General features: G+C 37.0%; 3 protein-coding genes across 4 annotated transcripts; 2 read left to right on the top strand and 1 right to left on the bottom strand.

Moving 5' to 3' along the window:
* Positions 1-184: 184 nt before the first annotated feature.
* zfp36l2 (zinc finger protein 36, C3H type-like 2) lies at positions 185-3,703 on the bottom strand. The gene is made up of 2 exons (XM_019084536.2): positions 3,462-3,703; positions 185-2,590 (listed from the first exon to the last, which is right to left on the bottom strand). Exons 1-2 carry the CDS (start codon positions 3,501-3,503, stop codon positions 1,490-1,492), a joined length of 1,143 nt encoding a protein of 380 aa, XP_018940081.1. The 5' UTR covers positions 3,504-3,703; the 3' UTR covers positions 185-1,489.
* A 21,333-nt stretch (positions 3,704-25,036) lies between these two features.
* On the top strand, positions 25,037-60,706 carry LOC109063271 (protein phosphatase 1B-like). Of its 2 annotated transcripts, none has more exons than XM_042735518.1 (6): positions 25,037-25,415; positions 49,955-50,800; positions 53,220-53,337; positions 53,843-53,954; positions 54,703-54,760; positions 55,433-56,278. In XM_042735518.1, the coding sequence occupies exons 2-6, from the start codon at positions 49,970-49,972 to the stop codon at positions 55,718-55,720; spliced, it is 1,407 nt and encodes a 468-aa protein (XP_042591452.1). In that variant the 5' UTR covers positions 25,037-25,415; positions 49,955-49,969; the 3' UTR covers positions 55,721-56,278. The 2 variants fall into 2 exon arrangements, with proteins under 2 accessions (XP_042591452.1, XP_042591453.1); XM_042735519.1 differs by lacking the exon at positions 55,433-56,278 and adding an exon at positions 58,605-60,706 and having other exon boundaries at positions 25,039-25,415.
* A 50,854-nt stretch (positions 60,707-111,560) lies between these two features.
* LOC109112565 (homeobox protein SIX3-like) lies at positions 111,561-114,158 on the top strand. The gene is made up of 2 exons (XM_042735520.1): positions 111,561-112,496; positions 113,436-114,158. Exons 1-2 carry the CDS (start codon positions 111,805-111,807, stop codon positions 113,623-113,625), a joined length of 882 nt encoding a protein of 293 aa, XP_042591454.1. The 5' UTR covers positions 111,561-111,804; the 3' UTR covers positions 113,626-114,158.
* The last annotated feature ends 4,815 nt before the right edge of the window (positions 114,159-118,973 follow it).

A 118,973-nucleotide genomic window follows, 5' to 3' on the forward strand; every position in this document is an offset into this window, starting at 1 on the left:
TCTGTCAGGAGAGGAGACCAAACGCAAGGACATTGAAGTAGCTGATTTTCCCTGAAAGAAAAGCAGGAGGGCGGGAAAACGGACTAGAAAATAATTTACAGGACACTGCATGAATAAGCCCTATCCTGAGAATTAAGCAACTCTTATTTCCACCGTGGAATAAAAACCCCTCCAAACATCCAGATCTTGTTCAAAAATGCCTTTATTAGAAGTTCTATGGAAAAAAAAAAATATATATATATATAAAAAAACAACATACAGTACAAGTTTACTCTGCACACTTTGTATACATACTCCAACTTTAGCTGATGTTCGTTTATTACATTCAGTGTTGCTTTACTTCATCTAAAAAGTTAAAGTAATAGTTATTAACCAACTACAAGACTTAATATCCCCAGTCTGCATGTCTAGAGAAGCACAGTTGAAAGGCAGAGTATCTTTCATTAGGAATGGTGAGTTCAAATGTTCTAAAAAAATAAACAACAAAAAAGGCATCTTGATCTATGAGCTACATTCAATTCGATTGGCTTTAGATATACACCAAAGCAACTGCTTTATTGTTAAACTATGTGGGATCTTCAACCCCAGCAGGTACATATTAGCTAGTTATTAACCTCTAGATAGGAGAGTGCTACATTCTCTGGCACTAGACTGCAATCGTTGCGCAACTGTGTGCAAATGGACACTTTTTTTGGTTGTCATTATTGTTGGTAAAAAAGAAAACAGTCATACTCGTAGGTGTGAAGTCAGTTAGTTAGTTAGTTAAGGCCATAAAGACATCATAATATAGGCTACATTCTACAAAATGCCCATAGATCCTCTGACGCTTCCCTCCCTCCTGCACAAGAAATCACAGCGTGACCTCATCAGATGCTCCCACTTTTTTAATATATACACACACACACAGTAAACAAAATTGAAATAAATAGCATACAATCTTAAATTATTTACCTATTTACAGTAAAATAAACAAGTTAACAAAAATATATTATTGTGAGACAAACCCAACGGTTTCCAGATTAATATTGGCGATCACAATTTAAACAGGAATATAAGTGTATTGCTTTAGATTTGATAAATACCATATGGACTCAATTTATCCTTGAAGGCTATACTTTCACATGACAATAAATAAGTTAAATAGATTTCAAAGCATGATGCAAAATGCAATGATACCACACAGCTTAAAAAAAAAAAAAAAATCTGCAGTGACATTCCATGACCAACTTATGAGTCCCAGTTCTTGTGCTCTCACACCACTTCCAAACTTATGGAATGTTTTCCCAAGATACGTTACTTCTACGTAAGCCTTTTTCTAGACTGTTGAAGCCATCATTTTAGTAAGGAAAAATGAGAAAGAAGAAATATAATATAATCAGATCTCAATCATGAGACAAACACTTCGAGATAACCAACGGTTGAGACTGATATTTGACCTGAAACTCATGTTGGCACTACTTGGATAAAAGGCTATAACAATAATAGCAAGTCAATCATCTGAAATCGACAGCCTGCTGAAGATTGGCAAACGTCTATTTGCGTCCATACTGGGTGACTCCGAGCCGCTGATTGTGCCAGAGGAACAGCAAGAGCCGCTCAGGTACCCTTCGGGATCTGAGAGGGAATCCGGCGGGCTTGGTGGAGCATCGAACACTGGAGACTCTGAGAGCGGATGCATGGAGGGCAAGTGGCTCATTTTGAAAGGTGGCGATGGGGGGCAAGCGTTGGTCTGGATGTTACTGTACAAGCCACCGCTGGTCAGATGGGTGAAAGCACTGTGGGTCTGAGGGATGATGGGGGCAAGAAAAGCCTTAAGATCCTGATCGGGGAACGTGAACGCATTCAGACAGGGTGAGGTGGGAGTGAGTGTGCAGGTGGGCGGCGGGGGTGTGCGTGATGTTGGGTTGTCAATCAGAGCGGACTCGTTGCTGCAGGAGCTGGAGAAGCCGGAAAAGCTCAGGCTGTGGTGCAGCTTCGGTCTTTCCCTCGGTCTCAGGAACGGGTTTGATGACTCTTTCTCTTCCAGGACACCAATCTCCCTGCTGAGCCTCGGCTGAGTGTTACACGTAGCAGATCTGCGCTCATCTGCGTTGTGAATGAAGTGGCAGCGAGGGCCGTATGGGCAGAAACCAATAGTGTGGAATGTGCGACATGGCTCTGTCTTGTACTTTGGGTGGCGGGACAGGTTTCTCAGTTCGTGATAGCCGTGAGCAAACTGACACTTTTCCCCGTACTTGCACGAACCGTTTTCCTCAAAAGGCCTGCAAAGTTCGGTTTTGTAGCGGGTTGAGTTGATCTGAGAGCCGGGCTTTTGTTGAAGGATTTCCTGAAGTTGTTGACTGCGTTCCCCCGTGTCACTGAACGCACGGTCTCGATACTTGTTTTCTTTATTCATGAAGGCAGGTGTTGAGCTCTCGAAACCGATCTGCAGCCTGTTGCTCATGTTGAAGTCCATGTGGTTTGAGGAGTTACTCCTGAAATAACCAAAAGACCGGTTGCTGTTGGTATTGGAAGCAGCAAATGGGACCCCGACATTCCTCTTTTCCAGCATATTGTGGAGATAGATTGCATTTGAATTTGGGACTTTTTCCTAAAAGAAAACAAACAGAATTTCTAAGCATGGCTGTCAAATAAGTTTAAGAGGTATCACCATTAGTTTAACCAACAATTAGCAGTGAAATACAGGAAGGAAAACACTATTGTACATGACCATCACCCTCATGAGGTGGCATAAGCTATATACTAGGACAGTATAAAAAAATATATATATAGACGTTAAATTTGGCAAGTGGCAAAATGACTGTTAAATAATAATCAAATTACCATCGTTAATGATGGAAACTGTGTATAGGTTTTAAATATGTATACTAATTTAAAAATAAATATGACAAGACAAACCCCATGCTTTAGGCATTTCTCTGTGTTGTGTTTTATTTGCTCTGTGGGGTTAAAATTGTATAGGTGTTGTCCTATATATTTGAAATAAGAGATTTAAAATAAAAGAGTGTGGCATGTTATTTTGAGCATGTAATTAAATCACAAATTCATTCACAAAACCTAAAATCAAGGTTTTCAATTGATGTTACGGCTTAGATCTCTACTGTGGTACGTTTGTCACAACAGACCTCCTTGTACTTGACCATTTGAGTCTAAGAAATGGAATCCAAAAACTACTTTAATTTGTAAAAAGACATACATACATGTGTATATATTATATCAAAGTTTGTAACACATAACGCAAAAACACCGTCTGTAACAGAAGTTAAAACAAAACTAGTTACAAGACTCCCGGTCTCCCAACAACGCGTTATTATGAAGACTAGAGAGTAAACACAGAGCTCTCATGTTACAAGTTTGCCAGCGCGGATAAATTGAGGAAACAAAACAAAGATAAACAAAATACTAAGATAAACTGAGAAAAAAAACACACACAAATTAATAAGTCTAATATAAACTCTTACCCTGTCGAAATCATATATGGAAGACAGCACCGAAGCAGACATTTTCTATAGAGAGTTCCAGCTCAGGGGGAAAAAGTTTTCGGACCGAGAAGGATCCTTGTGTACTCAGAGAAATCCACGGCTGAACGGGGTTTGCCTCTTCAAACGGGGTTGGAAAGGCGCTGGAGTTCTTTGGAGTTGAGCCGCACAGGTTTTGGGGAGTGTCGTACATGGGCAAAGTTTGCACATGTGTATAAATGCACTGCAGCTGTTAAGGGCGGAGCTCGACAAAGTTTCAACAGTGCGCTCCCTGAAGCCCCGCCCTTCCCGCACAAGTGGTTTTGGTAACTCCCCCAGACTTCAGTGGCCCTAGTGCACGCTGCCTGCCTCGAGACAATCAACACTACATAAATTCAACTCAGGTGCTTGAAATCCGATTCTCCTCTCCAACTCCTCTAGTTCCCCGCATAAAGTATGCTACTACATTCTTCCTTTTTAATGCTAAATTTTAAACAGTATCTCTATCTAAGCTACTTCCTATGAATAATGCACTACTGACTGCATATTGTTGTTTACGGATTTTTTTCATAGCCTAATATAGGCCTAGTGGTTCTCAAGAACCTCAGCCCTGCACATTTTGGAATGGATGTCTCTTTGACACATGCATTTCAGGTCTTGCAGCCTCTACAGTGCCCCCTGTGTTGAAATGTGATTTTTCATTATAATGGGTTTTTCAATTTTTCGAGTAGATTATTAACTCTCTTTATGTGGAATTTAACTGACAAAAATTAGTGAGTACAGATGAGATGAGTACAGTTTTAGATTTTAAAAAATACAGTAAAAACAATATTCTGAAATAGTATTACAATTTAAAATAGCTGTTTTCTATTTTAATTAGTGCTGTCAAATGATTAATCGAGATTAATTGCATTTAAAATAATAATTAAAAAATAATAAATAATATGTGTGTATTGTGTATATACACATGCATGCATATATTTAAGAGAAATATGTTTAAATGTAAATATTGTAAAAAAATACTGTATGTGTGTGTGTGTGTATTTGTGTATATATATATATATATATATATATATATATATATATATATATATATATACACACACAGACAGTACACATATATTATAAAAAAATTTTTATTTTGGATGTGATTAATCGTTTGACAGCACTAATTTTAATATATTTAAAAATGTTATTTATTACAGTAATGGCAAAGCTAGATTTTCAGTATTATTACTCCAGTCTTCAGTATCACATGATTCTTCAGAAATCATTGATTTGCTGAAACATTTCTTATTATTATCATGTGTTTGTGCAAACTGTGATACATTTTTATCAAGTTCAAAGCAATGCTACTTTGTTTGACATTTGAAAATCTGTATTAATCTGACACTAGTTTGACCAGTAAACCCATTCTGTTATATTCATAATTGGTTCATATTTAGTCTGGTCAACTTTTTAAATGCATGCATAAAAATTTCATTGAGTGAAAACATTATTTGTTTCCACACTGAACTCATTGACTCGTGGAAAGAAGAGCTGCCTAGTACAAGCCGTGTTTGTGGGATCCTAGTTCAGTGGCTATTTAAGTTCAGTCCATGTGAAATTCCCATCACTTTAAATTGGCAGTTTCTCTTAGCAGTCCTTACCACACTGGCATCCCAAATGTAGAATGATTATGTATATTATGTAATATGTTACATGAGTTACAGGGCCATCTCCTTTTGTGTGATTCAACTTGTGTATATAAACTAAAGATTAACTGCTCATAGTGGATAGGAAAGGGGAAGAACACTAATCATAGTAGATGCAGTTCTTGGCTACAAACCTTCAATTTAGAGCTCTAAATTACACGCAAAGTGCAAGCCTTAGATCTGTCATGGTCCATGATGGACAACTGAATCAACCCACCGAAAAATAAAAAATAAAAAGAAGAAGAAAACTCTCAAACAAAACTCTGTCCACAGAAACCACTCATCCATTACACTGACTCCAGTTTTCGCTGAGCTGCTCCGATGATTCCAAAACATTACGTCATTGCACAGAGAGGGAACATCGCTACTATGGCCAGAGCGGCTGCCAAGGCGTCTGCACAGGACTGTACACTGGATCCTTTGTGATGTCCACAATGTGTGTCCAAGGCAACCACTAGGTAGAGAGGACGGCCCATAATGGAACGCTTCTTGTCTTCTTCTCGACAACACATGGTAATGTTGAACATTCGTTCTCTGTCTGTACTGGTGTCGCACTGACTGTTTAAAGATGCTGCCGCCAATGTCATCTGGAGGTCCGTGGTGTGCGTATCATATTCTTTGCTGAATATGGACCATTGATGTCTCATGAGAGCAGTGTCAGGTTTGGGCTCTTGTTTTAGCCCCAGGATCTTCCCTACAGGCCGTTGAGCATCCAGAAGCCATGTTTGAGGTCTGCTCTGCTTGTTTATGTACGGTTACACCCAGAGCTGAATTTAACCCCAGCTTCCATCTGCTGCAGCACCCAGGGCCTGACGGAGATGAGACCAGTTTGGGTCGGTCTGCGCCGCTCGCTTACTACTAAGCACAGCTTGCTCCTATGTGTTATTATCGTCAGAGGCGTCTCCTCTGTGGCAATATTCTTTTTTAGACAATTTTTTTTTTTTTTTTGCTTACGTTGACCTTAAGGTTCATTTAAGGTACTTTGTAGCCAGATTTCATGTCAGTTTTATAGTAAATATGAAAATATTTAAATCATAATAAGGAGGAAAACACCTTATAAAAATATTTTTGTCAGACTGTCATTTTCCTCAAGAGAATTTTTAATTAGCATTTTATCTAATAGTTTTAGTTAGATTTCATGTCAATTTTATGGTAAATAATAAATATTTTAAATAATAAAAAAGGAACTATTTAATGAAGAATAATAAAAAGGAAGAAAACGTTTTCTTTTTTATTTTGACTGTCATTTTCAGTTGTAAAAACATTTTCTAGTAGCATTTTATTTAATTTTGTTTAGATTTCTTGTCTAGTTTTTGGTAAATATGAAAATATTGAAATATAAACAGATAAATAATTAAAGAATATTAAAAAGGAGGAAAACAAAGATAAAAATTTTTGGTCATTTTCATTTGTAAGACCATTTTCTATTAATTTCATGAAAAATTATTTTTAGCCAAATTTAATGTCAGTTTTATGGTAAATATGAAACGTTTGAAATAATAAATGAGAAAATATTAAACAAAGAAAATGAAAAAGGGGGAAACATAAAAATATTTTCACATTTTCATTTTCACTCGGCAATTTTCTTTTCAATTTTCTTTTAATTTTTATTTATTTTTTTGTTTGTTTTTTTGTCATTTTTATTGTAATTTTTATGGTAAATATGAAAAAAAAGAAAATAATGAGGAATGTTAAAAAGGTGAAAAATACGTCATAATCTTCTTTTTTTCTAATTTTAACTTGTATTACAATTTTTTATTAGCATTTTTTTAAATTTTGTTACTTCTAATATAATTCTAATATAGGCCTACTCATGCACCCAACCTTGTTTTCAGATTTCACATTTTGGGAGTCACACTAAACTGGTGCTTTTCCTCCCTCCTCATCATGCCACAGAGCTGGTATTCTGGGCTTCAGTGTGCCCTATTGGCCTAGCCACAGCCCGGCAGCCTTTCATTACACTAGCCGAAGGAGGTGCCCTGGACATCCCCATCGAAGATACCATCACCACACCCCAAAGTGTGCCCAGCTCCGAGCTGTTCCCTGGATACAACAACAAGAGAGATGAGAAAACAGCCGCTCTGTTTGCACATCATTTAACTGGCAATCATCAAGGTAACCACTTCCAAATCTAAAAGCTTGAGGGATGTCTTTGTTGTAGCATAATTTGATGATATTGTGGTGACATAAAATCATTATTTTGTTGTGATTATTTGTGATGTTTAATTAGAAAACAATAATAATATGCAGGTATTTGATCACTTTTGTTGTCATTCATAAAATCTGAATTATTTCAGCCTGACCTGCTATAGATGGGCTTGTGGTGGATTGTTCATTCATCCAGTGTGTTTTCCCGCCCGTGTTACATAGAACAAGCGGTTTGGAAACTGGATGGATGGATGTCATGGCTGGAACTACACCGCCCCCTGCTGATCAAATAGAACTTGCAAGGCAGTTCCTTCCTTCCACATTCTATAAAAGTATGTACTTCATTAGAAATTAGTGACATACATAACATACAGTTGAAGTCAAATGTTTACATACACCTTGCAGAATCTGCAAAAAGTTTATTAAGAATATGCAAAAATTATTTTACCAAAAAAAGAGACATCATACAAAATGCATGTTATTGTTTATTTAGTACTGACCTGAATAAGATATTTCATAAAAAAAAAAGATGTTAACATAGTCTACAAGAGAAAATAATAGTTGACCTTGTTCAAAAGTTTACATCCCCTTGGTTCTTAATACTGTGTTGTTACCTGAATGATCCACAGGGTTTTTTTTTTTTTTTTTTTTTTTTTTTTTAGTGATAGTTGTTCATGAGTCATTTGTGTATTTGAACTCTTTCCAACAACGACTGTATAATTTTGAGATCCATCTTTTCACACTGAGGACAACTGAGGGACTCATATTACAGAAGGTTCAAACGCTCACTTATGGTTCAGAAGGAGGGGGGGGGGGGGGACTTTTGAAAAGGATGAAGATGTGGACATTTTTCTTATTTTGCCTAAATATCATATTTTTTCATTTAGTACTGCCCTTAAGAAGCTACAGAAGATAGTTACATGTTTCCTAGAAGAGAAAATAAGTTAAATTTACCCTGATCTTCAAATGTTCAAAAGTTTCCTTGTGGAGCATCAGTGAGCGTTTTAACCTGAGTCCCTCCATCGTCCTCAGTGTGAAAAGATGGATCTCAAAATCATACAGTCATTGTTGGAAAGGGTTCAAATATACAGTCTATGGTTCAAATACACAAAAATGCTGGAAAACCAAAGAATTTGTGGGACCTGAAGGATTTTTCTGAATAACAGCAGTCAGTTTAACTGTTCAGGACAAACAAAGGACTCATGAACAACTAAAATAAATAAATAAATAATAAACAAACAAACAAACAAACAAACAAACAAACAAACAAAAACACAAACAAACAAACAAACAAACAAACAAACAAACAAACAAACAAACAAAACAAAAAAACAGCTGTGGATCATTCAGGTTACAACACAGTATTAAGAATAAAGTTTATCTAAACTTTTGAACGAGGTTATTTTTATCAATTCAACTATTATTTTCTCTTGTGGTGTATTATGTAAACATTTTATGTGCAACATCTTAAAAGGTCAGTACATAAACAATAACATGCATTTTGTATGATCTCTCTTATTTTGGTAAAATAATTAACATTTTGCAGATTCTGCAATGTGTATGTAAACCTTTGACTTCAACTGTACATGATTAATTTAATAAGACTATACCAGCTAATAAAGCTTTGCGTTATTGTAATGTAATAATAGGAAGAGTAAAATGTGTATAATTAAAGAGGTAATGTCTGTCTGCAGCTACAAGTTGACAATTTAACTTAAGGTTTGTCAATTTAATGCATTTAAGAGTCAGTGTTACAGGTAGATTTTGAATTTATTATCTTTTTTAATCAAATGATTACATCTTTGATTCTGATTTATCTGCATGGCAATACTATACAGTTCACTAGAGGGCAGTATGGCTATATTTTACATCAAAATGGCTATACTTGTGATGGCCACATTTCAGTCTTCACAATAGAATGAAACATGTCAAAAACTAAGTTATGAGAACATTTCCTGCGGTTTTTAATATTTGAAATGTAAGTCTTATTTGATCATAATGAGCATGATTTGAGAATAATCTACGCAATTTGTGATTCTGACTGTCTGTGCAAATGAGTTCATATGATCAATGTCACATAACTGTTTTTGATAGTTACCGTTAAATAGATGTGCGGAATCTGAAATTTTTATTAAATGAACAGAAATACAATCATATTTAATTTTAATAATATTTTTTGTTTAATTTTTTTAGAAATCCTAAAACACCATTAAAACACTCTTACCTACAAATAGTGTTGAATCTGTAATAAATGTAATATAATATTAATTAAAATTATTTTCAAAAATAATAAATGTGATCGTTTTCATTTTTTCTTCAAAATCCTAAAATTGTATTACCTCGAAATAGTGCAGAATCTGAAACAATAATTAAATAAAAATAATAATAATCATGCTAATAATAATGTAAGAATGTATAATGTAAATCTAATAAAATATTATAATTTAATAATAAAATAATAATAATAATAAATATAATTTACAACAACAACAATAATAATATAATAATATTCTTTGTTTTACATTTTTTGAAATACTAATATTTTAAATGACAAGATTTAAATTAGAAATCCCAAATTCAAAACCGTCTCAGAATTTTGGACATCAGTGTTTATTAGTCATAAATGAGTTTATTGAAACATCTCGAGTTGGTGTGGGCTACAGCGGAAAAATATCTCACAATATAAACAGTTAAAAAGAGTATAAAACCAAAGCACACCATGTTCACACAACTGCTTACCCTGGCATTATTTGTGCCTTAAAAGCAGTGACTATTTGCTGACTATTCGGCACATAAAACTTTCATTTGGTGCATTAATGCTGCTGAGTGGATTAATGTGCAGGGCGCAGGAGCTGCTTGGCCGAGGCGGCCTAACGGACACTGGAAGTGAAAAGCTGTCTCATGCTTGATTGGACCTTACCTCCTCCTAAACTCCTCAACCTGGCAGAGTGAACTCTGACCCCCATCTGCGCCTAAGCTGTAGTGACACGGTCAAGGTGACATGGCAGAGTGGAGCTGACTGAGGGAAAGGCTGTGCGCTGGGCTGTAGCCCAACATGGTCACATTAAGAGTCCACCAGTAAATAATTGAGAACGAGCAGTCGCAACAATGCAAACATGTTGTTATTAGTGTTTCACTTCAATATTCATAGCTGCGAGAGGGGACGGGGTGCTAGGAAAGTAGCGATGGAGGGTAGTGGTGCGTTTATGCATGTGTGGTCTGTATGCTTATTTATGTGTGTTGGACTGGGGGTTCGCATGATGGGGTGTGTGTTAGGCTGCCAGACCGTTTTCTTTACAGACAGTGACACCTAACCCAGTTTAAAGAAATATTCCAGGTTAACTGACATCATTTGTGGTATAATGTTGATTACCACAAAAAAAATAAAAAAATAAAAAATAATAATAATAATCATAATTTTGACTTGCTCCTCATTAACAAAAAATTAAATTTATGGTGAAGGCTGATTTTTAGAAGTAATGCTGTTCATATAATTTTACAGTCATTTTAGGTTTATGCCATTGTGTTGTCATGGTGATGAAGTTGTAAAATTGGATATATAACTTAGGTTAATAAGCAATTTTTCACACTTATCACCTTCCGGTTATACAGTATTCAAAAATGAAAACTGGATTAAACTGTACTCACCCTCAGGTCATCCAAGATGTACGTGAGTTTTTTTCTTCATCTGAATGGATTTGGAGAAATTTAGCATTAGATCATTTGTTCAGCAGTGGATCAACTGGAGTGAATGGGTGCCGTCAGAATGAGAGTCCAAACAGCTGAGAAAAACATCACAATAATTCACAATAGGCTAATCCACACAACACTAGTTCGTCAATCCACATCCTGTAAAGTGAAAATCTGTGTGTTTTGTAATAAATTCCTCATTAAGATTTCAACTGTAAACCGTCATTTCTGGCCAAAATATGACAATGCTTCCTTCAGTGAAAAAGTCCATTCCCTGTTGTACTCCCAAAATCCACCAACATATTTGTTAAGCACTGATTTGGACTGTTTTTGCTTGTAAACTGTACTTGATCTGTGCATATTTCTCTCCTGATTCAGACAAGATGACATTTTCAGCCAAAAACATAAATAAGTAAGTAAATAAATAAATAAATAAATGTTACAATGTTTTTATCAGCTTTTTGGACTCTCATTCTGACGGCGCCCATTCACAGCAGAAGAACCATTGGTGAGCAAGTGATATAATTCTACAATTCTGAAAATCTGTTTTAGTAAAGAAACAAACATCTTGGATGACCTGAGGGTGAGTAAAATTTAAACCAATTCTCATTTTTGGGTGAACTATTCACTATTTTATGATTTTCTGTTGATTTTTTTTTTTTTTTTTTTTTTCATCTGTTGATCTGCCCCATGCTTCTTTTGTAGGTGCTCCACAGCAACCCAGTTTTTTTTTTTTTTTTTAAGTAAAAGGAGAAAAAAAAAAAAAAAAAAAAAAAAAAAATTATGGTTAAACCAGTACCCAAAGTGTTCCTTTAATTAACTAAGACTGTGTTCAAAATTGTATACATATATATATATATATATATATATATATATATATATATATATATATAAGAATTTCATCTGATACACAAAATACATTTTCATTCTTATTATGCCATTTTGCCATGCTCTAAATATGAGCAGAGCTTGCTACAGTAACACATTCCTCAGCTAGGAATTTGCCAAGCCACTTATGGGGAACATTACAAAACCATATACAATGTGTTATTTAAGTTAAATATCATGGAAAGAATAACCTTTCCCAGATAAAGTTCCAGTACATCTCAAATATAGGGAGTGTTTTTTTTATGATGAAACTAGAGATATATCCAGTGCTCTGGATTCATCCCATCTTAACAGCTTTTAGAACAAGCCGGTTGTCCTCTCTCCCCCCCTTACATGTAGCATCCAGATACCCCTTCATTTTTCCCTAAGCGTAAGTCTCAATCAAACTTGCTCTTTGCCTTATTTTTTTAATACAGAGTCTCGGCAGATTAATCTGGTTGCTGAACTGAGCATCAGCAGCTGCTCCTCATCCTTATCATCGCTGTAACGAACGGCCAGCCGTCGCCTCCCACAGAATCCTGCAGGGACCTGAATTAATACTCGGTATAATTCCACACAATCCCAAGAAAACAAATCTCGCCCTGCTGCCAGGCCACTTGACTCGTGTGTTCCAGTGGGCTCTGGATGGCACTAGCAATCTCTGTAATCAGTCACTAAGCCCCTGCGCTGCTCAGTTCAACTGCTTCCTCAGAGCATTTTTTTTTTTGTTTTTTAAAAAGAGCAGAGCTGGGATGCATTGTGTGTCAAACATGTATGTTTATCCTGTCCACTAATTAAAATGGGGACGCTTAACATGGCTTCCATATGTAGATGCATGAATACAAATGCAAACAAACACACATATGCAGCATGCACACCACATTAAATGAATTGTGAATTAAGACACCATGTCTTTGAAAACCATTTGAAAAATTAAAGTCATCCATTTAGATATATCAAACAGTTAAAATAAAAAAGAACAATATCTGCTCATTTATTATAAAGACAATAAATACTGTTAGATCTTTGAACTGAACTGAAAATGTAATATGGTATTACTTGATAAAATTGAAAAAATAAAAAAAAAAGATATTTCTATGATATAAAATGAATAATTATTTATTAAATATTATTATTATACAATTATTTTATTTTTAAAAAAATGCCACCTGGTTTGATATTTTGGTAATGCAAGGAAATTCATGTCCAAATGCATTTTGGGGCTACTGCATATTATCCCATATTTAAATCATATTTGTACACTCAGGTACCATATATGAAATGAAGACAAAATGACTTTCTGGATGCCTTTAAAACCAAGATGATTCTATTTCTATATCAAACAATTAATGCCAAAGAAAGATTGAAAAAAATATATATTATATTTGAAAAATATTATCTGCACATTATTATTTCATCTGCATTTATATTGATTTAAAAAAAAATCATCCTTTTAAATACAATATTATGCTTAAAAGAATGCCAGACAGTCTTACAATACTCTGTAATGTGAAGTGGAGGTAGAAATAAATAAGAAATACAATATTATTTCTCGTTAGAAATGTCAAAATATGTTACTAATAAATGTGTTATTTCATTGACACAACCAACTGCTCTGAATCTATGCTGCCTTCAAAACTGACCAGATGAAGGCATCTTTGATGCCAATATATTATGCAAATATTGGATTTGTACAAGCCATGATTTGGTGGTTGATACAATATTTCTTATACTTTTTGGCCTTGATTTTTGTTAGAGTTGGACTTCAGGTTTCTTTCAGTAATCATTGTGCTAGTTCTTATAAAGCATCAATTCTATATGAAACATTGATTGTTCATTATATATATATATATATATATATATATATATATATATATATATATATAATATAAACAAATAATAATAAAAAAAATAGAAAAAGTACTGGCAGCTCATTACAAGGGAATTTATCTATTAATTTTATGGACATTTCTGTAAACACAATGTATTGCAGCATAAAATTCAAAGTACTGGTATAACATAAATAAATACATAAAATTCCTTTAAATCATACAGTATACATTGTGCTCTATTTTTACAGATTTTTTTTAGTGTAGTTCCCATCAGTGTATATGTGCATTAGACAGGTATATAACTTTATATATACAAGGGCAAACAGGCTATATATCTGACCTGAATGTGTGTCTCCTGGTCAGGAGGAAGTGAAAATGAGAGTGTGGCTTTGTGTCTCATCTCCGCTGCGACATATAATCAGAGCCCCAGATTTATGAGCAACCAGATCCCTCCTGAGGCTTAGCGCTGTAAACAACTTGGATCAGGCCACAGATCTAAGAATGTACCACTTGCACTTGGTACTTTTGGTCAAAGAAGATTAGACATGACAATTTTTAATTTGTTTCTGAATCCGTTTTATAAGACGATAATGCCTCCAGTGTCTTTTTATAGCAGAGGGTCTGATATTCTTATAAGAAGCCAAATCAGGGTTCGAGCAATCAGAGATGAGAACCACAAGAGATAAGGATCATGGGAATCACTGGCACTTTACAAATTAAACTGGTGCAAATTAAGAATCCTGCAAAGGTGCTGTTGTTGCTCAAATGAAACTTTAAATCTGTACCACATATAAATAAAAACATCACACTGGTTTGAGGCACAACCACAAAGTGTGTGTGTATGTGTGTGTTTGTGTGTGTGTGTGTGTGTGTGTGTGTGTGTATACAATAACTATTATACATACAGAATCTAATAATACAAATAATATTATTATATATACTATATCACTATTATTATATAATTAATTTTTTACAATAACTATTAATAAAAATATATTAAATGTACTATATCACAATTATATATATATATATATATATATATATATATATATATATATATATATATTATATATATATATATATATATATATATATATATATATATATATATCCTTATTAAATTGTGTTCATTTATAAAAATATATAAATTATTAATATATACATAATAATATGCAAAATTTTAAACTATATGAAAACATTTAACATTGTATGTATACTATAACATATCCATAATGCATATTCAAGCACTTATAAACACTCACTTTGTATATATAAAAAAATTCTAACGTGAAAGAACGGAATTCCACCATGAACGCAAGGACAGAGAGCATGATCTGCAGAAGTGAGGCTGCTTTAGTCTGTGCAAGCCTGTCCTGAGACGCCCATGATAGCTTATCTTGTAAACTTGAATCTCTGATCCATGCAGACAAAATTATTCAGGCCTGGCATGTATTTAAACATGGCAAATCTCACAGGGACCTTTCCCAGCTTTGCCCTCTGTCTCATAAACATTTTCTTATCCTGCATGAGCAGGAGCTGACATCCGATGAGTTTTTCATTAATAAGACTGGACTTAATCGCACTATAAACAGGAATAACACAAAATGACAATGACAATAATAATCATATTTCTGCAAGGATAAGGCAAGGAGAATAATCTTGGCGTGACACAACCGTAATCCCAGTTCTTGCACATTGTCTGTGAGGATCTAAAGCCCACACATGTACACAAAACCACCCAAATGCTGTGCAACAATTAAACTCTGCTAATGAGAAAAAAGTGCAGGTCAGCATCATTCAAATATGAGTTTCAATTATAAATATGGGTTTCGAAATAAATAGTGTTTTGTATGCTTAATTAGTCCCCTGCCTGGATGAAAGGAATGATCTCTCTTTAACTGACCCATCTGACTACATGTTATGAGACTTGCAAGAAACATAATTCATATCAAATAAAAGGCCCCAATCTGACAAAACATCTCATCGTGAGCCTTAATATCTGGGGTACCTCTGAATAGCTGTTGTCGGGCATGTTTTTGAGCACTGCCTGGCAACCAAATACAGCCTAGGAGACGTTTAACCTTGCCATCTCGCACCAGAAATTGTGCCGCTAACAAAGACGTGACTACAGCTCCGGTGTAGATTTCCATTTTGGGTAAAAATTAGAGTGATATATATATATATATATATATATATATATATATATATATATATATATATATATATATATATATATATATATATATTTATATACGAAAAAGGCTTTTCAAGCATCAAAACAATTAAAGTTTAATAGTTTGTTTGTTTGTTTTCTGTACATTAGAACGTGTCCTTTATTTAATTTCTTAGCAAACAATAATCATACATTTTTACCATGATTTATAGAAGACTACTATTTAATAGAAGACCCACCAAATGTCATTCAGTGTAACAAAATTCATATAAAATAATATTTTCAGGCATATTTAGAACCAGAATCATTACATGACATTAAATCTCTGTTTAAGGATCACAGCACAGCCCTTAAAATCAAATTTTTATCATTTTGAATCTTTACCAATCTACCACTTTTTCTTCAAACCACCTATTTTTACCTATTAGTCAGCAAATTTAATAATTAAAATATAATACAATTTAATATGATTACTTTTTTTATATATATATATATATTAATAAGCAGAAAAGGCATCAGCATATGCATGTTGTTTCATTTACATAAAGAATGATGATAGAACATTATTTCAGCCATATTTTGACATGTTATTTTCACAGAAAAATATTTGAAACATTAAAGTAGACACTGTGTTTTTTTTTTTTTTTTTTTTTTTTTTTTTTTTTTATTAGTGGTGTCAAATGATTAATCCAAATGCATGTATTAAAATATGTATATACTGTGTATATTTATTATTTATCTATAAATACAAACACATACATGTATATATTTAAGAAAAATATGTTGTTTATATATTAAATATATTTTTACATAATAGAAAATATAATAATATAAATATATAAATGTATACATGTAAATTTTTTCAAAATATATATTGTACCATGTCTATTTATTTATATATAAATAATAAATATAAACAGTACACATGCATATATTATGTAAACAAAACTTTTATTTTGGATGCGTTTAATCGCGATTAATCTTTTTTATATAATGTAAGTGGATTAGATAATATATATATATATATACATAGATACAGTGGTGGCCAAAATTATTAGAGCACTAGTACTATCTTTTGCTGTTGTATGTCAGTAAGTCAGTAGGAGGAAATATGAATTTACATTTCCAAACATTAATTTTGCCATTAATTGTAATAATCCAGTGAGTTTTTGTAGGTCTCTTGAAACATCTTGGAGACGTTGCCACAGTTCTTCTGGATTTAGTCTCAGTTTATGTTTCTTCATGTCTTTCCAGACAGCACTGGACGATGATGATGAGATCAGATCTCTGTGTGGAGCACTGGCTGTTGTCAGAGTCCTTGTGCAAACAAAACTCTCACTGGATTATTACAATTAATGGCAAAATTAATGTTTGGAAATGTAAACTGATATTTCCTACTGACACACTACAGCAAAAGATAGTAATAACTGACTTAAAACGATTTCTAGCTGCTGAAAATACTAGTGTTCTAATCATTTTGGCCACCACTGTATATTTATATGACTGTATATACAGTATATGATTTTTATCTCTATGAAGAGAGTAATATTATGCATTGTATTAGAAGCAGATTTTAAGTTTCTGAACATATGGATCATTTCTCATATCAAATCTGGAAGTGTATTTGTGTTTACGTAGTTCCCATCAACTCAAGCGAATCTTTGAATGATGATGGGATTATGATGGAGATCATTTGCATGCTGCTGTAACAGGCACTGTTTTACGGTGAGGAGCGGCACACTCTCGTGCTGTTTCATTCCCATTTATTATGCAAATGAAACCCGGCTTCTTTCTCCTGTCAGAACAATGAAAGCGGGCACAGAGGGGGGCATCATCTGGGTCACACTGGGTTTTAAAGCTCTCGCTTTTGTTTGCTGTTTGGCACGGTCCTGCTCTATCAGAGGGTCATTAAACAGTAAAGTAGGACATGCCGGAGCTCCACCGCCGAGGAAGATGAACGGACCGCTGGAGCTCTGCCCAGGTGGTTTGAGTGGATGGTTAGAGATCACTCAATTAGCGCATGCAGAATTTCATTTAAATCGGTGCTGACATTGTCAAAGAGCGGCATCCAGCGCTCTGTACGCGACCCTCTGAGCTGAGTGGGTGACGGTGCGTGTTCCTGACGTCTGGAGGTGGCAGAATAGGCGCAGATGCTATTAACCCTAAGCCTGTGGGCTCGCATGCCGCTTCAGCCCGGACTCCTCCTCAGAAATGCCCATCGCGGAGTCTGCACACAAACACGCCCAGTGAGGCACATTAAACAAGGGTGACAGGTCTGCTGGTCGACAGCCAGCCTAATGGCTACACCGCCTGAGAACGCAACGCTTCGGCTCTGTGAGTGTGTGAAATGCTCAAAACATTTTCCCATTACTGTCTGAGTCAGAAGTGTTAAGACCGCCGAGCAGAAGGGAAAAGACAAGCCGGACCAGGAGAGACCGGCAGAATATATGATCATTTATCTGTTAAATAAAGATTTTTACAGTTCCTTGTCATTTATTTCCCTAAACCTGCTTATATAATATGATTATTAGCAAATTATTTGAAAATAAGCAAAGAGACACACTCGTTTAAAGTATGTAGCCCACCCAAAAATGAAAATTCTGTCTTCTTGTTTTTCCAAACCTTTATGACCTTCTGTCCTCTGTGGAAAACAAAAGAAGATTTTTTGAAGAATGTCAGTAACCAGTTTCAGTTTCCATTGTATTCCATTATATTTCTGACCATGCAATCAAAATGAATGGGTACAGAAACTGATACCAACATTCTCCAAAATATCTTGTTGTTTAGAAGATAGAGGGTCATACAGGTTTCGAATGACAGGAGGATGAAATGATGATAGGTGTGTAATCCCTTTAGGATGTTATATATGATTAATACATTGCTAAAATACTAGATGTGTTCATGTTGAGGGGAAATCCTCAGATGAGTCTTTCTGCCTTCACAATAATGGTTGCTATTCAGAAATATTTCTGCAGGGGGCAGAAGTGAACAAAAAACTGTCTGTGGAAAAGATGAAAACAAAACAGGCCTTCACATCCCATTACACTAAATAAGTGGTTGACTTAGAGAAAGCATCACAAGGGCTGGCTTTTTAGCTAATGATCAGTGAAAGGAGGTGCCTGACCTTCAGAAAATGCTGTTTGTCAGCCTGAGGAGAAGAACCAAATCCGGGACCTTTCTGAAAACATATAAAATCCTGATATGTGATTTATTAAAATAAATAAAATGTGTACAAATAATAAAAATACAAAAAATTAAACTGTGCCTGAATGGATAAAAAGTGTAGACTAAATTTAGCTACTGTGCAGTGGAGGATAGCTTGTTCTGAACTAAATGTTGGTTTGCAGTATACATGTAGTATGCAGTTTATTTACTTATCATAAAATTTGGGTAAAACTGATTTACACAATATTTCATTATGTTTATTGGGGAAGAACAAAAGAAAAACATGTACTAAATCTAAGCTAAAAATGAATAAAAAAAGGAATTAATAATATTTTTTTTTGTTTAGCTAATTATAAATAATGACACTGATGTAGGATTTTAATTGTTGATTAAGCTAAACTGTGCAAAGCGTCTATTATGTACCAAAACCTTGCTGTTCTTTTACTGGAGGCGTAATTCAAGAATGTGGGATATAGGACTTTCAGGGTGGGCTAGAAAATTAAGGCAGCAGGTGGGTGGTAGTAGCCAGGGTGGGCCAAGATCATAATTAGGCTGGGTAGGCCCACCCAGTCCCCCCTGTGGAGCCAGGCTTGCTTTGCTGGTGACACATGTGCATGCTTTTGAGAATATATAATAACAGGAGTATTGGGACACAATGCTGCATATGCCTGAATACGTCACCACCAGCTTAAAACGATTACTTCAAAATGTATTACAAATCAACTGAAAAATGAACAATAAAACATACTGTATCATTTAATATGCAAATTTACATGGCCTCTAAATTATCAACACGATCAAATTCCATGTTCTTGATTGTACTTCTACATTGTACTTTCTTCTACATTTTCTGTTGTTTCTACTTCCTACATTTGCCTTCTGCAATTTAGGTCTATTTGATTATCAGTAATTTTACTTATTTATTTATATATATTTTGAAAATTGTTCAAATTTGAGTATCACATTAAAAACTAAAGAGCTTTGACCATAAATAATGTCATATTACCATGACATATTATTAAAACATCTAGAGTGACAACTTATGAATATATTTAAATGCATTTTATGTAAGTAGTCTGCTATAATGTTATGAAGTTCTCATTAATTTATATGGTCAAATTTATGAAATATCAGCAACTGCACCAAATTGTATTTTTCTGCTCAGTTTGGGTCTCTGAATAAAATTAAGGTGTTTTTTCCTACTTGAGCATGAGCTCCATATCCATATGAGACATAAAAGCTTGATGTATCGAATATAATACTCCACAAAAAACACATTTGCACTTTTTTATTTAAAATATCTGTCAAAAGGTTCAATAAACAAACAAACAAACAGAGTTTTTACTGAGTTAAATTAAAATTATAATGTTAATTTCTTTAAAGTTCATAATAAATAGAAATAGGACAAAATGACTGTAAAGAGCATTATATTGTTCTTTATCACTTTGGTTAATTATTTTTGATTACTTTACAAGAGCAATTTTATACCAGTTTAAATGACAACAGACAGACTAACTGTTTATTGTTCCATCAGTATTCAAGGGTATTCAGTATTCCAGGAGACTGGAGATGCCAAAGGGTAAGGAGTGAGATCAACCATACGCTCATCACATCACTGGTCCACTGATTCACACCATTAAGTGCGCCGGAGCCCCACCAGCGCACCCGAGAACAAGGCCTTCACACCGAGGGCCTCACCTGAAGACAGTCCACAGGGTGGTGAATAAAAGCCCTGAGCTTCTGTCGCACAGAGCCTAATGCATATGCAGCAGGGTCTATAGGCTGTGGTTTTGGTCTGCATCTTGTTCAGAATGCGAAACATGTTTAATGTGCTTCCATGAACCCTGGTTCAAACCTTGTTTTAGTACTTCAGGGCGAGAGAAGCCTGCTAAACACTGACCTCCACTGCTTTAACATCTTGCAGTCTGAATATTCAACCTGCGCTGAATAAAAGATGAATTTGCTTTTATACTCTGTGGTGCTGCTAAAACGTTTGAGGGGGGAAAGGGGATCCAGAAAACGTGTGAATTAAGAACATGGAGTAAAACAGAACATGCCCCTTCCATATCTCAACAGAATGCCATCCATTCATCCTTGCATGTTAAAGGAAAGTAGAATGACCCAGACCTTTAAACCCCTGAATTAAGTTCCTTCTCGGTTTGGCACAGTGGAGAGAAGATATGGCACAAGGATGAATGAGAAAGAGGCTTTCACAAGGACGAGGCATGCAAGAGCTTGAAGAAAACAGCCTGTCGTGGCAGAAAACATTCAGATGTGGCCAGAAACAAAGGCAGGCTGGGGAGGGTTGACTATCCGTGTGCATGCTCTGTGTCACAAGTGATGAAATAAACTAGCCTGCCTGACTAAAGCCTCCAGCCTGCTTTGTTCACTCATTTGACGGCTCATCAAAATGCAGTTACCTCTCGAGGTCTCCAAGCTCGGGCTGCCAACAGCACCTGTGGCGAGAGAAATTATAAAAACAAACGACACGCTCGCTCAATATTTAACGCTGTGTGGACAGCGTGCTTAATGTGAAGTGAATCCCCTTAAAGCATTCAAAATTCACAAATAATTAAATCAGACTATGAAGGAAAAGCGAGGGTCAAATGGAGTGTGTGCAAGTATTGTGTGATACACTAAAAAAAATGGTGTAGAAACAGTTTTCACTCAGATATTGCTAGTAAATTTCACAAACAATTACAAAGAAAAGGCAAGTAACACAATGAATTAAAGGAATAGCTCGCCCCAAAATACAAATTTGCTAAACATTTACTTATCCTCAGGCCATCCAAGATAGGAATTTATCATAACATCACTTCCTCTGCAGCGAATGGGTGCCGTCAGAGTACAAACAGCTGACATCATAATCATCACACTACTCCACAAGTAATACACAAGACTCCAGTCCATCAGTTACTGTCTTGTGAAGCAAAAAGCTGAGCATTTATAAGAAACAAACCCATCACAGATGTTTTAACTTCCAGCTGTTGCTTTCACCTAAGTCCATAATATTGCTTTCTCCATTGAAAATCCTCCCTTAATGATGGATTTGTTTCTTAAGAACACTTTTCACTTCACAGGATGTTAATATCTGTTTGGACTCTTATTCTGACGGCACCCATTCACTCCAGAGGATCCACTGGTGAGCAAGTGATGTAATGCTAAATTTTACTCAAAATTTTACAAATCTGTCCCAACAAACTCATATCTTGGATGACCTGAGGGTGAGTACATCTTCAGAAATGTTATTTTTTGGATGAACTATTCCTTTAAAAGTGTAATTTTGAATAGAAAAACCGAATTAGTATTTTCCTGTAAAACATGCTCCAATAAAAATATAGATTTTTTTTTTACAGTTTAGAATACTACTTATTCATAGTGACTAAAGTCAGAAAAGGATTTGACTTCCTGTATACATCACACCATGCGCACACACACACAAACACACACACTCACACACACGTTGGTTTCTATGGTTTATGGGGATTCTCGATAGGCATAATGGTTTTTATTTACGAACCGTATTTTCTATGGCCCTACACCTAAACCAGCCCCTCATAGGACACTTTTTGCATTTTTAGATTAAAAAAAAAAAAAAAAAAAAAACCTTTAAAAACTCATTCTGATTCATTTATATAAGCCTTTTGAATTACAGGGACATTGTCCTCATAAATCACCTTCCTTGTAATATCTTTGTCATACCCATGTCATTATACAAATTTCTGTCCTTATAAACCACATAAACACACTCACTCACTCACACACACACACACACACACACACACACACACACACACACACACACACACACACACACACACACACACACACACACACACACACACACACACAGTAATGCATAATTAATCATGCATTAATGCAGACATTCGCAAATATTTAAACATGATGTTGCTTCCAGGCAAAACTGTCCAGTCAGCAACAGCTGCATGATGTCACCAGTAATAATAATCTAACTCTGCCTCAGAGCTGCGCTTCCTTGAGAGAAGTGGGAGTGTTGGAATGTGCACTCAGCTTTTATAAGCTGCTAGTAATCGAACTGTGCAGCTTGTTATGTTTAATAGTTCTTTTTTTTTTCTTTTTTCAGTTTTGACTCATAGATGTGACCAGGCTCTGGGTATTTTCCTTTGTCAAGCCTATGCAGAGTAAAGTACTAACACTGCAAAGAAAAAAGAAAATATTTGTTTTACATTTAACGCTCTGTATTTTTGTCTTGTTTTCCAGTACAAATAACTAAACACTTTTAAACACTTGAGAAGCAAGGATATCTTGACAAAAGATTACAAGTCTTGTTTCTGAAAAAAATATAACAAAATGAAATGATTTAAGCTTATGACAAGAAAAAAAGTCTGCCATTGGGGTAAGAAAAATAAACAGAAATTTTTTCTTGTTATAAGCATAAACTCTGCTCCTGGAGGGCCACTGTCTTACAGAGTGTAAACCAGCTCTGAAATACATACCTGGAAGTTTCTAAGTAATCCTGAAGACCTTTATTAGCTGGTTCAGGTGTGTTTAATTAGGGTTGGAGATAGAGGATAGTGTCCAGCCAGAAACTGAGTTTGACACCCCTGCCCTAAGGAGACAGGGTGACAGAAAAAATATGAGATGGGAGCAAAAATGTATTGTGTTTCCCCGAGAAACTTTTCATCGACTCGCAAAAGGACTTAAATAAAGTTATTCCCCTCACAACGTCCTTGTCTTTCCATCAAAAAGTTTTGCAAAGCTTATTGGGGGAACGCAACTTTTTTGAGAAAGAACACAAAAATACAAAAATACAAATTTTCTTCCTATCTCATTGTAATTTTAAGATATTTATATCGTAAGCAATTTCGCTTCTCAAGTCAAAGTACCTTGAATTAAGAACATTTAGACATTGATGCTGGAAAATGACAAAAATACTGAGGAAGAAAATCTTTTCTGCAGTTAAAACGGCTGCCGGTGACCACTTGATGGTGCTGTCAAGCAGCCAATGGTGGTCTGTCCTTACAAAACTCCATAAAAGATTCATAAAACAGCATAGGGACACCTACTACTGTTAGCCATTCAGCTCTTAAGACACAAAGGCATCTGTGTTTCTGTGTCTCTGGTTGGTTAACCACAGTTTAATGCAGACACAGTAGGCAGAGAAGTGGACAGTTCAGCTGGTGCATCCAGCTGAAGCACTGAGGCAGAAATGTTTCATGAAAGTTGAAAGAGAATGCATGGGTTCTTGAGCAAGATCAAAAGGAAATTGGACACTGTATTTGGTTATATGTTGGGCTCAAAGCTCTTTATTCTAGGATTGACATATAGCAATCTGACACTTGCGTCAGATGGCATTCATTTAGCTCAAAAGCTGCTATTTATTGGCCAAAATACATTTTACTTAGTTGGACCAAGAATAAACCCTCTTTGATTTCTTTGAGAAGATCTTGAAAATGCTTCAATTTCAGAGAATCTGTGCTTCACTAAAAGGGAACGTAGATATCTTTAGACATATTTGGTCAACTTTTGTTTACACCTAGACAGTGTTACAATGAAAAACAAATGTGAGAAGGATTGTTTATTTTGATTTTATACTTCATTTAAGGCAGAGAACTTTACTTTTTACTAGTGAAAATCCACACACACACACACACACACACACACACATATATATATAAAATTTTAACAAATACCAAATATATACACTAATAATTACATATTACCAACCAACTGTTAATTTGCTAATGTTGTTTTGTTTACTAAATTAATTAGTTAGTTTTGGTTACTAAAGTTAAAAACACATCGCCTCAACCGTGACCATCGAGATGGATCTAAACACTCAGCATGACAAACTAAAGATGAGTTCTGTTTTTAATGTAAACCACTGTTCAAGCGTCATGACGGTAAAATGACAAGACGAAAGCCAATCAAATCGTGGGATTGGCCATCTGTGGTTTTAGCTGTCAGCAAAATAATCCAATTAGCAAACACGCCTAGTAGAGTTTTGGCCAATCATCGAGCCGCTTGAAGAAAGTATCCCTCCCCTTCATCAAGACGCTCAAGACTCTGAACCGAAGGATATCTTGGCCTCCCTACAGAAGCTGATTATTCGGGTCTATGTAATGATTTATCCCACACCATGATCCCATACAGATACGAAACTTAGACAGATTTAGTCAATAAGTCGACCGATTTGTTCAGGGACATCTGCGTTGGCGTCAAACATGCGCAAAAATCCACGCTATCAAAGCAGAGAATCACCGTAAACGGAATGATCGCTTCTCACGTGAAGTCACCCTGATTGTTTGTTTTTAGAGGAAGCGACAAGCTTATCGACTCCGAAAACACCCGCGACCGAGAGACCGAAGTGGGAACGAGTGCTGACATCCGCAGTATATCTGGAAATGTAAGTATGGGGACGTGTGGCCCTCGGGTTTGCTCGACGAGAGCTCGTGCTAAGCTAACCAGCGCGAGCCTGCGCGTGATTTCATTGCTAAGTATGAGGCTTGTTGTGTAACGAGCGAGCTGACACACAAGCATGGCTATAACGATATTAGACTGACATTACCGCCCACTTTCCGTTTGGATACGACAAAGAAACACTGTTGTTATTATTTTGTGTCGGTTCCTAGTTTTATTATGCTTGTTTATACGGTAGCAGCGATTGACAAACAAGCGCGCGTCAGAAATAATCCCATCGGCTCGTCCTCACTGTTAGTAAGAATCCAGTGCATTATGTAATCACCTCGGCTGCTGTCAGCTTTCCTTCTGTTTCTCTGACATGTCTGAAGCTTTTCTCACTCACATTTAACGCTTAATTTGTCCTTTTAACCTGCAGTGTGCTGGCTTACATTTAGCCTTGGTTTCATGCTTACCACAGTTGGTTACTTTTGCCTTACTGGGTGTTTGCAAGGACGGCCCGAGATTCATGCTGAAATTGTGTCGATCAGTGGAGCTCTTTTAAGGCCTTCTAATTTAAATAATTGATTTATATTATTTTTGCACAATACATATCAGCTAATTTTTGCTTAATGCAACATAATGGGATTCATAGTTCAGATAAAGTGTTGTAAGATGTCTGTTAAGTGACATTAGGAGAAGCAAAAACTTAAGCTGGTTAGTATAAATTTGGAGTCCTTCGTAATGGTTAATAGTTTGATACATGTCTGGCTTCAAAAGTTGAATGGTGGCCAAAAAGTTAATGAGTTAACCTCTTATGCTCTTCCATTACTCTGTACTCAAAACTGTATCTCTGATATAGTATGAGTTCAAAATCTTACTTCACTTTTTAAATGGTGCAGCAAATCTTTCTCATGTTTAAGTATTATGGATACATACTTAAAATGTATAGTTTGGTGGCCTCTTGCTCTCTTTTGCAAGTCATGTTTCATATCTTGTGTAGGACAGCTTTTCTTTAGACTGAATTTGACTGGGCGTTAGTCAAAACTTATTTTTAAATTTCAGATTGTGATCTCAGATACACTTAGATTTAAAAGTTTGTGGTCAGATTTTCTATTTTTAAAGATTTTATTCAACAAGGATGCATTAAATTGATCAAAAGTGACTAAAGAACATTTTTATGCTAGAGTAACTCAAACTTTGACACTGAGTTCATCTGCAGAGAGATTAGAGGTCTGATTGTAACTGTAGATAAAGGTCATTGGTCATCATTTGTTAACCCGATCGGTATGGTTGTAGACTGCAGAAATGACCAAATGACGACAGCAGTGAACGCTCGTTTCTTTATCATGATTGAACACTGTGTGAAACTTTGACCCAGCCTGCTGTTTAGAGAAAGTGCTGAGTTTGCAGTTGTTCATCTGATGCTGATTGCTAAAGGATGGATTTGCACGAGTGGGGAGGTTGGAGGATTGACAGTGTAATAAAAGCAGATGAGGGGACCCCTTTGTTTGCTCAGTGGCTTCCTTAAAGTCCGTCCAGATCTGTGACAGGCACAGAAGTATTGGCAGAAACCGAAGCACAAGACTGCCATGCAGATCTCTTGTAATGGCGAGCACTGTGGGAAAATATTTGGGCACTGAGGCCGCACACTTGTGGATGTTAGTGAAAATTAAAATTCTTTAATTTACTTGCCTTTTATATCATTACAAAACTGTATGACTTGTAAGATTTTGAAGAATTGTGCATACAATAAAAGTCTGGTGTCATTTTGCACCCCACTGACTTTCTTTGTGTGGGCAAAAACAGTTCTTTAAAATATTGTCTTTTGTTTTCTGTAAACACAATCTAAGTCATACGGGTTTGAAACGCCATGAGGGTGAGTAAATGGTGACAGAATTTTCATTTTTGTAGGAACTATCACTTTAAGTGGCTTGAATTCATTTTGGTTGGTGTCGTTACATGACAGAAGACAAAAGTGTTAGAACAAGATGTTTAACAGCTAAGAATCATTGTATACACCTTTGAGGTGTTGTCCTCATGATGGTCGGATTGAGCCTATTATGTAGATTATCATTTAAAATTGTGTTTAATATGCATCATCATAGTGACAGTCACAGGTAGTGCTCTTAATTTTCTTGGCAAGCTCTAAATATGAGTATGGATCACAATCAGGTCCTGTGGATCACCCTCTTCTCGCTGTCATCATGCTGTCATCGCTGAACCAGCTCTCCAGCTCACAGGCTAATGTCAAGGGATTAATGTCAAGAGGCCCACATAGGTGGTGCATGAGGACCACGACTGTGAATACATGGAAGATGTTTCCTATACTATGAAAGTATTTGTATGTTTTATGGGTTTGGCAGGGTGGTGTTCAGAATGACTCAGGATTAACTCTTTCCTGACAACTTCCCTGTGTGTGGGTGTGTGAGAGGGCGTGCACGCTTGTTTGTGCTAAACGTCAGACGTGAAGCTTTAGTTAGGCCTGGCTTAAAAAAAAATGCATGCAACGTGCACTACCATTTAAAAGTTTGGAGTCATATTTTTAAGTTGATCAAAACTAACAGTGAAGACTTTTATAGTAATACAAAAGATGCAAGAAATATCAGTTTCCACAAAAATATTAAAGGGGTCATATGGTGCGGTTTTAAGTTTTTCTTTGTCTTTGGAGTGTTACAAGCTGTTTGTGCATAGATAAGATCTGTAAAGTTCCAAAGACTAAAGTCTCAAGCCCAAAGAGATATTCTTTATAAAAGTTAAGACTCGTCCACGCCCTCCTAAAACGCCTCATTAAAATACGCCCCACAAACCTGCACTGTGTTGGAAGATTTGCATAACACCGCACAAATGTTTACGCAAATAAGGAAGGCATAACTTTTATTACACTGTAGTATTGTTGCCACTACCACTATGCCGTGGTGACGCTGTGTTTCCAAATATGGTAAAGGCCCGTTTACACCAAGGACGATAACTATAAAGATAACGATAAAGATATAATTTTAAAAATCGTTCTCAATATTAAAGAATAGCAGAGTCCACACCACAGCTATAACGAAAAAGGCACAGAGAAATTATATCATTGGAATCACTTTCAGAACAATTTTTTCCAGCTGATGAACGATACAAACATTGACAATCAGAATCCATACTGCTATAATGAGCTGTGCTGTGTGTAAGCTATTGTGCTACAATTGCATGAGTGTAAAAACAAAAATGCACTACATATACTAATCAAACATTTAGGTGAGATAAATATATGTTTGAAAAAATGTCTAAAAAATGCTCCCCTCTACCCCTCAAAAAAAAAAAAAAAAAAAAAACATTACAAGATTTACCTATAAGAGGGAAATTCCCCCCATTTTCAAAAAATGACCCTGAATAAATGTCTAAAAATCATGATTTGGAGTATTACTATAAATAATTCCCCTATTCTACATACTAATTCTTCCAAATAAAAAAAAAAAGATTGGTATCAGTGATTATATCGGCAGATTTCTCTGAGATCGGCCTCAAAAATCCTGAATAGCACCCCTAGAATAAACAGATGATATCGTCCGCTGGTGAGAACACTAATATCTTTATATTTATATTCTTTTGCCTGAATTTAAGGGCTGTAACGTTTTATGCCACACGCTTGAGGTATTCATGCACTAGACAGCTGGCCAATCAGAGCACATAATAATAACTTAGCACCAAATCAGCATATTAGAATGATTTGTGAATGACCATGTGACACTGAAAACTGGACACAATGCTGAAAATTCACAGGAATAAATTACATTTTAAAATAGAAAACAGTTATTCAATTGTTAATATTTCTGGATTTTTAATCAAATAAATGGTTAGCATGAAAGATGTCAAAAGCATAAAAACTTACCACCCTGAAATTTTTTTAATGGTGGTGTAGATTTGTAATCTTTAGCTTTTGCCTGAATTTGGCTATTCATTGGTCTTAACTTCATTTTAAATAAGACACAAGTATTTGTCACTGTATCCTTATGTTACGGGGTAAAAACTTAATCTTTGCTGGTTATATTTTACATGGCTAGTAGGTCTATTTATTTGTTTGTATATGGATTGTGTCTGCTGTGTTTTTTTTGATAGAGATTGTTTGTTGTATCTGAGTTGGCTTTATGGGTGGATCAGTAAAAGCAATAGCTCAGGTAGCTATAAAAAGCTAATTCAGGCACCTTGTCTTTGATATGCAATGATTGTGAATTCACTAATGGATGTTAAGTAGCCTAACCATATTTGAAATCAATAATAATTTCTTATGCAGTTGTTTGGTTTCATAACAATGCTACTACAGTGGATATCACAGTTGATAAAATGTTTATTGAAAGTAGCAGTTCTGCTTTATTTTAAAGTAGGTTGTGTATAAATGGACATTTTTGTTTAGTGCTGTAATAGCAGGCTTGGGTGGTTGACTGACTGATGCCAGCTGTATGGACAGTTTTCATTAGGTCTTGATTCAGAAGTTATGTGGGTTACTAAAGTTCTGTCTCTTCACATTCGCTTGGCCTCTCTTTCCATATGTATTAGGGATGTCCCGATACAATCCACGACATCGGTATCGTTCCGATACTGGCCCAGAACGCTAGATCAGAGATCGGAGGGGAGAAAAAAAATATGATCCGATACCATCCAACACAAACCATGGGAAAATCTAGCTTAAACCATCACCTAAATGCTTGAATATTAGCATTTCCCTTGCTGTGTCATCCAGTTAACATGTTAAGATTTGATAACTGTAGTGTGATGTTATTGTTGGATGGGTTTTAGTGTTAGTTAGTATTAGAGTTTGGTAATTTAAGGAGTTGTGGTGTTATTTTTAACCTTAAAGAGGAAAAAAGTCCAACGGTCGAATGCAAAATTTGCAACGCAAATGTTTTGAGGGGTGGCAGTGCTGTCAGTGGCGTGCGGGGGGTGCTTGAGCCCCTGCCCCTTTGAGGTCCGACGCTAAAGTGCCCTTGCAGTCCGGTCTGCCCCTCGGTCTGGTATTTCTTTCGGTGGTGAGGTTTTTTGATATGGATATTTTTTGTGGTGTGAGTTTTTTTATTTCCCCGTGATCTGCTTTTGAAGAAAGCCGTATTGGTTATTTAAATGTTTCATTTGTGTGCTGTTCTGACATGCGTTTTTTTTTTTTTTTTTTTGATCACACTCAAGTGTGCGCATGAAAACGAAAAACCCTTCAAACAGCGCCTGATTACTGAACTAAGTTATGTTTTGTGTTAATACTATCAAAAAACACAAGGTTTATGTATAGGCTCAGTTGGTTATGTCTAAAATAAAAGTAAACAACTGAAATCAACAGATGCATGTCTGTATATTAGATGGGTGCTTAGATGCGAGGTCTTAAAGGAACAGTAGGCTACATGCTGTCGACTGTCATTTCTGTCATTGTTTATTCACTCACATGTTGTCCCAAACCTACATTATATTAATTTCTTTCTTGTGCTGCACACAAAAGAACATATTTTGAAGAAGCTGATAACCAAACAGTTGCTGGTCCACATTAACTCTCTGGAAGTCACTGTGGACCAGCAACTGTTTGGTTTTCCACCTTCTTCAAAATAGTGTTTATGTTTAGCAGAAGAAGAAAACTCATTCAGGTTTAAAACTATTTTTGTGTGGGTACATGAAGATATAAAAACAAAACACTAATCTATTTTAATTTTTGGGTGAATTATTCCTTTAATGTTAATAAAACACCAAACACAAAGAGAAAAATCACTCAATACTCTTGACTGAAAAACTTTTAAACTGTTGCTTTAATAGGATCAATGTATATTGTGTTTTATTTTTACTTGTTCATTAAATTTTTTGAATGCTCCTGCTAAATACTATTGTACCTGCAAAACACTGTTTATTTTTATTTGTGTATTCTGTATTTGTAATGTGTATCTTTGTTCTTTTTTTTTTTTTTAATAACAAAGATAAAATAATGACAAGGATTATTATCTTCTCTCACTTTGGCCTAAATATCCGCCATACTTTTTCATATTTTGTTACCTTAATGTAACAAGATTTGTCTTTTTTTATAGGGATATTAGTTTGGCTATAATGCTCAAACAGCTTGCAAAATAGAAAAACCATCATGACAAACAATCATGATAAAATCATGATATTTCTGAAAAACTGTTGGTAGCTTTAAGTACTGAAGTACCTGTATTTTTATTTATTTTTGTAGTGTTTGAATAAAGGGTGGCAGTCTTTCTTAATCAGCTGTTGTTGTGGACTATATACTGGAGAAGTATTTGTTCTCCATTTGAGTGAGATGTTTTTAGGTGGCTAATTGAGCAAAGTGCTTCCATTTATTTTATTATTATTATAATAAAAATATCGGAATCAGCAAATAGCCAAAGCAGCTGCATCGGTATCGGAAGTGAAAAAGTGGTATTGGGGCATCCCTAATATTTATAAATATAAAAGGGGTTGTTTACCCCAAAATTAAAACGAATCATTAAACATTTGCTCACCCTCATGTCATTCCAAACCTGAATAACTTTACTTTCTCTTAGAAAGTAAATAAAGTTATTCAGGTTTTTCCTGAAACATAATAAATAAATATATATACACACACACACACACACACACACACACACATATAATATATATATATATATATATATATATATATATATATATATATATATATATATTATAAATGTTAATATATATATATTATATATATATATAATTGAAATGTTAGTGTTTTTTGTCCATACAAAGGTCACCTGTTTGTTTGCCAACATTCTTCAAAATATCTATCTTTGTCTTCCGGAGAGGGTGAATGACAGAATAATTTTTGCATGAGGTATTCCATTTAATCTCTGCCAAAAAAAAAAAAAAAAAAAAAAAAAAAACAGATTTCATACTGTACATAGATAAGATTAGAGTTCTTCATCTTCATTACAGGGCTGGGTGATATGACTATAATGTTGTATATTGACAATGTCTCATAAGTATCGCGATGTCGATGTCATCAGTCAGGTAACAGACTATTATCAACATTATCGAGGAAAAAAAGACATGATAAACCTAGAAAGTTGCAAAAATATTTCACATGGCACCATAGGCACCATACAGGTCTTTTTGCATGCAAGAATGAAATAATTTAGTAGGAGGGTTGGGAATCGAAAAGGTATTCTAATTTCGGAAATAAGATCAGATGCGTAAGGTCGGGAATCAAATTACTTGTTATAAAATTACATTTCAATTCTTCTTTTCGATTTTTTTTTTTTTTTTTTTTTTTTTTTTTTTTTTTTTGTATGCACATTTTTTGTTATTTTAAAATGTTCAACTGAAGATGAAATAGAACTCACTTCTGCACTCGCGCGTTGTTTTCCACGCTGAGCGCGCACACACACACACAAAGCGCATGCACAAAAGCTGCCTCTTATATACGCGAACACTGGACTGAGCTCTCTTTCTCGCATTCTAACATATTCAAATCAAAATATCCCATAAATACAATCGGTTATGTTTTAAGTGAATGCAAAGAGCTGAGAAAGAAAACAAGGGTGTATTGGATCTGTGCATTGACAGTAGCTGCTGCCGCCAGTCATTTATAATGTTAATAAAAGAACAAAATAAATGAAAATCCCTCACTGATCTTGACTGAATCACTTTTGTAACTTCAGTTTATATTTTATTTGCCTGTTGTTCGGCGCTGATTACTGTAATGCCAATGTGCATCTGTTTATGCGATTGTTTTGGAGATGCGTTCCAATATATTTTATCCTTATTTAGGGTATAGGCCTATTCTATTTTGATCTGCAGTTTAATAAAAGTTAAACAGAAAAAAATCCCGATTAATTAACCGATATTTTTTTAAAATGGATACTGAACAAAAACTTATAGTGCTTTATTAAAAAAACAAAAAAAAACCAACACAAAACCGGTACTGAACCATACTACAACTAGTAATAATAGTAATTGTTGAAATTACCACACTCTAATAGGGCCCTATGAAATCCACTTTATTTTTTCCTAAATTCCCTTAAAATTTTTCTGGATTCTGTTTTTTTTTTTAAATTTTTCTCCACTCTTTTTTTAATAGTTAAATTAAAGTTTATTAATAAAAAAGCAAGTCTAATTTATTAAAACCATGAAACTTATCGATTTTCACATCAATTTAATAAGTTTTACAAAAATTACATGTTTAGGGCCCTATGAAATTTTATTTTTTGTTACCATATTTTTTTTTGTTACCAAATTCTGTGTTTTAGCATGTCTTTTTTTGTTACCAAATTCCTTAATTTATTCATTTTCCCCCTCAAAAATTCTGTTGTGTTGTTTGTCAAATCAATGCATGAAACATTAATTTCATCTTTGGTAAACAAAGGGGATTTACTATTAAAATTAAAACATGGAAGAAATGTTTTGTGTTTATTTTTTATAATGTAATGTTTTTTTTTTTTGTGTTTGTGTTTTGTGTTAGTAGTTTTTTTCGTCTTTTGGACCTTTATTTTGACGGGTTGCTGTGAATACCTTTACAGTTCTGTGTATGTGATAGGATGCTAGTTTTACTCAAATCAAATGGTCAGTTGCTCATGAAGGCTCTCTCAGAGCAGTTCTGGAGATGTTGTTCATGTGTTTACCTCTTCATTTAGTGAGACGGCAGACGCTGAAATCACTGCGAGCATCACACATACTTATGTTTAATAAATGAAACAGTGCGTCTGCGCCATTCATTAATATTTACAGATACTAGTCCATATTGTGATTTTGATTTAAGTGTAAGGACCTACTTTTGATTAATTAATTAAAAATTTGACAAATTCCGTGACATTCCGCATTAAACTGTGAATTCTGTTTTTATGACTGGATTCCGTCCGCGTTTTTCACATCACGGACATTTGTTCTCTCACACTTTAACTGCTTCTATTCTTGAACACAGAGTGATTATCTAATCAAAATAAAAGAGCAGCGCTGAGTCTAGGAGAACTCACCCGTATCACACACACTTCGGACGCATTGCATTCAACTAGAGCAGAAGTCTAAAGCCCCTTTCACACTGCGATTCCGGCAAATACACGGGTAATGTGTCCCCGGGTCGCTAGATTTTGCACTTTCACACTGCCAGTGATTACCCGGAATATGTGCGTGCGTTCACACACAACCCGTAAAGGTCCCGTAAAGACACGTGATATCAGGGTGTGACGTGTGATGTACGAGTCGAAAACGCTAGGCACGTTAATTTTCACTTAAGCTGGTGAACGAGCTCAGCTTCAGCGCGGAATGTAAGGAACTAACTGATCTCTGCTTCGTTACAGTTTGCACATATTTTTTCGTCGCGAACATTGATCTGCCTTCAAAACACCTGGTAAAAGAGTCGCGCGATAACGCGCATCATCACTACGACACGGCATTAGTTCTGGCTTTTGTTCACACAGCGCTCGTTCCGGGACTGAACCCGGCAATGTTACTAGGTCCCTGACCCGGGTTTAATCCCGGGACGTGTTTGCTTTCACAGAGAAGTCGACCCGGCAATGTTCCCGCAATTTGCCGGGTCCGACGTGCAGTGTGAAAGGGGCTTAAAACAGTTTATTTATTCACCAAACAGACACAAGATTACTTCAAGAATGAACAGTGAGCCATAGATAAGTTTGAAGTACAGCATTTAAAAAAAGGAGCAAACGGAAAGAGCGATCTATATTATAGCTCTATGAATGAAGCATACAGACTTTATTAGACTCACAGAAAGACAAACGTTTCGATAAAAATGCTCAATATACAATTCATTATGTAGATTAACAACGATTCGGGGCAAATCTAATGTAATTTAATGGAAAACTATGTGAATGGCGCTCTGTGGCGCTGCAGGATTTTCTGTCAGCTACATATAAATCCGAGTCTGAAATTTCTCGCTCTGTTCAGCATGCAGCATCATGTGTCTAAACAAATAGCATGTGCTGTCAGTGATTTCAACCACTAGAGGCCGCTCTCACACTTTATAATGAAAACAGACCCTTCTCAGCCGCTCCGGCAATGGACGCAGCCCGGAAAACTATCGCCATGGATTTTTGCTGATAAACAATTGTTCCCACAGTTGAACAATAACTATCGGTGCAGATTAATCGGCAAAACCGATACATCGGTCGACCTCTAGTGAATATTATAATGAAGTATTGTCTTTACACTTATGTTGAAACAAAGCAAGTAGCAGGTCATCTGTGCTTTAACATAAGGGAGGCTTCACTGATTTTAGAATGTCTTTGCAATGTTGTCTTACTGACTTTTTAATAAGGATCTTAAATAGACTCATCTGTCGTGCAACAAAGTTTCTCTTCTTTCAAATAGCACAAAGTTGTCACCCTTTTCTGTTCATGTTGTCTTTTTTAACCATTCGGTTTGCATAATTACTTCTCCTTTGCGTGCCTGAGCACCATCATTGTGGCGAGACTGAAACAAGCGTCTGCTACAAGTGTGTTTGAAAGATTCACAAGGTGCAGAGTTTTGAGGGATTTTGGGGATGTCGTGTTTTGAACTTAAACTCCTTAGAGGTCTTATCAGCAGTATTTGTTCACATCACAAAATCGGTTTGTATACCAAAAGGCACTTCGCTTTGTGCTGACACTGCACCAAACTGCTTTGGCTCACTTACCAGTTTGTGGCCAATATCAAAGCCATTTTAGTGAAGAAAAGCTGTTTTAAAGAAGCATTGTAACGTTAATCTATTGCACTGCTGCTAAGTTTCTGTTTCTGATCTTACTGTAGTCTAACCCTCAGGCGTCACGCCTACAGATCGTCTGATCCATATTGCACACAAAAATTGCAAGAACTCACCACTACAAATCTGATTGGCTTTTGCACAATTTCTAGGAGTGAATGTGAGCTCGGCTTATGCCAATAGTCAGAAATCTTTCTACGTGAGACTAACAGTAATGAGGTCCATAAAAACAATAAAAATGAAAACATGTGTAGCGAATGTGCCATTGCAAAAGAAAAAGTGAACTTCTGCTTTAAGTATTGTCATTTTGGGACAAAAAAAAATCACAACTTTTTTTTGGAGTCACAGGTGCACAGTTTGCATTGAACTTTACCTCAAATGTCTCCAACCCCTACTAGAATACATGTTGCCTTGTTGTAACATCAGCAGGAAGCAGTATTGCATATTTGCTGTACCTCTGGATACTTTTTAGTTCACATGCTGTGATCACGACTGCTGCTCCTGTGGAGACCAGCGATTCCCAGAAGATGATGCTCTGCTCTTGAGACTTAGAGAAGATTTAAAATAAAATCAGGTTTTGCTTAGTCTCTAGTTGTGCAGTGCTTTGTACGAAAGAGTTTCAGTTAGCGATATGTCATTAATTTTAAACTTTTCCTTTTTTTTGCACTCGGTTATCTCTTATTCTTCTCTCACAGACCTTTTAGCAAGCAGACTGTCAGCTCACACCCTCAGTGGTTGTGTAAGCCTGCCAAAATCCACTTCCCTCTTACACTGATACAATGTATTTTGGCTCCGTTTTTGCAGTACATGCCTGCGCTTCAGGTTTTGCCGTGTGGTTTTGATACGAATGACTGGCCAGTGACAGCAGTTTCGAGGGGAAAGATGGTGAGAATTTGCGGTTCCAACTGTGATAGGGTGGTGTGGAAGTTACTGTGATGGGGTGGAACATTCGTACAGTAGATGTGAGAGCTCTTCTGTGCTTTACATGTGTGCATGGGGAGAGGAACCCGTGGTCGCATCTTTCATCCTGCCTTCAGAAGAGCAGAGGCCACATATGGTGTGAGTGATAGAAGAGGGGTTGGTTGTCGTTCTCCAAACTCTGTGTTTACTCAGCTGAGGCTAGCTGGACAGATATAGCTCTCTCCATACAGGGCCTCATTGCTCTTCTTTTGTTTTGGTGCCTTGGTGATGCAACACATCTTCTTTAACTAAGGGAGTGCCCTGAATCGGTATGATCTGGGTGCTCTGTAGAACTTTAACCACAGGAGCACCTCTTTGTAACGGTTCTCGTGCGCTATTTGTGAACCTCTGTCAGAGGTGTTCAAATGTATTCTCTGATTTGAAAACCAAACGAGGACGTAACTGACTTTACTGCATAATCTGCCTAAAAATACATATAGCGTCTCACAGTCAAAATGAATTCAAATTTGAAATGTTCATAAAATGAACATAAAATGGCTAGAACCTCTGTACCACACAGTACACAGAAGACTGCATTAGACGTTTCCAAGTTTGTCTAGTATTGTTTTGTCTCATTCTATCCTGATAAACGTGTAGTCACATCAGTAAAATTTTGCGGCCAAAAAAGGTCCATTGTATATTTTTAAGTGTAGCGGTGTTTGAATAGCACAGCTCATGGCAAATTCCTTGCAAACCAAGCAGCTTTCTGTTGATCAATATGGTGAACTCTGCATAGGCAAATCTTTTGTCCTCACGCAAAATTCCTGATCATGTGGATCCCTATTGTAATGATTGGATTTTGGGAATTTTTTTGAACAAATGTGACCTTTTCTTTTTTGGAAAGAGACTGTTTCCAAATTGAGCACTTGGTACTTTGTTGTTGTGAAGCATCGTCTTAAATTTGTTGATTTTTTTTCCCACTTGAAATTGTCTCAAATTTGGTTTCAGGTTGCAGCCTGATGATTGTACTCTTAATACATATTGACTGAATCAGTATATTGATTTCATTATTCGGTTTGATTAAAATCTGGTTACCGATCACTGTTTGACAAAACTATACTAAAATCTGTTGAGTTCTAAAGGCCCAATCAAACCAATTATGGCAACTGCAACAACTATAAGGTTTTATAATCTCTGAATGGAGAACAATGTTGTGAAATCGCTTTTAGAATTACTTTTTTCCGGCTGAGGAAAAAAAAACAATGGGCCAACCAGTTCACAAGTGCAGCACGCACTTAAAAGCTGATTGTTAATGTGCATTGGTGCTGATATAAACATCATGGTGGGGTGGGAGTGATATGGCAAAAATATAATGGCAAGAATTTTATTTATTTATTTATTTAAGAAGAAAAAGCATTTTTAAGGTAACAAAATCTAAAAAGAATGGCAGATTTTTTGGCTAAGGTGGGCGAAGATAAACTCTTTCATTTCATCTGCTGTTAAAAACAAAGATACACGTTACAAATACACATACAAAATAAAACTGCTTTATTTTCAAGGATAATATTCAGCATGAGCATTCAAGAAATTGAATGAACAAATATAAAATTAAACACCTATATAGATTTTATTATTATTATTATTATTATTATTATTATTATTATTATTATTAAAGCAAAGCAACTGTATTAAAGTTCTTCAGACAAGTGTAGTGAGTGATTTTCTCTTTGTGTTTTGTTTCGTTAATAAAGGAATAGTTCTGTCATCATGGTTTTTTTTTTATACTCACTCAAAAGTTGTTTTAAACCTGAATGAGTTCTTTCTTCTGCTGAACATAAATGTTATTTTGAAGAACGTGAAAAAACAAAGAGTTGCTGGTCCACAGTGACTTTCATAGTATTTTTCCTCAAATCAAATTTAATGGGGACCAGCAACTGTTTGGTTACCCACGTTTTTCAAAATATCATCTTTGGTGTTCAGCACAATAAAGAAATAAATACAGTTTTGGTACAACATGTGAGTGAGTAAATAACGACAGAAATGTAATTTTAGGGTGAACCAATCTGTTTAATGACAGTCGGCAGCATGTTTAGTACTGTCCCTTTAAAACTGCACACATCCTAATATACAGGCACATATCCAACTTTCTCTCAACTGTTTATTTTCATTTTAGACATAAGCAACTGAGTCTATATGTAAACTTTGTGTATTTCGGCAGTATTAGCCCAAAAGCTAACTTATCAGGAGCTGTTTGTCAGGGTTTTTAGTGTGTGTGCTTCGGCTGTACACCCTCAGAAAAAGCGCACATGTGAATGAAATGTTTAACGCCTCTAAAGCAGATGCAAATAATGTAATTTTGTGACCGCAAATAAGTGCACTGATAAGTTAAGTTAACACTGATGTAAATTGTGTGTCGTGTTGTATAGTATCTTGAGACCACTTGGTCGCCAACTGAAGCTAAGCAGGGCTGAGTGTGGTCAGTACCTGGATGAGGAGACCTCCTGAGAAAACTAAATTGTTTCTGGAAGAGGTGTTAGTGAGGCCAGCATGGGGTGCTCACTAGAGATCGACCGATATGTGTTTTTCTATAGCCGATGCCGATGTTTAGAGGTCAGGGTCAGCCGATGGCTGATATGTGCTGACGATTTTTAGGGCCGATATCTTGAAGTTTTCCCCTTCATTTGCATGCTAAAATGTCACACTAATAATAAGTGGATGCACAACATTTCTAAACTTATCATCATTTATTGAGCACTGACTTGAACCATCTCTCGAATCTTAGAAGTCAATCATTTACATAAAAGTTTTAGAGCATTTATCAAGCAGAATTTTGTTGGAACATAAATGTAAACTTAAATATACATTTAAATAAAATAAATAAAATTTTATAAATAGAAATCAATTAAACTAAAAAAAAATTAAAAATAAAATATATAAAAAATAAATAATAGTAGTGCTGCAAACATACTAGCAACCAGCAACATTTGTGTTTGGTATAAATGACACAGAACATCTAAAGTGCATTCTAATTTCAAACTTACATCGCAGTCTGTTCATTATTTAAATAAAGTAGAGTCAACCAAACATATAAAAGGTTACACTGGTCAGTTTAAATAGACCGTAGTATACCGGTCCACTCTGCTGTTATGCCAAGTACGTTTTTGCTCATATGAAGAGGATGATCTTTTCCGTCTAGTTTACGTAAAAAAAAAAAAAAATTATAGTTTAACATTCAGATACATTGCGAATATGGAAACATTTGGATATGTGCAGAACGAGACGTGAGCAATAACCTCCAAATACATCTAGCCAAACCCACGCGCGCTCGTCCTCGTCTGCACGCACACATGCACTGTCACGATCTAATGCACTGTAAATGCCGCATTTTTAAAAACAAATAGGCCTACCGGAACGTAAACATTCTAAATCGAACATTTTGCAGAACAGGATCAAATAAAGTACTGGTCATAATACTCGCATAAAATGTTTAATGTGAAAAAGCGGTTCACTGACTGCACAGCCACAAGCGCCACAGTTACGTTTGGGATAATTTTATTTTTAATACTATAGTGTCATTTGAAAACATTGCAACTGCGTATTAAAATACAACAACGAGCACCACGAAACCATTTAAAGAGGCGCATTCAGCGGTCTCCTTGACGGGAAACAGTCAACTAAGTAAAATGATCTCAAACGTACAGTGCGCTCCCTTCATTTTATCAAAAAATCATAATCACATCTATTCATTTTACAGTCCTGCTACTAGCATTTTATTCAGACTAAACCCCCTTTAATTCGGGTGAGAAAGCTTTTTTTCCGAGTGGTTTTTGCACATAATAATAATACCGCTGCAGACGCATTTTGCAGCATTAAGGTTATTAATTGATTGTTAATTTAAACGACGATCGATCATGGAAATGATCAAATATTGATATCCCTAAATGCAAATGAGTTGGATGGAAACCTGGCTATTGTCTGCATCAAACCATGCTTCCGAACAAATGTCATTCACCGTTCTGGACTGCTCCAGGACAGCTCCAGGACAGCTGTCTCTCTGAGCACGGTGCTGTCTGTGAGTGGGGCGGAGTAACGTAGCCCTCAATCACGCTGCAGTGTTTGTGAGAGCTGCCACCTTCTCCACCCCATTTACAGAGTGAAATTCTCTGACTACCTTTATCTCCCAGGACTGTTGTTGAATCTTTTAAAAGTTTTGGCTTGGGGTCCTTCACATGCGGCAGCAGCACTTTCCACCGCACCAATAACACGGGGCGGCCCGCCGACGTGCCTGAATTTAAATCGGCGCTACTAAACACTGATATCGGCCGATGCCGATATATTAAAAAATGACAAATATCGGCCCGATATATCGGCCGAGCGATATATCGGTCGACCTCTAGTGCTCACCCTGCAGTCTGTGTGGGTCCTAACCCCCCAGTATAGTGATGGGGACACTATACTGTTAATAAAAAAATAAAAGCACCATCAAAACGATTTCATTTTGATTTATCGTGCAGCCTTGGTACCGATTGGTACTGAATTCTGCACTTTTTGGCAACCCTAATCACCATACAATGCAGAAATATTTATAAGCGATACAAAGGACTACGCATGCTAGCCATTACCACAGTAAACATGGTAAAGACGACCGCTTGAAAAAATCAGATAAATCATAGGCTATCACAATCATGCATTTATTTAGAAACACATTTTATCTATCAGTAAATCTCTTCTCTTTATACCTGACTGTCTGATGTTCGCATTTAGCTCTATGAATCTCATAAAATATATCAGAATCATACTACTCAGGTTGTATTTTTGATGGAAAATTATAGAAATTATAATTCTTTCTAACTGTAATGTGTACTGTGACTACAAATAAACAGAAACAGACTCGACTGAATAATTGTGTCCTCTTTATTTTGTGAAATAATGGTAAATACCACTTTATTTCTGACTAATTTTCAATCCTGACAAATTAATTCATTATGATCAATTTGTCATTTATTATTGTAAAACTGATAAAACATCGATGCTTTTGAATTTAAATCTTTAACAACCATGCAAACAAACAGCCGCTTTAATCATGTTCCTTTTGTGATCAAGCTAGTTGAATGGACATAATTGTGTAGTGTGTTGTACTGAACCTTAACCGCTCGGTGGAACCGAGACATTATATGACAGGTAGGCCTATACCACTGCATGGTTTTGTAAGCATTAGGGGCCATTCACACAAAATGCATTTTTGCTTTGAAAAATGAGAGATGTAGAGAGTGTTATAAGAAGGGGAAAAACGCAAGGCCTAAAGATGCGCAGCGTTTTTATAACACTGTCATGCTCAAGACAAGATATGACTGCAGTGGTCAAAGATGTTCGTCTACTGCATTTACATAAAAAAAAAAAAAAAAACAATGGAAAAGTAGTGCAGTGGAATTGAAAAATGTGTTCTGTGTGTACGGCCCCTTGGTGTGACTTGCTGCCACTTAGAACACCAGCTGTGGATTGGCAAATACTATTGTCAACTTCATTTTGGTGACAAGTGTTAGTTGGATGAACAAGCGTAACCATATATATATATATATATATATAATATAATATACACTAACCAACTAATGTGTAATGTCGAGACACCATAAATCAGAAGTCTACTGTTCAACAAAGCATTGTTTATCCTATCGAAACAGAAAGCTGAATGGTTTACACAGAATCCTGACTTTATACCAGAGGTTAAGCTCAAAGGCTGTTTTCTTCATGCTGAGCTAAAACGGAAATGCGTGGAGGTCATCTCATGTCCCGAGAAGATGCAGAGCTTGCAGCTAGGTCACTGAATGAAGCTAAGCCCATGTTTAGAGCGCAGCACTGGAGTTGCTTGGTGACGCCTCAGTGTTTACTTTATTTTTAGAATTGAGTCTTTTAAAGAAAATGGGTAGAAGTCATAATTGTGTCTCAACAAGCTTGGGGGTTATGACTAGGGCTGGACCAGAATATTCGATTATTTGTCGACTTGATGAACAGTTCTCGACATAATACCAACGCAAACAGACAGACAGACACACAGAGATTCCTGCCTTTATTAAACCATGTCTACACTGGACGCAACAGTTGTCGTGTTGCACTGCGCAGCAACCGCTAAAGTCTGTCTGCACTGGACGCGACAAAGCGACCGTTGAAAATCATTTGAAATTTGGGTCAGTACGTCATAAATAGAACGCAGCAGCAGTTTACTGTTGGGAATTTATCCCGCCATGCCGCGGCGCGCCATATTCAGTGTAGACAGCATAATAGGTTCTGTTGTATTTTGTCGCAGCGTGGCATCCGGTGTAGACATGGTGTTGAGAGAAGAATATGTTCAGCCCCCTCTCTCCAAAGTTTCGAATATTTGGTGTAGGTTTGCAACTAACGATTATTTCGATAATCGATTAATCGGTCGATTATTTTTACGATTAATCGATGAATCGGTTTATGTACTTATATATTTTAGTTTTGCCCATTTTTTCCCCAAGTAAATTATTAACAAAGGGTCTTTATCATTCAACATAGACTTTTTAGAGATTTTAACCATTTTGCATTGTCATATCCTCATCAAAAACATACCTGGAGTTGTGTTTTATTATGTGTTAGTTATCCTTTGTCGAACTCTTCTTCAATCAAAACACTGACCCATACATACTCTAGCAAATTTCACAAGGAGATTTTAAATAATGTTTTCACCATGGCAGTCCTTAGGGCTCCTAAAGTAGTTTAACATCCCGAACAAAGCTTATTAAGGAATCTTTCAGAACATATTTTCACAAAGAATAAGAATAAAACAGAATAAAATTGCAGTAAATTTTTTTCTTATTTTTTTTCCTGTAAACACACAGCTTATACCTGGGAAACAGCTTTATAGCTTATGCTGTGAAATTGTAAACAATCCTTCGAATAAAGTGCCAATGGCATGAAACCTGAATGGAACTCACATTTTAAAATAAAATTTAAAGTAAAATCCATCAGAAGGTTGTCAGGAAAAAAAAAAATTGGACACACAAAAACCTGCTGTGTGAAAAAGAGCAGTGAATATTTAGAAAAAAGTGCATTTCAAATACATTTAAACATTAACCTCTCTCATTCTGTCATAATTAGGCTGCAAGACTGAATTATGAACTGGTAAACGACAAAGCTTTAAATGTTAATTGTTAAAAAAGCAATGTTATCAGCTTTTACGACTAAACATTTGCAAACAACATTGTACTGCAGAATCTGCACAAATAAAAGTCTTTGCACACTGTGATTTTCAATGGATTTAAATATGTAGTGGTCCTTATAACAGTGCAAAATTCAAAAATGTAATAAAGCGATAAAATGTTAACAAAACAGCTTATGCCTGAACTGACAGTAATTCGACTACCTGTGGGAAATGAGGCAGAACACTATTCACTCATTATTTGAGGAAAAAACTTTGCATTGCAGTGCAAAAAGGTCAACATCATGTCCAAATGTTCAGGGTTTAACAGTTAGGCTTGCTCTCTTTTTTAGAGGATATTTTTCCTGCCGCAGAAAAAAGCCGCAGTTTACAGGTTACTCTTCTTTTTTGAAGGCTCAAAGTAAAGTGCTCCCACACTTTGGATGACTTAGTTCGATTAGTTTTATCTTCCGCTTTTTTCTTTTTCTTTTTCGAGCTTACTCCACTGCCGCCTGCCTCACCCATCACGCTGAATGCTGCAGAGACGCTGTGCGGGAAGCACGTGACATAAAACGAGGCCAGCTATTGGCTATTCGCTACTTCTCCTGCTGTACTGGCTGAGTAAAACCTCCGGTGGCTCATTACTGCCACACTTTGGTCACCGCAGATTTAAGATTATGCACGAAATGAGCCGCTTACGGCAAATAAAAATTATTTAGCAACGAATTGAGTACTAAATTAGTTGACAACTATTTTAATAATCGATTTTAATCGATTAAATCGATTAGTTGTTTCAGCTCTAATTTGGTGTTGATTACTACCGAAGCTTCGAAGCTCAAAAAATGGTATTCGGACCAGCCCTAGTTATGACATCAATTTGGATTTTTTAAGATGTCCATGTACTTGTTCATACACTAGGTCTAATTAGGCTAAGGAAAAAAAATCCCCCCAGCATCGGAATACATCTACAACATTTTCAACATCCTAATCCTTCACAGAGTGTTGCTACAGCAGTAAATTGTGTGTCTCCTGTTTGAACATGCTTCTCCTTTGAGTTCTTGGTTTACACAGTTGTTATAGCAGTAGTTATCCCTGTCGATCCGTATTGTGTACTACAGGGTTTCCATTTCCAACATAATTCTGTTTGTATTTATTTAATTATAATTCATAATTCATGTATTATTCATGTATATTCATTTATTTATTTAATATGCAAAAGTGTGCCCTTAATTCCATGTTGTATACACAACCAATAATTATACAGATTTTAGTTTTTATCTTAATCTTAACTAATCTTAACTAGACAGAGTAAAAGCTTTTTATTGTGTGCCACAAAATGCAACAAACTTCTTTCTGTCGAGTTGTTGAATGATTTGATGAGTTCATTTTGTGAAGGATTCACCAGTCATACACCAGTAAAAAGATGTGTATTCAATGTGTTCAAATGAAGGCTCACCCTCAATGAATATATTGGCCTTTATTGGGAAATGGATATGAATAAATCCTAAATATAAAGTGGGATTAATCCATAGCACTTCCAGGCAAGATTAATGAATTATTACTCTCTATACATAACATTTTACAGTGAACTACATTTCAACTAAAAATTATTTATTTCTTTAAGATGTACCAGATATACATGTTTAATCTTGCCTCTTTGTGGTGAGGGGATAAAGCTAAACTCTGCTGTCTGGTTTCAATCCTCCCTTCTTCAGGTCCACTTTAAGCCACCTTTCCAAACCCACCTCATTTCCTGCTGTTGTGCCTGTTTATTAGCGTTTGATCTGATATGATCGTGCGTTTACTGCACCTGGTCTTGTGCATTTGTTTTGAAGCTCAAGCATTAACAAAGCTTCCTCTCGAGCGTATCTGCCTTGCTAATGGCAGGGTTTGATCAAAGCGAGCGCTGCATGATGGATCAGCCCATTTACTCCTGACCGAGATCATCCCAGCCTCAAGGCCTCAGAAAGAAGAGAATCTGACGAGGACATCTGAACGTGAATATTGGGAAGAAGCCCTGCATGAATGACAGCCATACGGATGCAGCACTTTGCCCCTGCCAACTTTCAGAAGCAAGTAACCCAATCTGAGCTTGAAGGGATATAAATAGAGCTGTGCTCAGAGGGGGCGGACTGGCCAAGCCGACAGCCTGGCCAGCCGAGCCATGACACTGCACAACAACCTGTGCCCTCATCCAACCACACACACACACACACTCTCTAGCTCCTGACCGCCTTTTTTGGTCACATGCCTTCCATGCCTGTCGTGTGTGGAGTAGTGAGCAAAAAGGCTGGCTGTGAGCACTACCCTTCTGGGTAACTCTAGTTTAGTCCCTGATGGGCCACATGCTCTGGTTTGGACGAGCCCATGATCCTCTGAATGCTGGAACTTTCACTGGATCTCGGCCCTGCTGTCTGCTGCCAGTTCTCTTTCTCGCAATGCATAAACAGACCTGCAAAGAGGGATGCGTTAAAAGAATGGGAGAAATTGTAATTTGACCTATCCCATGACCCTGCTTGTAATATTGGTTGGCAAACCTTGACTTACTGTTGGTTAGTAGCCTACTGGCTTTTTTTAGGCTCTGCTAGGTCAAGGTCCCAGGCGGTGATCGCATAGCTTACGAAGCGGCTCCCATTCCATTTGTCTAATGGCTTATTTGGGCTTGTAATACATTTCAGTGGCTATTCCTGGAGTCATGTAATGGTCTTACGGTTGAGGTTTGCCCAAAGCAGCTTAAAGCTGCTACACACTTTCTAATCCTGCATTCAGATGGGTAATCAGACTCATGAAAAATACATTTTGCCTTCTGTCTTAGTAGTGATCAATAATACATTTTTCCCCTGGCCTTGTAAGTTCTGCTAAGCTCCTTTTAAAGAGCATTTTGCATGCATTCGATGGTGCTGAGGTACACTCTTGTGTTTGTTGTCTGTGTGTGTGCTTGTATGAGGTAAAGATAGCAAAAACCAGTTTGTGTTTTTCTTTTTAAGCGTGGTTCATGGAAGAAATGATACTCGAGATGAAAGTTGATACAGGAGCTTGAGTTACTGTCCGGACACACCCCATCGGTCTGCATAGCCTATTTGTCCAGAAGCCTTTTTTTTTTGGACAACCTTACACTTTCTTTTAGGTATTGATTGAGATGGATTGATAGGAAAATTTTATTTCTGCTGAATTTCTGAGCCACCCCCTGACTGAAATCCTAGTCATGCTCACAACTCGTTGCTTGAGAATGAAGATTGACCAATATTATTGCAGCATATGTTACAAAAATTATGCTGTTCTTTTAACCTTTCTGTTCATCTAGGAAACCTGATGTATCTCGGAGTTCACAAAAATATTAAGAAGCATAACTGTTTTCAACATTGACACAAATTGTTCTTGAGCACCAAATGAGCATATTACACTGATTATTGAAGGATCATGTAACTTGCATGTAGGGCTGTCAAAATTGCTCAAAAATGACATTCGAATATTCCCTAAAAAAAAAAAAGACGAATATTCGAACTATTCAAATATCTATTTGCGCATTTTGTCAATGATGCGCATTACGTCAATAACAGGACAAATTAATACAAAGAGATATAACTACTTGTATAGGTAGTTTATTTAAGTTTAAACATATTTTACAACGTATTACCTACACAAAAACTTGTTTAATCCCTGTACAAGATGACATTTGCTGCAACGCGCGAGAAACGCCTTCAGTCTGCTTTCAAAACGAGACAATGTATCTCAAAAAGAGAAAAAAGATTCCCTCCTTGTTCAGCGAGTTCAGGTACCGAGAAAAATCAATAGCAAGACGTATTTTTTGTAAAAAAAAAAAAACTAAGTGACATCTGTCTTACCCTCCGATCAGGTAGGCACATACAGAATATACAGGTCGCACACGCACGTGCAAAGAGAACTGCTACACGGCGCGCGCATGGCATCAGCCTGAGGAAAAGTGTCTTTCTTTACTCATCTCTCAACAAAACAACACATTAACACCAAAGACAGGCTGTCAAAATGATCATTGTGATCTAAAATAGATAAAAAAAATTCAATGTACGATGTGAAATGTTTAAAAAGACCTAAAAAGTATGTTTGAGTTTTACACTCCATCTAGCACATGCACAAAGAAGGCACGCCTCACGTTTCTACTTATCGATTTCCTTATCACTTATCCGAAAAATTACTTTGGCTTGTGTCCATATCTCAGGGCGATGGCACAGTCTACACCCGGATAAATTATTATAATTCAGAAGCGCATCTTGCAACTGCCCAAGCACGATGGTAAGTTAGCAACCACATACGGTATTAACTGTTTAATAATACATTTGAAAGCACTAAGTCCTTAAAACAAATAGTGTCCATGCAATAAGTAAATTTTACCTTATATCTTCTGTTTTTTAAAACTATTCGAATACATATTCGAATATAGAATATTCGTTGACAGCCCTACTTGCATGGTATGGCTCGGTTTTGTTTGTTTCCACTGCAGTTTAGTGCTGTTTTAGAGTGGGCGGGATTATTCACATGTTATTATTGTTGTGCTGCCTCTACTGCTGCAACTCCTGAAAAACTTTTTCGTTCTGCGTCGCCCCATCAAACTCCCGCTGGATCCGCTCCTCTGCTATCAACGGGAGGAACGTCTGTACGTCCTCAACAGACCATGAAACAGCCATTTTTGATTGTTAAAAAGCGCCATTAAAAAGTTCACCAGTTCACCAAGTAGTTGATTTCAAAGTTGTCCCCAGCAGGTTCAAAGCATCCTTTTATGTTCTGACTTTGGGGACACACCTGCTGCACATCCACAAATTATGCATTTTATGGCAAATACTGCTACTTCAGTGCCTTGCATTGTGGGTTATGATGTTATAGGTCAAGTTAACCAGTGCAGAATCAGTACATACCACTTCTAAAAAGAATTTCTCATTTAGCATCATCCTGAATGTTTTCCAATGCACCCTTTTTTTTAATCGCTGCCTACTTATTCATGACTGATGTAGTCTTCGAATGCTCTTGTGTTCACTGTATTTAATCAGTCTTGATGAACGTAATTGCTGAGGCTTTTCTGAAATATCAAGTTGCTTTTTGATGAGCTTTTGACAGTTTGTCTGTTATTATCTTCGTATCTGCTGTTACAGTAGCCTTTAGATCATGTCAAGATCTGTCAGTAACTCGGCAGACGTTTGTGGCTTCCACAGCCTTCATTCTCATCTCATACATTTGTACACACACTGGTTTTATGAACAAAAGAGGATTGATGACTTTGTGTAATGCTAAAGAACCTTGTTGTCAGTGCTGTGGCTTTGCTGGTGTGCTGAAGTGTTTATTTGGATAATGTCTTGAAAGGCCAAACAGTGTTTGGTGATTTAAATGGGCAGTTACACATTTAGTTATAACAGCATGCTTTTATTAAAGGGTTAGTTCACCAATAATAATTGTATTTACTTACTTTGTGTTGTTTGAGACCAGATAGCCAAAACTTAAAAGGAGATATGATCTTGGATTAGACCGCTCTATTCTTATGATTTCATTTTATGCTGTCCTATGAATTTTTTGGATCTTTTAAGTTTTGGACACCCAGACTTTTAATGGAGGGACAGAAACCTTTCAGGGTACATTTTAATGTGTGTTTTGGAGATTAACCAAAGCCTTATGGTTTTGGAATGACATGAGGTTGAGTATATAATGACAGAACTTTAATTTTGTGGTGAACCATCCCTTTAACTTCTCAAACTGCATTTTGTTATTGTTGTAATATGTACACAAGTTTCTCATATTGCTTTTTCTCACATAAAGCAACTTTGCATCGATGTTTCTCTTACAGACGGTGTCCTGAGCCATGGGGGCCTTCTTGGACAAACCGAAGACAGAGAAACACAATGCTCACGGAGCGGGCAACGGTCTACGCTTTGGCCTGAGCAGCATGCAGGGCTGGAGGGTTGAGATGGAGGATGCGCACACAGCTGTTGTGGGTCTACCGCACGGCCTGGATGACTGGTCCTTCTTCGCAGTGTACGACGGTCACGCTGGCTCCCGTGTAGCCAACTATTGCTCCAAACACCTGCTGGAGCACATCATAACCAGCAGCGAGGACTTCCGTTCAGGGCCCGACTCCGTGGAGGGCGTTAAAAGCGGCATTCGTTCTGGCTTCCTGAAGATTGACGAGTACATGCGCAACTTCTCTGACCTACGTAACGGCATGGACCGTAGCGGCTCCACGGCAGTTGGCGTGCTGGTGTCTCCTGAGCACCTTTATTTCATCAACTGCGGAGACTCCCGTGCTGTACTCAGCCGCGTCGGACAGGTACGGTTCTCCACACAAGACCACAAGCCTTGCAACCCGCGTGAAAAAGAGCGCATTCAAAACGCAGGAGGTTCTGTGATGATCCAAAGGGTGAATGGTTCACTTGCTGTGTCACGTGCCCTGGGGGACTATGACTACAAGTGTGTGGATGGGAAGGGCCCCACTGAGCAGCTGGTATCTCCGGAACCGGAGGTCTTTGAAATCCCACGCGTTTCAGAAGAGGATGAGTTTGTGGTGCTCGCCTGCGATGGCATCTGGGATGTGATGAGCAACGAGGAGCTATGTGATTTTGTGCGCTCTCGGCTAGAGGTGTGGGATGACTTGGAGAAGGTCTGCAACTCTGTGGTGGACACCTGTTTACATAAGGTGAGGAGATCACAGCAGAAGTCTCAAAAGCATAGTTCATCCAAAAAATTTACATAATGTCATCATTTACTCACCCTTATTAACATTTAGTGACGTTAAACATTTAGTAGCCAAATTTCTTGAAAATCACTTGTTGAAGAAGTGCTTCTGTGACTCTTGTGATCTTGATTGTATTTGTGCCATAAATATGACTGTTCTTGAAGAATATTTCTAAAACAACAAAAATGCATTTTGATTCAACCTACGGTATAGGGATGGGTAAAAAAAAAAAAATGGTTTTCTCAATGTTAGTCTAGGGATGGAAATTAACTTTTTTGTCCACCGGCCACTGTGGCTGGTGGATTTCAAAATCTACCAGCCACTCAATTGTTTTTACCAGCCACTTTCTTGTTTTTAACCGACAATGTGTAACTGCATGTGAAAATTAATACTACAAGATCTACAATAGTTAAGCAGTTTATTTAATCTCAAGTCTCAATGAAATACTGACATTTTCTCTTTCAGTGATGCTCAAAAATGCCTCCTATCTAGGCAGCTTACTAGGTTTTGAAACAGCCGACTCTTACTGAAGTAGCTCATTCTCTCAACTCCGTAGCCCAACCGGATGATACCCTGCACTCAACTTTTTTAATGCACAGAAACATTTTTGCGATTATTCTAAACAGTTTTCGTACGCATTAATAATGTTGTATTTATTTCCGAAGGAAAGGATTCACCAGTATATATGTTTTTTTTTGTTTTTTTTTTTTTTGTGTTTTTTTTTTTTTTTTTGTTTTTGGGGGAACGTGTGGGGAAGTGTCCTGTTTTAAACTGTGTATCGGGGAGAGATATCTGGTCTCGCAAACTTTTACGCCGTCGACAAACGAACGCACGGCATTTTTAATACATCGTTTTTACGCATCTCGTCACGCCAGAGCTGTCAAATGTGTAGTGATACAATGTTGTTTCTACAAACAAAAATGAACAGCGTAACAACTTACTAGCCACAGAGCTAACTTCTGAGAAAGTACTTGAAGACTGGAAATAAAATGCATCCCCCAGACATCAGTTATTAGACACCGATAATACTGTTTGTTAGTTTGCTTATTATGCCGTTAAAAACAATAAGATAAACACAAACTGTCCATATAATCTAAAATGTTGCAGAATGCTGGAGGAGAATGAACTTACCGGGGTTTGACAGAGAGGTGACAGTATGTGGAAATTTGTGCGCGATAACACATTCAACTCTTCACGCGATCTTGTATATCATGAGCGCGTGCTATAAAACGTACTGTAAATAACCAACAAATATATCACTCTGCCAGCAGCACTAACTTCAGCTGCAAACACTGTACCTGGAACAACGCCGCCGTTTCGAGCCCGGTTTACACCCCCGTTCTCCACGGAGCTGCTTCGGATGATATTACACACCAGGGATGGAAATTAAATTTTTTGTCCACCGGCCGGGTGAAACATTATGCTATTTTTATTTACCTGCCACGTTGGCCGGTAGGTGAAGTGAGTTTACCCGCCACAACACAAAATCACCCGCATTTGGCTGGTGGCTGGTGCTAATTTCTATCCCTGTCTTAGTCTATTCTCATTCTAGCCTGTTTTCATTTAACGAATGGAACATTGAAGCGCATCTCCTATCTAATAAATTGCAATAAGCTTTGTGCTTCATTACTTTTGACATGAAATAGTGTCACATTTCAAATTCTGTCCATTTTATTACAGTATCGAACAATAAATGCCGTTTTGGTGCGGTTTAATTTGGAGTGACAGATCCCTGTGGCGCCTCAGTTTAAGAGAAGCATGAACTCTGGAGAGGAGCATTTTGCTAAATATATGCACCATATAAGCTGAATCATTGAGTCTTTACGTAATCGTTACAGCCCTGCTACAAAAACAATCCCCACTCCCCTTTTCAACGCTACATTTAAGTGTTTAATTGATGGTCTCATGGCATTCAACAATCCAAACCCTCCAATATCCTCCAAAAAATGCACAAGCCTTTTCCTGTGAGACACCATCTTTCCAGATGCTCAGACAGAGCCTGGGACCTTGTGAGTGATGTCACAGCTCTTGTATCTGGCATGGATTTGCTCAAGTTGATGTCAGGGCTTTCCGTTATTAGTCTGTAACCTTCTTCATGCCTTTTCATGATGTATGGCTCATATATACATTGGAAACTAAGCTTTTCCCTCCCTTCCACTTGGAAGATTTTTTCTCTGTGAAGGTCTGCTTAGTGTCTAACTATGAATAGATTTCATAGATTTCCATCCCAGGTAAATATTGGCGAATTCGGAGGTGGATTAGATTTATAGTGGTTTACAATACAAGCGTATGGTGCCATAAACACTTGCTTGACAGGTTGGATTTTTGTCTAGTGAACTGCCTTTTTTTTTAACGTACCATCTCCCTTTTTATTAACCAGGGAAGCCGTGACAACATGAGTGTTGTTCTAGTATGTTTCCCCAATGCACCGAAGGTATCAGAGGAGGCTGTTAAGAGAGAGGCCGAGTTGGACAAGTTCCTGGAGGCTCATGTGGAAGGTAAGAGGCAGCACTTGTTCATTTGTTAGCCAGTTTTCTGCATTGTACATCCAGTGTGGTGGAAATGGCCATGTTGTAATTCAAAAAGTCCTAATACTAGACCACAAGTGTCAGTCATGGGGTTTAAAATTGCTCTGTGTGAGCACTGTTTGGATTGCAGTTCTCTTCTTCTCCCTCTGGCTCTTCTCTTTCAACATTCTGGCATGATCTAAACTATCTGGAGGCTTGTAGGATCTTTCCTGGATGGGGAATATATTCATTCTGAAAATAATTCTAGTGTTTTTCCATTTGACATGTAGTTAGGACAGCTGTGATGAAACATGTTTAGCGTTCTTTGTCTGGCTGGATATTATTTTTCTCACACCGTCTCGATAAGTTGGATGGTTGATCCTGTGCCTACACCATTCTGAGGTTTCACAGCAGCAGTCACAGTGGAGGAAACACTCCAGGCTTCCATTAGCAGTTTGTTGCCCTACATGTGTAATATAATTGTCTCTCTCTGCAGAAATCATGGAGAAGTCAGGGGAGGAAGGCATCCCAGATCTGAGCCATGTCATGCACAACCTTCGTCCTGAGAGCATCCCCAACCTGCCACCAGGTGGTGGTCTCGCTAGCAAGTAGGGGTCCAAAATTAAGTTACATTTGTGCTTATGGTCCTTCATATTACATTTATGCTTATCAAGCAAATTTTGTATTTGCCCTACTATTGTATTAGGGCTGGTAATCCACAGACACATGGTGGTGTAATATTAAGTGATTCTTTTAGTGTTGAATTTGTTGCCAAATTGTTCTTTGAAAAGACAATCTTGTGCATTGTCATAAAACTAATTGGTATAATCCAGAATTTTATTTTATTTAGGTGAAAATTGTATCTTTTTTTTTATAATGTTGTTGTTATTCTATAAAAAATAATACTAGATTACATAAATATTTTGAAAATTAGCTAAAAATATTGATTCGTGGTTTGAGAATATACCATACAGGTAAAAAAAGAAGAAAAAAAAAATCGATTCAAGAGGTAAAATATAGCTGTACTTTTATTACTCCTACTATATAGTACTGCTACTATATAATGTGTAGATAAAATGATATATTAAAGTATCTATATATTTATGTGAAAATTATCAAAAATATTGATTCTTACAAAAATATCTATACAGCTGAAAATATCAATATATTGGAATTTAGAGGTAATAATATTGCAATGCTTAATGTTTTTTACCATCCCCCTATATAATGTGCAAAAAAGTGATTTATTTTCAATTTTGAACATCTGGTTTTGCTATGGATCATATACACTTCTCACTATTATCTTCAGTATGGTTTTTAGAGTTCTGGCTAATCTGTCTCTCTTCTCTCATCCAGACGTAGTGTAATTGAGGCCGCTTACAACAGGCTAAACCCACACAGAGAAGAAGATGGGGTGAGTTTTTCCTTGCTGTTTTGATCTCTTAAGAACAGAACGAAAGGTCACTTGAGTCTTCTCGCTTAGACTTAAGTCCATCCATTTATTCATCATCTTACAGTACTTTTAATGTATAACACCTGCAAATATTTTGACTTAATATAGGTCTAGGTGACGCAGTCATGCATACATTTACTCCCTCGATCATTTGAGAGAGATACATTTAGCAAGTGATTAGCAAATGTCCTACTTAGGGAAGCATAACCGGTACTCGGAGATGGATTTATATATAGGGCAGATTAAACATCCAGACACCACTATCTTTAAAAACAGTGCCTCTGCATTTAAAATTTAAATGCAAGGCTTTTTGTGCAGGCCTTGGCTTTGTTTGTCCGTCTGTGCTTGTGCTACTCTGTGACGGTTTGTATTTGTATGTCCGCATCTTGGCAATGCTTACTTCAGTGAGTTTATTGCTCTAAGACTTGTGAGAAGAGACGTGTGTTGACAAGCACCTGCATCCTTTGTACCCTTGCGCGCACACACAGACGAACACACATTCGCCACATTTTGTCGCTCCTCAAGCGTGCTGCTTTCTAAATGAAAAGGCAGTGTAAGGTCAAGGGCAGGTGGCCCACTCTTAACGGGATCTCTTAACCTGCTCTGTCCACTGACACTGGCGTCTTGCACCAGGACAGCCAGGGAGGAGCAGTCGGCGGTGAGGAGGAAGAAGAGGGCAGCTCCGCCACCACCCACCTACTGGAGGCGCTTCGACAGTTCCGGCTCAGTCACCGAGGCGAATACCGCCAAGTGCTGGAGCAGGCGCTCTCCACTTACGCCACGACACGGACCGACAACAAGGAGGAACCTCCCTCTCCCCCTCCGTCCCCGGCCACTGACCTCCTCAGCTCTGAGGAGGGACAGGATGAAGCCGCTACGTCACAGTCTCTGGACGAGATCTCTGGCGCCCCCACTGCATGACCCTATTTAGTGCCCACTAAACCAAGCCCTGCTATCAAACCCTTTTCCCCAGACCTGTTCTCTGGCCCAGATTGCTAGTTTGCTTTTGCCAGATTGCTAGTTTGCAATCTTTCCCCTTAGAGCACTTCCAGTGCAGGTTTTTAGTTGTCTTTATGGATTTGTAATAGCACTTTGGGTGGATGTTTTGTGTTTGTGAGCAATGTAAACAGTAGAAGTCGCATACAGAGGAAATTTTGCGCAGAATTCTTATCACTAAAAACCTGCTCTGCAACTGCAAGTGAGGTTAACCTTGGCATATCCCAGCTCTGTCTGCAGTAAGCACTTTCTCATATCTCTGCACTTAGCCTAGTGTTTTTAAAAAGAGACATGGAGGTGTAATCTAATGAAGTGTTGAAGAGAGAGTTCACCTAGACATAAAAATTGTCATCTACTCACCCTCATGTCATTCCAGAATTAAATGGCTTTGTTCTATGGAACACAAAGATATTTTAGAAGATGTTTGCATCTTTTGTTTTGTGTTTTTGTCTTTTTTTGTTTGTGTTTTTAGGTTTTGTTTAGTTTTTTGTTGTTTTATTGTGTTTTTAGGTTTTGTTTAGTTTTTTTTTTTTTTTTTTTTTAGTTTTTTTTTTTTTTGTTTGTTTTTATTTATTTATTTTGCTTTTAGATTTAGTATAGTTTTGTTTTTTTGTTTGTACAAAGTTTTTGCACAAAGACTTTAATTGCATAGGTGCAAAACATTGTTCAAAATATCTTTTTTTTGTGTTCTGCAAAAGTCATAGAGGTTTGGAATGACATGAAGGTAAATAATTTATTTTTGGTGAACTGTCCCTTTAAGTAGATTTGAATACTGTTACCCCTTAATGATTTTATCATCACCATTTCACACCCAAAGTGTTTATCCATGTAAGTAATCAGACATTTGAAATGGTAATGGTTTAATGGACAATCTGGGCCGTGCCAAGAATACACACAACTGTTTGCTCTCGTGCCATGCGATGCATGTGTACTCCGTATCCTGGGTTGTCTCGTGGCTGATCATAGTTATAAGATATTAACGTACTGTAGTAAACATCAGGTACAACTTCTATTATGCTCTTTATGTAGTGTGTTTGTGTGTATGTGATTCAAATGTTTGAAATGCGAGATGATTAACTGATCAAAAGCAATTCTTTCACCATTTAAAAGGGAACTCTAATGTTGTGTATGTGTGTATCTTCCTCTCTCTCCATATCTCTTACTTATCAGTTTATAATTTGAGCTGACCTCTTAAATATGAATGTCCTGTGTCTGCTCTTTGAGTGTTCACAGTTAACTCTACTATCCAGGTGTGTCCTTGAGGAAGAAGCACAAAATGGAAATGCACTGGCTTTATAAGCATGGACCGTATGAGATTACAGAAGTACACAATCATTTGTTCTTGCAAAATTCTCCTTTCGCCTGTTGTGCTGATGCCATCAGTCAATAACTTTACATTTGCAATGTAAAAGTCATACATTGAAAGGAGACAATACAGACTGCTTTACCTTTAGATGGACTTAATGCAATCTACACATTAGGCAACGCTGCTACATGATCATTTATGAATGTCTGTACACTGCAGTATTTGCACAGGGCTTCTTATCTTATTCTTATGACCTGAGTTTTTGGAACGCAAGCTGAATTCTGTCCATGTGAATTGTCATATCGCAAAATATCCGATGTTCCAAACTGCTTTTGTTTTGTGTTTTCTTTGGCTGATTTATCAAGCCGTTTAAAGCTGATTACTTTGTTGATTTGGAAGTTAATGCATAACACAAACTGTATAATCCTCTTAAGAGTTAGCGTAAGTGCATGCATAATGCTGCCATTGTTATATTAAACTCAGCAGAATCAGAGAGCTTAATTGTCCATAGAGCAGTATTTGCTGCCTTGGGTTTTATTTTTTATTTTATTTTTTTTCCTGGGCAAAGGTTTGTATTCATTTTGTTTCACGCTGAAATTCAAAATAAATCAAATTCAACTATTGATATGTCTTTGCTCCCATTCATTATAAAATTTGAGATGAGACCACACAGAATACTGATAGTCTCATGAGTGCTTTTTATAGCTCTTGAAAGAACTTGTTCACTCTATCCTTCATAATCAGATATGGCTTATGTTCTTACTCATAAGCCTTGTTAGTGGAAGTTTGAGGCTTGAGGTAAGTGAGCTTCAAATGTGCCTTAATCGTTTAAAAGCAGGGCAAAATGAGTTTTCTCATCAGATGGAAATGCAATTTAAATCAGTTAAAAGAATGTTGGCCAGGCCTTGAAGGTTTTTTTTTCCCACCCTTTTTTGTAGTATTTTTTCATGATTATGTGTATTATGTTCATTGACAGTTTTTTGCTTTTTTTGGGGGAGGTGGGGTACACACAGATTATTAATGTATATTTTTTTTTTTTTGTTGTTTTTTTGTTTTTTTGTGTTGTTTTTGGGACTGTGTATATTTTTGTGTCATATTTTGTTTTTAAGTTTGGGGTCTGTATTTGATGATTTTGAAAAACATTGTTGAAAATGAGAAGTCTGTTATGTTCACCAAGACTGCATTTATTTGATCAAAAATACAGTAATATTGTGAAATATTGCACCCTTGCTTAATAAAAGTATTATATTTTTCAAAATAAATAATAATAATCTTACTGACCCCAAACTTAATTTTTTAAACCCAAGTCCATGTCTTCATTTTCTGTTACATGGAATTGGAAAATTAGGAAATCTTCCTTTCTCTCCTTTTCTTGTCTTTCACACCCTCACACGTTTCATTGTTTCTTTTACATCCTCAGTTTTCTCTAGTGAGTGCTTTACCCTTTTTAATTTTTCTCTACTTGCTCATTTCTTTCTCTTTCTTGTTTTCTCCCCGTCACAGAGCGGAGGTGACCTGGACGACCCCTGGTAGCCCGAGCAGCCAACGGCTTCTGAACCACTCGAGAATGTCCTCAGTTAACACAAGAAAACCCTTGCTCACACACTTTTTTTGGTTTCAATTCGGAGAGCGTCATAGGAAATGTTAAACGACGAGTCTGGGAATATATACGCTTGTTTTTTAAAGATAAAACTACAGAAATGTGTTTTTTTTTTTTTTTTTTTTGTTTTTGTTTTTTTAAGAACTGCATTGTATGGTAGAGAGATTTATTTTCCCCCCCCCCTCCCCCCTTCCTCCTGAAATCTGTGTCCATTACACAGAAGTTTCTGGATGCTAATTTGGAGGCATGAACTCTGAACTCAGCTGGAGGAGGGCGGGGCCAGTGAGCTCTGAGAGGGACAGGGACCCTAGTTCAGACACGGCTCTCTTTGAACCCCTTCACACCACGCATGTGCAGCTTTTTGGAGGCATGATCTCAGTTCTTGTTCACCGTTTCTGCTGCCCTCTTCTTTAACCCTGCGACTCTTAACAGGCTCTATCCCACCAGCTGGACAGCAGCCACAGAAATGTGATGTATCTGTTGTGATTTTTCTTTTTCTCTTTTGGGGCAGAGGCAACTTTCTTCTAGTGTCATTCATTTTGGTGCTTGCTGTTAAACATGAAAATTAAAAAAAGAAAAAAAAAAATCCTAGGACACTCTTTGAGACTCAATCCTGACAGCAGGAGATTATTTCAAACCTGCTATGAATTTGGGGACTTCCTCAGTCGCCTCAGAGACAGTACATAAAAACTGATCTCCTTCTCTTTTTCGCAGCACTCTTCGTTCCCTGCTCTCCCCATCAGCTTGCCTTCTGGTTTGTGGTTTTCTCTTACAAAATAGTCAAATTTCAAATAGTTTCCCCCTCTATCATTTTGACTCTGAATTTTAAACTTTTTTTTTTTTATTACAGATTTTATGGCATAATTGGTATTGTTTGATTGCACTCACATTTGATTACGAAAACAAAACAAAAAAATACTAAAAAAAACCTATATGAAAGAAACTATGAGAAGGTAGAGTATTTCTAAAGTGAAATTGCAGAAATATGTATGTGTATATAGCTATATATATTTTCTTCTGTTTTAACAGCGGAGTGAAAAAGTGGGAGGGGACGCTCTCTCCTCAGACTGGCTGATAGGTACTTGAATATTCATTATGAGTGGTTCTTTTTTTTGGGGGGGGCGGGGGGTAATCCTTAATGTAGGATTGTTTTTGAACCGTGCCTGTAAAAGGTGAACCATGCTGTAAGGGTGTACTTACAGGACAGTTAGCTATGAATGAATGTACCCCTTTTTCACACTGATACACAATACATATACCTTCACACACCCATTTGTACATGCTCATGCGTAACACTTTCATACGTGCATTTATTGTTTGATTAGCTTCATCGTATACATTCACGTTCTTACTCCATGTACTTCACATGTGAGTTTTTTTCTGCGCTGTCCGATCATCGGGCACAGACATGCTCTGGAGGCCTTCTTTTCTTCCTCCTTTTTTTGTTTTTGCTTGTTTATTCATCGACTTCACCTGCTCTGGTGTGTAGCTTTAAAATGAGTGTTTAAGTGAATTTTATGAGATGATTGTTTATGTATGTATGTATGTATATATATTTTTGCAGTTTTCCCTTCTTCTGGTACATATAACTTGTAGCCATATGCTGGAAAGCTTCATTTTAGGACAAATAGATCGAGTCAGTTTCCATTCGAGATGGTAAAGAGATATATTTTGTGCAGTGAGTGCTCAAGAACATTCATTTGGGTTGTGTATATCAACAATCTTTGATGCATAGAATAATTGAGACAAAGTATTTTATTTATTCCAAGTGTGTTGGCTTAAGAAGAGAGTGTTTTGCCGGAGGAGGAAACTACTGTCCCGTGTGTTTTGGAGAGTGTGATCGAATTCTCTTGCTCTCATGTCCTTCCTCTCTTTCTCTCTGATTCTCTCTAACCACCCGACGAGCCCATGTAATGAACGTCCCCAGTATGATGTTGTGATGTTTCAGTAGCAAACAGTGAATATGATGTTCTCCTCAATAAAGGATTGCTAAGTTTGATGTTAACACAATGACTTGCTTGTGTTTGAAATGTTATCTCACAGTGTTCCAGGAGAGGAATGAAGGGTTCACATCTTGAATCATTCTGAACCTACTGTTTGTTTTGTTTTGAGGAGACTTCTGTCCACCTTATGTTTTAATGCATAAGCTATTTTCTCTGAAAGTGTGAGACTTCATTCATTCATTCCAATTAATTTGCAGCTGTGGAATACAACAGTGCCCTTCCGTTTTCAGAAGTACTTTTCCCATTCATTTTTGTCTTGGTATTCTTGTCAGGATTCTCTGGTTGGAGGCAATTTCTTTTTGCAGAATCATGGGTAATGTAGTCTTTTCATCAAAATTTCCACTGCCAAACACCAAGTTCAAATAAAGCCAGCTTATGGCTTCAGCAAAGCATATACCTTCAGGTGACCTCTAGTGTCTGTCCACTTTGTCAGAGGCCTTCAGAGTATTTTTCCCAAGGTGAATTTTTTTACACACACATACACACACACTCAAACACTTAAGTAGTTTAAGAACGGGATATTTTTCTCTGAAATTCTGCTGTTGAGTTTAAAAATGTTGAAATAATGCCGCATGGTGACTTTGACTAAAACAGATACAATTGATCAACCTTATAACTCACAGTAGGCCTGTCTTCAAAGGTTTATAAGTTACTAAATATAAATCAGTTTCCCTATAGGAAAAATGAATGGTATTCTTACTACAAGAGCCCAGCTGCTGACCTCTAAAGTTGCTCACTAAAAACTCTTTGCACTACAAACCATTGCATTTATGATTACGATAAAATAAAATGTTGTTTTGCAGTAATAAGCAGACTGATTTTGTACTGCTAAAATAAATGGAAGCGGAAGAGACTGGAACAATCAAGTTAAAAAAAAAAAGATGGATTGAACAACTAATGCTCGTTTTAGAGGTGTGAGTGGTTATGTCAGTGGATTGGCACAAGAGGGCGTGATAACTGAGTTAAACGAGCCAAATTTTCATTATCGTAGATGTGAGTGCTCCTGAATAAGAAAGCATACTGTGATCCACTGAGGACACTTTTTTTTTAAAGCCGTATTTTGTTTTCTTGTTAGTCTTGAGTCTTTGCATTCCCCAAAGTCATTAAAATTGTGTTGATTTTATTGTAGAACAAAAACAATAATTTTATTGTCAAACAAAAACAATGGTTTCGCTTTAGAGGCAGCAGTGTATTTCCTCTTAGTGAAAAACGGTTGATTTTTTGAAACTGAAAAGATCCTGTTTAATTATGAGGATGTATGTAACTTTACACTGGTAGTCTGTGTAAATGAAGTGAGAAAAGGAGGAACTGTGCATTACACCTCACCTGACTGCACATGCTCACCTGACTGCAGGGTGTCGAGGGGTCATCTCCTCTCACCTCTTCTGCTAATCATCAGCAGAGACATCCTGAACTGGCTTCTTTTATTTTTACATCTGTACCTCATTACAATGTCTCCCACTGCAAAGTCTAAATCCCCTTAATGATCCAGTGTAGACCCACCCCCATCTAAAAAGTGTCCCTGCACGGTTACACAGTATTGTTTCCCTGGATCAGGATGCCAAACGTGTGGATTAAGGTAATCCACACTCTTCAGGCTGAAGCAGTAGGGAATTTGACTGGATTGCACACAACCTCTCAGGTTTGTGGATTGGGAGATTAAGGAAGGTGGTTAAATGGTCTGAAAAGGGTTATGGGGAAGCTAGTTTAGTCGAAGCACCTGTTGATTGAGGCTGTATGTAAAAATAATGTTGAAAAATGCCTGGTGTGGAGCAAAGCAGGAAGTATCAGAGACATAGATTTAAAGGGATAGTTTACCCCAAATTGAAGATGTTATTTGTGTACCTTAAAGTCTTTTCAAACCTTTTTGACTCTGCAAGGGGGAAAAATAGGCATTTTGTCTATTTTATTTTGTTTCCTCATTTTTTTCCCCTTCTGTATAATGAAAGTCATTGGGGACCAGTGTTGTTTTGGACCCCATTAACTTGCACTGTGTGGACAAAATGTATTTATTACTGCTGTCAAATGATCGCGATTAATCGCATCCAAAATAAAAGTTTTTGTTTACATCATATATGTGTGTGTACTGTATATATTTATGTATATATAAAGACACATTCATGTATACATTTAAGAAAAATGTTACATTTATATATTAAATATATTTATATATGATATAATTGATATGAATATAAATATATACATGTAAATTTTCAAAATATATGCTCTATGTGTGTGTCTTTATGCATAATAAACACACAGTACACACACACATTATGTAAACAAAAACTTTTATTTTGGATGCGATTAATCGCTATTACTTATTTAAACTATGCCTTTAAGTTGACTGAACCAGATGTGGGCGTTGAAGTGTGTGTGTGTGTGTGTTTTTTTCCCCCATCACATGATGCCCTTTGACAGACCAATCACACAGAACACATTTTTATATTAAAATATGCAAGACAGGGTAATAGAAAAGGGGAAAAAATAAAGATCTAAAGATGATTTTTTTTTTTTTTTAATTTGAGCTTCTTTTAATTTGTGTGCTGCATTTTTAAAATGCCATTTTTAGACACTACAAAAGATGCAAGCACAACAATTACCATGTTTCCATATAAAACAAAGTAAAAGCAACGAGTGGAATGCGAACATGAGTTCTGTGTAAATGCTTCTTAACTAAAAAAAATTTCCACTGAAAAACACAAGATGGGAGGAAACAGAATGAAAAAAAAAACAAGGCACAAAGATATATATTTTTTTTTAAGTTTCTTTGACTGCAGAATGGCATTTTGAACATGAGGGCAATGGTTAAATACATCCGTTTAGCTCATGTTTACATATAAAAACAATGGAAAAGTGTGTGGCCTATCCTTAATGCGACAGAAAATGCTTCTTAACTGCAAATCAAACTCTTAACAGTTCAATTCCAGACACAAATCTCATTTGAGAAGATTCATGCTAGAAAAACAAACAGATTATCAGTGTAGCGAACAAATTGCCGCACAGTGTAGCTAAAAAGTCCCTTAATCTTTAGCTCGCCTTTGCATTGGTTACTTGTGCTCTTTCAAACATCCAATACATAAAGCTAGCATCATGGTTTGTTACGGCCTGCTGAAATACCTTAGCTCATGGGTGTATAGAGTTAGCAGTGGGGGTCTGAGCGGTTGATCGGGAGGGTGGGCGTGGGGGGTGTTAGGGATTACCCCCTTTTCCAAAGCCTAGTTACATTGCAGAAGTAAATGAGCTGTTGAAAGAATGCACCCAGGGCAGGAACAACCATATGTCCTGGGGGCCGAAGCTTAACCGCCGCCCGATTGGTGGGATTACAGAGGAAATGAGAGGACAGCGCAGGGGACCGAGAGCCAGGTAATTCAGCTCTAATTAACCACATTCACCAACCCGCATGTATTCTTCCCCACCTTTTCTTCATTCCTGCAGGATTTGTTCCTACCCGTTGAGACACAGTTGCTCTGTGAATTCTCAGACACATTGTTTGGGAGCGGAATGCTGTACATTTGGATTGAGGCGAGTGTTGCAGTGAGTTTATTTCTTGGGTCGCTGTAAAAAATCGCAGCTCTTGCAGCCAGCAGGTGTTTTACGGCTAACGTACTTGTGTGATAAACTTTCTCTGTCTCATCTGACTCCGTATTTGTCAAGTGACGTTAATTATGCCGCTCCCCTGCTGTGTCTTTCTCTGTTTCTCCCTCTCTGAGCTGTCACCTCTGTGTCAGTGGATATCCCTGAGTCTCAGCATGCGGCGTCCATTGGAGCTGAATGCGCCCTCCCTCTCAGCCACCGGCCCACCAGCCGGCGCTGTCCTGACATGACAGGCCATTGTGTTTGTCCAGCCAGGCCGAAACCCCTGGCCGCAGGAAGGAATTAAGAGAGGATAGGAGGGGAGAAGTAATTGTTTAGTCACTGAATTCTGTAGATCCCTGTGTTAATTATGCGATTCACCACAAAACACTGTCAAGTCAAGTGAAAAGAGCAGGAATGCCGGTGAGAGCGGATCAGAACATGACACCTCAGAGCCCCTGTGAGGTCAGGGCAGGACCGTGTGTTTGTAAGGGTAGGATAAGCCGCTCACATACACCAGGCTCCAATTACAGGCCTGCCCATTCATATGTGTCTCTGCTCGGCTCGTCTGGTTTGTCAGCAATTTTTTCGTAATTAATAGGGCATGAGAATCTATGTATGCTGTAACATGCGTCTGCTGAGGAAAAGTCACACTGTATGTTGTGTAACTGACATCCCAGTGCTCTCTGCAACATGTTTCTGTAGTTCTGTATTCCAGGGGTTTTCAAAATTGGGGCCCAGGGATCCACTAGGGGGTCTGCAAGAGATGTAAAGAGAAAAAAAAATATCAGTATATGTGAAGGGTTTTTTTTTTTTTTTTGCCTTTATTATGATAGGGCAGTTTAGAGGAGACTAGAAGTGAAGTGGGAGATAGATATATATAGATATAAATCTAAGTAAATCTTGATTTTTACATTAATAACTTTTTTTTTAATGTAGCTTTAATATATATATATATATATATATATATATATATATATATATATATATATATATATATATATATATATATATATATATAAAGCATATATAAAATCAAGATAATTAACATTTAAAATTAACTTCACAAGCAACAGTTTATATGAATATATATATATATTTTTAATCACATAGTATGAATATGTATAGGCCTACTTGAAAATTCATAGTTGTCTCTTTATTTTAGGGTTATTTGAGGACTCTCGGTCTCAAGAAGTTTGAAAAGCTGTGCTATATTCACTCTATAGTATCAGTGAACATGCTATTGTGTAAAATGTATTTATATTCTTCTTCACAGATGTGCTCTAGCCTGAGGAACCAGACCAATGTGCTCCTAATATCTATCTCCATATTATGGCTTCTCTTTTGTAAGTGAGGAGAGAGAGGCAGATACGATCAGGTGCAGGAGCCTCAGTCCGCAGGCTAGAGCGGCTCTGAAGGAGACAGGAGAGAAGAGGAGGAAGTCATTTATGGGCTGAGCATGTTTCATGCCTCAGAAACCATGTTGAATTAAATAGAGTAATCACTGCTTGAGGCCACCCTCTCTCTGGTTCACTCTCTCTTTCGCTCTTTGTACCTCATTTGCTGCTGAGAGGAGTGGATTATCACTAGATCACCGCGGAGGCCAGCCCAACAAATCCACACAGATTTTACTTCACCTCAATCGTGTGTTTGGAGACGCTAAAGCCTGGTGTATTTCACTTTTTTAGCATCTTGTAGTCACATACTTTTGTTTAGCCAATCGAAAGCTGGTGAGCAACAGTTTCGATGCGTCTGATTTGTCCACCAACCTGTTAATCATTTGACCCCACCTCTTGCGGCCAGCCGAAGGAGAAGAACCACAAGGTCAGAGAGATAAAAATAGTTTTGATTCAGATCAACCGAAGCGTTTAATTCTGGAGGTGCCCTCGGGCCACTTTCGTGAATGCTCTTAATCCACTTCTATAATGCACATTGCCCAATTGTGTATGTGCATTATCTGGACGCAATGTGCGCTCCTTTGGGCGGTCATTGTGAAACACAATGCTGAGTGTCTCCTGTGAGCCGTATGAATTTAGACGATGACAGCTGAGCGTGGAGACAAGGCTGTATATCTTATTTATGGGGTGGAGGGAAAGGTAGCAGCAGGACATGGGTGTCATATTGAGAGACTGTGATGAGGAGGCAGAGGGAATGACTGTGAGCCGCTTCCGCCAGGATAAGCTACAGATGCTACAAAATGAACGAGCAGGGATGGTTGTAGCACTTTTTTTATTGTTGTAACTTGTTTTTGTGCTGTTTACCTCAGACTTTGTATCTTCAAATTTAGTTTCCACTGCTCAACCTTCATTTTAATTCATTAAAAAAATATATACATAACTTAAGAAAAGGGTTTATATTTTAATTAAATGCTGTTCTGTTTAAATTTCTGTTCATCAAAGAATCCAGAAAAAAAAGTATCACAGGTTCCAAAAAAATAAAAATAATAATAATTCAAGCACCACAACTGTTTCCAACATTGTTATATATATATATATATATATATATATATATATATATATATATATATATATATATTCCAACATTGTTATATATATATTAGATTGATTTCTGAAGGATCATGTGACACTTAAGACTGGAGTAATGATGCTGAAAATTCAGCATTGCATCACAGAAATGAATTATATTTTAAAATATATTAAAATAGAAAACAGTTATTTTAAATTGCAATAATATTTCACAATATTACTGTTTTTATGTATTTTTGAATACAGAAAAATATTAAATATTTTACTGTTCAATAGTTTGGTGTCAGTAAGATTTTTTTAATTATTTTATTGAGCAAGGATGCACTAAATTGATCAAAAGTGACAGTAAAGACTTCTACAAATGTCTCTTTCAAGCAAATGCTGTTCTTCTTAGCTTTCTATTCTTTAAAGAATTCTGAAAAAAAAGTATCACAAAAATATTAAGTGGCACAACTTTTTTCAACACTGATAATAAAAATAAATACAGAAGGATTTATGAAGAATCATGTGACACTGAAGACTGGAGTAATGATTGTTGAAAATTCAACTTTGCCATCAGAATAAATTATTAAAACAGAAAACAGTTATTTGAAATTGTAATAATATTTAACAATATTACAATTTACTGCATTTTTAATCAAATAAATGCAGCCTTGGTGAGTATAAGAGACTTCTTTCAAGACTCACTGACGCAAACTTGGTAGTGGTACATCAAATTAAATAACTTGTAAATTTTTAACAAAATTTTTAAGAGAATGGTGGCCATGTATAACAGAAATCCCATTACCTCATATATTATTATTGTTATTTATTTATTTTAAGTGGTAAAAGTGACAGTCTTACAACAATTTATGGTCTCCCCTACTTTTAGTCCAGAAAGACAGGTGGATTGCATACACTGTAGCACCATCTACAAACAATCAGGCCCTCACACTTTAGTTTCAGTTTTGAAATGAGTGACATGTGTAATCTAGTCCTATGAGAACAGTAGTACTGCCACAACACTTTCGGCCTCTGTCTGGCCATTTCTCAATTTACACAATTGGATTGCCCACAGCAAGCCATGTCAATTGCACCTGTGGGCGTCACAGGGATTATCGACCTGGATCATATTAGTGAAGCTTCCCAATGATCGGAACATTTACTGATCTGTGGCTCTGAGTGCTTTATTCTACTTTAATGTTCAGTGTGGAATGTTTTAATCCAATAACAGACACAGAAGTGCAGGCCGCAGTGCTGCCTCACCGTGTGCCACCAGCGGGTGGCAGCAGTCTCCACTGTTTGCATGGGGGTCCTCTGGTGGTCTTTGAGAACCTGACAGCTCCTGTCTGTACGGGTCTTGTAAACATGTAACATGCACAGCTTCTAATTCAGGCTTTTAGCTGCGAGCTCATTTGCAGATGGCTCAAAGCAAAAGCAATCTGGTCAGATCAAAGTTTACTTTAAGACTGAGGCACAAAACATACTTACTGAATTACCAAAGGAGTGTGCATTTGTTTTAAGGGACAGTTTATGCAGAAATAAACATTATGTCACCATGTGCTCATTCTAAACCCGCATGGCTTACTCTCTTTTGCAGAACGCTTTCTTTTTGCAGATATTTTGAAGAATGTTTCAACTTGTACAGTAAGTCAATGAGGTCCAAAACAACATTGCTCTTCATTGACTTCTATTATATGAATTTTTTTTTTTTTTTTTTTTTTTTTTTTTTACTACAAATATGTTTTGTAATTATTTTGTAGTTATATCACAAATTTTGAAGTTTTGGGGTTGAAGTTCTGCTAATACACACACACACATACACCTCCAAAAGTATTGGAACACTGAGGCCAATTCCTTTATTTTTGCTGTAGACTGAAAACATTTGGGTTTGACATCAAAAGATGAATTTTATTTTTTATTTGATTATTTAAGATTTTTTTTTTGGTTGTTCTTATATGGATTTGATAAGTATTGCTTAGAAGATAGCACCTTTTGTTTGAACCCACTTTTGTTCCAATACTTTTGTAGGGGAGTGCATATTGTATATACTAATATTTCACATTTTTAATGTGTCACCTGATGTTTCTTTCTATTTATTTTTGAAATTGACTGGCAATTTCTGAGACACTTTTTTCACAGTGTACTGAGGTGAACTAGTGAATAACCAGGTGAGTGATGGATAATCATTAATGCATATGAAAGTAATACCTAAAGCCCTTTACTCTCAAACCTATTCACACAGCACTCAAGAGGGGATTTATAACTGCAGCATCCTCCCGCAGTCCCCCATCACCATTCCACCTGTTACCTTTCTCTCTCTTTCATGGACAGAAACGCTTCTCTCTCGCTCGCTTTAATCCCTGAACTTTGTCACCTTCCAAAATCTCCATCTCCCCTCCTTTTTCTCTCTCCTCTTCCCTCAGATACACCTGTGGCGGTCTTATCTGCACCTGTGCTGTGTGAGTGTGGTATTATGAGATTAAGGATGGAGCTCTGATGATCGGATGCAGGTCTTAATTGGAGTGGAAGGTGTGCTTGGCTCCAGCCAGTGATTTTTGACAGTATGAGTAGGGCTCAGAGCACTGATACCGGACCTGGTTGGTGGAAGGATGTCAATATAATTCTCTAATAATTTCTGGTTGGTCCAGCGAGCTTGGTTGGGATAGACGGATAAAGAAAATGACTCCCCACTCTCTTGTATTTCAATGTCTTTGCACGCTCTCTGGCTGTCCATCATAATGCAATCATAACTGAAAGGTGTTCCCAATCAGGATTGCGGATTAAGAGATTACGTTTGCATTGTAGCTGCCCATTGTGAGGGGTCAAACCCGTGTAATTTTGGTGATGGAGGACTGGTGCGTTTCCGTGTGCCATTACCCAGGTCACCCTGACGGCTTGTGGCAGGTGTGGCCTCTCTAATGACAAAAGACCATATTGATATAATTGCTCTTTTTGCGATTAATTTCATATTGTATTGGGACAGGATTTAGCAAAGCTTTCCCCAAAACTCTCAGCTTCTCATTACAGGAAGAGCCCATCATAGTGTCTCATTGCTATGTTAATATAGGTCATCGTAGTAAATGAGCACCCATTAGGTTATTGTATTAAAGCTTGCCTTTTAGATGTGCACCAAAACAGCCCAAATTAGGGTAAGAGGCTCATGGGAAGATTAAAAACCAGAGTTGGTTCCTCTCGTCACTTTTGCATGCACAACAAGTCCACGGTTGATGCGTTTGGAGACTCTGGGACTGTTTTGAGCAGGTGTTCTTGCAGCACAGATTGCGCTTGCTTCAGGGCATCCTGCAAGCATCCAGGGCGGCCTCTTAAAAGCATGAATTAGAGCCTCTGAATATTAAATGCATGTAATGGGGTTTACATTTGGAGATCGCCAATTCAACGTGGGCCGTTTTACACTAGCGATTGCGACCGGGTTCCACCTGAGGATAAAGAGCACTGCAGGTAAAAATTGGATCGTAATTACAGCATGACCTCCTATCAGCTGGTCAATCCCATTCACTTGGCCGTGTGGGTTGTGAAAGCATGGTGCATTGTGAGTTTGGGAGGCCGTTAACTGAAATGGCCTTTGACAAGACCCCCTTGTCACCACGCACCACTTATTGGGCCTCTTTCGACCTGTGCGTCACGCTTTCCTCCATTACTCTCCATTCATTTCTCCCTCCTCAGCAGGCCATCATAAAGAAACAGGCCCAGCCGTTGACCCCGCCATTCAGACCGGGGCTCTCTGCTGTGCCCAGCATGCCGTATAACAAGCATCCACCTTTTCTGATGGTTAGAATTGCATGGGACCCTCGGGGTCAAATGCGGACCTGGCATATGCCCCAAATTCGCGCCAGTGTGGAGTAGACACACCTGAACCCTCACCCTCTTAAATCAGTTACTTCCAAAAGTTTTAAGAGCACTTTTCAGTTTTTCAATTAACGAAGATGAGTTGAACCAAAAAAAAAAGAAGAAGAATGCATTAAAAACAATGACCGTCACTTAAAAAAAAAAGTTCTGCATTCTGTCAAAGCCACGACGTGCCTGTTGCATCCCTTCAAAAAGACGGCGTGTGAAGACATTACTCAATTATTGCTCCTAAGTGCCTCTTAAAATTTAAGTGCTGCGCTGTCTGTCAAGCTGCCATTATGTTTAAAGGCTGTTCCCCTTGTGTCTGTTCATCTTATCACTTTTAGGGCAATTTCATAACGGAGCAATTTAATCCACTGTGTGGTTTCAATCCATCGAGTTCTCCAGCGGTATCACTGGAGTATACACACGTATGCACACAGCCAGCCAAGCAGGAGAACACTGTGTTTTCCACAGTATGTTGATGGCCGGTGAGGTCACTCTCTCTCTCTCTCTTTCTCTGATAGTGAAGAGTGGAAGATGAGCAGGTCTCTGTGGAGTGAATAAATGTGTAAATGCAGGTCGTTCTTCTCTAATCCACAGAGGTGGAAAAGCACTGAGCCGTTAAATAAGCAGAGCTGAGCCGCTTTGCTCTACGCATGCATATTGACCAGAGACTTAAGATGATTAATGCAGCACTTTAGCACTGCAGAGGAGAGAGTGTGTGTGAAAAAGACAGAGAGATGGATAGTGAGAAAGAATAGAGATGTTGAGAATCTTAATTGTTTTGTTTAAACGATAATGACTGCTTAAAGTCTGAGGTGAAAGATTCGACATGCAAAAATAGTTTTAATCAGTATTTTTGTCTGGGTCCAGCAAAAATATCTGAAAATCATTCAAAAAGATGCATTTACATGAAGCTAAATTGTGTATAATAATAATAATAGTAATAATAATATGCTTGTTCTGAGCATAAATCTTAGAATTAGAATCTTAGAAAGATAATTAAAGATCTATTTTTTTTAATATTCACTTGACTTTGGCACTATGTAGTGCAAAAAAACTTTATTATTTCATATATTTTATATTATTACACATATCATTATGTCTTGTCTTAGTAAAAATATATAAAAATCTTTAAAGCATGATCAATTTACTTGAAGCAAAATTGCATACAATTTTCAGAGAATATATTTTGAATTAAGTTTGTTATTAAATTATTTTATTTGTTTTAAGCATGTTTTAAGCAGGTAAAAACGATAAAAAAATAAAAGACAAGAATATGATGGAAAAATATCTAATGCATCTATGCATTGCTAGAAAATTTTTATTTATTTATTATATATCTTATATTATTACACATCATTATTTTACATCTTTTTTTTTGCAGTAAAAATATTTAAAAACCATTAAAATATGATCAATTTACTTGAAGCAAAATTTCAAATGATTTTCAGAGAACATGTCTTGATTTGTTTATTTTTCTCATATAATTGCAAATTTATATTTCCTTGTTTTTTCACTTAAGAGTGGAAGAAAAATGATGCAGATGATGTAATAACTTAATTCAAGACATATTCTCTTAATGTACAGCTTAATATCGTACACAGTTTAATTATATCTAAATTAAGTCCAATTAAAATGATTGCTTTTTTTGTTTGTTTGTTTTTTTTTTTACAATAATTTTATTTATTTATTTTTACACTGTGTACTGCATTCCCTCCTGCCCTGTTAAAAATGCAATTTCTCATGGAGTGGTGATTATGAAAAACAAACACACACGTAAATCACTTCCACCAGTAACTGTGTAGTGGCCACATTCTGTGAATAAGTGAGCATGAAGTGCTCACTGCCGTAAAATTCACTGGTTGGCAGCACATACCCATAGTGAACAATTCCCAGGCCATGAGATAAGAGAAATGACAAGTACACAGCACAAACAGAGCTCATAGATTTTGCGTAGCACTATTTGAATTCAAGAAGTTGCATTTGACATCCCTATCCCAAGGTTGCACCGCATTCGCAGAGAGCGGTTGTAATTGGCTACTGACAGCAGGGTGAAAGGTCAGATGCAATCGGGACTCAGGTAATTTACTGGTGGAAGTGATTTACGTGTGTGTTTGTTTTTAATATTCACCACTCCATGAGAAATTGCATTTTAACAGGGCGGGAGGGAATGCAGAACAGTTGGATGCTGATTGCAGATATTCCACATGTGCTTGTGTGTGTGAGTGTGTGTTTTCTATGTGCATATTTATGCGGTCACTTAGTTGCTCTCCCCTCTAACACAACCTTATGGAATGCCTCAAAGCGTCTGAACTTTTGCACTGTATAAAAATCTGTATAAAGTAGTAACTGAAGCAGTATGATGCTTTTTGTTAAAAAGATGTTGAAATCAGAAATACTCAGCAAAGAAGGTAAAAGAATAGCCATGTAAAGCATTTGATAACAGGCTTTTCATTGCAGTGGGCTCTGCTGAACAGCGCACGTCGAAAGACACTGTCCTTTCATGCAGCTGTGTGTCACAATAGGCCAAAAGGTGAATGCCAGCAGCTATAGACTGAACTAAATAAGCAACGTCAGATCCTGCAAAGCAATAAACCTTTCATAATACAAGAGGTCATCTTTCTCTCTGTAGATTACCTGTACGGCTGCAGATCCATTAACCTTGAGTGGAACACATGACCGTTCTCTGAGCGTTTTGGTTAGGAAGGCAAATCAAAGATGTAAGGGAGAAAATGGGAGCTGTGAAATCATGGAAAAGGGTTGCAAATAAAAATCAGATCTAAAAATGGTGTTCTAGTGTTGTTTGATTCTTTTAGAACACACAGATTGTGAAAGCCTGAGGTTGAGATGTGCAAATGTTTCATAAGAGAATATCTTCAAGGTTACGTCCTGTCGTTCTATGATTAGTTAATCAAGCTGAAAAGGAAAAGAGCAGATAGCAGTTAACCACAGTTGAAATCAGTTGATGGTATTTTTGCGCATTAGCTCTCAGGACCTTGTTTTGAATTTCTGTCCATTTGTAGTTGTAAATGGTGTCAGGAATCCTATTCTGTTCGCTTCGCTCATCTTGCCAAAGTCAAAGTACAGTTTTGACATACTGATGCCAAAAAAGCAAGAATCCTGCAAAACCAAGTTCATACACAAGATGTCTCTTTATGTTGGAAACATTCATTTTATTTTATTCTAATACTGTATTTGCCTAAATGAGCTCTAACTTTAGAAAAAAATGTAAAGAGAAATTAGGTTTTGTGTGATTCTTTTAACACTGTCTTAAACAACTGCAGTTGTTATATTAGCACATAATTGCTAATGCTTTTTAACACACGAACCACTGACACTTTACAGTAAGGTTAAATTCTTTTACATCATTTAATGCATTTGGAATCTTTATCTAACAATAAACAAGCATTTATTAATCTATGTAAATGTTAATATGCACATATATTTTAAATGACATAACACTATGAAAGTGAGTTGTATGAAAAATATTTGTATTTAACATTTAAACATTAAATGCTGTAAAAACAACTGTTGAACCTTATTGTAAGGCTTTTCCCAGTATGCCACCAAATGCTGTGATTGTTTAAAGACATCTTTCTTATATCAGTGACAACTGTTACTGCAAGTTAGCTACATTTACAGTCATGCAAGTTTTTGTGCCAATTGTGTCTCTTGTAATTAGGGGTGTAGAGAGGTGGAAAATTGTGAATGTTGGATCTGCCAGGCAGTGACGAAGAAGTGTCTGTGGGGAATAGCTAGAAAGAAAAGGCAGGAAAATGCAAAGTGCTCGAGGGATCCCTGGGAGCCATTTCAGCACTCTCACAAAATCATTTCTGCAGATAAAATATTCAGAAAAGCAGTTATGTTTTCATTTAAAACATCATGTCCTCTGTAAGTTCTATTTAATGTCAAATCAAGCACTTGGGTTTATCTCAGACTTTCGTTGTGTTTTTGTAGCCGCTTGTTTGCTATCCATTTTAACCATTGAAAAAAATGAATCCTTGACACTTCAGCTCTTGTTTGATTTTCTGCACTTATACTGTGTAACAACATTCTATGGAGCAAGGCTAAATAAGTGTGCATGCCTGCTCAGTTTGTACTGTTGTGTGTTACAATATCCAATTTTAAATATTGTTGACATACGTTGACCTTTAATGAAAATCACATATACAGAATGTATACTGTATGTATTGCTAGACACTCTTAAACATAAAGATGTCAGAAAGAATCTCTTTTGGTTACACAAAGAACCTTTTAATCAAAGATTCTTAAAGAAAACAAAATCCCTATTCTTTATCCAAAGAACCACTTTTCATTATTAAAAATATGGGTTCTTTATTGTCATCAAGGTTGCATAAACATCCACCGAACCTTTCCGTAGCATAAAAGGTTCTTTAGAGTGGAAAAAGGTTATTCAGATTATTAAAATGTTCTGCACACTAAGAAAAAAAAAATGGTTCTTTTAATAATTGCTTACAGGAAGGTTCTTTGGAGAACCTAAATTAGTTCTTCTATGCATATAATAAATAAATGTTCTTTATTGGCACGTATAGTTTCATGAAGAACTTTTAACATACATGGAACTTTTCCATTGCATAAAAGATGTTACAGTAGGAAAAAGGTTAGATTACTAAAACATATAAGAAAATAATTTCTTTTAGATTCTGCGGGGAAAAGCCCCCTTTTAGAACTTTTATTTTTTAAGAATGTAGCATAGCTGATAAAAAAAATCTTCTTTTGGAACCTTTGGAACATTTATAGTGTACAAAGAACCTTTTGTGTGATTAGAAGAAAGGGAAAAGTAGAGTTTTTTTCATGGAACCTTGAGGCAGAACCATTTAAGACTTTTTTTTTTTTAAGAATAAATTTAAGAATGAAATGCTGTTATTCCCATAACTTTGGATTTTAATGAGATACATAATTTTATAGTGACTTTGTTTTTCAATTTGGAGGATATTTGTAACTTTGGAGTGAAACAGATGAATGTCCCTTCCTTAAAAATGTTCATTTAAGTATATGTCTGTACAACCTAGAGATATTAGACAAAAGTAGTCAAAAATAAGGGTGAAAAAAATAATATTCTCTCCCAGTCGCCCTACGCTTCTGTCAGATGGTAATTGGGGCCAGTAATTACTGTAAGTGGAGGGTTAACAGGCAATTAACCTGAAAGAAACAGTAGAAAATGTAAAAGATCAAGAGAATGGGAGAGACAATTCATGATGAGTCCAACTAGAGTAACACATTTCCTTTCAATATTCTGATCTTTGCTTCCCCTGTCAGCCAAAGGCCGGCTTTGTCATACAAAAGAGAGCTTTAGATCATAAAGGCAAGTCATCAGCGCTCAGAAAAATCTGGACAAGGTCAAGTCAGACAAGACTGAAAATATGTGTTTACTGTGATGTTTGAAGAGGTGAGTACAGCTGCACTGCCGGCTGATTTTGCTTTAGCGCGTTTCTTCCGGCAGTCAGTGAATGTGCACTGTGCCATCTCAAAACACTTGGAGAAACGATTCTTTGTCTGACCTTTTAAGAAGATTAGCTCTGCTAAATGAGTGCTCAGAGACGTCTGGTAGGTCAACTAGTAAAATTAAGTTAAGTAAAGTCCACTTCGACTAGAGGAAGCGGAGATGGGCCTGTCTGTCTGTCTCTGAGAGAACTGTGGGATATGTTCGTCGATTGAGCCCCTGAGGTCTCTGACACACGGCACAGCTTTATAAACCTTAACCTAAGCTGATGTGAATGATCTCCCCTCGGCTCCTCTGAGAGGGTGCGTGTACGAGGGGGAAGGGGGGCGGTTAGTTTATTGAAGCTGAAATGATTTTAGCCTACCTCTATGTAAGGATGTGCTTTGCCAAGCAGACTGGCTGAGTGAAGCTCAGCTTACTTTTTTCCTCAATGCATTTACATTCCCAACACCTGCATCACATTTATTTCTTAACTGCTTCCCACCCACTTTTTTGCTCAATTAAACCCCTCATTTGAATATGACGTGCTGGAGATACTGTATATTGCTCTGCCGAAAGCTCCTCCATAATCAGGGACGCTACAGACCTCTCTGAGCTTTGTGTGCGGCTGTGCGGGTTCATGAGGTTCTGTAATCGCACACATTCAGTGCGGAGCTCCTCACCTGTTCCCTCTCTCCGCTATCAGAAACTCATCCGTCAGTAACCTGGACAGTGTTAGAGGGCCTTTAATGTATCTGCTGTGGCTTATTGTCCTTCCGGCTTTGCCCCTCAAGTCCAGTGAAGTGTGGAGCAATCATGGGCCTCTGTGGAGAACGGATAGAGCAATTTTTTCAGAAAAGAGGGAGGGGGGATGGTTACAGTAGTTTGTGCATGCACATTTCCAGAGTAGCAATCTTCCCTTCCTTTTTCCGCTCTGAATAAAGGTGATGAAATCCCTCTCGCTGCCACTAATCTTGAGCTGACAGAGAGGGCTGCTATACAAGACTCTCTCTATCTGTTGTGAGAGGCAGTGGACGCCTGCTTGTAAGCCGCTTATGATATTGACTGCCTGCTTCCTTTCCTTTCCAGTGTGGCCCAGCCACTTATGGGTATACACACACTCACACAGTCTGCCGTGTGTCGTCATGAGGAAATTCTTATTTTGTCCCTCATGACTCAAACTGTATGAAAGTTGAGAAAGCTATGAGAATGTTTCTTTCTCCGTCGAGTGGACTGCATTGGGTATTGATTAGGATAGGGAATCAAGAACCTGTTCTTATTCAGAATCGATTCCATTTTTTTTTTTTAAAGTAGTAATAATAATAATAATAGTAATAATAAACACCAGAAGTGAATGACTCATTATGTATTTTGACAGCCACACCATACCACAACCTCTATGGGCGAATTCCAAACGGAAGTGAGCATCCCTATGCCCTACTCCCTTCAAAGGGCACATTAAAATAAAGACAAATTTAATCAGCCTATTCTACTTTATGTATACTTGTATGTGAAGTCGAAATCAACCCCAACTTTGCTTTAAAATGCATCGCAAGAGCTCCTAACTGAAGATCACATGATCACAAATGGGAATCAGTTCCGTGAAGTGACCATCACATGTTCCCTTCGCTAACAGACTTCTGGAAAGGCCCTTCGTGGAGGGATTCAGTTGCTCACTTTCATTTGGAACGTCCCTACAAATGGCGTCCCCTTCCCGTAGTGCAGTGTGGAATTCACCCTATAAATCCATAACAATCAACAGCACAATCATTGACGTCTAACTGTTGAACAAATGACTCTTGTGAATTGGTTGTTTTTATTGAATCCAACCCACTGCACTACTAGTGAAGTCTGATTCACAAAAAAATGACTTATAAATCAGGGCCTGTATTCACAAAACATTTTATCTTACCACTAAGAGTTCTCCTAAATAGCAGTAAAATACTTTTCTCTTTAAAACCTGCTGAGACAAACTTTTACTAAGGAAAAGAGAGAAGTCTTAAGCTAAGAGTAAGTGTTGCTGTGGATGATGTCAGCATGCTTACTAACAAGCACACAGTGATTGGCTGATAGGGGAGGGATCTCTGTCCGAGATTTATTCATAGAAATATTGCAGAGCGCAATGTTATGTTGCCATATTTAAAGGTTTAAAAATAAAAATGTTAGTTGTCACATTCAAATAAAGATTTAATTAACCGAGTAGAATAATCATGGCTGATAGTAAGACATGCAAACAAAAAAGAAAACCAAACTAGACGCAAGAACAGCTGTTACTTGCCCAATTGGTTAATGAAAACAAGCATATAATCAAAGGAAAATGTGGAGTTGGGATAACCTACAAAACCAAGGTGATACTTTTTTTAAAAGCGCGTTATTTTAAAATGTTAATAAAAAGTTCACGTTCCAAAGCAGATTGCTGGCAAAAGCCATTTTAGGATAGTTTGTGGCTTGGTCTTAGTGACTTAGGAGTCCTCTTTATTACTCCTAACATTTCACAAATTTAGGAGCTAGTTTTTAGTGTTAAAACGCTTTGTGAAATACTATTAGAGCTAAAATTTAGGAGTCCTAAATTTAGGATTGACACGCCCATTATTTTTAAGATTTTCTCCTAAACTGGCAAGTTATGAGCTACTTTTAGCCTTAAGATGTTTTGTGAATACGGGTCTTTTACTGAATCAAACTTATACAATAGTCTGATTTCCGAATGGTTCCTATAAGTTAGCTATATTTTTAGTGAATTCAAAACATACAACGCAATTAGCGTACTGTAGTCTGAATGCTGAAAGCATTACTCTTATGAATCTGCTGTTTTAAATGAAACCAAAACATACAGCGCAGTCAGTGTTTTTCACTTTACTAACAAATGACTAAGTTGAATGAATCAGTTATTTTAGTAAATCAAACGTATACAGTGCAACAAGTAGTGTAGTCGAATAACTGAACGATTCACTCTTATGTGTCAACTCTTTAATGAATTCAAAACCTACAATGCAAATAGTGTCGTCTGGGCTGGATTTTATTGAATCCAGCCCATACTGCACAACTAGTGAAGTCTGATTCATTAAAAATTACTCTTAGAATCAAGCATATACAATGCAAAGTTCTTTTAGTAAATCAAACTTTTACTGTGCAACCAGTAGTCCAATTTCTGAACGAATGACTCTTATGTATAGACTCTTTTTAGTGAATTCAAAACATACAACGCAATTAATGTAGTTCAATTCCTGAGAGTATAACTTATAAAATCGGTTCTTCAGTTATCAACCCGATAAATCATAACTGGTGTTGTCCAATCCCAGACAAATTACTCTATGGAACCGATTCTTTTTAGTGAATCAACCCCATGCAGGGCAACCTATTCTGATTCCTGAACGAATGAATCATACAAACCAGTTCTTTTCAGTGAATCACACAACTTAAATCAGTAGTTACTGAGAGGTTTTTGATATAGCAGTGTTTAAAGATACACATGCATTTTTCAGCAGTATTTTATAAATATTGGCTAACACTTTTTTCTTTAGTTTTTGTTGTTTAATATACCATAAAATGTAGTTATATGATCGCATTTATCTGGCCTTTACACTTTATTTTGATGGGTCCACAACATACAACATACTGACTGTCAACTTATTCTACAAACCCTTTTATTAAAAAAAGTAAAGAAAAAATTCTTTACTATTCCCATTTCTATACTACCAGCTGAAGGTCAGTCCAGCATTGTCACTCTGACAATTCAGTTTGTTCAGATGAACCGTGGTGAAAAGCTCTCCTGGAGTGGTGTTGTGCTTTTGTAACATGGCTATTCCTTCAGAGAGGGTGAAGACAAATAGATAGCTGTCACTCAGCCTTTGCCCCGAATGTCCTGTACAAAAGCAAAGTCCTGCGCTTGCAATCTCACAATGTCTGTCTTACAGTGGCTGCTTTGGCACTGAATTGTTCAAATCGTGGTAAAAGAACAGAAAAGGACAAAGATGAAATCTTGGCTGTGATGATGACAGCTAGAAAGGGCGAGGTAAATTGTCAGCGAAGGAGAGACGAGAAGGGAAGGAGGGGGGACTAAAGACTGAGAGGAAGAGAACAGGTTCATAAAACACAATCAATCCACTTTGGCCTTGGCACAATTATCCCAATCAAGGTTAATTCTTTTGAACCTGGACACCGTTAAAGGGCACGAATACAAAGGAGAGAGTGGAATGTAGAGAGGATTTACTAGGGGAAGAGGGACACAGTGATGGAAGACCATAAATCAATGATTTCTACTCAGAGGCACTCAGATCAACGTATTGCAGAGGAGGGTCGTCTAGAATTGTGACACCAATTGCGCCAGAGCTATTGATTGACACGTTCACTTTTTAATCTTCCAGTCTTCATGAGTGTCTGTGCACGTAACAATCATTCAGTCCATTCCAGATGAGAAAGAGTGAGTGAAAACTCTAGACTTCTGCTTTCAATTTTCTTTATAAAAGCAACTTAGAAAGTTGTAATGTGCTGTGGGGTCCAACACTCCAACACAGATAGCACACTGAAAATTCACTTAAAGGGATAGTTCATCCAAAAATGTCATCATTTACTCACTCTCAAGTTTTTCCAACCCTGTATGAGTTTTTTTCTTCCGCTGAACACAAAAGAAGATATTTTGAAGAATGTGGGTAACCAAACAGTTTCTGGTCCCTATTGACTTCTATAGTATTTATTTATTTATTTATTTATGTCCACTCTAAGGAAGTAAATGGGAAGCAACTGTTTGGTTACCAACATTAAAAATCATCAAAAGAAATAAACTCATTCAGGTTTGGAACAAATTGAGGGTGAGAATTTTCCTTTTTGGGTCAACTATTCCTTTGAACATGAACATAAAGTAAGTGTGAGGATTTTGAAACATTTTAAATCAAATTATTGTAATACAATGAATGAGAAATGTTTAAACTTCTGCACTATTTCTAGGTTAACATTATGATTTTCTTCCATTGAAGCATGAGATGCTCTTTGGATTATTCTCAAACCATGCTGAAGAACATGATCATCAGGTTTGACAAACTTATGGAGTTTGTGCACATATTAAATACTAAGAAAGTAGCATAAATTTTTATATTCAAGATTTCATTGAAATTGATGTGCTGATTATATCATTTGTAATGGAAAAAACTGTATTCACCTGGAAAAATGCATCTCTGTTCTCAGACTTTTAAACCTTGCTATGTCTGCAATGTGATACATTTGATCAGTGACTTAATATTCATTATATTTCAGGTCTGTGCATAGTTCATTAACATTTTTGCCCATTTTTAGAGGCTCGCAGGCAAGCAGATAATAAAGCTATTGACTGATGTGACTTAATGATTAGAATGTATTTGCAATGTAGAGTAAAAAAAATTAGCACCTGCAAAAACCTCAGATATTGTGTTGATATTACTCCAGGATCCTTCTTGAATTCCATCCCCTGTCCAAACACACACCTCTATAAACACCAGGATAAAGAGGCCAAAATGAAAAAATTGCTGTCGTGCAAAGTTACATGAAGGACATCAGACAGGCCGAGCGAGCCGATGGCAGAGTGACAGCCTCGTGCGATGGCTCTGACTGATAAACGCTAACCTGCAAATGAAAGGCTCTTCAGTCCCCATCATCCCCTGTCACAATGCAATTACTCTACAGGGCGATAGCAAGATAGAGGCTCGCAGGCAAGCAGATAATAAAGCTATTGACTGATGTGACTTAATGATTAGAATGTAAAAAAAAAAAAAGAAAAAGAACATCAGGACAGAAAAGCACCGGCAGATTGTCAGGATTTGTGAGCGTTTTTTTCTCACCGACACAGATACAGTTCAAGCCAGATGAACAATCCTATCGGACCATCTGAATATGTCCTGCTGCACTGAGCTGAATATGAGTGAGCCAGATAGAGGGGGTGAAAAAATACGTTGGACTTGAGGATCTGTGTTTAAGTGTTTCATTGTGTCCTTCAAAGAGCTTTTGACTTTGAACTGTTGAGCCCTGCTCCTCCTCTTCCTCCACTCCCTCCTTGTCATGTATTTACACTCAAAGGAGAGACTGAAGACGTAAACGTGTAATTAGTCTCCATTGTTGTCTTTGCAGATTAGGAGCACTGTCTGAACATGTCGTTTGAAGGGGGCCGTAAGTTTGCAGCATGATTGGCTGAAGGGGGGCTGGTCGGGGCACCCTGCCGTGGGCAGAAATAGTGTTTCCCCCAGGCGTAATTTTAGTGTAGTGAGTGTGAATAACGAGTGATTATTAATCAGAGCGCAGCAGTGTGATCACAGCTTCCTCTCTGAGAGCTCAGGGGTGATGTTCAAATTCCCTTTACTCAGTGAGGAACCGTGATGGTTTAGAGTAAGCAAGGTTTAGATTGAAATAAGAAGCGGAATGATTGACAGGCGGCCTGGGAATGTTTGTTGCGGGGAAAAGGCCTTGCTGTCGGTTTTAATGCTGTGATTATGTGACACATGTGGTGACTTTGGCCAAAGGCCACTAGAAAGTACATTTCTACCACCCTGTTGGTGCCCGGTGGGCATCTTTGCCCCCCTGTAGCGCCCGAGAATGACACTTATCAGATGGTCCCTGTAACAAAAGATATTGCATCACGTCAATTCCCCTCTGGTCTGATATGACAGCATTATTTCATTGTTTTAAACAACTTCATGCATCAGTAGTCAGGGAAGAACTGGCGACGGTGGCAAAATATGATGATTACGCAGAGCCAAAAGCAAAGAGGAGTGGGTAGGAGGAAATTAATAGTTCTCTTTTCACACACACACACACACACACACACACACACACGTTTTGTATACCTTCCAACTGTTCAAGGGTTAGATGATCTGGCGTATGAGTAATTGTAGTTTCTTTAACGCGAAGGACATTCCGCTCAGAATAACTACACAGCCTTGGCTTTCCTGTGAAAACCTGCTATTGTGGTGGTGCTCCAAGTAGAGCTTTTTAGACACATGAGCTGCCTCTAGTAAATGCAAGCTGCGTTTTTTTTTTTTTTTTTTTTTTGAGAAAATTCCTTAAAGAAATATTCCGGGTTCAGCATAAATTAAGCTCAATTTACGGCACTATTTATTCTTAAAAATAAATGTTCTTTACAGGCATGGTTCCATGAATAACACAAATGGTTCTTTATAGTTTAAAAAGGTTCTTTATATTAGTGTTGGGGAGTAACGAGTTACATGCAACAGAATTATGTCATTTAATTATAAAATAAATGTAACTGTAATCTGTTACAGTTACTTATAAAAAATTTAACGATTACAAAAGTGGGTTACATCTAAATATTTTCACACACATACAAACTTTATTGATTTCTTTCAAAAATTGCATTGACTGATCTGAAATATGAGATGACTGTTATTTGGGTTTGTGCATATGCTCTATTTTTTAAGATTAACTGTTTTTTAGAGGCCAGTGTTTCTTGTCATAGCTAAGCAAAGATTTGATTTCAAAAACAGCATCATAGCTTTTAAACTATATCTTTATCTCAAAGTAAAAAGAGGTGCTAAAGTCTGATTTTGTGGTTGCTGTGCTTTAAATTACATTTATATAATCTTAATTCAAGTGATGAAGGATTTTGAAAGTCTGACAGTAATCAGTATTGAGTACTAATGTAAGGTTAACCCCGCCTGCTTTAAATATTTGAAAATGATTAGCAGTTTAGAAAAATGTAGAAAAAAATATAGAAATTTGAATGTGTGAAAGTAATCAAATGTAATCAGTTACATTACTTTAATAAAGTAATTGAAATAGTTACATTACTTATTACATTTTAAAAAGGCTAACTTGTAATCTGTAATCTTTTACATTTTTAAAGTAACCTTCCCAACACTGATTAAAACAATGTTCTGTACATTAAGAAAAATAATCATTCTTTTAAGAACTGTTCACTGAAAGGTTCTTCAAATAACTCAAAATGGTTCTTATGGCATTACTGCAAAACATCCCTTTTGGGACCTTTATTTTTGGAGTGTACAGTGAGGGACTTTCAATAGAAGTGAATGGAGCCAAGCCATAAACAATACAAAAACTAAATAATAAATCCATGAAACAAACAATACTGTATGTGTTAACTTGATTTTAGTGTAAAAATGTCAAATTTTATTATGCAATATCTGATATATTTTGTTATATATCCAATATGACAACTTCATTGCCATTATAATGCTCTCAAATGCCTAAAACTCTCAAACGACCTTAAAAATGTTTTAAAACATTCCAACTATCTTTAATAACATTATGCCACAATTACTGTTGATTTGAGCCGTACATGGGAAATTCCCTTAATGATGTTGTAATGGAAATTAAATATTAGATTCATATCATTCATGTCAATCGATATGCTTGAGAAAGGACTTAAACACAATACACAAGGCATGGCTGAGATGTAAACAAAGCAGAGCTCATGGTGCACCAGAAATCCAGATCACATGATTATAATCTATTCCGTGAAAGTGAATGAAAAAACCCTGTCAACCCCATTAGTTCCAGAAGAGCACACATACCCATAAACACCTAATCGGTTAGAACATCAGCTGGTAACATAACTGACTGGAATGAGTGTCTGAATAAGCAGCACCATATGATTTTAGCTGAGTAATTTACCAAATGCTCTTCTTGCCCATTGTTCCGACTGATAACTCGGGTTTCATTGCTTTGATTAGGTGAGTGGGTGAGAGATTAGGGCAGATTATGGGGAGATGTGCGGCCAGCGTGGCAGACATCAGGGATGACCTGACAGTTCCTCCACTACCCTGCTGAGAATCCCTCCTTTAGACGAGGGGCCGATCGCTTGGTACGGGGCCATGGAGGTCAGGAGGGGTTACTGACAGACAGATGCATTTAATGATGTGTTCTTCAACTTGTCATCCCTTACATGTAACATACAGTAGTTTAAAATGTTTGGAAACACCTGGAACGTGGCTGGAAATGAAAGCGGGCACTAATATCGCCGGCGGTCTTTGATACGGGTGGTGTAATTCCTTTCAAACCCATCACACAATGAGGTGTCCTCTCTCATTGGGCAGAGCAGCTCACACACTGCCACTCAACGATTAAGATAAATAATGCAATGACTAGATTAATACATCATAATGCTTTAATATTTTTCATATGCAATTTGGATTTATAGTCTTTATCTGTCTGATGCCTTTGGCTAATCTACGCCGAGACCCTTGGCACCCTGGCTGTGAGATAAGAGAGGGCTGAGTTGGGTGCAGTGCAAGGGGAAAACATTAAGCGCTGAATGAGATTATTGTTTATCTTTCCTGGGTTGGACTATTCACTTTGATAAAGAGACACATTTGTCTGAGAAAATAAGGAGCAAATTGAATACTCTCTTGGGGCTGCCTCTCATTTGTAACCCTTTTTAGAGGTACACACGCACACACGCACGTAGCCGGAGAAAGAGGAAGAGGGAGAAGCCGTGTTCATATTTACCTCTCTCATTTCTCATTTTTGCACTTGAAAATCAAGATCGCAAATTGAATCTGTGTGTGCATGTTTTTTCTGCCGATGATTACATCCGTTATGTTTTTGACTGTACATTCACATGGAAATTTGCACTGAGCGTGTGTGATGGAGGAGCAATCTGTTATCATGTCATATGAATTTGACTGGCATAAAAGAATTGTTTTTTGATTGCTGAGGTTTATGGTACGGTCTGTGAGGTATTGAATGTTTATGCGAGTGTCTGGTGAAGACTCTAATCTCTTTGGTCAGAAAACAGATGTGTGTGGCACACCAGACAGCTGTTTTTGTTTTTGGATATTTGTTTGTTAATTATAAGCCTCCCTCTAATTAAAAACAGCCACAATAACATCATACAGTCATATTTCATTGTAAATTTACAGTCATTTTTTACTAAAAAATGTCATAACCTGAAATGTTAAACACTTGCCCAATCCTCTGAATGAAAAAAAACAAGAAACAGGCCCTAATATCTGAAATAAAATAAAAAAAAAACTTAAAAAAAAAAAATATATATATATACATGTATATTCTATATTATATATTTAGTATAATTATATACTAAATATAATTATATTATATTTTATTATATTTTAACAAATTAATTTTAATATAAAATATAATATATATATATATATATATTTAAAATACTAATGCATTTGATTATATTCAGTATCTTTTGTTTTTATTTTTTAATTATCACCCATTGATATTTTTTAAATATATTCTAAGAAAAAGGTAAATGTTTATGTGCATTTATACTTAATAATAAATGGTGGTGGTGATTATTATTGTTAGTAATAACAAATAATAATATTATATTTGTTGTAACAGGGATCGACTGGCCTGGGGGAATTCTTTGCTCTGTCATCATGTCATGTTTTCTTTATTTAAAATTGTCAGTCTCTATCTGTCTGTATCTCTGTTTGAATATCACACTTACATCTATGAACCCAAATCGCTCCTGCGGCACATATGCTATAGATAAAAAAAAAATGTGTTTGTATGTCTGTATTTCTTTTTTGATATCACATTTCTTGTGTGGAAAGTATGTTATAGATAAAAAAATATCTTTTATATTCTATGACAACATAATAAACAAAACAAGTTTACAAACCTACATATCTACTCCCACACTAACACTCAGTGTTGTTAATTTAAAATCAGTGGCATAACAGGATGAAGAGAGTTTGTAGTACAGGTATGAACTTGTAAAGGTGTGAGAGAGTGTGGGGAAAATTAGCACTTTTGAATGGAGTGACATAGAATACCGTCAGTCAGAGCTCTGATAGATATTTTTGAGGCACATGGCACAATGTGTGGCACTTAGAAATTCACATTAGTTCACCTGCTAAGGTTACCAGCCAATTAGAATTCAGGATTAATAAGTCAGGTGGAGTTACCCTTCAATTTGAGCCCAGGATCAGGGAGACAGGTAGAGTTTCACTCCAATTAGAGCATGGGATTAAACCCTGGTAAGGTTACCTTCACGTCTTTCCAGATTTGAGTAACTAAGGCGAGGTTATACCACGGTCAGCTGTCACACCTTTGTTTTGTTTTTGTTTGTTTTTATGTTCAGTTTTGTTTGTTTGTTTCATTTTGTTTGTTTATTTTTGTTGGAACAAAATAAAAAAATAAATGCAAAACAAACAAAATAAAACATTTTGTTTGTTTTGATTTTATTTGTTTTGTTTCTGTTTGATTTTGTTTGCTTCTTTCCAGTTTTTGTTTGTTTGTCTGTTGGTTGGTTTCTTTGTGTTCTGTTTTTGAGTTGTTGTTTTTTCCTATGTTTGTTCCATTAATTGTTTTTAATTTATTTCTTATGTTCTTATATTCTTGTCCTTCTTACTCACTCTTCTCACATTTACATTCATTTATTCATTCATTCCACCCATTCACATAAAAACAGTGGAAACTTGACTCTCACGGACAGGATGCTGAGGTGAAGTATGCAGATGAACCCATGCGGTCTGGAACAGGCAGGTGAGGATTAGCCCCTGATTGAATCGTTCCTCTTATCTGCTGTCAGACAGAGCAGGCGGCAATACTGAGCCTGTTAAGATGGGAGCTGATTCTGTTTGCCTTGGGAATACATGCACGCATAATGGAGCAGCACCTCTCACCAGTCTCTGGAGAATTGCCTAACAGCTCCATTTTGCAGAGGTCGCTAATACCAGACCTTAAGACCACTCACTCTGCATCAACTATTTTTTATTCGCACATATTAACACTGTGGGAAAAACATCATTCTGCATAAATTGTCATTAGTGTGTTCAACATTGACTGACCTCTGACTTTGCATTGGTTTATTAAAGGTAATATTAAACTAAGCCATAAAGCAAATAAAAACGAATAGATTTTCAACTATTTTTAACTAATTCCTCTGTATTAGAAATAAGAAGTGTTTGAATGTTGTTGTTTTTTTTTTTTTTTTTTTTTTTGGTATTTTAAATCTCTGTTCTTTTTAAAACAACCAAACACAAATAAAAATGTAAAAATTGCTTTGATTTATTTTGTTTAAATTTTAAACCATGTACCGCCCATCAGGTCACATCCATGACATCACATTTTAATGTTGTGGTGGTGTTTTTCCTGTTTTTTTTGTCAGTTTTGTGTGAATGTGTAATCTTGAGTGAATACTATATATCCTTAGGGAATGAGGTGATGTGTCTGGAGCATGGAGCAGGTTATGAGTGCAGAGGCAGCTGTGGTGTCCAGCAGAAGGGCAGTTATCCTCTTAACCCCCGAGTCTCAGCGCAGAGAGATGGGCTGCTCGGTGCAGGAGAAAAGCTGATAATGCTACTTCTTTCTCCACCCGGGCCCCTCTTAATCTTTTTCTTATACAAATGCTGGCAGAGAGAGTCATGAATTTTAATATCGCCCCCCTGCCAACCCCCCCTTCCGTTTTTTCTCAGCATAGTTATACGGCAGTTCCAAATCACACACATTTTCTTGCCTTCACAAACTCTTTTAAACTCTCATCGGGTGTTTTTTTTTCTTTTCTGATAAATAGATATATTCTAGTCTCTAATTTCCCGGGTGGCTAATCGTTCTTCCCTTCAGTATAAGCTACGATGGTTGTGTTTTCTCCATCGCTAATGCTAGCGTATCGTTTCAGCCTTGATAATTACCAGAAACAGTTGCACAACAAAAGTTGTCTGTTATCATCTGGGGTTTGTGGGACACGCTGGGGGTTCCTGTGGTGACGGCGCTGAAGTGGCAATGGCCCTGTTCGTGCCCCAGGGGGCCTCTCTCAGAGCCGAGACCTCGCTAATCACTACCTCTAACGAGGCTGCTAATTGAGCGCACTCCCCTCCTTCGCCGTCTCTGAAAACATCATTCAGCTCTGCAGTTTGAGTCACCAGTGAATCAACACAAGGGCCCTCTCCGTTAAACAGCGCACCCATAGTAACTGCAAAAAGCATGACGGAGATGACCGTTGCGTCCCGGAGGGTGTGGCGGTTGATGAAGCACCTACGTTGGGACCGCAGTGTCGCACACATCGCGTTTTCAAGCTCAAGAACGGTATTGCGACCCGAAAGAGAGAGTGACATGTCTTTGTTGTTACCCTCCATCTTGACACAGCACACTCAGCCTAATCACACATAATTGGATGGGAGGAGTTGAGGGCTGCAGCCTTTGTGTGCAAAGGGCATATGGTCAAGTTAATGGGGCCCTCATTTTGAGTAGATAGAGATCGCTCTGTGCTTTCCCTCTTTCTCTGCTTTTCTCGTTTTACCTGTTTGTTTGTTTGTTTGTTTTCCGCATGCATTCAGGTATGAAAGATTGGACTCGTTCCCACTGCATTCTCCTACTCGTCTTTCACCTGTCACCTTTACTCGTTCGATTCATTCTCGTATTTTTCCCTCAATTCCGCTGCAACAGAACACAGATAAGAGCGTTTCAATAGTGGGATAATGTAGACCTGTAATGCTTTCATTCTGCCAGTGCTCAGCGTATATCTAACTAGAGGAGTATAAACATGACGATAACGCTGTCAGACCGTGTTATTTTCTTTGTCTTATTTTCCTCCGTCTGAGGTTTAATTCAAATGCCAGAATGGAGCTTGTCACACGGCAGCATCCTCTTGTTCCACTCGCTTTTCCTTTTCTTTCGTCGCTCCATTCATTGAAGGGAGGGAAGAGAAAATGTCAGTCTCTCCGGCACTGTCCTCCGGCGCTTGTCATCTTAACAGCATCAGAGTGACATCTGCCCCCGCCAGGAGAGTTCCCCGAGTGACAAGCACCCATCACGACGCTGGCGCCTGATTGGATAATGAACTGTAAAATTCCCCATCAGTCAATCAGTCCAACTTTATTATTGTATGCGTGACACCTTCCACAATTGGATTGTCACTGATTGTGTTATGATTTACACAAAGGCACTTGATTTCAGATTCCTTAAACAGTGACGTGAAGGGGCGAACGGAGAGCCAGAGATGTGTGTTTTAACCGCTTTCTGTACGAAAGTACTCATTATCATGCAGCCCTCTCCCTTGGACAGTTATGGGTCATATCCTGGGCTCTGTCCTCAGGGTTCAGACCCATGCTGCTCCCAACAATCAGAACTACCTTAAAAGAGATCATGTTATACAATGTCCCTCTCTCCCTCTGTCCCGCACTGCAACAATGGCCTAACTGGGCTTTTCAGTCTGACCAAACACAGCACAAAAGCAAAGCGGAAATTGGGGTAACTTTTTGGGGGCTTAGAGGACCACTCAATAGGGACAGGGGCCTCTTGGGTCAGAATGGTGGTTAATTTGGAAGCAGGAAGTCATTGTCCAAATGGTAAAAAGAGCTGGGTTGGAGACGAGGCTAAAGGGTGGAGTAGGCATTTCTTAATATCTTAAGGAGATGGCTTCATTTTGTCTTTGTTTGCATTCTGGGTGTATCAGAGCGCTGTTGTCTTTCATGTGAGCTGTGGTTTGCTTTGTTTTAGTTACTTCCTCTGACCACACAAGAACCTGTTGTCTTCTAGTCTGCTTCTTTTTCCTTAAACACATTCACACATTGCTCACTTTACTTCAGACTTTGTTTTTACTTGATGCATTGTTAAGACTTTCAAGCACGCGGCTGTGCCGTTTGCGTATTACTCATGCCTACTTCATACCTCCTTTGTGCCCCTTGTATTTGTCACCCTTTTGTTTGAGCAGGCCAAATATTTAGTAGTACCTCGGTGTGGCTAAATTGGGGCAGATGAGTCCAGAGTGGGCTTGGTAGTAAACAGTGAGGCTGCAGTGTTTGCCTGGCAGGTGAGAGGTGCTCTTGTGTTAAGTGGCCCATTGCAGCGAGGGGCCGGCGCGCTGCAGGAGAATGCCCTTAAATGCGGCTCTCCACCGGCAGGCTTTGTCAAGCCTGTCTTTCTCAGGGTCCCAAAATCAGCTCTCCCCCTTTCTCTCTGGCTCTCTCTTTTTCCCTTTTTTCCCCCCGGCTCATAAACGCCTATGTGAAGTGGATCATTACCAGTGGCCTTCCCTCTCTACGCTCTGGCCCCTTCGGATTCCCACCACTCCAGATCTGTAACGGGAGGTCTGCTAGAAAAAGAGAGGTGGAGCCGTGAAAGGAAAACATGGCACAGAAAGGTCCTGTCAGCACTTCCTCCAGCAAATTAGCGGTGCCTAGAGGGGAGAAGTACAAATTCACTGACCCTGCGAATGTGTGAAATGTCCCACACCTCCCCTCCCTCACCCCGGCACAGCTCTGCCGATGACATACCAGAGTTACTTCCCCTAATTAAGGAGAGAACAGACTGGTTCTGTTTAGAAGAGCACTGGAGTCTGGCATGAACGTTTACGCAGCGCTTCTGGTAAAGAAAATAAAAAATCCTTCAGAAATCACTGTAATATGATGATTTGGTGCTCAAGAAACAGGAATTTTCTTACAGTTATCAATACTGAAAACAGTTGTGCTGCTTAATAATTTTTTGGAAACTGATATTTTTTTCAGGATTCTTTGATGAATAAAAGGACAGCCTTTTTTAACATAAATCTTTTGGAACATTATAAATGACTTTACTCTCACAAATGAATGCATCATTGCTGTTTTAATTTTCTTTAATATATAAATATATATATATACATTTTTAAGTATTTAATTATTTTAAAAATATTTAAAAAAATACATTAAGCACAATTAAGCTCATATGACTCATGGACTATATTGCAAATTTTCTGAAGTCATATGAGTCATATACAGCTTTGTGTGAGGAACAAAAATACATTTAAATCATTATTCTGGATCACTGAGTCTGTGAGTTCTGTATGCAAGAGAATCCATCTGATTCATGAATGAATCATTCAGTTTGGTTTTGTGAGCTGGTACCAAATGATTCAAAGAAAAGGTCCAAGGGACCACTTTTTTTGTCCCTTTTGAGTATAAAAGACATCATAGCAAAGAGCTGCATGAAGATTATTTAAAGATTTTCTTTTTATGTTTTACAGAAAAGAATAACAGCATCGGATTTGGATCAACACTAGGGTGACTAAATAATGAACATTTTCATTTTTGGATGGACTACACCTATTAATCGAGTCAGTATTAGATGTTGAGGTAAATCTGTCTTTTGAGACACAGTATATGGCCTTCAACACATTCAATGAGGTTTTCTAGATCATGCTAATTAGCCACTCATTGTATATTAACCCATTATTCACAAACTCGTCGGGCTCCTTATTATTTAACGCTCCAACCGCAAATCATTTGACCTTCTCCATCTTTGACGTTCCACTGGAAAAATCCATTTAATAATCTTTCAGCCTGTTCAGTTTTGCTCAAAGTGGCTGCTTGATAATGAAGTTATGTTTATATGCCTACTTTTTATTACTAAGGAAGGCAAAAGCGTCTTAAAGCAGATACTTGGTGAAAGGGTACGGGGTTTGTCTCTGCAGTGACACCGTAACATGCTGAATGAAAGAGCTACATGTAAAACCAGGCTTATCCTGTGGTAGGTTAGGAATTTGCATTCACCAGAAAATGGGATTTCATAGCACATTAAGAAACAATGGCTGATGAGTTTCCGATGTGCGTATTTGTGTTCCCTCAAGAGGGGAGAGGGAAAATTGGAGATCGTGGCTTATTTTAAGCCTTGAATCCTGCAGAATCACATATTAATGCAAGGGTTTTGAATCTTTTAAATGCCATGAACCCACAAATACGATCATCCACATAAAAGAGATCCCCATACTTAAAAGGCATCTTTTAAAAGTTTTTGCATCAAGAAACAATTTATACTGTCCAAAAGTAATATTATATGTCTAAAATGTTCTTTGGAAAATGTTGAGTTTCTATTAAGTTACATTATTATGTTTTTCCTACTCATTGTAGTATTGTTATAGTACTGTTTGTTTGATTTTAATTAACATTTTATTTACTAAAAGCTACGTTTTTTTAATGGTATTTATTAGTTGTTCATTTTAATAAATTTTTCTTTATTAATAAATTTTTTATCATTTAATTATTTATTATTTGCTTGTTTGTTTGTTTGTTTGTTTATTTTTTTTTTTTTTTTTTTTTTTTTTGTTTTTATTATTTTTTTTTTGTTTTTTTTTTTTTTTGTTTTTTTTTAATCTAATATTTACTTTAATCTAATAATTATGTTCATTATTTATTCATTTTAATCTAATTTATGATTATTTCTATATTTCTGAATGTTCCAGTGAGCACTGTTGGGGCCAAAATTCGTAAGTGGAAAGAATATCATTTCACCATAAACTGGCCACGACCAGGTGCTCCTCACAAGATTTCTGACGCATTCTCTCTAAGCTAAACTCATAACACAGAGGAGTCAAGGATCACTTGTGGAGAGCTTCAGAAAGACCTGGAATTAGCAGCTACAATTGTTTCAAAGAAAATAATAAGTACAATAAGTAATGGACCTGTGTGCACACCCACCACGCAAGGCTCTATCGCTGAAGAAAAAGCATGTTGAAGCTCATTTAAAGTTTACTGCACCACATTTAGACAAGCCTGTGAAATACTGGGAGAATATATTCTGGTCCGATGAGACCAAAATTAAACTCTTTGGATGCCATAAAACACACCATGTTTGGAGGTCAAATTGCACTGCATATTACCCCAAAAACATCATGTAGCACTGGCAAAATTCATATAATTGAAGAAAGGATGAATGGAAAAATGTACTGAGACATTCTTGATAAAAATCTGCTGCCATCTACCAGGATGATGAAGATGAAACAAGGGTGGACATTCCAGCGAGACAATGATCTCAAACACACAGCCAAGGAAACTCTCATTTGGTTTCAGAGAAAGAAAGTAATGCTGCTAGAATGGTCCAGCCAATCACCTGACTTCAATCCAGTATAAAATCTATAGAAATAACTAACGATTAGAGTTCATGGAAGAGGCCCATGGACCCTTTAAGATTTGAAGACTGTTTGTGTGGAAGAATGGGCCAAAATCACACCTGAGCAATGCATGCGACTAGTTTCTCCATACAGGAGGCATCTTGAAGCTGTCATTACCAACAAAGGCTTTTGTACAAAGTATTAATAAATTTCAGTAAGCGTGTTCAATACTTTTTGTAATTCCATTTTATTACCTAAAACTTAATTCCTGAACTTATTTGTATTGTTTTCTTCTTGAAGCCTTGAGTTACCGACATATGGAAAAAAAAAACCTTTAGAAATTTAGTGTTCAATACTTACGCTGTGTATATATACAAGTGCATCTCAAAAAATGTGAATATTGTGAAAAAGTTTTCTTTTTGGGAACATTTCAAAAAGTGAAACTTTCATATTTTCTACGTTCATTACATGTAAGTTTTTTGTTTTAATTTTAATGATCAGAGCTTACAGCTCATGAAAGTCAAAAATCCAGTATCTCAAAATATTATAATATTTAATAGGGATGCACGATAAATTACATGCGATTTTTAATGCGCATCTTGTCAGTAAAGTTCATATGTGATCATGGTTTTGCGCAGCTTGTGAGCAATGGCTCTGTGTAGTAAATGCTGCTCCATGTGAAAGCACGCATGTGATGGAGATTTGCCGCTGATTACAGAACCAGCTTCACAAGGAGTGGACTGAAGCTGAAGTCAGTGCATCAAGAGTCACCACGCTCAGACGTCTTCAGGAAAAAGGCTACCAAGCCACTTCTGAAACAGAAACAATGTCAGAAGCATCTTACCTGGGGTAAGGAGAAAAGAACTGGACTGTTGCTCAATGGTCCAAAGTCCTCTTTCCAGATAAAAGTAAATTTTGCATTTCATTTGGAAATCAAGGTCTGAAAGAAGACTAGAGAGGCACAGAATCCAAGCTGCTTGAAGTTCAGTCTGAAGTTTCCGAAGTCAGTGATGATTCGGGGTGCTGTGATGTCTGCTGGTGTTGGTCCATTGTGTTTTATCAAGTCCAAAGTCAATGCAGCTGTCTACCAGGAGATTTTGGAGCACTTTATGCTTCCATCTGCTGACAAGCTTCATGGAGATGCTGATTTCTTTTCCAGCAGGACTTATCACCTGTCAAATGCCACTTAAAAGTTTTATGGTGGTATTGTTATGATTGTGTTTGTTTTGCTTGATTGGATGGCTGACATGGAACCCCATATGGAATCTATGGGATATTTTCAAAAGAAAAATTTGAAACAATGGATCCAACGATACAGATGATCTGAAGGCTCAGTAGTGCCTCAGCAGTCCACAGGATGACTGCTTCCATGTCACTCCTCACTGATGCTGTCATTTGTGCTAAAGAGCCCTGACCAAGTATTGAGTGCATAAATGAACATACTTTAAAGAACTTGAGCTTTTCTGTTTTGCAAAATGAGTGCATAAAAAAAAGTCAAGACATTTATTTTTTACTTTGAAAATTTATATTTTTTGTATATAAAGTAAAATAACTGGCTTTTATATATAATATTTATATTTTACACACACACACAACACACACACACATGTATACATTTTAACTGCTATATACTGATGGATTATTTACTATATATTTTAATAAAATGTTGGATTATTTACTTATTTTACTTATCTAATTATTTGTTTGTTTATTTATTAATGTAATTATTTCAAGTGTGAAATTTTGAAGTGGAAAGACTGAAACAGTATTAATTTATAAAACATACTCCAATAAATGTTAACCGGACAATTTAAGGGCTGCATTCACACACGGATTGCATCACAAGACCTGATAGTTTCCCGTTGGTGTGCTGATCCACACTTCAGGCAAGCTGCCAGAGTATCTTATCTTTTATTCCCTTTTCCTGATCTTCCAATTTACTATGCCACCTAATAGGCTAGTTTTAGGGGTCTGGGCTTGGGTGGGAAATACTGGGGGTCGCATTCTGCACTGGTTTCTGGAAGCTGTGTCGTAAATGAGTCTAGGCGGATCTGGGGGATGGTTTTAGGGGGTCAGGGTTTCGTGATAGTTCTGCTTGAGAGGCTGTCTGAGGGTTTTTTTTGTGCTCAGGGCAGGGGCTGGGCTGTTTCCAGGTCGCCCCGTCTCAGGGCTGGCCGATAACAGAGCCTCAGCCCTTGAGTCCCTATTCTGCCTGTGTATTAACACTGCTTATCTGCACTCCGATAGAGCTGTGTGCCATTTGCCTTTCGGAGGAATTAGCTTGTCTTCCCTGGCTAACCAGGCAGTGGTGATTAACCTTTCCACTGTTCAATATCCTCTCTGCTGTCTCCCTGTTCAGATTAGACTCAACATCATTACTGTAGGTATGACTCCAGAAATGAGCTGCTGCTAGTTTAAAAAAAAAAAAAAAAAAAAAAAAAAAAAAAACAAGGCTTAGGAGAATATATTTTTGTGTGTGAGGAGGGAGTCTGACCAAACGTTTTATTTCTCGAAGGCTCAAGTAAACACACACAATTTTTTATTCAGCCGAGACTATAAATATTCAGCATCACTGAGCGCATATATCACCTCAGTGGAATAAGTAATGAAACAGACACAGTTTGTCAATTTGACCCAACTGTCAATCACTTTTTCTCCATAAATCAGTAATCCATTAACCAGCCCTCCCTCCCTGCGAGTGATTATTTGCTATTATTCAACAAATATCATAATACGTTTTTCACACACACCCGGAGGCACATCCACAAATCAATTATTTCCTCACAAAGACTTGAAAGTACTTAGCAAGATGCCTGACGGAAAAGCTGCGGGTTATATCAAATTGAACCTCTCATTTGTTTCTCTCGCTCACACACACACACACACAATCTCACAGCACAATTAGCCAGCGCCTGCCGCGTTTGTTTGGCCCACTTTAATTCTGCCTGGCATATCTACGTTACTACAGAATAAACCGGCATACAAATACCATTGTTGAGGGTTTTAGGAGAATCAATAGAATGTAGGCAGTGAGTAGACCGAGCCGGTTCACTCAGTCTGCTGTTGGCAGGAGATAAAGACCTAGGTTGAAATGCACCATGAGCAGATGCTCCCATTATTAGCACCATACAAACAAAGCCACGAAACATGACGCTGACATTTTACGTGTGCGGCTAATTGGTAATATCATTATTGTTTTGTTCTTCAGCTCTCATTGGGAGGTGCAGGAATTACCTTTGTGTAGCTGGAAGTGACATCTCACTTCACTGTTCATAATAGATATACACTTCTGCATAACAGCTGTGTGAGCAAGGGCATTTAGCTCTTCTGCAGGGACTATTCATATACATATAAGAAAATAGTTTTGATTCTTCGCTCAGAAGTTATTTTGAAAAATCTTTCAGCTGTTTTTTGTTCATATTTAATAAACAAATGTATAAATGAACACCCACAACCCAACCACTAACAGTACTATTCAGAACAATGACAATGACAAAAACATAAAAATAGAATAAACTCTCTTAACTCTTTCCACGCCAGCGTTTTTGAAAAAAGTTGCCAGCCACGACCAGCATTTTTTCACTAAAATTTCATGGCCCCCAGAATATTTTGTTGCATGAATATCTGAACATGCAATACATCAAAATAAAGATCATCAGACCCTTTACTTTCAAACAAAAGAATCAGTTTTATTTTAGCTTCAAGCACTATTTTTTAGTAACACCTGAATGTTGGTTGGTAGGTTTCATAAAAAAAAGCAACATTTTAAGCAAAAATCTGAGAAAATCGCATTTGTATCAAATACTATCAAATTCAGTAATATTATCAAAGCAAAGATGCAGTAGATGGCTTACTTATGAGATATCGCTCGTTTCTACGTCTTCCTGGTCTGTGTTTTTGATCGGCACTTTCCAGACTCTTTCAGGAGATGCGTTATAGCACCCCCTAGCGTATAACAGTGAAAACACGGAAACCCGGAAAATTCCATGTTTGGCAGGAAAGCCTTGTCTCATGAATAACAAGAAATTTTGTGTTTGGCGGGAGAAAGTTCATGTCAAACGTAACAGCACTAAACACTAACAGGTCTTTACCTTAAAAAAAAAAACTATTAATTTCAACATTTATTCTCCTTATCCAGTCCCATGCAAAGCATGCTTGGAACTGAATATTCCACTGCACAATTTTCAAAGTTATAAAGACGTTATTACAACTTTATTACAGCATTATTACAACAGTTTCATTACATCATTACAACTTTTCTTTTTGAATGTTTAAAAATCAAATATTGCAGATTAGCACAGTCACAATATTAAGTTGATGTAATGATGTTTATTACTATTTCAACAGAACTAAGTGTAAATAAATGTTTGTGATATAATGTTTGCATCTTAAAATGCTAATTAAATCAATAAATTTGAACTTTTAACATGCAACAATGCATTAATTTAAGTTGTAGTAATAGAATCCCCATATTTAAATTTAGATTACATACAGTCAAAGTCACGGCAGTCTGAAGATGTTTTTGGACTTCACTGACTTTCACTGTTTGGAGAAAAAAAACTAAAAATGAAGATGTTTTTGGGATTCTTTCAAAATACTTTCTTTTGTCTTTCACAGAAGAAAAAGTCACACAAGTTTGGACTGACGAGAGGAAGTAAATAAAGCTAGAATTTGAATTTTCTTTTCTCATTTTATACCCTAAAAATGCACAACCAGAAGTTATGCACCTATAGAAATAAGTACCATCTCAAAAAGGATGCTTTAGATGTATTTAGATTCAAATAATTATAAAATATTTTTATGGAATATTTTATCTTCATACGTTTGCAAAAAATACTAGCCTTACATTTCTGCATTTCATTTTAAATGCCTTACTTTAACATTCCTTTAATGTGAACAGATGCTGTCCTTGGTCCCATCTATTTTTAAATAAGTTATCCTTTTTTTTTCTTCTTTTTTTTTTATTACAACAAGATAAATTATTGGTGTTACATAGAAACTTGATCTTGGCCTCCCGGAAAATTCTCCTTTCCACAACATCCTTCACCTCAGCTTCTCTCTGCAAATGAAACTTTTATGTGAATGTGTCAAAGCTGGCAGGATACCTGACTATTTCTAAACATAAACAGCTCCACTTGCACTGCAGACCCAGGTTAGACCAGCCCTCAGGGAGTTTGTTGCTGTAGAAATCTTTTGTTGATATCTAAAGCTGTTGGTTGACAAAATACACCACTGATGAGAATAAAATATCTTTTATCCAGATTTTCAAAAATGCACCTTCCTAAGAGTTATTTGGGATGTTCATCACCTTTTCCTCCCCCATTCAGGCTACTTGCTCTGATCAATGTTGCTGAAGAACATAGAAACTCCATTGGAGACTACAGGAGCTCAAAAGATCACTTGCTAATGCAATCTGATTAATATTGCACATTATCTATGTGTTTTTCAGAACTGCTGTAATGCAATGTTATCAGCTGCTACATCATGATACTGAGGGAGAGATTTTTCTGCATCCTTTCTGAGATACAGAAGCATGAAAAGTATGTCACCAACAAGACATGTCTCTGTTGCGTAGAGATACAGATACTCTTTGTGCTGAAAATTTACTCACCGTCACGCCATGATGTAGATAAATTAGTTTGTTCATCAGAGCAGATTTGGAGAAATTTAGTATAACATAATTTGTTCAACAATGGATCCTCTGCAGTGAATGGGTCCGGTCTGAATGAGAGTTCAAATAGGAAAAGTAATCCAAACAACTTCAGTACATCAATTAATTTCTTGTGAAATGAAAAGCTGTGTGTTTGTAAGAAACAAATCCATCAATGTTAAACTGATCCGTGCATATTTCTCTCCTGATTCAGACAAGACTTCATTGGGGAAAAAGTAATATTATAGATAGCGGACTTGTATTTTACCTGGAAACAACAGTTTGAAGTAAAAAAAAATAAAAATAAAAAAAACTCTTGATTATCGATTTATTACAGAAAATGACAGGAGTCGTGTGGAGTACTTGTGGATTATTTTTTATCAGCTATATGAACTCTCATTCTGACGGCACCCATTCACTGCAGAGGATCCATTTGTGAGCAAGTGATGTAATGCTAAATTTCTACAAATCTGTTACAATAAAGAAACAAACTCATCCTGCCTAAAGGTGAGTAAATTTTTGGGTGAGCTATTCTACTTCTTTAACAGGAAATATTTTGTTTCTAAAATGTTTAACCTTTCATGATTTCTGTGCAAACATAAGGTACAACCTGCATTTAGTCTATAAAAGATTCTTGGGTAAATGATTGGTGTTTAGGTAAAGGACTTGCTGACTCCAGTGTTCTTGTATGGCCCGTGTGTGCTGACAAGATGTGTGTCTCAAGTATCTGTGACAAACGTATTTTGGCATTTGGTATTTTCTGTCAACAAATCATGATGGGACCGAAGACTGGGAAGTTATTCTTGTTCCATCTGTGGAGGATTTTCTCAAGGGCTTTCAGGGTTCTCAGCCAGGATAAAAGAGGTATTTTCTGTCAACAAATCATGATGGGACCGAAGACATAAAAGAGGCCAAGACTCACAAAACAATGGCAATGAGTTGCGTCATTAATCTTCCTCCCATGCTCAGTGAATGAGTGCTTGAGGAAATGATATAACTCTAGAAAAGTTTGTCACACGTTCAATAATGAACTTAGGGCATTTTACTTGAGTCTGTGCCCTTCTATCTTCTTTAGCAAGAGGGCACCTGCAGGCAAGAGCTCCAGGCCACCCCTCTAACAGGACAGATAACACTGTGGTCAATAAGTGCATCATTAACATTACTAAAGGACCCTTATTCAGGACTAATTGATTCAGGGGCTTATTTGCCTCAGCTGCAGGGCATTGACTGCTGATATGTTTACGCTAGCTGGCTAAGAACAGGCCTCATGCTGAAACAGACTAAACCCAAATAGTAATGGTGTGTATTTTATATAGTTAGAAATCTAGAATTTTAGAAAGAAAGAAAACCCAGAAATAATGTTTATTTATGTTAGTGGTTCTTGCTCATCCATTCTTCCAACAAAATAGGCTACTATGCTAAAGTTCTCTAACAGTGTTTCCTATAATACTCAATGGGGACACAATGCTGTTACTGTAATAACATACTTTACATTATAATAACATACATTATAATAATAATAATAATTTCTTTGTAATTGTAATTGTTTGTTAAATTTACTAGCTTTTATTTCTGAGTGAAACTTGTTTCTACACCTTTTTATCTGTGTACAAAAATGTTCCCAAATTACTGATTCTTGTCAACAGGTTTTATTAGTTAATCAAAAACATACAATACAACCAATGTGGATTTGATTCCCAAGCAAATGATTCAAGTGAATCGGTTCTTTTTCAAACATAGAGTTAACAACTGTGAGACATAGATCACCGGATAGTTTTTCATATGACAATGTGTATAAAGAACACATTAAACATTTTGCCTGTAACATTTTATAAATATAATCAATATTTAACATACTAAAATATTTTGACATATTATGGTTTAGTTATGTTGTTAATCATAACATTAAGGTCCATTATTATAATGCATTTTTGCCATCTCTTAATAGTCTTTGAATTTAAATTCAAAGTAAAAATACTTTAAATCGTTAAAAACATGTATAAACACACATTTTCTGAGAATTGCTTTCAATTTAAATTGCTTTTAATTTTCTATAACTTATATTTATTAAACATTTTCCCAAATGTGACCCTGGACCACAAAACCAGTCATAAGGGTCAATTTTTAGAAACTGAGATTTATACATCTTTTTAAAGCTAAATAAATAAGCTTTCCACTGATGTATGGTTTGTTAGGATAGGGCAATATTTGGCCGAGATACAATTGTTTGGAAATCGGGAATCTGAGGAAATCTAAATATTGCGAAAATTCCCTTTAAAGCTTTCCAAATGAAGTCCTTAGCAATGCATATTACTAATCAGAAATTAAGTTTCAATCTTGATGAACATGATCTTTACTTAATATCCTAATGATTTCTGGCATAAAAGAAAAATCGATAATTTTGACCTATACAATGCATTTTTGGCTGTTGCTACAAATAAACCTGTGCTACTTATGGTTTTGTGCTCCAGGGTCACAAATATTATTTTTCTTAAAAGTACTAAAAGAATCATAGAAACAACCATTTAAACCTGAACCTGAATCATTACATTGTTTTTTTTTTTTTTTTTTTTTTTTCACAATTACTTTGTGATTCTTATCCCAAGTACTGTCTTTGTGTCATTTTATGTAATTTTTTCAGATTTAATGTCATTCAGTGCAGTTGAATAATTCAGGCAGGTTGTGTGTGATTGTTGACAGTGACACTCATGACATCACGGCACATTCATCCTGGTCTCAAGGGCACCACGTACACCTCACTTCTGCCTTCCACATGAACAAGTACTTGAGTCCCGCTACCAGCATCATCCCTATCCCACAGGAGTATGGTGGAATTCTCACCTCGTGTTTACGTCGCTTACTGCCGGCAAGCTCAGCTCATCCCCTTTTTGCCATCAACAGACCTATTGCACACCCTTGCGCGTCTCCCCTCCACTACTTCCCTGTGACACATTGTGATTCACTGACTCGAACTCTCTCCCCCCTCTGACCAACTTTAGAGTACAGAGAGTGCGGTGGACTGTGAATAGTGGTAGAAGACAGCTCCCCGGTGAGTCGTCTGTTATCGTCTCTTTGTCCTGGAATACTCAGACATGATGAGTCACTCCCTGACATTGCACACCCCTCAGTGAATTTCCTCACTCTGCACTCTGTGGCCAACGTTCTCACTGAAACTGCTGGCTGTTCATGGCTCCGTGTTTGGCCCACGATGAGCCAACGCCGGTATGATCCAGGAGAATAGACACGTGTGGCAAGCAGCTCTTTTCAGTCCAGAAATGTACCCAGTTGGTTGCTGGTGAATTATTTATGTAAGCCAAGCAGAACATGGTGACCTAGAAGCTGGTGTAAGAGGGGTAATTAAAAGACTTGTTAGAAGTGTCTTTCATGAGGGGAGGTTGGAGGATATAAATGTGAGAGACGAACACCAATGTGATGTTTTCCTATTTTATTTTAGCTACGGACAGAACCTCACTGTGCAGTTTAATATTTCATATCATCTCTTTTTCCCTTCTCCAGCCTCTTCTGTGTCCTTTCTCCAACTTGTTATTCTACAATGTAAGCTCACACTCAGGTGGCAGGATAGCAGTGGATTCAGGTTCCTCGCCATGAAAAATACTCAAGCTGCCTCCTGCTATCAGAGGATCTGTCAGAGGAACACAATGTGAAGGTTGAGCTCTCTGGCGCAGCAAGGTCAGTAAACTTTTAGCTACTTTACAGCATAAAAGTGGTATGAAACTGATAAACCGGATGAAAGCCTTCACATCTGAATTTTGACATGCCCCCTCCCTCTCTTTGTTTCCTTATAAATGATGCAATCAACCCTCGCTGCTTGGTTTTCACACCAGGAGGCTGAAAGTGGTCAAATTGTCATCAGGTTTAAGGGGGAAAAACAATTTATAAAAAGGCGAGTGCTGTTTAATAAGTAAAGGACCGTTTGCTTTATATGGTAATGAATTTCAAATGTCTTCCTCACTTCAGGAGCAAGAGGCTGCGGTGAGGGCCTTACAGCTGTTTCGTAGAGATAATTGATTTTGGAATAGGCCGAAGAGAGCGCGGGCAGGCAGGGTTGACGGTGCTCTACAGCGGGGTCCGAGCCAATTTCCGCAGGCCTCGTCCCTTTAATTACAGTGGCGCTGGAGCGCGGGACACGGCAGCGCTCTTCCCTGGGCAAATTAAACCCCCTCACCAGTCCTGCCTCTGCCCTCCCCCCGCCATGCAGAGGCCTGATGAATATTTCATGGCTCTGCCTCTCTCTTTGAGTCTATCGTTATGGCTGCCGGCAAGGCTGACAGTGCTGCTTCCTCTGTCCTCCCAGAGTGGCAAGGAAAGAGTTGTCACAGGTAAAGCAGAAGAAACAGAGAAATGACAGAGCACCCAAAGTGTTTTGAATGCCTTGACCATCACAAATCAGTCTTGGAAAGATAAAAGACCAATCCTGCATACTGAAATAGTCCAACATACTTCAGAAATGTATTAATAGTCCTTCTACAATTACATTTTGATTCATCTTCCTTCTTCATTCGTATGAAAATGTTCAGTTTTCTCTGTCAGAAGTGATTAAGATTGCAGCCCTGTTCACTGAGGCTAGATAAGCACTTGTGTTCTTTAACAATGTCTGTACACGCATCTTAAAGGCTGATGGATCTGGTTTGGGACTCACTATGTTTCTTTTTTTTAAACCTTTTAGTGACAGACCTGTTGCTCAAAGACTGTCCATTATAAACATAATGCTGTGTTCTTTTGGTTTGTTTCAACCCGTCTGAAGTTCAATAACAGGTAACAATAAAAGGTAACATTTGGAAAGCTTTATTTAATATAGTTTATTTATTGTATTTTCTGAACACTCACTGGAAAAAACTAGATTAATCATGATTGTTTTAATAGTTCTTAAGATTAAGAAATAAAAAATATGCATAGTTTTGTTTATTTAGGTATGTCTAAACATACTTTAAAATTGGGTAGAACAACTGTTAGTGGCAGTTTAATATTGGTAAAAAACCACCATTCATAAATTTATGGTTATTTTTTTTTTTCTTTACAAGAAGGCTGAATTTATTAAAAAGTAAAAAAAAAAATAATAATAATAAAAATACAGTCAACGGGTATATTGTTAAATATTATTTCAACTTAACCATTTTTTATTGTACCATTGATATATGTAAAAGTATTAATTTCTTCAATTAAGAAAAATAATCTTACTGACTCAAAACTTTTAAACAATATTATATTCTGTCAACATCTGTTACAATACAATTTATTATTTTTTGGCTTTAGTGCAAAAGACATAAAAGCCAGTTTGAAAACAAAATTTGGAAGACCCCTAAAAAAGCCATTGGGTTCCCATTGGCCATTGTTATCTCAGCATTATTATCATCAATCTAATGAATAATTTCTTCTTTCATGACAATAAGTCAGCACTTGTGTGACTCTCATTACAGCTTGACCTTTGGTGACTTCAGCACTACGTTTCAACAAAGGACAGAGTATGAAAGAGTAAGAAGATCATAGAAAAATTTCACAGACAGGTCTCAGTATACATAAGTAAAAAGCTATAATGATTATGTTAGCATTCCATATTCCATATTGATCTACACAGCATGCCTGGATCTGAAGATGAGGGGCTAAACCCGCAATCTCCACCCCAGGCTGTGTATATCGCAGACCCCTTTTGTCCTGTCTCTATAGGCTTTAGTCTCGCTTCTGCTTGTCCTCAGAGACCCCACAAGGAGGAATCAGAAGGATTACCGTTTACGCTGTTAATCGGACAAGACTCCATGAGGAGGTCCTCAAATAGACTATAAGACATTTGTGGTCCTGTCTTGCAACATGACGCATCATGTTCACTAAAGACATAATTTTAAGTCTGCTTTTGAGGTAGAATGGGGATCATTATTTCATGAGACTCGGGACGGGGGCTGAGCGACAGGGGTTGTGGTATTGGGGTGTGTTTGTCCTCAGCTCTCCAAAATCAGCTTGTCTGAAGAGTGCATTTCCATGTAGATCCAGGCCGCGGTTTCCCTCAGCACTTCACCGGCCTGCCCCACCTAAAACCCGTTGTCCTCTCGCCGTCTTGAGGCTTCTCCAGGAATACACATTGAGAAGTCTGTCATGCGTTTCAATGCATATTTTAACAGAGTCTGAATGGTGAGTCTGAATCAAAAAGCCATGTGCTGTATCTCTTCTTTGACAATCTAAATTGCGACTGAATTCTGACCTTTCGTGATTTATCAGTCCGAAGGGGATGTTAATCAGCTTGCATAAGATTAATTACAAGCGATTATAGATTGAACGAGTGGTAAAGCACCACTTGTCTTAAATGCTATAAAAATAAATAAATAAATAAAAACCCACGTCATTTGATTACAAGAAGCAAACGCAGGAATTGAAGTGGGAGGAATCGGTAAGTGGAAGGAGGGGGATGAGCTTTCAAAGATATTATGCAGGGGGACTGCCTGTCGAGGTGGAATTGAATGTTTTTGCCGTTTAGCAACTGTTTAGCATTTAATTTCGCATGTGACATTTAATGAGCCCAGCCCTAGCTCTGATCTCTCGGTGTTAGCCGAATTGAGAATTAATTGCGCTCGTTCTCTCTCTCCACCGACCTCTCTGCTCGTTGTGACACTGGTTTTAGTCTCCTTTACGAGGAACTCACAGACAACAAAATACGCTTTTCAACTTTTCTGTTTAAGCCAACACGCTGACCTCTTGTGGGAACCTCGTCGTGAAAAAGGAGAACGGTGTGTTCTGTCAGTCTTGAGCTCTGTGTATTAGCAAACGTGCTGGTTTTCCACCTGTGGAGTGGTTTACGAGTTCATCTCGATATGGACCCAGCACGTCAGGCAAATTATTGACTTAAAGCCACTATAATGAAGCATGGACATATTCACTTAAAAATATTTAATAGAGAGACAGTTAGATGCAGTGAATGTCATTAGCTTTGCTTTGTGAAACAGCTGGAAGCTCTTTGAAATATTGTCCATTACTAAAGTCATCATGTAAACATTTAGTGCTTTGTGCAATATGACATCTGCTGCCAACATAAATTGGCATTAACACCCTTTAAATCTCTCCCAGCTGCTGTGGATGTTTCCCAGTTAGTGGCAGTTTTTCTTTATTGTTATGATCATTTATTTTATATTTTATTAGTATCAGTCTTGAGCTCTGAGGTTGTTCTTCACACTCAATTAGTCTCCATGTTGGCATTCCACTGCATACATCAATTATCCACCAGTTTTGTCCTGAATGCCTTGTCCAGTTCAGTTCTTATTCATTCTGTTTGTGTGTCTGAGTCTTGTGTCTCTCTATTTTTTTCTGTCCTTTTCTTTTTGAAAAAAAGCTGGGTTTCATCTCCATTATAAAACTGCAAAGGGTTCACACTCATCAAGGGTTCATTACTCAGAAATCATGGGAAAGATTAACCATTTCAGAGGAGAATGGCAAACTATATTATTATGTAAAATAAATAAATACATAAAATTGAAAATAATATAATTATGTAGTAGGTTTCGTATAAATAATAATATAATATAAAAATATAAATAATAATAAATTAAAATGTTGTGATTATTTACTCGTCATTATGTATTCCTCATAGCTTTCTTTCGTGTAACACGGGGTGTTTTTTTTAAAGAATATTCCTGCCATACATTTCATATTATAATGAAAATAAGTGAGCACTTGCATGGGTTTAAAAATGGCGCGCACACACACACACACACACAGAGAGAGAGAGAGAGAGAGAGAACCAAGCATCATAAAGGTGGTCAATACAACTCATGCACTATATTCAAGCTCTTCTAAAGCAATACAATAGCTTTGAATAAGAAACAGACAGACTTCTCATTATTCAGTAGGAATCTTGAGAATTTATGAGTTTAGTAGCAATGTCAATTCATTAACAAATCTTTGTTTTGAGTCACATCGGTTCAATGAATCAGTTGATTCACATAATGGTCTGAATGATTCATTCACAGATCAAACTAATCTGATTTGCAAGTAAAACTTATTATCAGACTAATGACTTTAAATTTTGGTTTAAAATGTAAAAACTCTCATCTGCTCCTCACAAGGCTATAATGCATGAGTCATATGAATACCCTGTATAATACTTCTATGGTACTTTACATCTTTTGAAGCTTGAAAAGCTCTGGTCTTTTTTCAAATATTCACCATCTGTGTTCCACATAAGAAAGTAAGTCATACAGGTTTGAAAAGACATTATGTAAAAGACACATTTATGTATACAATATATAATTATATAAGGCAGCATGTTAATGCTCATTCTGTGGTTACTGGAGCAAATATGAATGTGCTATTGATGACAGAAGAGGATGAGGTAGAAGAATTGTACAGTAGATGCTGTTTATCAGTAACTAAATTATTTTTGTAATTATTGGATATATTTTAGATTGATTTTATAATGAGCAAAATACTTTAATGTGGTTTGCCTTTCTTTTTGTATTTGCTAAACATGGGATAAAACAAGGTACTTAATTAGCTGACCATTATGTCATACTGATAAACCCCTGTAAAGATATCACTTCATCATTGACCTGTGACTTACTGCTCTTAGGATGAACTTTAAGGAAATGAAGGAATTCATAAATGAGAGAATTAGTGTGTGAGAGAGAGGCTGCGTGCTGCAGTGCAAGGACAGGCACGCTTTTGGCACTTACCCATGAATGAGCAATATAGATGCCTGAAGCTTCAGTTTCAGGTGTAGGAAAAAAAAAAATATTGCATGACATGCCTTTACCCATTTAAGAAATTTCAGCATGGAAAAACCTCTTGACGCACACACAATACCATTGGTGAAATCCATTGTCATATGGCCGTTACCGCTATTAAACAAATTATGCTCTGAACCTTGGCCACATGGATCAAGGTAAACTGCACAGTACCATTAAGGAGCTTGTCCCAATGACAATACTGTTAAACACTGGTTTATGGGCCACTGTTGCAGAAAATCTCACTTCAGACAGGATGAGCTTATGTTTCTGTAAGTAGGCGGCCACAATTTACATTTGCAATGGTCTGGCCATGCATGTGCATGCTAAAAAAGCATTTTTAACCAAAATAAGATTACCATAGTCACTTCTGATGAGAGGTTTGGATTAATAGCTTTGATTAATAGAATAGCTTTGACCAAGGAGGATTTATTCAATATCATTTTACCTCATTCTTACTAAAACACTACATGCATGTGAGCTATATGCTACACGGATCAGTGTGCAGTGACAATGGCAGATTAATCTCAGATTTACTGTAAACTGGGTTTTTTATCTTCGCTCAGTTCCAGTCTAATGAGAAATAAAAGGCATTGTTGTCTTTCATAGAACTGTTGACTTTATATAGCAGTTTAGCATGCTCATGTGCCTACAGTATAGTGTGCTTCAGACTAAAGGATTTGATGGTAAAACCAGCAGGGCATATATAATTATATGCAATAAATATTTTAAATATGAACTGATGAATATGGTTGGTGGCTGTAGACAGCTGTCCGACATGAATGATTAATTGAGTGCCCAGGTAATGTCTTCATATCCAGCATAGCAAGTCACATTCAAACATTCAGATGGCTCAACATCTGTTCTGTGGGAGAGTATTAACACACTGTAGACTTTAATTAAATATGCATGGGGGTATCTAAAATATGCCATGCAAATAATCCCTGGCAATTTTGATATCCCAACAAAAACACACTTCTCATTCTCTTATAGTTTTAATAGCCTACACAAACTTGCTTGTGCACATTTTATGTATAATTGTCAGCATTTTAATTGTCCATAGCATATATAAAGCGTTGTCCGCAGATGTCTCTAGAATGTCTGGTTGACTCCTCCCGGCATCAGAGCTGGAAGCTCGGTGAAGGTGAAGGGCGACTTGTTGCATGAGGATACTGTGGGTACCCTTTGCCGTATGATTCACAGGGAACAATTACGCGCCAACGAAACTAATTTTATGAAGAACAAGTTCATCTGGCAAATTTACGTTTCGTGTTTATTCTGTAATTCTGTAACAGATTTGTAAATGTTGTTAACCATGCCACCCTGATAAGCTGCCTTAAGCCTTACCGTGGATTATTAAGACTTCTCCAGCGACGAAAATCCAAAAGTAATCGCAGATTAATTTTGTATCCTGTTATCTGTAACTTTAATAAATGGTTTTGACTGTCGACCTAATGCGTGCCTGAAAGTGTTTGTGTTTCCTCTGCTCTAATGCGAGGTAAATGTGACTGTCCCTTTGATCGTATCATTTCAAGGTCATTTCAAAGTTCAGCTGTACACTAACCTTAAATATACTGTGTTTGTATATACAGTATAAGTCAGTAGTTTTATAACACCAATTAAATCAATTTTCTCCTTTTAAGAATCAGTTGCAGCATCAGAAAGAAAGAAAAAAATACAAAATAAAATAATGATAATAATAATAATAATAATTTCTGCATTAAAAGGTTAGTATTTTGTTTTAAGCTGTAGTATTGCAGAACTGTAGTGACCACAATATTAGACTATCCTAAATTTAGACCTTTGGGTTTCTTGTAAGTTTACAAAACGTGCTTCTTAAAGCGCTTTGGTTGATTTTTGAGCTCAGTTCGTGTGTAAATAGAGGTTCATATTTGCAGTGAACACGATATTCAACCAATTAACTAATCCTGATGAACAAAGACGTCTCGTTACTTGTCTACGGGGCGCGAGATTAGTGCTTTTGTTGGCGGTTATTATTATTACGCCAACACCTGTAGCTTAGAAAAGATCATTTTAAATCTTGCCTTGAAGCAATGCCTTTTTAAAAATCGTTCCAAACGCATATTATTATAGCAACGATTTTTTTTTATTTTTATCTAATACCCAATTAATCACTAATGATAAATCTGCAGACATCACCGCCTTTTAACTGTACACATTAATCTTTAATGTAAGACAGTAGTGGTGTGCCCACTGGAGAGAAGGCCATTAAGCGCTAAGCCCCAGGATAAACAGACAATTAGGCCAAATGAATTAACTTGTTTGTGGCATTAATTACACGCTTTGTGCAAACAAAAAGCCTTGTGAAAGAATGTTATTTGACTCAGGCCTAACAAGCCGATCTTGTTTCCTGCTGACATTTTATCTTGCCTTTTAAACTGATAAAGGGGCGAAATAACCTACATGGAATACGCATTTATGTTGTAGGCTAATAAAAACGTGTATTTAAACATTAAAGTATCATGACGATTACAGATTGAACAAAAGCTTAAAAAAAATGTAAAATAAATAAACATTTAATTTTACAAATAAGTGCCAATGTTTTTGAGGATCGATTAATTCAAATATGTTGCCTTCTCCTGTTGCCGTCTCTCTCTCACTCTCTCTCTCTCTCTCTCTCTCCCCCTTCCCTCATATTTTTACTTTGTCTAGATAATTTATTTATATTTTGTATTTTAGTAGCGCTTTTTACTGTGCATTTATGTTTCTGTAATTTTTTCTGTATTTTACTTTTTACTTCCTTTTTTCATATGTTGTGTATTTGTGTAATGATGCTCTGTCTTTGTTTTAGGGTGACCTTTTAACATTGTGTCAAGGGTCTACAGATGAAAAATTGCCTTTTTGGCTAATTCTGGCACATTAACAGTTGTGTTTATTAATGTGCATTGCCCCTGTTAACAAATAAACTTATACGTAAATATGTTAATGTGTCTTTAAGATGTAAAAAGATTTAATACATTTATTATGTCAACGCCTTTTCAATCGCTTTTTCCTGAAAAAAAAAAAGTGCATATGCACTAACAGCTGTAAAATACATTTTCAGATTTTTAATATAAATAAATAAATAAATAAATAAATAAATAAATAAATAAACCTCCCAGTTCTTCTACGTTATAGAAATGTTTGGTAAATAACGGCGGGTTATTTATCTGTTGGCTAGCTCGCAAACTTTCTCACCCAGGCGCGGAAGCATACTCGCAGTAATATAGCAATATTCCACCTATTAATCCTCCTACCGTCGAGTGAACTGGCGCACCATTCGCCTGCTTGAAAACATCCCGCAGTGAGTGGCCAGTTCTGATTGGAGCGATGATAAAACCCCGCGCTCGAAGCAAATGCGGAGAAGGGCAGCGCGCACTGGCTAATGACTGGCATGCTTGACAGTGATTGGCAGGGCTACCATGACAACCACAGCACGACACCAGGAAGACCAATAGAAAAAGCGAAACAAAATGTTTCACCGTCTCACTCGAAGTTGATTAAGAATAGATATTACGCGTTTGGTGGCACAACAGCGATAGCGGCGCAAATAAGACGTCGGTTTTACCGTCTTTTCCCGTCTGTTTGTCTCTGTCCGGCGACTCCATGGTTTTCAGGTCTCCTTTAGAGCTTTATCCCTCACATCTTTTCCTGCCCAATTTCGCGGATCGCCCCCTGCTTCTAGCAGGCAGCATTCCCAGAGCGAGATCCCCGGAGGACTTAACGATGTTTCAGCTGCCCACCCTAAACTTCTCGGCGGAACAGGTGGCCAGCGTGTGCGAGACGCTGGAGGAAACCGGAGACATCGAGAGACTCGGACGTTTCCTTTGGTCCTTGCCCGTGGCACCGGGAGCCTGCGATGCCATCAACAAGCACGAGTCCATCCAGCGAGCCCGAGCGGTGGTTGCGTATCACACAGGAAGCTTCCGTGAATTGTACCACATCCTGGAAAACTACAAGTTCACCAAAGACTCTCATGGAAAGCTGCAAGCGATGTGGCTCGAAGCGCACTACCAAGAGGCAGAGAAGCTGCGCGGTCGTCCCCTCGGACCCGTTGATAAATACCGGGTCCGCAAGAAGTTCCCTTTGCCACGGACCATCTGGGATGGCGAACAGAAGACGCACTGTTTCAAGGAACGGACTCGCGGCTTGTTGAGGGAGTGGTACCTACAGGATCCTTACCCCAATCCGAGCAAGAAAAGGGAACTGGCACAAGCCACTGGACTGACTCCTACTCAAGTGGGCAATTGGTTTAAAAATCGAAGGCAAAGAGACAGAGCGGCAGCTGCCAAAAACAGGTCAGTTTAATGGGTTGAATCGAATTCGGAGAAACTGAAATTAAACGAATACTTGCAAAGATATAAAGGCAATTTGTAAATTTCAATAGACAGCAAATGCTGTCACACAATTTTCACGATGTGCTCGATCTTGATGGAAAGAAATCGAACAATATTATTTTATTTATTTGGAAAAAAAAAAAACAACAACAAAGGCATTTTCCTATTGCTTTTGCATTTGCAGCATTAAAATTGCGGACGATTCCTTTAATTTAACTGTTAAAACTTTAGAAAACGTGTTATTTTATTTGGCGTTTTGAATGTAAAATAATTACTTAATGTGGAGTTCTTAGTTAATTAAGCAAATAGGAAGATAATCATGACAGCACAACAGCAAAAATCAATTTGCAGTAAGGTTATGATAATTGATTTTATTTTTTCCCAGAAACAATACAATTTTTCAACTTCTTTGTGGTTAAAAATAGCCCCATATATATAATAACATATACATGTTTTGAAAAATGTATATTTGACAGTGCATTTCGATATAGTTTTCTTTAAATGTTAAATCAATTTACCAAAAACCAACACATATTTTTTCATGTAGTATAAACTGATTTAGCCTAATCTAATCAAATATAGGCCTATACGAAATGTCATTAAATATGGCTAGAGCTCATTATTTATAATTAGAAATATATTTATATTTTTAATTAATAGAAATGGATGTTTATGAAAAATATAAGCATAATATAAATATAATCATCCTTATATAAAAATCGACTTGAGTGACTAAATTGCTTTTTACTCTTTTCGTTCTGATCTCACATTTAAAATAAGGTTTGTTATTATTAGAGGCACTGTAACCCGTCGAATTCGAACAATACCGTCTGTGATGTATGTATAGTTGAATATTGTATTGCATAAATAATCTTATTTTCTGAATCTGTGTGTTTTTAGGCTACAGCACCACGGACTGGGTCAAAGCGGCCTGCGCTCCATGTCAGAGTCCGGGTGCACACCGCACAGCTCGGCCGAGTCCCCTTGCGCGGCCGCCAGCCCCACTACCAGCGTCTCCAGTATGAATGAACGAGGCGACGGCGGGACCATTCTCTCAGTTACTGACAGTGATTCTGATTTTGATGTATGATGCACCGTCAGACAAATATGGAACATTTTTGCCCAGAGAAAAATGAACTTGTGAGAAATTGTGGGCAATATGGGGGCCGGCCATTTTGCCACCTTGTGTTCGACAAAAGGAGAAAAGCATGCTGTTTTTCCAGCGCTTCAACGAACTGATGCCCTTTCCTTTCATTTCCAATGCCTACACGACCATTTTGCATGTTCATTCGTGAATATTTTGCATTTTTAAAAGGCATTTATGAAGTGGAGTCTGAGAAGGTATAACTTGATGCTCAATGAAATGAGTGAACCGGAGAGACAGTTTTGTTATTTTGTGTTTATCAGACAATCGTTGAAGTCAAAAGCACCTTTATTCCCCCTTTGATGTTCATACTAATTTTATCTCGAGATTTATATTGAATTGTCCATGTCTGATTCAAAGTTTTCCTTAGGTCTAGGCTTGTCTAGATATGCTTGTATGATATCGCAATTACGCAACTCTCTTTCCTGCAAATTTCTTTATGTTGTGTCCATAAAGCGTGAGTAACTGTCTGTTAAGTGCTTGGAGATTTTAAGTGTCTATTCATTCTGCTCGTTTTTATACTGTAAATGGGTTAATGGCGCTGAAAACACAGTGTTATGGGTCACTTTTATGCAAATAAATCTAATTTAATATAATGACTATCAGAGTATTATTTGTTTTTTCAATGAGTTGACGTTGTTGGATTTGGTCAAATAAGGGAGAAAAATATATTTGCTATTTTATAGCCTACATTAGTTTCTTGTTCGTTTTTATTTTTATTTTAGGAATGTTTTAAACATTTAGATAGTGTGAACATTAAGTCCACGTTAAACAGAATTTAAAAAAGAGAGTCGAAGAGGTGTTATTGCTTTCGTTCTTTTATTTCTTTAATTCAAAAATTTCGTTCAATTTTAATTATTATTATTATTATTGAAGTAGTGGGATTTTCATTGGTGTAAACAAGTTTAAAATAAATGTAATTATATTTAGCCTATAAATTTGAATAAAGGGAGAGCAGCTTACAGCTTTCGTGTTGCCATTACACGTGCAAATGTATTTTTGTTTTGATATTGATAACTGATGGAAATGTTTTATGCTTCTGGCGAAGAACAATAGAAAATATTCGTAGAACAGTAGGAAACTATAGAAAAAATTCTGACAAATAAAATTAATACATTACAAAGCTTAGACAATTTTTTTTTAAATTAACTTATGAATTTGTATTGATTTTTTTAAGAAAAAAAATAGAAAGCCGATCATCACGACAAAAGAGACAATTATGATCATGAATCGTAAAAGCTTTACAATGTACACATCTTTAATTATTGGTCATGTTAAAGTAGAAATAAATGCAGATGAAACACATATTAAAAACAAAACTGAACGTGCTTGTGTACATATCAACTAACGCTGATATACGAAATAAAATAATAAGTTTTATTTTTTAATTTATCTTTATTTTTTAATTTATCTTACTTTAGTTCTCACTAGTGACTTATGTTAACCAGGTAATCAAAAACGTATAGGCTACTCGCCGATACGAGGAATTAAACTAGTGCCACCACATTACTTACACATTATTCCAAAGAGCTCACTGTAATCACCTCAGTTGTAAAACGTTATTTATCTGTCTAATAATGCCATCATTCAGTTTCAGACTTCTCTCTTACTACCACCATAAGGCTAAATAACAAGAGGATGGTTTGTTTGTGGTGTCCTAATAGCATCCCATATAAGAGAAAGAGTGTGTCGTTTACTGTGAGAGGATTTCTGTTCCCTCTTCTCCCCTTTGATTTGATCGCTTAACTGAGCACAACTTTTTATTCGTGTTTATTCACGCGGCAGTTCCCCTTGACCTGGATTCATTGTGCTGCGTTGAGCTACGCTATAAAATAATCTAAACGCGACGCGCCTCTTTAGCACACCACACAAGTGCAATTTCAAGGCCACACTCAAGTTTAAACTTAACATGTTAATAGTGAAGAAAATGTATTGAAAAATGCCTCAATCTGATCGTTGCAGTGTTACTTGTAGCTTAAGTCTACTTCACATTTTCTGCTTCATTTGATAAATAGCCGATATCAAATTAATAAATTCATAAATTAACCATCGTGGAAAAATATTGCCAATTCGATTATAAATAATAAATCGGTGTAAATAAACGCGTTTCAATTGTGTTTTTAAACTAGTAACCACTCAAGTCACAAGCTCTGCAACAAAAGTTTCTCTCGTCTGAGGATGACGCCAGCCAGTACGCTGATCGAGCGACTTCCGTTTAGATCAATATCTTACGGTAAGTCTACAGAACATAAGTAGCCTAGTCCTTGTCATTATCAATTATTATAGATTTACATACTACTTATGTCTTCACAAAAATGTAAGTGTTGTTTTAAAGATCTTAAAGGCATGTCAGTCGGCTAACTGTGTTGGGGCAGGGGGCCCTACCAGAATTTTTGCGCGTGACTAAAGAACCTCACGAAATTGAGGTTGAAAACAAAATAGAATTTTATAATTCGCGCACTCTTGAGAGTGAACGCATGTAACAAGCCGTTTGACCTTAAAGGGATAGCTCACCTTCATTTGCTGGTCCCCACTGACTTCCATAGTATGAAAAAAAACCTAAAAAATATATATATAATAATAACTAAAAATATTAACCTGTGCAAGTAAATGGGGAACAGCAACTGAAGGTGACCTATCCCTTTAAATTTGCAACTGCATATGAGATCACGGCCTTGGTGCACATTAGGCCTACTTGTCGGCGAAAGTGCATTTTGATCCTTGTAAAACATTTCATATTACTACTTTTGTGGCAGCATCGCATTTACCTTTAAAAAAATTATGTTATGTAATTACTAAGCGGTGGAAATGTTTGCTCGCTCACAGTTCACCCCAAACATGTTTATACTGTAGCTGCACACGTTCTACAGTCATGACGCTTACACGGCTGACAAAGCTGTCACATAAAACTTTATTTTTTCAGGTGTGAATCTGAAAGCGACTGTTTTACTGAAATGTAAAGCTTTAGGACAGGGATGTCAAACTCAGTTCTCGGAGGGCTGCAGCCCTGCAGAGTTTAATGCCAACACACCGATCTAGTTTTCAAATAAGCCTGAAGGACCTGATTAGCTAGACCAGGTGTGTTTAATTAGGGTTGGAGCTAAACTCTGCAGGGCTGTGGCCCTCCAGGAATTGAGTTTCACACACCTGATTTAGGAAGTGTGACAAATGTGTCATGAACTTTTCTTACAGTAGGAAGCCTTTACATCCTATTCATGTGCTTATGTCGCCACCATGCGGTTACTATTGGATAAAACAATCTCAGCTGTGGAACTTTTGAGCCTAATGATTGTTATATATATGCTTTATGATATATATATATTATATATATATATATATATATATATATATATAATGTGAGACAGTCTTTATTAATCATGTAAATACAGAAACTGAATAGTTTACTTTGTGCAATAATATTTACATTGTTATGTTTACATTGTTATTTTTGTTTAAATAAGTTACAATGAACTCCAGGTTGTAACTTTGGCACCACTTAAACCCTAAAATATTGCGATTAAACATGCATTTCCAGTTTTAGTGGATTGAAATTAGTGAAGTTGTGAAGTTGAGCAGCCTTTAAAAGAAATAAATTGAATGTATTGTAATGAAAGATGCGGGCCTTTGTAATCTCATGTTTTACTCTCATTTGGTTTTAAAATTTTTGATTAAAGAAATAGTTTCATTTAAAATTATTAAAATAAAAATATGTATTTAAATGTTTTATCCTCACTGATCTGTTAGTTTTTAATCTCTGCCTCCATAACTTTAGGTCTAGGCACTTTGATGGCAATAAATGTAACACATTTCAGTAGAAAGATGATACATTCTTGCTTTCACATGAAAAATATGTGAATAATGTGAATCCTCTTCTTCCTCTTCCATTTCAAATCTTCTCCAACAGGCCTGTAGCATACCAGCCACATGTTGCATGTTAATAATTCCATAATTACACAGTGCTTAGACCTGCAGTAATCCACATCTCATGCCACCCAATAAATGCATATTCTTCCACCACTTTCAAAATTGTAATTGAACATTAATATTTCTAAAACCACGCCTTTACCAAATTCATACTAATTTATTTTAATACAATCAGAAATAATTCATTTATCATTTGTCATGCAGAGGAGATAAACATTTGGACGCAACTGGCAAAAGTTTCAGTGCGTTTACGTGATGGTTTGGGGAATCATGTTCCTTCGTATAATAACACATATTCAATTAAATTTTTTTGCATAGCGTTTTTCACGATACAAGTCGTTGCAAAGTAGCTTCACAGAAAATGAAAGTTTCTATTTTAAAGTATCTAGGCTACATTATTTTTAGTAGTAGCTTATCATTGGCGAATGTCACGTTGATGTCCTTATGGCAGAAATGTACAGTAAAAATCAAGCAGTTAGTTAATGTCATGTAATCAAACAGAAGGTGAACACTATTAACAGCAATGATTATGTGTTGCGATCAAACTTATAGCAACATTTGGTAGATGTGTATGTTGTCTGAGGGTTGGCATCATCATCGTCTTTGTAAGGGCTGGATCCAGACTGAAGCTTCTGTAGTAATAGAAAGAAAGTAGCGCAGCTGCTGTCCCAACCAAGCAAAATATGTGTTTAGCCCAAGCAAAAGAATGATAATGTGCATTTGATCACTTGAAGTAGGATATGAGATACATTATGTGAATGTTTGGCTAAAGAGATGTGTATTTAATTCAATCTCGATTTAAAAAGAGATAGTGTGTTTATTCATGTGATTATAGTTAAATTTGAATTTATAAAGGAAATAATTCAAAAGGACATTATTTTTTTTTTTTTTAAATACAAATATACGTCTAAATTAAATGACTGAAAAAAGTAATGTAGGAAACATGCTTCAAAGACTGGGGAAAATAGGGATAGACTAAATAAATAAACATAAATAAACTGTCAATGACTTACTGACGTGCGGCCATCTTGGGCCTGGAAATAAAGTCTCTACAAATATTATATTCGAGCTGTCTGGAACGCAGCATTAGGTTAACATTTCAACAAATGAGCGTGTAGCCTTCTACAATTACGAGCCATTCTGTAAGGTGACATTTCAGCACTTGACAAACGGATAGCGACTCCTAGCACTTAAAGCACATCTACGAGCGATTGCGTTAAGTGCATTTTTGGGAACCGCACGTGAAATAATAACGAACGATCGTAAAATTACTCGTAGGAAACACTCTTAAGCGCTAAGATCAATCGTTATCGGGAAACCCGGCCCTGGTGAGGACTCTAGCAGCTGCATTTTAGACTACCTGTAGCTTG

The sequence above is a fragment of the Cyprinus carpio genome, chromosome B12, assembly GCF_018340385.1.
Source record: "Cyprinus carpio isolate SPL01 chromosome B12, ASM1834038v1, whole genome shotgun sequence".
Classification (NCBI taxonomy): Eukaryota; Metazoa; Chordata; class Actinopteri; order Cypriniformes; family Cyprinidae; genus Cyprinus; species Cyprinus carpio.

What these genes read in the sequence shown, in the direction of transcription:
- LOC109112565 (XM_042735520.1), top strand. Translation starts at nt 111,805, where the DNA reads ATGGTTTTCAGGTCTCCTTTAGAGCTTTATCCCTCACATCTTTTCCTG. An exon ending in GCGGCAGCTGCCAAAAACAG is followed by an intron (nt 112,497 to 113,435) that starts GTCAGTTTAATG and finishes GTGTGTTTTTAG; the next exon opens with GCTACAGCACCACGGACTGG.
- zfp36l2 (XM_019084536.2), bottom strand. Translation starts at nt 3,503, where the DNA reads ATGTCTGCTTCGGTGCTGTCTTCCATATATGATTTCGACAGG. An exon ending in CCATATATGATTTCGACAGG is followed by an intron (nt 2,591 to 3,461) that starts GTAAGAGTTTAT and finishes GTTTTCTTTTAG; the next exon opens with GAAAAAGTCCCAAATTCAAA.
- LOC109063271 (XM_042735518.1), top strand. Translation starts at nt 49,970, where the DNA reads ATGGGGGCCTTCTTGGACAAACCGAAGACAGAGAAACACAATGCTCAC. An exon ending in TGGACACCTGTTTACATAAG is followed by an intron (nt 50,801 to 53,219) that starts GTGAGGAGATCA and finishes TTTATTAACCAG; the next exon opens with GGAAGCCGTGACAACATGAG. An exon ending in GGTGGTGGTCTCGCTAGCAA is followed by an intron (nt 53,955 to 54,702) that starts GTAGGGGTCCAA and finishes TCTCTCATCCAG; the next exon opens with ACGTAGTGTAATTGAGGCCG.